We start from the raw sequence: 133997 nt of genomic DNA, 5'->3' as shown, positions 1-133997 counted from the left end.
AGTCATATGCGATTCAGAAGTCTCAAATTAACGTCGGCTATAGTAGCTTTTAACAAGTGCTAAGACATAGACACCAATAACATGTAATCAAATTCTCGATTTTTAATCTAGAAATTCCATAAAATTAAAATCTAATCTTCCGTCCAATCTTCATCTTCATCTCAATCTCCAGTAGCATATTCATCACGCAAATCAGCAATCACATCATATAGAGACTTCAGATATGGAGTATCCGAACCCAAATCCAAGTTGTCCACACCTAAACGTTCAATGTCTCCATTATCATTAAGATTTAAGCTCAACTGACCCTTAAGATTGCTTTTCCTCAGCTAATTTTGAATTAACCATGACAAAAACAACATTATTACGGGTCTTTTGCCTCAAACGGTTTCTTCTCTTAGCGTGGACCTATACCAATACAAATACAATTAATATAAGCAAGTAGTAGGTATTTTACAATTCATATTCAATGTTTTTTATCATCTTACCATCTCGTAGGCACTCTGATTATGCTCACCCCCATAAGAACTACATGTCAAGCTCAATATACGAATGGCCAATTTTTTTAGCTCTGATTGTTTATATCCAAAAGAGTCCCACCAATGTGAAGGAATCCATTTATCAACCGCCCTTACGGCTACGGGATCACCCAGAAAACCTGCCCGTTTATCGAAATCATCAAGTCGAATCTCAATCTTAGCTCTTTCTTCGGGATCGGCCACCATCCTTGTTATACAATTTTCTAGACCACGTTTAACTTTAATATCACCTCTAAATCCAGGACTATAGTGATATTTGGGATTAAGAAAATAGCCTGCAGTATGCAAGGGGCTGTGGATTTGTTTGTCTAATGTTTCATTAATGATCTCCCATGGAGGCATAAAACTGAAAAAAGTGAATTACTTTTCACGGTCAAACCAAGAAAACAAAACAAAAGCTCAATAGTAAAGCTAAAGTCGACAATCGATCCTGCAAGACATATTTACCTTTCTATGACACCTTTGGAAAGACTCCTTCGTATCTCCTCTTTAGCTTGCTCCAATGCCTCATAAATGGAACCGGTGGCTGGCTCATCTATTGAACTGACCAAACAAAGCACTTCAACCAGGGGATGTGCACTTTTAAAACAAATCATGACGTTTTCCCAAAACCCTGTGTCCAAAACCACATCCTCGACGTATTTCCCATTACTCGTCTTCGCCAACTGGCTGGACTTCCACTCCTTGGATGTGAACATTCTTCTCAAAGCTCCTTCGTTCTCATGAATACAACCTAAAGTTAGGTAAGATGTGGCACAACAAGTAATGCCCTGTTTCACCAAATCTATTCCGTTAGTGAAGTGCTGCAACCGAGGAATGAGAGAAGCCCTTGAATGAATAAAGGCTAAAATTCTTTTAGCCTTTGTAATTGTCTCTTCATGAATGGGTATCTTCTCATAGTCTTCCAATATCATCTCAATTGTGTGTGTTGCACAAGGTGTCCAATACAACCTAGTCCTTTTCACCATCTACATCTCACCAGCAACTTTGTAGTAGGTTGTATTGTCTGTCACAATTTGGACAACATTTTCTTCCCAACCTCTTCTACAATTTCATCCATCATCTTAAAGAGTTTGTTAGGTGATTCCAACATATTCGACGCATCAACGGACTTCAAAAAGAATGTTCTCCTGGTTATTCACTAAGATATTTAGTATGTTCCTCTTCTTTGGGTCGGTCCATCCATCAACCATTATAGTGTACCCTTTCCATATAGCTCTATGTTCTACCAAAGCTTCCTTTGTCAACTTAACTTCTTCCGCCAAATATTTCCCTTTTAAGGTCATCAAAAGAAGGTGGCACAAATCCTAACCCATGTCTTGAAACCAACTGACACATAGTAATAAACTCATCACTCTTTACCGCATCAAGCGGTATGTCATTGTTGTAGAAAAACCTTGCAACCGCTCGAGAAGCTTCACCTCTCAAAGTCTTCTTAACCATGTTATTGACGACGATAGCTTGCGATCCAGCTCTCCTCCTTTTCAAATCATCTCTAGAACTCCCAACATCCACTTCATTCCCTTTTCTTTTTTCACCAACTCTTACACACCCTTCCTCATTACTCTCTTGCAAATCACTAATAATCCCCAACATTTCCTCTCTCACCTCACCACCAACACCCTCACAAACTTCAACATCATTTTCAGTTCCAGTTCCAGCCAAGTGACGTAAAAATGCGTAAACCCCACGAGACAAGCAGTCATCACAATATCTACAACTTATCATATCTTCTCCATCAACTAAAACACCATGCTCCATAACCAAATCAGTAACATTCTTTGGCCCCATTATCTTAGAATCTACATCATCTTTTCCAGAAAATAAACCACTAGGGCTAGCAGCAGCAGCAGAATCAACAGAGTTTGCATTTGAACTCATTTTTAGGGCAGAGAGAGAGAACAGAATGAAGCTAAACCAGAAATTAGGTTTAGGGTATCAATTCAAACCCTAAAAAAACAGCTTTTAGGGTTAGTAGAGGTTGGCTTTGAACTCATGTTTAGGCAGAAAGAGACCAAGAGAGAGAAACTCAATGAAATGAAGCTAAAACACAAATTAGGTTTACGGTTTCTATATAAACCTAAAAAGGATCATTTTATTTGCAACAGGGTAAAAAAAAACCTTTTTTTAACGTAAAATCTCATTGATTCTACCAATTTTACGATTCTACGATCTTACATTCAAAAACCCATTTTTGATTTTCAACAAAATCTTTAAACCATTCATAAAAAACACAACCTTAACTGTCTGAAAAGAAAAAACACAACCTTAAACAATGTCGAAACATGAAAAACAGGGTTGAATTAGTGAGTTACCAGTGCCATGAAGTCCATAACAGGTGGAATGAGGAAGATGAATGAAGTGTCCTGAAATTGAACCGTTTGGAAGTAATGCTATTGATGCTACTCCTTCCATTGTTGTTTGTTGTTGTTGTTCTGTTTCATCTGAATGTAATAGAAGGAAATGAAAAATGAAAATTAGAGGGAAAAAAATTGAATTTTTTTTGAGTGTGAGTGTGATCGAAAGAAGGGTGGAGAAAAACACTGACCCATGTTTGTGAGAATGGTAATTGGTATGGTAACTCAAGAGCTGAATATGAGAATGATAAATAAGGTTTAGTATATTGGAAGATACAAACATAATTTTTTTTTATCGGATCGTAACTCTTGAACTAGCTCAGAATTAGATCGGGTTATAACCTCAAAATCAAACCATCGGATCTAAACATCTAATCCAATCGAATTGTAGAACCCGACGGGGTATTTTTGAGGAAAATGAGGGGTCTATGAGCAAATCAAGGGGTATATAAGAGCTTTTTTAACTCAAACGTACAACTTCATTAATTTTTAAGTCAAACTAATTGAGCTATCAATCCATATTGTTGAGAACTTAAGATAACACTACTATGATAAGACAAATTCTGCTCATATTCCAAAAAATTATGATTACACCATGAAATGGCCAAAATACCTTTAAAATGAAATATAATTACAATTGTATAAAAATCATTTAAATCAGTTCTCATTCTTCAACAACTTAGTTCATGTAGTATATGTAAATTCATGATTTACGCAAAAATAATATGTGAACTCATTTTACGTAAACCACGTTAACTTGGTTTACTTGTTAACTCAATTTATATAAAGAAGAGTTATTTTGATATTATCATCATTACATTTTAAGTCAAACACATCTTGTCGTTATTTAAGTTAGATACTTATAAGTTATAACAATTTTAGTCTTTAAATTTTAATGTAACCAATCAATCCTTTAAATCATAATATGTTTACATTGTTACCCTTTTTCATCAAACTTCGTTAAAATGTGTTTACGTAACCGTTTAATATTGAGGTGGTAGATCCAAAACGTGTTTATGCCGCATACTCAGCTTGATACTAAACACCAGAACAGCAAATTGTGCTGATAAACTGTTTGTAGAATGAAATGAGTCTTTAAGTGACATGAGAAGAGAATAAAATGTTTAGCTTTAGTGTGTTTGTAGAATGTGTCTTTTAAGTGGCACAGTACTGTGTAATACTTAATTGAGGAGAGAAGAAAAAATAAATTCAAGAAAAAGACTCGTTAATAAGATTTGAAGAAACACGTAAAATGTTGCAATAATCACTCTTTATCATGTGCAAAGATTGAATAGGTTAGAAAAATCCTTAATAAAATATAGGATATAGCACTAGAAATATAAAAAGAGCTAAGCATTTAAAAAGGCAACATTTTGGGTCTAACATGCAAGCTTCTGGCTTTAATGGCTCAAAAATAACATCAAGTCTTTGTGCCCCATGAACTTCCACCAGGATATAATTGCAATTGCAACAAACACCAACATCAACGACAACATCATTTTCAATGTTATCTCCATTATAACTTGAGGTGTTTTTTTAAAGAAAACAAATTCTTGTGGCATAGCTAAGCATGTGTGTACTTATTTATACAAAGAGATTGAAATTCTAACATATACTCAAAATTGGAAAAAATTGTCCATTAATTGTGTTCAAATCTTGAAATTATACATTTTATCACATTAAGCAAAAAAATTAAAAATGGTCCAAAAAAAAAATAGAAAAAGTTTAAAGATATTGACTATTTTTTACTAGTTAAAGAATAAACTTACTCTATAAAAAATATATTTATTGATTTATAATTAATAATTGATTGATTGGTACCCTTCTTTATTTAATTTTTTTTAATGGATACGAATCAAACTAGGGATGACAATGCACAATTGATAAGGTGAGGTAGGGTACTATTGTAACCAAACTCATGTTCGTGTAGGTAGCAACTTCAATACCCGTACTTGTACCCGTACCATACCTATTATTCGTACTTTAATCATAGGGAAAAATCCACTCACAATTCTGTATCTCATTTTTGTACTCATCACAAGGTCTCAGATTCATTATTCTCACGTCATAAATTCAACAGTGCCTATGTGCTCTGTTGTCTTTAACAGCAACAAACTATAAGACAAACAGTTAGTCGTTTGTAGCCTTAAAGAATGGATTTAAATAGGGTAGGCGATAACGTGTATCTCAAGTTTAGTTTCTCTAAATAGGATGAACCAAATCTGAAGCAATCTCAGGAGCAGATATATGAACTAATAGGAGAGCACCTTCACAATACTATAAATAAACCAAGAGACTGTCTTCCTTCTAGAATGCCTTCACTAAGTTGTAACCACAATGAAGTCTTGAAACAATATGATGCCAGACCGTCAGAACAACTGAAGCAACAAACCATCTCAAGTAACTATTGTCATTTCATATATATATATATAAAAAAATAAACCACGAATATGAATTTAATTCAAATATTAGAATAAGCTTCTTAATAGTGTTTGATTTGATTTATATGTAACATTTGATGGAGGCCACAATCATTAATCTATATGTGTTGCCGAACATTTGAATTTAATGTTTTTAACCAATGTTCAAGAAATAAATCTTCAAGGTGCGACTTGAGAATATTGGTAGCATCCAACCAGGATATGCATCACATGAGGTGACATTATCAACGGTTTATGATGGTCTTGACTTTCTTGAAATTCAATCTCCAAAATGTTAAGGCATAAAATCATTCTCACCTAGATTTTTTTTTACAAGATTCTCACCTAGATTAATCCAATGTAAGTTCTCAAAATTAAATACACCTTCTGAAAGAAAGGAAGTACAAAAATCAAGTGGAATGCGTCTTAATATATATGTTTTGAATTTTGCTCTTCACCTAGAAAAAACATTCGCTTCCTGCAGCCTTGCCTAAAATACTCATGGTTAGTTAACTAACGCAAGTGTAAAACTATGTATTAGTTAACTAACGCTGTGTCACTTAAGTAACGTACGTGAAGAACACTGCATGAGTTAACTTATACAAGTCACACTGGTTTCTTCTTCTTTTTTCAAAACACAAAAATGCTTCTTGCACTATTGTTAGTTTAGTTATACTTTGCTTTGTGAAGGAGCTTGCAGCATGTTTGGTAAAGTGGTACAGGCCTCGTAGGGAAGTGATTAACATGAGGGGAACCCAATAAAGCATAAAAATGATCATTGGTATAACATCAGATAACAATTATCACTTTGATCATTCTTGGAAACATCAACCAGTTTGAAAACAATCTCAAACAAATCAATGACAAAGTCCACCGACTCATCAAAATCATTTAGCAATTATCGATTTGATGGAGCATCTTCGTTGTAAGGAGAGTATTAAAACGGGATTAAACATAATAAATCGTTATCCATTCAAATCAACAAAGCCACCGAGGAACATGAACTCTGCTGAACGAAGAACGATGGAGAAGAAGAAACCAGCGTCACACAAAAATATAAGGTGCGTAACTTAACTCACGCAGCGCGAGTTAAGTACTTAAGTAACGCAGGGGTATTTTTGTCATGGTTGCAGGATACGGGCGAAAAGTGCAGGGGGAGAGCAGAATTTATATGTTTTTAGTCCTACAAAATCACAAGTTTTTAAGTTTAATCCCTATAAAATATCAATGGTAATTTTAGTCCTCCATAATATTCTACTTTGTTCTCGATCGGCCAAAAGGACATTTGGCCCATTTACTTAGGCCCAATATCATTCAAAGCCCAAAACACCACGTTTGACAAAGTTACTTGTGACACACCCCTTTCACGCAAGGGGGGTGCACGGAGCGAAAGAGACTGGTTCAAACGAACCACAACGTCTCTATGCACGTTCCCGCAATAAACGCCCTAGCGGTTACACTTCTCACGATTTTGTAACCGCCAGAGCAAGGTGTGCCATTGTAACGGCTTTGCAGCCCTCCACCTCTATAAATAGAGGATTCAATGCAGTCCCCAAGGTAGAATCTATCTCTTCCTCTAAACCCTCACTCTCTCTGATCTCTACTTACTTGAGTGTCGGAGTGCCTGCAGGTACACACACCCCATCCGCTCCAAGAAGCATTTTGGCGCATTTCACCACCACTAAAATCGCCGCATTCAAAGCACCGGCAGTCACCTTCTCATCAGCTCAGTAAGAATAGTCTCTATTTTGAAAACTTTTTACAAAAAATAGTTTTCCAAAATAGTCCCTATAAAATGTAAATAGGAACTAAAAGTGAATAAAAATTTTGTAAGGATTAAACTTAAAAGTTTGTAATTTTACAGAGACTAAAAACATAAATAACCCTACTTTATTTTGAAAGAACAACATCTATCTTATTGAAATTTGCTAGAATTGGGTGGGTGTCAACATTTCATTTTATCCCAAAAATGGATAACCATTTAAGAGGTGTGTTACATTCTCAAATCGAAAAATATCCCAAAGAGAGAAACAAATTATATGATGAGAAATGAAATCGTTTCCCCTTACAGCTACAATTACTCTAAACAAGTCTCATAAGAAACCCAATAATGTTGACATCTTTGATAGAATAAAAAAAATGATATCATTAAAATTGTTGATCTCATTAAAAACCTTGTGAGATGATGATGATAGAAATATGAAAATCCCAAAATAGTCCTTTGAAATGGATTAACCATTTTAACTCATAAAATATCTTGATGAGAATAGATTTTTTTTTAATTAAATGATTGGAATCGTTCTTTTTTTTTTTTGGTCAAGTAGCCTAGTGGCCAGAGCTCACACAATTAAATTGTGGAGTGTCTGTGGTTCGAACCCCAGCCCCTGCATATAATATGCAATATCCCTACCAACTGAGCTAAGCTCACGGGGATTGAATCGTTCTTATATTAAGGTAAAATATAGTTTTTACGGTTATTAAAGAACTAATTATATCTTAGTTGCTGCTAGGGACATCGTATTATATATATAAGGGCGGGGTTTAAACCTCAAGATTCTCCATTTATTTATTTTAAGGAGTAAATTTCTAGCTACTAGGTTAGTGACAAAATCAATAATAACTATATATAAAACAAGGGTTAATAGTGTTTTTCACCCCTGCAATATATGTCATTTTCAGTTTTGGCCCCTATAAAATTTTCGGTTTGATTTGCACCCTCGTAAAATTTTTATTTTCCAGAAAACACCACTAATAGGCCATTTTCAGAATTTTTTTTCAAGAAATTTTGGTTTTTGAATGGCCTATTAAGGGTGTTTTCCGGAAAATAAAAATTTTACGAGGGTGCAAATCAAACCGAAAATTTTATAGGGGCGAAAATCGGAAATGACATATATTACAGGGGTGAAAAACACTATTAACCCATAAAACAATGATCAATTTGTTTTTTAATTACGATATTTTCTATGTGCATTTGCAAAATTTAATTCATGGATCAGATGCAATTACAATGAATGATAAAACTCTTCATAAAAATTTTGACACTACGTTCTTAAAGTTAAATTTAAACTTATGACCTCTGGATAAGAGGGAAGAGACCTGAATCATGATCTTGGTATCACATTGAATTGAGATGATACTGCTATGATTCACATTTTGGTTTCAATATATTGTAGAAGATAAAATATAAAATGTAACATACAAAAAAGGAATAATTAATCATAAATCATATAATTTCAATTTATTACATAAGAAATAATCCTCCCATAATTCTCAAACTAAAACTGATTGTAGTACTAGAAATATAAAAAAGTGCTAAGATTTTATTTTTTATGCTTTATTTTATAAGCAAACAATTTTTGATTAAAAAGACTACAAGAGATACTCTAATCCACGTACAATATATGATTGTATTTTTACCTTCCCAGCAAATGAAACAGTTCCACGAGAGAACTTTTATTAGAGTGATTAGACCATCGCAAGAATTTTAATAAGGAGGTGGAGGTCCTGGAGGAGGACAACATTTAGGGTTTACTATACAAGCTTCGATCAATGGCACACAATAATCTTCTTCGAGTCTTCTTGCACCATGAACAACTTCCACTAGGATAGTTACAATAGCAACAAATAACAACATCAACTTCATCATTGTTTTCAATGTTTTTTCCATAGTAGCTTGACAAAGGTATTTTTTTTTTGTGTGCAAAGAAAACAAATTCTGGTGGTTTTGGCTAAGACATGTTTGTACTTATTTATATATAGAGGTTGAAAACCTAACATAGTAAAAATTGGACAAATTAATTGTGTGCAAATCTTTGGAGTTATTCATTTTGTCACATTAAGTAAAATTTTAAGGATATTGATTTTGTTTAATTGATTTGCTAATAGGAAGAAAGACTTACGAATCAAACAAACGTAAGAAACAATCATTTTGATCATTTAGTGAAGTTTACTCATATGATAGGTGGTGGTAAAGCTAGACGTTCGTTTCTGCAGCTAATATGACTTCTTTGTGCCTGGGTTGTGTGGAATGAACGAAACAATCGTCTGTTTAATAATGATGCAACTCCTACTCCCCGGTTGTTGGATAAGGTTAAAATGTTGTCTTTAGGTTGGCTGAAAGCTAAGAAAGCCACATTTGGTTTTGGTACTCAGAGGTGGTAGTCGAGCCCTTTAGCTTGTTTGGGCATAGGCTAACTGCTTTTTGTTCTTATGTTGCAACACTGCTACACTTTGTAAATTTTCAGTGGTTTCTTAGGCCCGCCTTGTGTTTTTGGAATTGATATGTTTATGGTTATATAATTCCATTTTGGCTTGTTCAATTTTTTTTTTTTTGTCATTATGTAAAAATAATTTTTAGAAATTAGATTAATTAAATATAAAAAATATTTGTTATAATTATTAAATATATGACTTAATTGCACTTTTTCTCATAAATATGAATTTCATTCAAATATTAGAATAAGCTTTGTTAATAGTGTTTGATTTGATTTATATGTAACATTTGATGGAGGCCACAATCATTAATCTACATGTGTTGCCAAACATTTGAATTTGATGTTTTTAACCAATGTTCAAGAAATAAATGTTCAAGGTGTGACTTGAGAATATTGGTACCAGGATATGCATCACATGAGGTGACATTATCAACGGTTTATGATGTCTTGACTTTCTTGAAATTCAATCTCCAAAATGTTAAGGCATAAAATCATTCTCACCTAGATTTTTTTTGACAAGATTCTCACCTAGATTAATCCAATGTAAGTTCTCAAAATTAAATACACCTTATCAAAGAAAGGAAGTACAAAAATCAAGTGGAATGGTAGCATCCGGTCTTAATAAATATGTTTTTAGTCCTACAAAATCATAAGTTTTTAAGTTTAGTCCCTATAAAATATTAATGGTAATTTTTATCCTCCATAATATTCTACTTTGTAAGAATAGTCTGTATTTGGAAAACTTTTTTTTAAAAATGGTCTTTCAAAATAATCCCTATAAAATGTAAATAGTTATTGGTGGGACCCATTTAGACATTTTGATGGAGGATCTCCATTGGAGTGGTTGAGTAGCTGTTAGGTACTCTTATTAAAAATAAAAAAAACAAAAGGTGATATGTCTTTATGAGACCCGTTTAAGACCTCAAATGCAAGGGTCTCTATTGTGGATGCTCCTATAGCTTATCATTTTTTCTCTCAATTTTACCTTTGTTATCTTAATTGAAAAAAATAGGCTTAATTGCACTTTTGGACCCCTATCTTTCCAAAAGTTGCGGTTATGGACCCCTAACTCAACCACTACAAATTTAATATGCTAACTTATATGCTTTAAACTATCAACTATCCGCTATAAGTTCACCCGATAAGATATCTTATCAGATATTCGCTATTTTTTACTAATCATTTCATAAATTCATAGTTTAATACTAATAAATAACAAAAAAAATATATTGAAAAGAATGAATGAACTTGTTGACATCTTCAACGATGGTAATAGGACATGATTCCTCTTATAGAAGAAATTGAAGGTGTAACATACGATGCAATATGCGTTGAACGTTTTGATTCTGCGTTGAAAGATGGAAGATGAAAACAGAGCGAGTCAGTGGAAATGAAAGAGATGGGTGGTGAATGTTGAATGAGGATGGAGATGAAGACAGTGTAGTCTTTGGAATAATCACTTTTTCTAAAATAACAACTTTTATAGATTGTAATTGTTTAATGAAAAGTTTTCATTTTGTTTGTTTTTCTGGTATGAAATATGTATTCTTTGCGTAACAAATGTATAGATTAAATCTTTGAATCTGGTAAATTAAAATAGTAAGAAAAACGATAACATCAACAATGTTAGGAGCTACTTCATCAATTGATATAGTCTAATATGAACTACCTATCTTAAAACGTGCCTCCGTACTCATCGCTTTCTTCAATTAGTATCGATATAACATGGGGCACGAGCTAAATGCCTCATTGTCCAGTTATATTGTAGATAAGAAATAAGATGCTTAATATTTTTAGAAATAAGGTGCTTAATATTGTTGATGTCTTCTCTTGAAAACACTACCGACATTTCTTCTCCTTTGCGTGGAGTCTACAACTGGAAAGTCTTCCCGCTAAGTGACATGACAGGGGAATATCTGGGTTATAAAGATAATTTCAAATTTGGTTATGATAAGCTTGATTGGTTGACTAAGTTCTGGTTAAAGAAATAAGACTTCAAAGACACTTACTCATAACGAGGATACTTAGTCGTCAACATGAGGTTATAATGAGGATAACAAAATTGTTGATCGAAGAGGAGTGCATCAAGAAGGAGTTGAAGAAGACCAATAAACAGGAGATTAATACAAAATTGAGTCGCCTTCACATCCAACTGAACCATTTATTGACTAAAAAAACTGGGTTTAAAATGGACCTCCAGAAGGGTCGAAGATGTTTGGATGCACAATGCCAGACTTATGCTATAACTTTAGTAAGACTTCCAGGGAGAAGGCCAAAACACCCAAATATCTTAAGTTTGATTGTGTGCCAACTAAAATGTGAGTTTTCCGTCGTTAAGGGGGTACACTGCTCCCCACATTCGAAAATCAACTTTCTACCTTACAATGTGATCCATTGATATAGTCTAATATGTCCTACCTACCTTAAAACATGCCTCTGTGCTTACCACTTTATTCAACTAGTGGCGCTACAACACAGGGCACAACCTAAATGCCTCGTTGTATACTTCTATTATCGATTAGAAATAAGCTCCTTAATATTTTTAGATAAATTGTTTGGCGCAACTATTAATTTAAGAAGATAAGTTAATAAAAAGGTAGCCCAAACACACCCTAAGCCGGATGTCTTCAAGACCTTAAGTTGAGAAAAAAACTGTATAACACTTTTTTGATTGTAATATCACTCGCCTAATCTGTCATTGACTAAGAGAAATTCGTCCATCCTTAAATCTCGCATATATACCGATTTTAGTTAACAAAATAATTATATTTACATGTAAACAAAGACTACTAAACATGCATCTTTCATATAACATCATTTTACACAAACATTCAATCACATTTCTTTATCGTGCGATATTATATTTGACAATTTTTAAATAAAGAATCTATCATAACAATTTTTGAAAAAATTATGAATCTCAAATTTAAAAACAAAAATATATCCATTTAAAAAAAGCCACGTGTATGAACCTAGTTTAAGGTAAGTAGTGTGTTCTTCACCGAACATAACAAACCCAACAACGTGGTCACATTTCAACAAACACTTCACCATGGTTTCAAACTCTCAATAAACTTTCACTGTTCACTCTCTCATCGCCGCATAATTGATCGGAGTTTTCATTCTCCGACGATGGCTTCAACGACGTCGTTTTCAAGTCTCATACTTCATCATTCTGTTCCAATTTTCCGGAACGGAAACAATGCTCAATTGGGTCCGTTTCAAGCTTCTTGTACCTCTCAATTGAAACCCACTTCCTTGAATTCGATTCCATTGAAGAAAAGAGAAGCTTTTTCAAATGGGTTTTCGAGAAGGAGAAGAAATTCTAAGCAGTTTATTGTTCGGTGTACAGATTCAAGTGGAAAGGTAAAAACTTGTGTATAGGAATTATGATAGTTTAATGGATATGCTCTGTTGGTGTAAAATGATTTTACACTGTCATCCAATATGAATCAATTATTTCTTTCTCGAGTCATACTGTTTAAGTAGGGTGTAGTGAACATGGTTGCTATTAAATGACGGAGTACATGGTATTTATTGGATGATAGTGTACACTTATTTTTCACTGTCAATGAGTAGCCTATTTTCTCATTAGGATATTATAGTGCATAGGACATGATAGTGTACAATTATTTTACACTGCCAATGGCTGCTATTGGATGATAGAATACATGGTTTCTGTTGGATGACAGTGTAAAATAATTCACCTGTGCTTTCATAATGTAATTCTTTATTAAGAAACCATTGACATTAGATACTTTGAAAGAAGAGTGATATAAACACACTCTTTAGATAGGAGACTCTCCTCAACACACTTTCTAATTGCTTATTTCAAATGTAGGTCCCACTTAAATTAAGCGAGACTGGTTTGAATTTTGACCAATTAGAGAGAAATATTTGATTCTTAACTAATTAGAGAGTTTATTGAGAAAAGTGTGGTAGAGAGTGTGTTGCTAGCATAATTCCACCTAGAAATAGTAGTCTTGTTGTAATTTTGTGAAATGTTGTCATATAGCGGTGTTATAGCATAGCAGAATTTTAACGAATTGCTATGCAATTTAGTATAAAGTGTTGTCAAATAGTGGTTATAGGAGTACTATAGCAGTGCAGTGTAGCGAAATTTGAACAAACTACTATTTTTTCCAATGTGTTGGACATATATTTGTATATTAGGAGTTTTGGATATCATAACACTTGTGCATTCAAAATAATCCACTTATCGAGAAAGCATTGATAATAGACACTTGGAAATAGTAGTGTTGTTATAGCTTAGCGGAATTCTAACAAATCGTGTATTGCGTTTTAGTATGAAGTGTTGTCAAATAACAGTTATAGCAACGCTATAGTATTGTAGTGTAGCGGAATTTGAACAAAGTGTGATTTTCCAGCAATCTGTGTTAGACATATTTTAATGTTGTGTTATCTCATAATATCAATTATGGAGTGTTTGGAAGAGCTAGTATGGGTTTATCTTGTGATATAAAGGATTAGTTTGGATTTATTTATGAATAACTTATTTTAGCTTATCTACTCAGGAAATCACTTAAGAGAGTGTGTGAACGTAGCTTATGCCATATCTATAAGTTGTTTCTACCTCATTTCAATAACTCTCTAAAATAGCTTATGAAACTGATATGCAGATGGCTTACAGTTTATATTAAAACAATTTAACCATATTTTTCTTTTTGACTATAGAAGTAATGTATTCACAAGTCCTTATATATGGATCATTTCATATATGTGTCCTGTGCTATGTCGATGCTTCTTAGTCCACTATTACACAAATTCTTTTACAGAATGTAGACTGCTTTAGAGTTCAAACATAGTTATTTTTCTGGTTTTCTGTTATTTCACCATTACTTGTAGCTAGTTAGTTGAGGTGTGTTGACTGTAAAAACATCTCTCTTTATCACTCCAGATTGATGAATTAAATATTTCATTTCCATTATCTTAGCTTTTATGTTATAACTTTAATACTACGAATACAGTAGTAAGTCTCTTGATTATTGCACATGTTTTTGTTAGTAATTCCAAAACGTGTCACAATATGAGGAAGCAAACATTCAAGCTCATTTGTAATTGCGCAAATCAGAGTTGTTTGTAATTTGGGTCAATTGTGTCTGGTTGGGTTGGATCTTCAATGTATAGTGGTTTATATTTGGTTTTGATGCAATGACAGGTTTCACAGCAAGAATTCACAGAAATGGCGTGGCAAGCAATTGTGTCATCACCAGAAGTGGCAAAGGAGAACAAGCATCAGATTGTGGAGACAGAGCACTTGATGAAAGCTTTATTAGAGCAAAAGAATGGGCTTGCTCGCCGGATCTTTACCAAGGTTGGGGTCGATAACACCCGGCTTCTGGAGGCTACCGACAAGCACATTCAGCGCCAACCCAAGGTGATCTACCAAGTCAAATATGCTTTGGTGCTATCTTTATGTAGTATTTTCTTGGTTATACCCATATTCTTTTTCAACTTCTTTTATTGGCATGTTTTTTCTTAAAAGTTCATATCTAAATAGGAACTGTATTAAGTTTATAATTTGATGATAGAAGTGAAGTTGGAGGAAATAGTAAAATTAAAGCCTGACAACAGAAGCTTGGAAGGGAAGTAATATCAATTGTGTTAGGTTCATCACATAATGTGGTTATGAAGGAATACACTTATAAAATTTGACATTCTATTTTGTTAACTGATTGAGTAGACTTACTGTCCATGTCTGTAGCTCACAAACCTGATTATAATTCTTATTCAATTGTGTTAGGTTCTAGGGGAATCGGCCGGTTCAATGTTAGGGCGTGATTTGGAGGCATTGATTCAGAGAGCCAGGGAATTCAAGAAAGAATATGGGGATTCATTTGTATCAGTTGAGCACTTGGTTCTTGGTTTTGCCCAAGATCGGCGATTTGGGAAGATATTGTTTAGAGATTTTCAAATATCTCAACAAGCTCTAAAAACTGCTATAGAGTCCGTAAGGGGACGCCAATCAGTTATTGATCAAGGTAATTTACTATCTGTCTTCTTTTTATAGTTACTAGTGGAAAGACGTAACATGTCCGTCTGTCCGTTTTCTGTCATGTTTCTTTTGATATATGTTTTATTGTATAATATTCGCTGTAATTTAATTTGTTTGTTTCAGTTTTATAATATACATACTATCTGAACTTTTTAAATTTTAGTTTCAATATCTATGTTGTATGTTTTTAAATTTAAATTTGAAAAATCTTATGTTGTTAAACTTAAAGGTAAATTTATGCGTTTGATTTTGAATTGGCTGTATTAGAAGCTGTACTTTATTCTAAATATTTTGTAGTACTAAGCTCAACTTAAATTTGTTATAGATCCTGAAGGAAAATACGAAGCCTTGGAAAAATACGGAAAAGATTTGACAGCAATGGCCAAAGCAGGAAAATTAGATCCTGTTATAGGAAGAGATGATGAAATACGAAGGTGCATTCAAATTCTCTCCAGGAGAACAAAGAACAATCCTGTGCTAATTGGTGAGCCTGGTGTCGGAAAGACTGCAATTTCTGAAGGGTAAGTTCTTAGGTCTTCTTCCCTCCTAAATGTTGTCTGTTTGTATTTTTGTTTAACATTTTTATTGTTTTTTTGAACAATTAACATTTTTATTGTTAAAATATTCTTTGAATGAAACTTATTATGCTGTTATCATTATTTCTTTTTACCAAATATTATTGCCGCATCATGTCAAAAGTGATGCGAGACGTTTCACAATTTGAAAGCCTTCTCAATAATTGGCATGGAGATTATTAACATTGGAATATTTTATTTTTACCAAAATTCCGTTTTTTCCATAATTTTGTTTTAGCATGAGCAGGTTAGATACTTGCTCGGGTCTTACAGGGATGCTTTTGTTAATTTTTTTAATTATTATGTTCTGCTGCACATCGACCTAACTCTTCCTTTCATACAGACTTGCTCAGAGAATTGTTCAAGGAGATGTCCCTCAAGCTTTGATGAATCGAAGGGTATATGCTTTATCCAATTAGGCTATTCTAATATTCTTGAATAATAACACTGTGAATAGAAGAAAAAGAGACAATAATATTGACAATAACCAACCGGCTTTTTAAGTTTTTATCTCATTTCCCCCATGTTAAACTTTATTTGTATAGTATACCCCCTCTACAAATTCTACTCTTAATTCCATATTTATAAGAATGTAATATTTGTCTTGTTTTATTCTCCTTTTTGAAGGTAAAATTGATCCGATACTTTGTTTTTTCAGCTTATATCTCTTGATATGGGTGCACTTATTGCTGGAGCAAAATATCGGGGAGAATTTGAGGACAGGCTGAAAGCTGTTCTCAGAGAAGTTACAGAATCTGATGGTCAGACTATACTTTTCATTGATGAGATCCATACAGTTGTTGGGGCAGGTAATGAGCTTCAAAGTTCTCTACTTTTAGACAATTGATTGTATATTGGTATCATAAAAATTGTTTGAAGAGTCTAGGTATTGGTTCTCAATTTCTCTTAACCCCATGGCTCCGATCACAAACAAGGTCATGGACTAGAAAGCTCAAACAAACCATTTTATTTTATTTTTTGCAATGAGCTCATTAGGCTAACAATGTGAGTGAATCCAACTTGGATGAGCTGAAGCCTATCTCTTCCGAGCTGAATCCTGCTCCAATGAGGGATACCTAGTCCCTATCAATCTTCACTCTTTAATGCTCTTTTTGTGGCTGAGTTGAGTACCTATCTTGGAGTTGTGAGTTTGTCCATAAATTTTGATTTGTGAGGGTTTCATCGCTTGGAGAATATTTATTAGAGTGTTAAGTATTTCCATGCACGTAGTAATGAATTATTGGTTAGGAATATGATAGATTTTTATGCAGTATATGGAGTAATTAAGTAAACTTTACATATTTAGTAGTTGAGTCTATGGAGATTCCATGAGGTGCTGACTCTCGAGTTTTACAACACAATTGGTTACAATTAGTAAATGATAACCCTTGAGGTCAATAAATGTCCAGATCTTGGATGATACATTTTAATTCATGTATTTTTCCTTAAACATTGCACCTGTTTGTAGATTATGGCCGTGAATGGTAATTTAAAATTAACATGTGGATGGTGAGTTTGATTGCAACTATAATCTATCATATGCTAGGTGCTACAAATGGTGCTATGGATGCTGGTAATCTCTTAAAGCCTATGCTTGGTCGAGGGGAACTGCGATGCATTGGTGCAACAACATTAGACGAGTATAGGAAATATATTGAGAAGGATCCTGCTCTAGAACGCCGTTTTCAGCAAGTTTACGTAGATCAACCTTCAGTGGAAAATACCATTTCAATACTAAGGGGGCTGCGGGAAAGATACGAGTTGCATCACGGAGTTCGTATTTCTGACACTGCACTTGTGGATGCTGCAATTCTCTCAGATCGATACATAAGTGGGAGGTTTTTACCAGACAAAGGTAGTAATTACTCGTTGAAAATAAAAACTTTTGGAGGGTGAATTTATTGAACAAAGATTGGGAAATTTCATTAGCATTTATGTTTTTCTAGTAAATAATTACGATGATATTATTAGGATACATAACATGTTTAATGAGAATGAGGTCTGGGTTTCGGGTTAGCACATTTTCTGACTGATTTAAGTATCCATATTGCTCATAAAGGGCTGGCTAACTTCTAAGCCTGAAAATGATGTTTATAAATGCAGCTATTGATCTGGTTGACGAAGCAGCCGCTAAACTGAAAATGGAAATCACTTCTAAGCCCACTGCACTTGATGAGATTAATAGGTCAGTTTTGAAACTAGAGATGGAAAGACTATCTCTCATGAATGATACAGACAAGGCTTCTAAAGATAGGTTAAACCGTCTTGAGACAGAGCTCTCTCTCCTAAAAGAGAAACAGGGCGAGCTTACCGAGCAATGGGAACATGAAAAGTCTGTAATGACTCGTCTTCAGTCAATCAAAGAAGAGGTGTGTCATCCTATTTCTATTACTTTTGCCAAAAGTTCTCTTATTTTTTATCCAAATAGCTGAACTTTTAAAGGATAGTTATGTTGCAGCTTTTTGCACGTTTCGTCACATTGAGCTAGTGCCCTTCTACATGTTGATTTAGTAATTTCACATTGGCATTAGCAACTCACTAATATATATTACTGTTGTAAATATGATTGCATATTTTGCAATTATTAGCACATTGTATTCAATCCTTTAATCAGGCCCATTATGTATACTGTAGTCTATCCTTAAACAGTTTAGCGACTGTACTTTCATTACTTTTGAAATTATATTTAGAAAATTTCTCCAATTCTACATTCTATCAGAGCTCCTGGTTTTACTGTGCCTTCATTCAGCCAACTTAGTGCAAGCTAGGAATGGATCATCATTTCTAGTTCGAGGGGGAGTGTTGTAAATACGATCATATATTTAATAGTACAAATTGTATTCATCCTAGTAATCAGGCCCATTAGGTATAATATATCCTATTTTAATAGTTTAGTGATTGTACTCTCGTTATTTTTGAAATGATATTCAAGAAATTATTCCTCAATTCTACAGCAACCATGATTTTTCATTATTAAAACATGAAAAATCCTATTCTGATCATTTCTGTATCTATATTTACAGATAGACAGAGTAAACCTTGAGATCCAACAAGCCGAGCGAGAGTATGATCTAAATCGTGCTGCTGAATTAAAGTACGGCAGTTTAAATTCTTTGCAACGACAACTCGAGGGTGCAGAGAAGGAGTTACATGAATATATGAGCTCTGGTAAGTCTATGTTGAGAGAGGAAGTAACTGGGAATGATATTGGTGAAATTGTGAGCAAGTGGACTGGTATCCCGATTTCTAAACTTCAACAATCAGAGAGAGAGAAACTATTATATTTAGAAGACGAACTACATAAGCGTGTTGTAGGTCAAGATCCTGCTGTCAAGGCAGTTGCCGAGGCGATCCAACGTTCAAGAGCAGGTCTATCAGATCCTCATCGTCCAATTGCTAGCTTCATGTTCATGGGCCCCACAGGTGTAGGTAAGACCGAGCTAGCCAAGGCCCTCGCTTCCTACATGTTCAATACAGAAGAAGCACTTGTTCGGATTGATATGAGTGAGTACATGGAAAAGCATACGGTTTCAAGATTGATTGGTGCTCCTCCTGGATACGTTGGATACGAAGAGGGAGGGCAACTAACGGAAACAGTTCGTCGAAGACCTTATGCAGTTATTTTGTTCGATGAGATTGAGAAGGCACACTCGGATGTTTTCAATGTATTCCTTCAAATTTTGGATGATGGCAGAGTAACCGATTCACAAGGCCGCACAGTAAGTTTTACTAACACTGTCATCATCATGACCTCAAATGTGGGATCACAGTACATTCTCAACATGGATGATGACTCTGTACCAAAAGATTCGGCATATGAAACCATGAAACAGCGTGTAATGGATGCTGCAAGATCCATTTTTCGCCCTGAGTTCATGAATAGAGTCGATGAATATATTGTTTTCCGGCCTCTTGACCGTGACCAAATAAGTAGCATTGTCAGATTACAGGTAATTTTTACCTCACTAATTGATACATTCCAATATATATTTCATTTTAGTCCTCGTTGTGTTGGGTTCCTATAGTATACTTATTTTCTTTGCTTTTAGTCCTTTTAATATTTGATTTATGTTCAATTAGTCTTTGCATGATAGGGACTCAAACGGAACTGAAAAAAAGTATATTATAGTAACTAAATCGAAGAAAAAAAAAATAGTATAATACTAGGACTAAAATGGAAAAACTATATTTTGGGGACTGTTTTGATCTTTGTGATTTCAAGATTTGCTGCAAACTGTTTTCATGCGATTTTAAATCCCAAGACTCACTATTTATGTTCATTACTACAGTTGGAGCGTGTGCAAAAGAGAGTTGCTGACCGCAAGATGAAAATCCGAGTAACAGAACCTGCTATCCAACTTCTTGGAAGTTTAGGGTACGATCCAAGCTATGGTGCTAGACCGGTGAAGCGAGTGATTCAACAAAATGTGGAAAATGAACTTGCAAAAGGTATTCTTAGAGGAGAATTTAAGGAAGAGGACACAATTTTAATCGACACAGAAGTCACGGTACTTGCCAATGGTCAACGTCCTCAGCAAAAGCTAGTTTTTAGGAGGGTTGAAGCTGATTCAGAATCTACTGCTAAAGACAGCAGGGAAAGTTTTCCTCAGATTCTATGACATTTTAATGCTTTCCTTTAATCTTCCATGCCAAGTTTTACACGAATTTTGAGAATAGATCGTTTTGTTATTATAGATTTGAACTCTGGTTCTGTGTATAGCTTGCATATAATTTATAGTTATTTATATTTTACTTTTTATTAGTCAATACAAATTATCATACTTAAGAAAGTACTGTTACAAGCTACATTATCTTTTTTTCCCTGGAAATAGCATTTGAAATGACATTTATTTTGTCACAAGTTTTGATATGTTAGTTTAGAACACAAACTCTGCTGGCAAGCACTATTATGAAATTGAAATTAAGTTTACAGAGTACAAAGTTTTGTTTAAATACCATGGTCAAGTTTACTAGTTTACCCCTGGACTGTACTATACTGCGGAAGCGTCGGCCAATTGTGCCAACACCATTGACAATAGAGGGGACTTGTTTTGCTCCATTTTTACGTTGCGCTTTCAACTCTACTCGCTCTGAAATGCCATGCTCGAGTGTCTCTCAATTTATCAGAGAATATCAATTCCCTTTGAATATAATGGAATGTCTTCTAGATCATAAAAGATTAGAGATACAAGTCATGCTTAGCATTGAGATACATGTAACAAGTTGAAGCAATAGTTGTGACCAACTTGATTAACATGCCTGATATATTCCTATAAGTACCCACTTTTTCAAGTAATATTTGTTCAAATGCAAGCAAACTTCACATCAATATGTTTTGTCCTAACAATTCACACTTGATTTTTTTTTATTATGTTAGTGTTTAGAAATCATATTAAATCTAGTTAATTATATCTACCTTAAGTGGACGAAACATAAAAAGACTTAAATCTTAACATTGTATGGTTTCCTCCATTGGAACTATTTTTCTCAGTTGAGATTAAAACATTGGTTCCACATGTTGTAGTAATCTAACCATTCCACGCCGATAGTATATAACACTTTTCTATCAACATGATCATTGTTTCCCTAAAAATGTTGCTAATTTTTTATTTAAACTATATATTTAGTATATTTGAGAAGAAAACACAATGAAAATTACAAGAATATCGGACACACTATATACATTATATATGGAAAAAGGAATTAAAATAAGGTGAATTCTTTTTTTTTTTTGACAAAAATGAGCGATATTCATTCATTCAAATTGATAGAGTACATTGATACAATACAAATCCAAATTTGCTAAAAACAAAACGGATGAATCTGTGAACAAACTCTCAACATCCATGTTAATAGCATAAAACGGCAAAGTATCTATGCCTACAAATATGACTAATATGACTATATTCAAGTCTCATGAATACTCATGTCTCCGGATCTGCAACGTTGACGACGCCAAAGTCATTGTCAGTGATCAGATCTGCACTTGATCAAAGTTAATCTTTCAACCTGAGTCAAATAAACACCGCACTAAGATGGGAAATAAAAAACACACTGCACAAAGACGAGAAATCAAAACAAACAGAATCGTGCAGAGACCATGAAATCACAAAAACAAACGAAAGAAAAAAGAAAATATGTGAAATCACTTGTTCTATTAGGATAGAAGGTAAAACAACTCAGAGGGGTGATTTTTGACGAGAAGAAGAAGAAGAAGAAGAAGAAGAAGAAAGGGTGACAACTAGGGTTTGGGCTAAAATAAGGTAAATTCTTAGATATCTAAAATTTAGTTGGGTACCATCTTTATGACAAAAATTCATTTAAAATTTGATTTTATTTCTACGTAAATTAACACAAATATATGACACGATATGACAAAAATATATATGCCATGCCTTTTTCTTTTTAAACTCGAAAATATGACACGATTTTTAATAATTGAATGATGAATACATATCAAATCAAATTTATAATTTTAAGGTTACCGCTACATTCACCTTAAATTTACAAAGTTATTGAATTCAAGTGGTTAATTACCTATATAAAAAACAAATGTTTAGAATGCGAATTTGATTGTCAAGAGCAGGGATGAGCAAAAAAAAAAGTGGAATCAAACCATCACTAACAATTCTGAAACGGAAACATATTGATTAAATTCATGATTTATCAATGTGGTTCGGTTCATATCGATTTTGTTTTTTAAAAAGTTGTAATATTCTATTTTGTTTATTTTATATATTTTCAACGGTACTAATAATAAGAATTCGGTTCAAAAATTAATTTGGCTAAGAATAGTAATTTTAATTTTAAAAAAATTAGTTATGCTAACAATTTGTTTCGATTAAAAATACCAATTCCGTTATTATGCATTTAAAAACGGTTCAATTTAGTTTTCCTTCCTAAATCAAACCATGTCTACCCGTAGTCAAGAGTCCGATTCGCCGAACTCTGAATTACCAAAATATTATGAAATTAGATGTTAAAATAAAAACGGTTTAAAGAAAGTGAAAGTAACGCGCTACTTTTTCCCGCGCAAGTTTCCCACTTCATTCCTTCATCTTCTTCTACAATCGCTCGTTCAGCTTCATTTCATTCGGTTTCTTGATTCTTCTTCTCTTTCTGTTTCAAACCCTAAAAATGGGTTCAAAACCATTTTCTTCTGCTAGTGCTACCTCTAACCGTTCAATCTCTGAAAATGCTAGTGTTGATTCTTGCGTTGAAATTTCCAATGAAAATGCTGAATATTTGTGGGAGTATGGAATTTCAATCGATGGTGAAAATGCAATCAAATGCAAGATTTGTGATGAAATCCAACCATTTTCTTTTGTGACTAAAATAATGACATTGATATATTCAAATTTGTGAAATACATCGATTGAGAACAAACTCTTTAAAACTAGTGAAATACATTGGTATATGCTTTGAAATGTTTCGCCAAAGATTGTTACTGTTATTATCGATTTGAAGAAAGATTTTAATTCTTTAATCACTATTTAGTTAGAAAAAAGGTAAGGAAAAAATTGTACAAGGTTCTTTTTATCTTTGAAACCATGATAAGAGACTATATTCATGGTGAAACGCAGTCTCAACTGTGGTCGCATAGATCCCAAAAACTATGATGCCGTGACTCATATTGCTGTCGCAGACCTTTATTTAAAACGTAATTTTTACATAACCTCAACCTGATTCATAAAGTATTGCTAAAAATCTTATAACCATCTCCATAATCTACTGACACTTTCAGTCATGTCCCTCAAATTCTACAACATTTTACTTTGAATCCTCATACCTATAGTTCTATATCTGAACTTGTTAATTATGTTTAAGCAAGACCTCCTTAATCAGTTTGTCCAAGTTCATGAATGAAGAACCACCAGGTCATGTGTCCTCCTTTGCCTTCTTCTTCAACTCGATCGCCTTTTTCCTTTATCTCCCGCCATAAAGTCATTGACAGGTTTATACACCTCCTCTCTCTTCACATTGGAACTCTAGAACAAATGCTTTCAATGGGTGAGTTTCATCCACAATGCGTTAAGAATCCACAAATTCAAGGGTGGTTCAATACTTGCTCTTTCGGACACCATCTTGCGACTAGATAGACCTCTATCTGAAATTTCATTCTCATACTCATATAACAAAACACATGACCTGCCAATGACAAGGTCAAGCCTAATGATCCAAGTATCCAACAATTCTTTGGATTCATTACTTGGGTTCTAATAGTCGATAGATATGATCAGGTGTATAGGTGGAGTAAAGTCAATGAGTCGCATGGGGATCACTACCGAGGCGTAACTAACTAACTAACTAACTAAAAGACAATCCATGTTAAAAGGACGAGGGATTGCACCCTAATGCACCCCGAGGTCGAATTTAAAATAATATATAAAAAATAAATTAAAATAATAAAGTTTTTTTTTTGAAAACTCGGTATTCGATTCAATAATCGATTAATACAAGGGGATCAAGTCCACCGCCCACTTGCAAGCATAGTTTTAAAACTCAGCTCGACCCAACCGATCGGACTGGAACCGATGGGTAGACCGGGTCGAGCAGGAAATCAGATCGGCCATGTGATTGGCCCAATGAGAATCGATCAGAGCCGGCATGAATCGGTAAAAAATCAGTGACTCGGCCAGTTTGAGTCAAATCGGTCTAGTTGTTATTTTTCCTTTTTTTTTTTTTTTTGCTATAACAGAAAAAGAAAGGTGTAGAAGACAAGGGAAAAATAGTGCTTTCATCATGTTCCGAATTTATTAAGGGTATTTTTGTCCACTCAAGTAAAAAATATGAGTCAACAACCACTTATCCCAATTAACACTAGACACGTTAACTAATCATTGCCAACTCAACGAGATTATGATCTGAAGAACTAAATTTCAAATGATTAAATTTTACGGTGATAATTTAAAATAATTAGTACATTCAGGGACCAAAATTCAAACAACACCTATTTGCAGGATTAAATAAATATATAAAAGCAAAAAAATAAATACCTTATATATTTCCCGCGCTACAATTTCCCGCGCGCGACATTCCAGCTTCATTCATCTTCTACTCTGAAACTCGTTGAATCGTAAAATCGCTCCGAGTTTACGATCTTACACAAACGGGTTTTTTGACCCGATTTCAAAACCCGTTTCTTTTACAGTTAAATACAAACCGTAACCCTAATCGCTCTTTCACCTTCATTTCATTCAGTTTCTCGATTCATCTTCTCTCTTTGTTTCAAACCCTAACCCTAAAAATGAGTTCAAAATCAACCTCTGTTGCTTCTGCTTCTACACCTAGTGGTTCAATCTCTGAAAATGATAATGTTGATTATAAGATTGAAGTTTCAAACGAATATGCTGAAAAAATTTGGGAACATGGAATTTCAATTGATAGTGATGAAGATGTTGGTGAGATGGATGAAGAGGAGGAGGAGGGGTGTGAGTGTGTTGGGGTCGGCAAAAAAAGAAAAGGAAATGATGTTGATGAAGAAAGTTTTGATTTTGAAGATATTTTCAAGAGAATGAGAGATGGGTCATTAGCTAGTGGTGATAATATTCAGGAGGAAGCGTGTCGAGCGATTGCGAGGTTTTTCTACAACAATGCAATACCGATGAAGGCGGTGAAGAGTAAGGAGTTTGTTAGAATGTGTGATATGGTTTCGAGATGTGGTGTAGGGTTTGTGCCGCCGTCTTTTGATGAGATTAAAGGGAAGTATTTGAGGGAAGAAGTTAAGTTGGTGAATGAAGCTTTGGAAGATCATCATAGAGTTGAATGGAAGAAAACAGGGTGTTGTGTAATGGTTGATGGATGGACTGATAAGAAGAAGAGGAGTATATTGAACTTGTTAGTGAATAGTGTGAATGGGATGTTCTTTTTGAAGTCGGTTGATGCGTCCGATATGTTGGAATCGTCTGAGAAATTGTTTAAGATGATGGATGATGTTGTTGAAGAGGTTGGTGAAGAAAATGTTGTTCAAGTTGTGACGGATAATACGGCATATTTCAGAGCTGCTGGTGAGATGTTGATGGAGAAGAGGACTAGGTTGTATTGGACACCTTGTGACACACTGCATTGAGATGATGTTGGAAGATTACGAGAAGAAAATACCTGTTTATGAAGAGATAATTACAAAGGGTAAAAAAATTACAAGTTTTATTTATTCGAGGGATTCTCTCATTTCTCTATTGCATAAGTTTACGGAAGGAACAGATTTGGTGAGACAAGGCATTACTTCTTGTGCCACAACTTACTTAACTTTAGACCGTCTTCAAGAGACCAAGGGAGCTTTGAGAAGAATATTCACATCGAAGGCGTGGAAGTCTAGCCCGTTTGCGAAAACAAGCGGTGGGAAATTTGTTGAGGATGTGGTTTTGGACAAGGAGTTTTGGAAAAATGTTATGATTTGTTTGAAAGGTGCAAATCCTCTGATTGATGTGCTTTGTTTGGTCAATTCAATTGATGAACCAGCCACCGGTTTCATTTATGAAGCAATGGAGAAAGCTAAAGATGAAATACGAAGGGGTCTTTCTAAAGGGGGCATAGAAAGGTATATATTTTCAGCAGGATCGATTATCAACATTAGTTTTTATAATTGATTTTTTTGTTTCGATATCTTGGTTTGAACTGTTTGAAGTAATTGAATTTTTTTCTTTTATTTTTTGTTTTTAGTTTTATGCCTCTATGGGAGATCATTGACGAAAGATGGGACGAACGACTCCACGGCCCTTTGCATGCAGCAGGCTATTTTCTTAACCCTCAGTTTCACTATAGCGATGTATTTGGAGATGATATTGAAGTTAAAGGTGGTCTACATGATTGTATAACAAGGATGGTGGCCGATCCTGAAGAAAGAGCGAAGATTGAAATTCAACTTGATGCTTTCGATAAACGGGCGAACGATATGGGTCATCCTGTAGCCGTAATGACGGCTGGTAATGAGGTTCCATCAGAGCGCCTTCGGAAAGGGACTACCAGAGCTCCAAAAATTTGCGTGTCGTGTATTAAGCTTGACATGCAGTTCTTATGGGGGTGAGCGTAATCAGAGTGCATTTGAGATGGTAAGATGAAAAAAATATTGAATGTCAATTGTAAAATACCTAGCACTTACTTGCTTATATTAATTGTATTTGAATTTGTTTAGGTCCATGCTAAGAACAGAAACCTTTTGTGGCAAAAAACTTATAATGATGTTGTCTATGTCATGGCTAATTCAAAATTGGCTGAAGAGAAAGCCAGATGGTTTGTTGAGCTAGTTCAAAATCTGAAGGATAATGGAAGCATTGAAGGTACTCCAAATCTGAAATCCCTACATGATGTGATTGCTTATTTGTATGATGAATATGGAGTTGGAGATGAAGTTGAAGATGGAGACGAAGATGAAGATGATGAAATGGAAGATGAAGATCAAATGGAAGATTCTGATTAAATTTGAAAGATTTTCTAGATTAAATACCTAGAATTTGACTGTTATCGATGTTTATATCTTGGTACTTGTTAAAAGCTTAATACTATAGCTTAAGGTATGAATTTGTGACTTATGAATTGTGTTTGGCTTTCTTATGGGTTTTGAGTTAAGTTTAATGAGATGCCTGTAGTGATTTTCTTATCTATGTTCTTTTACTATATGGTTATTATGAACTTTGTAGGATCTTGCTATCCTTGCTAAAATCTTTACTTTGACTACCATCTTAATCTGTGTTTAAAGAATTAAAGTAGGATCTTGCTATCCTTGTATATATTTGGTTCAATTTTATGTACTCCTGCTCATTGTGTATTAAACTCTATGAAGCACAGACACTTCTCGGATAAGGCGTGTCCTCGTGTCAGACACCGCCACGACACTGACACATATAATTACCCTGGATTATGTGATTTTCTAAAAAAATTGGCTGTTGGTGTTCGTGTCTTGTCCGGCGTCCATGCTTCATAGATTAAACTTTTAATTCAATTCTTTAACCAATATACTTTTTATTTAGTCTTTCAGCTAGAGGATCTTGTTCTGTGTCTTTCAATCAATTTTAGGTAGTCAATATCTCTCAGTACATGACCTTGTTGATTTATCCGTATGTTTGTTACTTGCTTATGAATTATGAATTATGCTATGGAAGCCAATTCTCTGAACAATTATTTTGATAGTCTATTATCACCAATTCTCTGTATGTTTGTTATTGTTGATTTATGTTGAATAATGACTTCTGTATGTTTTCCTGTCAATCTTTTTTCATGGTGAAAGAATTGGTGGAACTATCGCCTTATCACACTCACAAACACAGATATCAATGTCGTAACTGTGACATTTTTGTTGTTTCTCTTTTGCTGTGTCCATCGTACACTTGATGCATATTTTTTTTTTGACAAAACAAACAGAACGGGTCACTGTTGTGCCGTGCAAAGGCCACGATGCCTGCTCGGTTCCACAATATTGAGCATGCTCATGGGTAGAGCATTTTATTCTTAATCTGTACAGTTTTCATGGTAAACAATGAGAATGGTGTTACTAAGATGAAACTGAATTCCTATCAGGACAACACTTGATATAACTCTATTGGACTTGCTGTTATTTACAGTTTCATGCTAGTAGTATAAATACTGTTGTAATAGAATCTAGTAGTATAAATTCTTCTATCTAACGTGCATGTTTGGATTGGTGGTTAGTTTGACGGAATTGTGGCAGGATTACCATGATTTTGGCATAAACTACAATTTGGCAAAAAAATCATGTCGCCACCTTGATTTCTTCCCCTGCATCCACATTTGTATAATTTTTTTTTTCATTTAATGGGTAAAAAATGAGGTAGAAAATATGGTATGAAAATAGTTGTTATTTTATTTATTTATTTGTTACAATTATATTATTATTATAGGTTTGATGTATGCCTTGAGCGGTGATTAACACTTCGTTGGAGAATTTGTTGTTGTTTCCTTTCAAATATGTTTGTTTCATACCTTGGCTATCATAAATAAATGAAAAGATGTAAACCTCTTATGCTTCTCTTATCCCATAGGTTTCTCTCTGTTTAAGTAAATTTGTTTCCGTCTCTTGTTTATAGTTTAGTGATGATCCAATAAAGGGTTTTTGTGAATTTGGTAACTCCAAATCTCACATCAATGAAATTTAGATTAATCTAGCAACCAAGTGTAAAGCAAAAACACAATTGAATCAAATCCAATCCAATCTTTGTGTTGATACAATTCAAATTATATAATCCGAACCAGTTTTTTCCTGAATTCTCGGCAAGGGTTCAAAAAAGATAAGGCCACGAAAAATAGATAGGATGACTCTTAAACAATTATAAGGAGAGTGTTATCTTCTTAAAGAATTTTGTTTTGAGGAATGTTGACATCAAGGGCTACCGAGTGAAGAAAATGGCATGAAGCGGGGTTGACAGAGGAATTAATTGATTTTTCTAAGGTGGGAATTCTAAAGTTTTTCTATGGTAGGTTTGGATCTTCATTATTTTTCTAAGGAATAAATTGACATTTGAATTCCTCTTTCTAATATATATTTCGATAATTTAGAACACTAAATTTTGATATATGTAATGAACTTTTTATACATGGTTTGATTATTACTTTTGATAGGTGATGAAAAGAAATATCATAGTTTTGACTCCAAGGTCAAGCTGAAGCTAACAATTGAATCTAAAAATTGGCATGCCAATCATGTTGTTGAGAAATTTATATCAAGTTGAGTGATCATGTAATGATACTATGTTGAATGTTACTAAACTTGCAAATCATGTTATTGAATACTACAAATGTTGAGTTTAAAGAGTTTTCCATAACACCCTCAATGGAATCCATGTTGCTTCTATGAAACTTATATGTACTTTATTAAGATCATATTTCAGAATTTATGTTTAAAATTGTGTTGATGTGATGACAACATGATCTTTTCTAAATTTGTAATGTATTGCTTCCTTTAAGTATCAAACCAACTTTGCTTTTTATATTGTTATAGTTTTGCTTATTAAGCAATTTTTAAGACACCATTATTATTTGGCTCAATCAATTACATTGTATAAACATGCCCGAGACCCGTGCAGATACACGTGTTTGTAACTAGTTGAATTGTAAAATCGCTCCGAGTTTATGATCTTACACGTGTCTATTGACCCGATTGCAAAACCCGATTTTTTACGGTTTAAATACAAACCCTAACCCTAATCGCTCTTTCACCTTCATTTCGTTCAATATCTCGATCCATCTTCTCTCGCCGTTTCAAAAGCCGAACCCTAACCCTAAAAATGAGTTCAAAATCAACCTCTGTTGCTTCTGCTTCTACTAGTGGCTCCATCTCTGAAAATGCCACTGTTGATTCTAAGATTGAAGTTCCAAAAGATGATGCTGAAATAATTTGGGAACATGGAATTTCAATTGATGGTGAAAATGCAATCCAATGCAAGTATTGTGATCAAATAATAATGGGTGGGCTATACAGATTTGCGAGTCACTTGCTTGGATCTGAACATGGTGGTGAAGCTTGTGGTAAAGATGTTGATGATGAGGTGTATGAGGATGAGGGCGAGGACGAGGATGAGGGGGAGGGGAGGAAGTGTGTCGGAGTTGGCAAAAAAAGAAAAGCAAATAATGTTGGTGGTGAAAGTTTTGATTTTGAAGATATTTTCAAGAAAAAAAGAGGTGGGTCAATAGCTAGTGGTGATAATAATAATATTGAGGAGGAAGCGTGTCGAGCGATTGCGAGGTTTTTCTACAACAATGCAATACCGATGAAGGCGGTGAAGAGTATGGAGTTTGTTCAAATGTGTGCTATGGTTTCGAGATGTGGTGTAGGGTTTGTGCCGCCATCTTTTGATGAGATTAGAGGGAAGTATTTGAGGGAAGAAGTTAAGTTGGTGAATAAAGCTTTGGAAGATCATAGAGTTCAATGGAAGAAAACGGGGTGTTGTGTAATGGTTGATGGATGGACTGACAAGAAGAAGAGGAGTATATTGAACTTGTTGGTGAATAGTGTGAATGGGACGTTCTTTTTAAAGTCGGTTGATGCGTCAGATATGTTGGAATCGTCTGAGAAATTGTTTAAGATGATGGATGATGTTGTTGAAGAGGTTGGGGAAGAAAATGTTGTTCAAGTTGTCACGGATAATACGGCTTATTTCAAAGCTGCTGGTGAGATGTTGATGGAGAAGAGGACTAGGTTGTATTGGACACCTTGTGCGACACACTGCATTGAGAGGATGTTGGAAGATTATGAGAAGAAGATACCTGTTCATGAAGAGATAATTACAAAGGGTAAAAAAATTACAACCTTTATTTATTCGAGGGCTTCTCTCATTTCTCTATTGCATAAGTTTACGCAAGGAATAGATTTGGTGAGACAAGGCATTACATGTTGTGCCACGTCTTACTTAACTTTATACTGTCTTCATGAGACCAAGGGAGCTTTGAGAACAATGTTCACATCCGAGGCATGGAAGTCTACCCAGTTTGCGAAAACAAGTGGTGGGAAAATTGCTGAGGATGTGGTTTTGGACAAGGAGTTCTGGAAAAATGTTACGAATTGTTTGAACGGCGCAAATCCTCTGCTTGATGTGCTTCGTTTGGTCAATTCAATCGATGAACCAGCCACCGGTTTCATTTATGAAGCAATGGAGAAAGCTAAAGACGAAATACGAAGGGGTCTTTTCAAAGGTGGCACAGATAGGTGAATATTTTCATCAGGATCCATTATCAACATTAGTTTTTATAATTGATTTTTTGTTTCGATATCTTGGTTTGAACTGTTAAAAGTAATTCAACTTTTTTTATTTTTTGGTTTTAGTTTTAGCTTTATGCCTCTATGGGAGATCATTGATGAAAGATGGGACAAACGACTCCACGGCCCCTTGCATGCAGCAGGCTATTTTCTTAACCCTCAGTTTCACTATAGCCATAGATTTAGAGATGATGCTGTAGTTAAATATGGTCTACACGATTGTATAAAAAGGATGGTGGCTGATCCCGAAGAAAGAGCTAAAATTGAAATTCAACTCGATGATTTCGATAAACGGGCGAACTATATGGGTCACCCTGAAGCCATAAGGACAGCTCGTATTGAGATTCCATCAGTTTGGTGGAGAGCCTTTGGAGAGGGACTACCGGAGCTCCAAAAATTTGCGTGTCGTGTATTAAGCTTGACATGCAGTTCTTATGGGGGTGAGCGTAATCGGAGTGCCTTCGAGATGGTAAGATGAAAAAAATATTGAATGTGAATTGTAAAATACTTAGTAGTAGTACCTGATTATCTTAATTGTATCTATATTTGTTCAGGTTCATGCTAAGAGAAGAAACCTTTTGTGGCAAAAGGCTTATAATGATGCTGTCTTTGTCATGGCTAATTCAAAATTGGCTGTAGAGAAAGCTAGAAGGGTTGTTTGGCGAAATGGAAAAATTGAAGCTACTCGATATCTAAAGTCTCAACGTGATGTGATTGCTGATTTGTATGATGAATATGGAGTTGGAGACGAAGATGAAGATGGAGACGAAGATGAAGATCAAATGGAAGTTTCTGATTAAATACCTAGAATTTGACTATTATCGATGTTTATCTTGGTACTTGTTAAATCCTTAATACTTGCTTAAGGTTTTAATTTGTGACTTGTGAATTGTGTTTGGCTTTCTTATGGGTTTTCACTTGAGTTTAATGGTATGCTTTCTTATTTATGTTCTATTACTATATGATTATGATTATATATGAATTGATATATGCATATATATATGGTTATTATAAACTCTGTAGGATCTTGCAAATTCATGACATTCTTGATTTATCTGGAATAATTACTTATGTATGTTTTCCTAGTTTATAGGAGTATTGTCTTCACCAGCACCTGTGAAATGCTCCTCAAGATATTAAGTGTCCATTTTTAAGCACATATGCTACATTACATCATGAACACTTCTCAGTCATTGAAACATAAAACATGATTTTTCTCCAAGCATAGTTTGTCGGTTTAATCAACTAAAACATCTACAAAGAAGGATTAAGCTGTTGAAAGTTGTTCCAATTCTCATAATTACCAGAAAACACATTTTCTATATAGCACTGACACTTCAAATCAGTGACGCGTCTGGTTCAGACATAGACACATGTAGTTAAATTCAATTACTTTCATTTTCTTTAATTATTATCGGTGTCTACATGTCATTGTCGTGTTCTTCCGGTGTCTTATGTTTGTATCTGTGTTGGTGTTTCATAGCACATTTCCAGCCTTAATTTTGATATTTCATAGAAATTGTTAAACTGGAAAAGAATAAAAATAAAAGGCGGGACGTTGGGATTTTTCATGTACAAGAAAATACCTTAGAATCATCATCTTAGCCCTCGTACGCCTCTTCTGAATCAGACAATGGTTAATGGGAGCAGATCCAAACCATGTGACCATTGAGGCACACATGACAATTGACGCATTCATCACACGAAGTCAACCTGCAACAAGGGTTTTGTGGTATCATATTAGCGCCTACAGCATGATCCACAACCTCGTTTTACAATACAGACAAACCTCTGTCGGATGGAGGTGAGCGCCTCTGGTAATAAGCATCCTCTGGACATTCGTAGTTGCAAACGGTAAACATCATGAAAACAGAAGAAACCAATACAAAACTATGCAAACAAAACAAAAAAGAAAGCACTCTTCTTCTGTTAATCTTTTAGTTACATTATTGTGTTTTTATACTAAATTTACACTATACATTGTGTCAATGATGTGTCATATTCTATAGTTTCTAAAACTTATTCAATCCTAACTGGAAGTCTAGCTTCCTAGATCCTAACGTGAAGGAAGAACGACCGGTTTATGGAACAACATACGATTACAAGCAGGATGAAGCGTAAATGGAAACTCAAATACAGTAGACCGGTTTCGTAAAGAATTCAAGCAATATCACTGTAGCCTAGACAAGACTAAATCAGTGTTGTTAAGTAGTGGCTATAATAAGTTTTAGAATTTGAACAATTTGTTCTGCAATGCGCTATTTAGTACAAAATGTTGTCAAATAAAGGCTATAGTGGCTGTAGAGCATTGTTGTGCAGCGGAATTTCAACAATCTGCTATTTTCTGCAATTCGGGATTGATTGACAACACGAACTGAATTTCTTCAAAACTCATCAAGAACAGCACTTTCAGAATTTTCCCAAACTGTTTTCATGCTATTATGCATCTCATGACTGACTTTTTATGTTTATTATTACAGTTGGAGCACATGCAGAAGAGAATTACTGACCGCAAGATGAAAATCCGAGTAACAGAACCTGCTATTCAACTTCTTGGAAGTTTAGGGTATAATCCAAACTATGGTGCTAGACCAGTGAAGCGAGTGATTCAACAAAATGCGGAAAATGAACTTGCAAAGGGTATTCTTAGAGGAGAATTTATGGAATCGGACACAATTTTAGTCGACATAGAAGTCACAGTAGTTGCCAAAGGTCAACGTCCTCAGCAAAAGCTAGGTTAGGGTCGAAGCTGATTCAGAATCTACTACTAAAGACAGCAGGGAAAGTTTTCCACAGATTCCATGAAGACATTTTAATGATTTCCTTTTATCTTCCATGCCAAGTTTACACGAATATTGAGAATAGATCGTTTTGTTATTTTGGATTGGAACTCTGGTCCTGTGTATAACTTGCATATACTTCGTAGTTGTTTATATTTTACTTTATATTTGGTTAATACAAATTATCATACTCGAGAAAGTATAGTTACAAGTTGCTTATCTTTAATTTTCTGGAAATAGCATTTGAAATGACATGTAATTTGTCACAATGTTAGAAATTTCGATATGCTAGTTTAAAACATAAACTCTGGCAAGCACTTTGTTAGAATGCTAAATTCGGTTCTATTAAGTAATGAAACTAAGGTTATAAAGTACAAAGTTTTGTTTAAATACTATGGTCAAGTTTACCCCTGAATTGTACTTGTGCCTACGCCATTGACAATAGAGGGGCCGAGTTCCGACTCCATTATTTACGTTGTACTTTTAACTGTACTCGCGATGCTATGCTAGAGTGTCTGTCAATTTATCATCAAATGTGAGTCATACTCTTTGAAGATGATTGAATGTGTTCCACATCCTGAGAGGCTAAGGGCACAAGTCATCCATAGCAATGACAAACATGTAACAAGTTCAAGCAATAGTGGTGACCGAGAAACATGTAACAAATTCAAGCAAAAGTGGTGACTAACTTGATTTACATGTCTGATACATTCTCTTATAAGTATGAATTTTTTCAAGTAATATTCGTTCAAATGCAAGTATTTTATGATACTTTAAAACTTCACATCAATATGTTTAGTCCTTATTGACAAGATACACTTGGGTTTTTGCGAAATAAATAGCACTATGATTGTCGAAATACAATTGAACTCTACCTTGTTCAACACGATCCTTTAGCCCTATAACCCTATCAATTTAAAAGTTTATCCTTAAACCATGTTTCAGATCGATCAGAAGGCCAATCCTATGATGACACATGGACCAAACGTCCACCGGACCAAGGCGCATCGCCTGAAGGAATACGCTAGCAACAGTGCATCCTGCCTTACTGAAGCACGCCCCGTGCATCTCACACCATACATTTGGCCTCTATATAAGGATGACTCCGCGTCATCCTCAAGGTACCATTCATTTTCCTACACTTTTTACACATTCAACCCCGTTTCCAACACTAACTTGAGCGCTGGAGTGCTAGCGTGCCTACAGGTACCTTCCGTTCCACTGCGAAGACTTCATCGCCACCACACCGGAACACCGTGCCGTTACCATTGCCACCATCCGTCTTCACCGGACAGATCAAACCATTTTGCAGAGGATTGTGCCTCAATAAAATTAGGGTTGACAAAACTTATATTTAATTATACACTCCAATTTACAACTTGACTCTAGCATGAAAGGCTTTCAACTCTAAATATTCTGCTATGCTACGCTCAAAAGTGTGTCCATTTACCAACGAATATGAACCACACTCAAAACCGCTAAAGTTTGTATATTATTAAAGTAAGATTAAAATTTGTATATTATTAAGATAAGATTGGTTGTTATAGATTGATTGTGAATAGATTTAGATTGTGGTGGGTCCGATTTTACTACCAACTTTTGCTTATATTTGATGTTGAAATATTTTATGAAAAAATGAATTAAAATAATAAAGGAATTAAAATTATCAAGTCAATTCAAATGGTAATAAAAAATTTCAAATAATAAATCGTTCTGTAGTATAATTTCTTAATATACTAATACTTGATCAAACTTTAATTATTGTCTATTACTTTTTCTACCCTATTCATTTCTCGCATGTCTAATTTTTTTTCTAAAATACCCCGTCGGGATTATATAATCCAAACTCAAAAAACATGATTCATATATATGAAATATGTTTATATATAAGCAACAATAAGCACCCCTTCTTCCACTTCAGCAAATGCAAATTTGCTTATCCTCGTGAGCTTAACTCAGTTGGTAGGAACAATACATAATATTATATGTAAGGTCCAGGTTCAAATCCTGACCACCACAAAAAAAAAAATTGCAAATTTTGCTTTTAAATACAACAAAAAAGTAAAAAAAAGATAAAACTTGTCAAAGAAAATCAAGAAATATAAAATATAAAGAAAAGTCTAAAAATCAAATAAAGCAAATGAAAAATGGGGTTAAACGATGAATTTTAGATTTTGAGGGGAGAAGTCCCTTAACAAGTCTCTTCTGCGAGATTCTTATAGACAAGTTTCTGAGCAATCCGATAAGTAATTCGAAAGGTTTTTCGACTAAGACACGACGGAAACAAACCTAAAACATAATGATGAAGTTGTCATGGTTAGTATGATTTTCATATCTGTTAGTTGTTACAATTCAGATTATATAATTCGAACTTGTTTTTTTACTGAATTCTTGGCAAGGGTTAGAAAAAGACAAGGCCACGAGAAATAGATTGGATGGCTCAATCCCTCCTTTCAAGGGCTATTGAGGGAAGAAAATGGCATGAATCGGAGTTGATATCAACGGAGGAATGAATTGATTTTTCTAAGATGGGATTCTATAGTTTTTCTATTGCAGGTTTGGATCTTCATTATTTTTCTAAGGAATGAGTTGAAATTTGAATTCCTCTTCCTAATATATATTTCGATAATTTAGAATAATAAATTTTAATATATGTAATGAAATTTTTATACATGGTTCGATCATTACTTTTGAGAAAAGAAATATCATAGTTCTGACTCCAAGCTAACAATTGAAGCTAAATATTGGCATGCCAATCATGTTGTTGAGAAATTTATATCAAGTTGAGTGATCATGTAATGATACTATGTTGAATGTTACTAAACTTGCAAATCATGTTATTGAATACTACAAATGTTGAGTTTAAAGAGTTTTCCATAACACCCTCAATGGAATCCATGTTGCTTTTATGAAACTTATATGTACTTTATTAAGATCATATTTCAGAATTTATGTTTAAAATTGTGTTGATGTGATGACAACATGATCTTTTCTAAATTTGTAATGTATTGCTTCCATTAAGTATCAAACCAACTTTGCTTTTGTATTGTTATAGTTTAGCTTATTAAGCAATTTTTAAGACACCATAATTGTTTGGCTAAATCTATGACATTGTATAAACATACCCGAGACCGGATGCACGGGTTTGTAACTAGTTGAATTGTAAAATCGCTCCGACTTTACGATCTTGCACAAACGGGTTTATTGACCCGATTGCAAAACCCGATTTTTTACGTTTTAAATACAAAGCCTAACCCTAATCACTCTTTCACCTTCATTCCGTTCAATTTTTCGATTCATCTTCTCTCTCTAGTTCAAACCCTAACCCTAACCTTAAAAATGAGTTCAAAATCAACCTATGTTGCTTCTGCTTCTACCTCTAATGGCTCCATCTCTGAAAATGCCACCGTTGATTCTAAGATTGAAGTTCCAAAAGATGATGCTGAAATAATTTGGGAACATGGAATTTCAATTGATGGTGAAAATGCAATCCAATGCAAGTATTGTGATGAAATAATAACGGGTGGGCTATACAGATTTGCGATTCACTTGCTTGGATCTGAACATGGTAGTGAAGCTTGTCGTAAAGATGTTAATGATGAGGTGGATGAGGATGAGGGGGAGGGGAGAAAGTGTGTCGAAGTTGGCAAAAAAAGAAAAGGAAATAATGTTGGTGGTGAAAGTTTTGATTTTGAAGATATTTTCAAGAAAAAAACAGATGGCGCATTAGCTAGTGGTGATAATAAAAATGAGGAGGAAGCGTGTCGAGCGATTGCGAGGTTTTTCTACAACAATTTAATACCAATGAAGGCGGTGAAGAGTATGGAGTTTGTTCGAATGTGTGATATGGTTTCGAGATGTGGTGTAGGGTTTGTGCCGCCGTCTTTTGATGAGATTAAAGGGAAGTATTTGAGGGAAGAAGTTAAGTTGGTCAATAAAGCTTTGGACGATCATCATAGAGTTCAATGGAAGAAAACAGGGTGTTGTATAATGGTTGATGGATGGACTGATAAGAAGAAGAGGAGTATATTGAATTTGTTGGTGAATAGTTTGAATGGGACATTCTTTTTGAAGTCGGTTGATGCGTCAGATATGATGGAATCGCCTGAGAAATTGTTTAAGATGATGGATGATGTTGTTGAAGAGGTTGGGGAAGAAAATGTTGTTCAAGTTGTAACGGATAATACGACTTATTTCAAAGCTGCTGGTGAGATGTTGATGGAGAAGAGGACTAGGTTGTATTGGACACCTTGTGCGACACACTGCATTGAGATGATGTTGGAAGATTATGAGAAAAAGATACCTGTTTATGAAGAGATAATTACAAAGGGTAAAAAAATTACAGATTTTATTTCTTCGAGGGATTCTCTCATTTCTCTATTGCATAAGTTTACGGAAGGAATAGATTTGGTGAGACAAGGCATTACTTCTTGTGCCACAACTTACTTAACTTTAGACCGTCTTCATGAGACCAAGGAAGCTTTGAGAAGAATGTTCACATCCATGGCATGGAAGTCTAGCCAGTTTGCGAAAACAAGTTGTGGGAAATTTGTTGAGGATGTGGTTTTGGACAAGGAGTTTTGGAAAAATGTTATGATTTGTTTGAACGGCGCAAATCCTCTGCTTGATGTGCTTCGTTTGGTCAATACAATCGATGAACCAGCCACTGGTTTCATTTATGAAGCAATGGAGAAAGCTAAAGATGAAATACGAAGGGGTCTTTCCGAAGGTGGCACCGAAAGGTAAATATTTTCATCAGGATCCATTATCAACATTAGCTTTTATAATTGATTTTTTGTTTCGATATCTTGGATTGAACTGTTAAAAGTAATTCAACTTTTTTTGATTTTTTGGTTTTAGTTTTAGTTTTATGCCTCTATGGGAGATCATTGACGAAAGATGGGACGAACGACTCCACGGCCCTTTGCATGCAACAGGCTATTTTCTTAACCCTGAGTTTCACTATAGCAATGGGTTTAGAGATGATATTGAAGTTAAAGGTGGTCTACATGATTGTATCACAAGGATGGTGGCCGATTCCGAAGAGAGAGCTAAGATTGAAATTCAACTTGATGATTTCGATAAATGGGCAAACGATATGACTCATCCTGTAGCCGTAACGACAGCTGGTAATGAGGTTCCATCAGTTTGGTGGAGCGCCTTTGGAGAGGGACTACCGGAGCTCCAAAAATTTGCATGTCGTGTATTAAGCTTGACATGCAGTTCTTATGGGGGTGATCATAATCGGAGTGCATTTGAGATGGTAAGATGAGAAAAATATTGAATGTGAATTGTAAAATACATAGCACTTACTTGCTTATGCTAATTGTATTTGTATTTGTTAGGTCCATGCTAAGAGAAGAAACTCTTTGTGGCAAAATATTTATAATGATTCTCTCTTTGTCATGGCTAATTCAAAATTGGCTGAAGACAAAGCAAGATGGTTTATTGAGCTACTTCAAAATCTGAAGGATAATGGAAACAGTGAAGGTACTCCATATCTTAAGTCTCTACATGACGTGATTGCTGATTTGTATGATGAATATGGAGTTGGAGATGAAGTTCAAGATAGAGACAAAGATGAAGATCAAATGGAAGATTCTGATTAAATTTGAAAGATTTTCTAGATTAAATACCTAGAATTTGACTATTATTGATGTTTATGTCTTGGTACTTTTTAAAAGCTTAATACTATATAGCTTAAGGTTTTAATTTGTGACTTATGAATTGTGTTTGGCTTTCTTAAGGTAGTAAAAATCCCTTAGTTCATGACCTTGTTGATTTATCTGTATGTTTGTTACTTGCTGATGAATTCTTCTATGTAAGCCAATTCTCTTTATGGTTGTTATTGTTGATTTATCTTGAATAATTACGTATGTATGTTTTCCTTTCAATCTTTTTTCATGGTGAAAGAATTGTAACTATCATCTCAACAAACTCACAATCACAGATTTCAATGTTGTGACTGTGTCATTTTTGTTGTTTATCTTTTCCTGTCCATCATACACTTCATGCCTAAATGTTTTTGATAAAACAGACAAAGAAAGAACGAGTCACTGTTGTACCGTGAAAAGGCCACGATGCCTGCTCGGTTCCACTGTACTGAGGATGCTCAAGGATAAAGCATTTTATTCTGAATCTGTATAATTTTCAAGATAAACAATGAGAATAATGTTACTAAGATGAAGCTGAATTCCTATCAGGATACCACTTTTGATATAACTCTTGCGTGTATAATTACTGTTGTAATAGAAGCTAGTAGTATAAATACTTCTATCTAAGATGCATGTTCGGATTGGTGGTTAGTTTGACGGAATCTCGGCAGATCATCGTGATTTTGGCAAAAACTACAATATGAAGCTTAAAATAAAAATCATGTTGCTACCTTGATTTCTTCCCCTGTATCCTTATCATCTACTTTGAGGGAGTTGCATACATGATACATGCATTAGCTTAAGCATTGAATTATAAACAGCTTCTGCTTTGTTTATTTTCATGTTTGTAGACGTACGTCTACTAGAAGCTGAATATGATGCTGGAAAGAAAATTGAAACATTAAAAATAGTGACTCAACATTTTGCATTAGAAGGTAAAATTAAGAACACCTTATGCAAACAAACCTCTTATTATTTTACAGCATAATTTGCTTAAAAGTGAAAGATTTTGGATCCAAATTTCCCAGTTTAAAACATGAGTTTTCTCCAAGCATAGTATGTAAGTTTCTTGAAAATCACCTACAAAGAAGGATTAAGCCGTTGAAAATCAACATAAGTTTCTTGAAAGTTGTTCCAGATCTCAATAAAAACTTATGGTCACAATTACGAGAAAACACATTTTCTATATAGGACAGACACATGTAGTTACATTCAATTACCTGTGTCTACGGGTAAGTGTCGTGTCTGGTGTCTATGTTTGTATCTGTGTTAGTGCTTCATAGCACATTTCCAGCCTTAATTTTGAGTTTTCATAGAAATTGTTAAACTGAAAAGGAGTAGAAATAAAAGACGGGACGTTGGGATTTTAATGTACAAGAAAATACCTTTGAATCACCAATATCTTACTTCTCATACGCCTCTTTTGAATCAGACATTGATAAAAGGAAGCAGATCCAAACCATGTGACCATTAAGGCACACATGATAATTGACGCATTCTTCATACGAACTCAACCTGTAACAAGGGATTTGCGCTATCATATTAGCCTACAGCATGCTCCACAACCTCGCCTTGCAATACAGACAAACCTTTGTCAGATTGAGGTGAGCGCGTCTGTTAATAAGCATCCTCTTGACATGCGTAGTTGCAAACGGTAAACATCAAGACCAATATTCACAAAAATTATCAGTTCATTAAAGCTGATCTCTGTTGACATACTCTAGTATTTTATACAGAAGAAACCGATACAAAACTATGAAAACAAAACAAAAAAGAAAGCACTCTTCTTCTGTTACTCTTTTAGTTACATTTTTGTGTCTTTATACTAAACTTACACTATATATTGTGCTGATGATGTGTCATATCCTATAATTTCTAAAACTTATTCTATCCAAACTGGAAGTATTTTTTAGCTGTGTCACATATCTAATTCTAGCTTCCGAGTTCCTAACGTGAAGGAAGAAAAACCAGTTTATGGAACAACATACGATTACAAGCATGATGAAGCGTAAATGGAAACTCAAATGTAGTAGACCGGTTTCGTAAAGAGAGTGATGAACAATGCATTTCAATTCAAGCAATATCACTGTAGCCTAGACAAGACTAAATCAGTGTTGTTAAGTAGCGGCTATAATAAGTTGTAGAATTTGAGCAATTTGTTCTGCAATTCGGTATTTACTACAAAATGTTGTCAAATAAAATGCTATAGCGGCGTAGAGCATTTTTGTGCAGCGGAATTTCAACAATCTGCTATTTTCTGCAATTCGCGATTGATTGACAACACGGACTAAATTTCTTCAAAACTCATCAAGCACAACACTTTCAGAATTTCCCAAAATTCCACATGCACAAAGAAGATAAAGCACATGTAGCAGAAGAAGCTCTGTATTTAGAGAAATTCAAATTTGAATCTCCCAAAAACAAACAACACCAAGCTGAGAAGAAACTAGGTGGTACTATAGTATAATGCAAGCCCACACTCCACTCCATCGGCTCTCAAGACTGACAATATTCTAGAATTCCAGATCATTGTCATGTATTTGAAATCCCATGTCTTACCCATATCTTTCTCTGATGTGATCCACAATCCCATAAAGTATGGTAAATTCGTCCATCTCCTCCGATGTTTCATCATTCCTCTCACTTTTGTAATATGGTCGTAAAGCGATAAAGGCCCTCCAATTAGATCCAATAGCCTTGTAAACAAGTTCCATCTCCTTTACAGTGTAACAGGTGATGATCGGTTGTGGGAGGTGATCATTTCTTTCTTGGATGTTCAATTTTATCAAGTCGGCCCAACTTTGAGTTGTTCGCGATTACTTCGTCCAACATATGACCGTAGGCTCGTGAAGAAACATAGTCGGATATGTCAAAAGATACTGCAGGTGCACCTCCCCGAATCACATACTGCTCAACCAAACTCCTAAATTCTGGATAGCTTCGAACATACACGTCATGATACTTCTTTTTTCCAATCTTTGACCTGCATAAATAAAGCAAATCAACATAAACAAACAATATACTAAGAATATAATGTATGCATGCATCTATCTAATAAGAATATTTATATCGTTATAGCACAAAAAATTTGAGTTTGTGTTTGAATTCCAAAGGGTTTGAAGTGAATGAAAAGAACATGAAACTAAACAAAAAAGTGACCTTTAAGAGTGCATGAAAAAAGAGGTGCTACGTACATTTTCTTAGCCTGGTTTTTGCTAACCGAGTAATGAGAAACGAAAAGGAGAGATTCTGAGCAATAAAGAAAGGAAGAACATCGATGATTTGGGACAAACAAAGACCGAAGTATCATCGTCTTGCAGATTACTTTACTGAAATATGAAGTTGTATAGGGTTTCCACTTCTCCATACTTCCAAATTTCTTTAAAGTAAAATAGGTCAGGCCGAGTCGGAATTTGCATTTGACCTTTCAAGAAAAATAGATCGGACCGAGTCAGAATTTGCATTTTACCTAACTTTAAAAATAGGTTAAGTTTGAATATAGCCTATTATATTTACATATTAAAGGCATTAAAGTGAGAAAATTGCTCTTTAAACACCTATATTGCCCACAAGCACCTTGAATTTTCAAAAGTACCCCAAACAATAGTTAATTATCCTTTCCTCTTAAACGGGAGTTACGACCCGTTCATATTTAATTCATGTTTTGTTGAAAAAAACTAAGTTTTTTGGTAGAGATTTTTACAATATTCTACACAATTTCGCTAAAAAATACAAATGTTACACATTAATTAACTTAAAATTAAGGACAAAAAATGATGATTATAAATTGGGTTTTACTTGTACCAAAGAAAAAATTGAGTTTTTCTATCATGCGCAAATTTACACATGTTAAGAAGTTTAAAATAGAAATTTTGTATTGAACTTGCACATTTAATATTAAAGATAAAACTTTTGAATAAATAATTGTTGTTTTCCAAAAAAATAATTATTACTATTAGTTGTTTTAACATGTACAATGTTGCACATATTAGACAAATACTTCAAATTTTATAGATATTAAAAGTGGAACGAAAATTTTAAAAAAATTAAAATGAAAAATTTGTATATTTACGGGTCCGAAAAGATATTTTACCCCAATCATCAATATATTACAAGTAGACAAAAGTATTGGAGGGAATGGCACAAGAGAATAAAGAAATAGCGGGAAAGTGAGTAGACCAAAACAAACCACAGTGTTCCATCCTCAGTTGGCTTTGTTGGAAAACCGAATCAAGCACTGTTCTTACAGCACACAACACAATCATGGGTATGTTTTATTTATTTTAGTGTTAAAAATTCAATCTTTTCTGTTTTGATTTGCTTTTTCAGTGACCAATTTTCATTTTCGTTATTTTTAAATGTAAGATCCTGAAATTTAAGATCAAACAGAAAATGGGTATTTTTTGACCCAATTTGCAAAAAAAAAAAAGAAATTGTTTTTTGGGTCAAAATTGAAACTCTAAACCTAATTCATGAGTTTCTTGATTGGTTCTCTGTGTCTTTCTGTTTCAGACTTTATAAATGCCCAAACAATGCCTTAAAAGATCATACCCAACAATGTTGTTGATGTTATTTTGAAGCATTGCATTTCACTTGATCTTAAACTATAGGCTTAAACACACTTTTTTTTTTTTTGAAAGAAGGCTTAAACACACTTTTGACACTTTAACTTCTAAAGAGTTGCGATTTGGCCCCCTAACAAAAAAAAAACAATTTTGGCCCCTTTCATCTCAAAATTGCTGAGAAAACGCCATATGTCCCAAAAAAAAAGTCGCAACTTTTTGTAAAGATAAGGGGTCAAAGGAGCATATTTCCCTTATGTTAGGGGTCAAAAGAGCATATTTCCCTAAACATGGAGGGTCACTTTTGCCATTTTTTTTAAAAGGAGGCCAAAATCGCTACTTTTGCAAACTTAGGGGGTGAATAGTGCGTTTAAGCCTAAACTATATGAACAAGATATAGTTTATTGTAAATATTGTGACAATGTAGTAACCGTCGGGTTTTACCGATTTGTATGTCACTTAATTGGAATTGAAAATTTTAAAGCTTGTGAGGGTGTGCGTGATGAGGTGAAGAAGGAAATGTTGGAGATTCATACCAATTTGCAAGAGATTAATGAGGAAGGCTGTGTTGGAGTTGGCGAAAAAACAAGTGGCAATGATGAAGTTGTTGTTCGAAGCTCTAAAGATGGTTTCAAGAGAAGGCGAGTTGGCTCAGAAGCCTCTGTTGTTGATGAAAAGAATGAGAAGACATCAAGAGAGGAAGCATGTCAAGCGATTGCAAGGTTTTTCTACAACAATGCCATACCGTTTGCAGCGGCACAGAGTGATGAATTTAAAACTATGTTTGATTTGGTTTCAAGACAAGGCGAAGGATTTAAGCCACCGTCTTATGATGAGATTAGAGGGAAATATTTGACGGATGAAGTTAAGTTGACAAATGAAGCTTTGGAAGAACATAGAGCTATGTGGAAGGTAACAGGTTGCACCATAATGGTTGATGGATCGGTTGACGCAGAGAGTAGGACCATAATAAACTTGTTAGTGAACAGTCCAAACGGAACATTCTTTTTGAAGTCTATTGATGCAACTGATATGTTGGAATCGCCTGACAAACTCTTTCGGATTTTGGACAACATTGTTGAAGAGGTTGGAGAAGAAAATGTTGTCCAAATTGTGACGGACAATACACCATTCTGCAGAGCTGTTGGTGAGATGTTGATGGAGAAAAGAACTAGGCTGTATTGGACCCCTTGTGCAACAAATTGCATTCAGATGATTTTGGCAGACTGTGAGACGAATATACCTATTCACTCAGAGATAACTAAGAAATGTCAAGATCTTATAGCCTTTATTTATGTAAGCCCTTCTGTCAAGTCTCTAATGCGGCATTTCACAAAAGGAAAAGATATTTTAAAAGTGGGCATGTATCAAAGTGAAACATCATACTTTACTTTATGTTGTATTCACGAGAACAAAGGAGCTTTGGTAAGAATGTTCACTTCCGAGGAATGGAAGTCCACATCCAACGAGTTTGCAGAGCCGAAGTCTAGGAAATGGGCAGAGGATATGATTTTGGACAAGGAGTTTTGGAAATATGTTATGATTTGTTATAAAGGTGTAAAACCTCTGCTGAATTTGCTTCTTATGGTCAACTCAACCGTGGTCCCGATGATGGGTTTCATTTATGAGGATATGGAGAGAGCTAAAGATAAGATACGGAGGAGTCTTTCCAAAAGTGCCATAGAAAGAGAAAGGTAAATATGTTCGGCAGGATCAAGTATCACTTTTTTTTTAAATCGAACATTTGGTCTGTAGTCTTGGTTTGAAAAGCGAAAAGTAATTCTTTTTTTCTACTTTTTTTTTTTAGTTTTATGCATCTACAGAAAATCATTGATGAAAGATGGGACAAACAATTCCATAGCCCTTTGCATGCTGCAGGCTATTTTCTTAACGCTCAATATCACTATAGTCCTGGATTTAGAGATGATGTTAAAGTTAAACGTGGTCTACAACATTGTATAACAAGGATGGTGACCGATCACGAAGAAAGATCTAAGATTGAAATTCAACTTGATGATTTTGATAAACAGGCTAATCAATTCGGTCATCCAATAGCCATAATTACGGCTGATATGGAGATTCCACCAATTTGGTGGGGATCGTTAGTAGATGGACCACCAGAGCTCCAAAAATTTGCAATTCGTGTATTAAGCTTGACATGCAGTTGTTATGGTGGTTTCCCTCTTCAGGATGCGTTCGAGATGGTAAGATGATAAAAACTATTAAATATGAATTGTAAAATACCTACTGCTGTCTAATCTTATTTGTATTTGTTTAGGTCCACTCTAAGAGTATGATGTACAGAACTGATCGTGATGTTCTTTTTGTCATGGCTAATTCAAAATTGGCCGAAAAGAAGAGAACGTCAGCTGAGCTAAATATTGATGATAATGGAGACGTTGAAGGTTTAAATGTGGACGACTCAGATTTGGATGTACCATGTCTACAATGTCAAGCTGATGCGGGAATTGCTGATTTGCATGATGAAAATGCTAATGGAGATGAAGATGAAGACGGAAATGAAGATGAAGATGAAGATGAAGATGGAGATGAAAATTAAATGGAAGATTATGTTTTTATTTTGAAAGCATTCTAGATTAAAGATCTAGAATTTGACTCCTTGTTTTGGGTGTTTACATCATACCACTTGTGAAAAGCTTAATATTATAGCTTAAGTTGTTAATTTGTGACTTATCAGTTGTGTATGACTTTCCTATGGATTTTGAATTAAGTTTAGTGTATTGTCTGAAGTGATTTTCTTATATATGTTATGTTATATGATTATATATGAATTGATATGCATGTATATATGGTTATTGTGAATTTTGTAGGATTTTGCTATCCTGGTCTAATCTTCATTTTGATGACATGTTCATTTTCTTATTTGCACTCACCTTGGAATAGTCGGGATAAGTTGATCACTGGTATTGTTGAACAAAAAACATTCGTAGAAAAGAATCATGGATTCATTCAGGTGTGAGACACTGACAGCTGAGAATGCAGCTGACAACCACATCAGGCAGTTGTTCATGCCAAAACTAGCTGGGATAGATGGTGTTGGTATGTTAATATTCGAGATTTGTTTTGGTCTGATTTATGTTTTATAAACCCTATTGGATTTACTGAAATCTATTTTCTTTCATTTACTTGGATGAAGTTTTAAGCATTCATTGTATTATAAACAGCTTAATCTGTTTAGTACATTTACATATTTAAATCATTGTTTCTTTTTTCCCCTGCATCCTGGTTCTGTTTTGTATAAATGTTTATCTTTCTTTAAACTCTTGTACTTTGAACATGATAGCTATTCTTCGTTCTGCAGTGGAGAAGATATGGATGTGTGTGTTTGGTCTGATGCTGAATTAGGAAGTTTGTCTATCAGTTTAGCATCTTGCTTACTGTCAAATTTCAGTTCCGCAGAAGGTTCGCAAGGTTGGAAGCGGGTGTGGTGTCTGCTGGTGTCAGAGAGAAGGAAGGCCATCTTGTGGTTAGTTCAGCATGGTCGGCTTCTCACAAAAAGCCGGGAAATCTTATGTGTTACGTGATTGCCACATAGCCATGAAAATTTGGATTAATATATAGTTCATGTTAACAGAAGAAATGTTTTCTTTTCTAGAACTCTCCATGGCTGCATTATTTTGAATTTTGAGAGGAATTTGGGAGGGAATGGAGTGGTCTGTCTTTGAAAGTAGAGAAATAAGATGATTCATGATGAGGACTTTTGTTTTCCTGAGTTGAAAATTTGATATTGTATGATTTAAATTGCATGTTTGATTTGAACAAATCTTGTTCAAAGGTAGAGAAATAATTGTCTTTTTAAACTTTTTTTTCTCGGTCTCAAAATAGTACTTGTCACTTTAGAATAACAATACATCATTTATTATTATTTTTTTCTTTATTATTCCCTTATTTATTAAATTTCATGCAACTTAACTACTTCACTAACTACAGTTAATAAGGATATTTTAGAAAATGATACTGAGCAGATTAAAAGTATAAATTTTACCTGTAAATTTACTCAAAAGGAGAGATCAAAGGTGAAGATAGAAAATTTTTGGGTACTAAAAGTCGAAGAAAATTTTATGAGGGACCAAAATAAAAAATTAGTATATTTATAAGAACTAAAAACATATTTAACAAAAAAAAAAAATCAGTGAAATTGACAAAACTATTTTCTAATTTTAAGTGATTTAAAATTGTGTTGAGTGGGTTTTTTTTGGTAAAAAGTAAGTGGGATATAGGTTGGTAATTTAATCTCAAGAGAGAGAGAATATAATGAAATAGCGGGAAAGTGAGTAGACCAAAACAAACCACAGTGTAGCAGTAGCAGCAAGAAGATCTCAGCTGCTTCATTCTTCTTCATCAATTGGCATTGTTGGAAACCGAATCAAGCACTGTTCTTACGACACAACACAACTCAAAACATGGGTATGTTTTTTTACTTTTTTATTTATTTATTTACTATGTTATATTTATTTTTGTGTTAAAAATTTAAACTTTTTCTGTTTAAATTTGCTTTTTCAGTGACCCATTTTCATTTTCGTTCTTTTTTAATGTAAGGTCCTGAATTTTGAGATCAAACAGAAAATGGGTATTTTTTTTGAACCAATTTGCAAAAAAAATAAAAAAAATTAAATGTTTTTTGGGGTCAAAATTGAAACTCTAAACCTAATTAATGAATTTCTTGATTGAGTCTGTGTCTTTCTGTTTCAGACTTTATAAATGCCCAAACAATGCCTAAAAAGATCATACCCAACAATGTTGTTGAAGTGGTTTTGAAGCATTGCATTTCACTTGATCTTAAACTATATGAACAAGATATAGTTTATTGTAAACATTGTGATAATGTAGTAACCGGCGGGATTTACTGGTTTATATGTCACATAACTGGAATGGACAATGTTGAAGCTTGTATGGGTGTTAGTTATGAGGTTAGGAAGGAAATGTTGGAGATTCATACCAATTTGCAAGAGGGCGAAAAAAGAAGTAGCAATGAAGTGGTTGTTGGAAGCTCTAGAGATGGTTACAAGAGAAGGAGAGTTGGCTCAAAAGCCTCTGTTGTTGATGAAAAAAATGAGAAGACTTCGAGAGAGGAAGCATGTCAAGTGATTGCAAGGTTTTTCTACAACAATGCCATACCGTTTACAGCGGCAAAGAGTGATGAATTTAAAACTATGTTTGATTTGGTTTCAAGACAAGGCGTAGGATTTAATCCACCGTCTTATGATGAGATTAGAGGGAAATATTTGACGGATGAAGTTAAGTTGACAAATGAAGCTTTGGAGGAACATAGAGCTATATGGAAAGTAACAGGTTGCACCATAATGGTTGATGGATCGGCTGACAGTGACACGGAGAGTAGGACCATACTAAACTGGTTAGTGAACAGTCCAAAGGGAACATTCTTTTTGAAGTCTATTGATGCGTCTGATATGTTGGAATCGCCTGAGAAACTCTTTAAGATGATGGATGACGTTGTTGAAGAGGTTGGGGAAGAAAATGCTGTCCACATTGTGACGGAATATACAGAATACTACGCAGCAGCCGCTATGATGCTGATGGCGAAAAGGACTAGGCTGTATTGGACCCCTTGTGCAACAGATTGCATTCTGACGATATTGGAAGACTGTGAGGAGAATATACCTATTCACTCAGAGATAATTAAGAAGTGTCAGAGTCTTATAACCTTTATTCATACAAGGCCTTCTGTCAAGTCTCTATTGTGGCACTTCACAAAAGGAAAAGATATTTTAAAATTGGGCATGTATCAATGGCAAACATCATACTATACTTTATGTTGTATTCACGAGAACAAAGGAGCTTTGGTAAGAATGTTCACATCCGAGGAATGGAAGTCCAGCGAGTTTGCAGAGCCAAGGTCTAGGAAATGGGCAGAGGATATGATTTTGGACAAGGAGTTTTGGAAATATGTTATGATTTGTTATAAAGGTGTAAAACCTCTGCTGAATTTGCTTCTTATGGTCGATTCAACCATGGTCCCGATCATGGGCTTCATTTATGAGGCAATGGAGAGAGCTAAAGATAAGATACGGAGGAGTCTTTCCAAAAGTGCCATAGAAAGAGAAAGGTAAATATGTTCGGCAGGATCAAGTGTCAACTTTTTTTTTTATTTTAAATTGAACATTTTTTCTGTAGTCTTGGTTTGAAAAGCGAAAAGTAATTCTATTATTCTACTTTTTTTTTTAGTTTTGTGCTTCTAAAGGATATCATTGATGAAAGATGGGACAAACAATTCCATAGCCCTTTGCATGCTGCTGGCTATTTTCTTAACGCTCAATATCACTATAGTCCTGGATTTAGAGATGATGTTAAAGTTAAACGTGGTCTACAACATTGTATAACAAGGATGGTGACCAATCACAAAGAAAGATCGAAGATTGAAATTCAACTTGATGATTTCGATAGACAGGCTAATCAATTCGGTCATCCAATAGCCGTAATTACAGCTGATATGGAGATTCCACCAATTTGGTGGGCATCGTTAGTAGATGGACCACCAGAGCTACAGAAATTTGCAATCCGTGTATTAAGCTTGACAAGCAGTTCTTATGGGAGTCCCCGTTTTCCAGAAGCCTTCGAGATGGTAAGATGATAAAAACTATTGAATATGAATTTTAAAATACCTACTGCTGTCTAATCTGAATTGTATTTGTATATGTTTAGGTCCACTCTAAGAGTTTGAGGTACAGAACTGATCATGATGTTCTTTTTGTCATGGCTAATTCAAAATTGGCCGAAAAGAAGAGAACCTCAGCTGAGCTAAATATTGATGATAATGGAGACGTTGAAGGTTTAAATGTGGAAGCCTCGGATTTGGATACACCATGTCTGAAGTGTCTAGCTGATGCGGGAATTGCTGATTTGCATGATGTAAATGGGTACGGAGATGAAGACGGAGATGAAGATGGATATGAAGATGAAAATTAAATGGAAGATTATTGTTTTTAATTTGAAAAACTTTCTAATTTAAATATCTAGTATTTGACTCCTTGTTTTGGGTGTTTGCATCTTGCCACTTGTTAAAAGCTTAATACTCAAGCTTAAGTTTGTAATTTGTGACTTATGAATTGTGTATGAATTACCTATGGGTTTGAATTAAGTGTAGTGTACTGTCTGTAGTAATTTTCTTATTTATGTTATGTTTTATGATTATATATGAATTGATATGCATACATATATGGTTATTATGAATTTTGTAGGATTTTACCTTCCTTGTTATAATATTACTCTTTACTAAGTTGACTTCCCTTTCCAATCCCTAGTACAATCTTCATTTTAATCACATGTTCATTTTATTATTTGCATCACCTTTGAGTAGTCGGGATAAGTTGATCACAGGTATGGTTGAACAAAAACATGGGAAGAAAAGAACCACGGTTTCATCCAAGTGTGAGACACTGAAAGCTGAGAATGCAGCTGATGACCACATCAGGCAGTTGTTCTTGCCAAAACTAGCTGGGATAGATATGTTAATATTCGAGATTTGTTTTGGTCTGATTTATGTTTATTTTTTATAAACCCTATTGGATTTACTGAAATGTATTCTTTAATTTACTTGGATGAAGTTTTATGCATTCATTGTATTATAAACAGCTTAATCTGTTTACTACATTTATATATTTAAATCATTGTTTGTTTTTTTCCACTGCATCCTGGTTCTGTTATGTAGCTTATAGATCTTCCTGGTTCTATTTTCTTTAAATGTTTCTCTTTCTTTAAACTTTTGCAGTGGAGAAGATATGGATATGCGTGCGTGTGTGTTTGGTTTGATGCTGAATTAGGAAGTTTGTATATCAGTTTAGCATCTTGGTTACTGTCAAATGTCAGTTCGGCAGAAGGTTCGCAAGTGTGAAAACGGTTGTGGCAGCTGCTGGTGTCCGAGAGAATGAGGGCCTTCTTGTGGTTAGTTTAACATGGTCGGCTTCTCACAAACAGCCGGGAAATCTTATATGCACTTGGTTAATAAGGATTTCAGAGATGTGCATGAGAATACCATGCATGTGTTGCATGATTGCCCCGTAGCAATGACAATTTGGCTTAATATATAGTTCATGTTAACAGAAGAAATGTTTTGAATTTTGAGATGAATTTGGGAGGGAATGGAGTGGTCTGCCTTTGAAAGTAGAGAAATAAGATGATTCATGATGAGGACTTTTGTTTTCCCCCGTTGAAAATTTGATATTGTATGATTTAAATTGCATGATTTGAACAATTCTTGTACAAAGGTAGGAATGTGTTGTTTGCCCCAAAAATCATCCTTTATTAGAAACATGTGTTTGAACTTCTTTATCACTTACTTAAATTGTTTAAATTCCTTACCACTGTGGTGTTTGAATTTCTTATCATTTTGTTTAATGTGGTGTATATTGCACTGGATTGAGATTCAATGACTTTAAGATGGGAAAGTTGATAACTTTAGTGCAAATTTATGTTTTTATGAGAGAGAAAGAAAGATGAAAGAGAAATGATAAATAAGATGAGAGAGATGATAATATAAGAGAGACATAAAGTCACGGTAACTTTCTCGCCTTAAGAAATAAGTACGTAATTGTCCAATTTTTTTTTTTAATAGATAATTATTATTAAAATATTTTTCTATTATTATAGAAGTAAAATCTTAATTGGATTAGAGTTCAGGTGTCTTGAGACTACGTGAAATCTTTATTGATAAAAAAGTTGAAGAATTAATTGGTAAATTTTATCTTTCTTTGGATTATTTTATAAGAAGCCAAATCTTAATTGAATTCTGCTCTTCATCCAGCACTTTTCGCTCGCGCCCTGCAGCGTTGCCTAAATTACCCTTGCGCAAGTTAAGTCACGTTGCGTGCCTTAACTTGCGCACGTTATATTTTGTGTGTCACTTAAGTAGCGCAGCGTGAGTTAACTCACGCAGCAGTTACTTAAGTCGTTATATTTTGTTTGACATTATGTTGGATTTGGTTGTAATCCTATAACACTTGCGCTTTTTAGCGTTTTTATAACATTATTCGTTATTTTATTCCGTTATTTTTTGTAATATACTTATGAATTAATGCTTGATTGAATGATGCTTGAATGAATGATGAAAAATGTTTGCTTGAATGAATGTATGAAAGAAGGATTGAAAAAAAAGAGGAAAAATAGACGTTTCTGCCTCTTCTTGTTGTATGCACAGACTGTGCATGAGTTAACTTACACTTGCACTTTTTAAGTTGCGCAACGTTAGTTAACTAGCGCATAGTTTTACACTTATGTGAGTTAACTAACGCAAGGGTAAATTTAGAACGGTTGCAGGGCGCGAGGTGAAGAGCAGAATTCATCTTAATTTGGGATCTTATTGTTGCAACCAAATGCCAACAATGCCTAGTTCATTAATATACATATACATGATATACATAATTGAACACTCAGGTTTAGGTACATCACAATATACATGATATACCACATAGTTCACATATTCCTTCTCTGATCACTCCATTTTTTTCTAAACTCAAAAATTAAAATTCTCAAATTCTCAATAAACTCTACAACTCTTAATTATAGTTCTTTTTACAACTCTTAATTATAGTTATTGTAGTAATTAAGTGAAGTGAAATTCAATAAGTAAGAATATATTAATGAAAAAAAAAAAATTGCATTAAAATTTTAAATTGCAATTATTTTTAAATAGAGAAAAAAATAATGCAAAATGTTACACTTTTATGAAGATGATCCAACAAAAAACACATTGGAGCATCAGCTCAAGAAGACAGCAGCAGTTCTACTTTCAACTTCTTCTTCATCAGTTGGCATTGTCGGAAAACCGAACCAAGCACTGTTCATACAACACACAAACAAATATGGGTATGTTTTTTACTTTCCTATAGTTATTTCAGTCTTAAAAATTAAAACCTTTTCTGCTTAAATTTCATTTTTCATCTTTTTTTTACTTACCCATTTTCATTTCCTTCACTTTTTTGAATCTACAATGGGTTTGTGGAAATGGGTATTTTTTGTTATCCAAATGCAACAGAAAAAAAACAGTTTTTTTTTTTCAAGTTGAAACCATAAACCTAATCATTGAGTTTCTGCATTGATTCTGTTTTTTGCTGTTTCAGACTCGATTATTGCTCTAAACATGCCTAAACAGATAGTGGCAAAATATGTTGTTGAAGTGGTTTTGAAGCATTGCATTTCACTTGATCTTAAATTACATGGACAAGATATAGTTTATTGTAAATATTGTGATAATGTTGTAACCGGCGGATTTTATCGATTTGCATGTCACTTAACTGGAAAGGAAAATGTTGAATCTTGTGAGGGTGTTAGTGATGAGGTGAAGAAGGAAATGTTGGAGATACTTACAACTTTGAAAGAGATTCATGAGGAAGGGTATGTTGGAGTTGGCGAAAAAAGAAAAGGCGGTAAAGCGAGTGTTGGGAGGTGTAGAGATAGTTTCAAGAGAAAGAGAGGTTGCTCACAAGACTCCGTCAATAGTAAGGAGACTTTGAGTGAGGAGGCATGTCGAGCGGTTGCAAGGTTTTTCTTGAACAATGCCATACCCTTCGAAATAGTAGAAAGTGATGAATTTAAGACAATGTGTGATTTGGTTTCAAGACATGGCGTAGGATTTAAGCCACCGGGGTTCTTTGATATTGGATGGAAATATTTTCCGGAAGAAATTAAGTTGACGAATGAAGTTTTGGAAGAACATAGAGCTATGTGGAAGATCACAGGTTGCAGCATAATGGTCGATGTATTTACTAACTTTCCCAAGAGGAACATACTAAACTTGTTACTGAACAGTCCAAAGGGAACATTCTTTTTGAAGACTATTGATGCGTCTGATATGTTGGAATCGTCTGAGAAACTCTTTAAAATGATGGATGACGTTGTTGAAGAGGTTGGGGAAGAAAATGTTGTCCACGTTGTAACGGAATATACACCATACTATGTAGCTGCCGCTGGGATGTTGATGGCGAAAAGGACTAGGCTGTATTGGACACCTTGCGCAACACATTGCATTGGAATGATGCTGCAACACTGCGGGGAGATACCTATTCACAAAGCGACACTTATGGAGTGTCAAAGAATTGTATTCTTTATTAACTCAGAGGATTCTCTCAGGACTCTATTGCTACTCTTCACAAAAGGAATAGATATTTGGAAAGTTGGCATTACTATATATGACTCGGTATACTTAACTTTATGTTGTCTTCATGAGAACAAAGGAGCTTTGAGAAGAATGTTCAAATCCAAGGAGTGGAAGTCCAGCGAGTTTGCAAAGACGATGAATGGGAAATACATTGAGGATGCGGTTTTGAACAAAGGGTTTTGGAAAAATGTTATGATTTGTTATAAAGGTATATATCCTATACTTGAAGTGTTTCGTTTGGCCAATTCAATCGAGAAACCAACTATGGGTTTCATTTATGAGGCAATGGTGAAAGCTATAGAGGAGATACAGAAGAGTCTTTCCGAAGATGACAAAGAAAGGGAAAGGTAAATATGTTCGGCAGGATCGAGTATTAACTTTAGTTTTAAAATTGAACATTTGTTTCGCAGTCTTGGTTTAAACAACGAAAAGTAATTCAATTTTTTTCCATTTTTTTAGTTCTATGTTTATATGGCAAATCATTGGTGGAACATGGCTCCATAGCCCTTTGCATGCTGCAGGATATTTTCTTAACCCTCAATTTCACTATAGTCCTGGATTTAGAGATGATATTAGACTTAAACATAGTCTACAACATTGTATAACAAGGATGGTAGCCAATCCTGAAGAAAGATCTAGGATTGAAATTCAACTTGAAGATTTCGATAAACAGGCTAATCATTTTGGTCATCCAATAGCCATAATTACTGCTGGTGAGGAGACTCCACCAATTTGGTGGGCATCTTTCGCAGATGAATATGCAGATCTCCAGAATTTCGCAATTCGTGTATTATGCTTGACAGGCAGTTCTTATGGGGGTGAGCATAATCGGAAGGCCTTCGAGATGGTAAGATGATAAAGAATATTGAATATGAATTGTAAAATACGTACTATTTTCTAACCTTAATTCTTTATCGTATTTGCATTTGTTTAGGTACATGCTAAGAATTTGAAGGAAGAGACTGTTAATAGTGATGTTGTTTTTGTCATGGCTAATTCAAAATTGGCCGAAAAGAAGAGAGCGTCAAGTGAGCTAAATCTTGATGACAATGGAAATGTTGAAGTTCTAGATGTAGACGCCTCGGACTTGGATACACCATGTCTGAAGTGTCTAGCTGATGCGGCGATTGCGGATATGCATGATAAAAATGATGAAGATAAAGACGGAGATGACGATGGAAATGAAGATGGACATGAAGATGAAAATGGAGATGAAAATTAAATAGATTAAATATCTAGAATTTGACTCCTTGTTTTGGGTGTTTAGAGCTTGTCACTTGCTAAAAGCTTAAATACTATAGCTTAAGTTGTTAATTCTGACTTATGAATTGTGTACGACTTTCCTATGGGTTTCGAATTTAAGTTCAGTGTAGTGTTTGTTGTGATTTTCTTATTTATGTTATATGATTATATATGAATTGATATGCATGTATATATGGTTATTGTGAATTTTATAGGATTTTGCTATCCTGGTATAATCTTCATTTTGATGACATGTTCATTTTATTATTTGCATTCACCTTTTTTCTTCAAAAAAAAATTATTTGCATTCACCTTTGAATAGTCGGGATAAGTTGATCACAGGTATGGTTGAACAAAAACATGGGACGAAAAGAATCACGGTTTCATTCAAGACACTCAAGCTGAGAATGCAGCTGACGACCACATCAGGCAGTTGTTCTAGCCAAAACTAGCTGGGATGGATGGTGTTGGTATGTCAATATTCAAGATTTGTTTCAGTCTGATTTAAGTTTATGTTTTATAAACTCTTGCATTCATTGTATTATAAACAGCTTAATCTGGTTAGTACATTTATATATTTAAATCAATGTTTCTTTTTTCGCCTGCATCCTAGTCATGTTTTGTAGCTGACTGATCTTCCTGGTTCTGTTTTGTTTGAATGTTTCTCTTTCTTTAAACTCTGATATTTTGAACAAGATGATAGCTATTTTTCTTCTCCAGACGATATGGATGTGTATTTTTGGTCTGATGCTGTAATTTTGGGCCTCTATTTGTTGCTGAGATTGTTTGAAATCCTTACCACTCAGGTGTTTGAATTTCTTACACTCATTTAATGTGCTGTTTACTACACCTGTAACATAGCTCTGGAAACAGCACATGAGATTAAGAAACAAATGTGTATTGTCAATTCTTTTTTTGGTATTTAGACGATTTTTGAAGTATTAAGCACCACTATAGACTCGGACACAAAGTGGAAGGTCTCGGATTTAAACTTCAGATACCACGAAATATATCTAGCCTAGATAATTGATAGCTAGTACTGTGTTTTTCTATTAAACTTAGAAGTGAAATCCTTAATTGGTCAAAAGTTAAAGCTTTAAATGGTAAGTTTTAACTTAATTTGGGGTCTTATGGTTCCAACCAACTGACCAAGTGCCCGCAGTGACAATTTTTTTCAGATTTGTTTTAGACAAAATTACCTTTAACAACTCAATTCTTTTTCAGATTAAAATTTAAATCTAAGACTGATAGGAAATAAAAAACCAACTATTATCTTTCTCAAAAAAATATGCTGCTTTAAAAAATAAAATACTAACAGCTTCTTTTTCATACAATATTAACTGTATTCCTTAATTTATCTGAAGTTGCTAGAGTGACTTATAATTTAGAACAGATTCACTGATTATCATATTACATTAATAATCATATAAACATAATTTTATCCTAATTAATATAATTACTAATATTTAAATCGGAATGAGAAAATGTAACTGAAACAAAATCATTCTTTAAAAACTACGAATATTGCACCACCAAATTGGTCACTCAGGTTCAGATATCCAGACATCACAATATACATGATATACCACATAGTTCACAGTAACATCTTTTTATCTGATTCATGAAGAAAAATTGTTGGCAAATTTTGCCCGTTGTAGAAAATGCTAGCATTTATTGATATGGCAACATCAGGCATAGTGGTTTCAATAAAATCGTTAATGACATTTCTGACTACCCTTAGGTAGAAATTTACCCGTGAGCAAAACAGCAGTGTGTTCAACCATACTTCTTGTGAGGACTTTATGCAAATCTGTCCAAGGAAATGTACATTGTCAAATCGTCAGCATAAAGTATATAAGGCAAGTGCATCCAACATTTCTCTTCATATTAATTTTGGATCTAGTTAATAAGTTCCCCTGCAGTTAGCATAAAGTATATGAAGCACCGACACATCAACACGAGTAACAATTTGAGAAAATAAAATAATTGAATGCAACTGCATGTGTCGGAAACCAACACGTTTCAACATCATATATGTCTTCCATGTGAAGTGTCGGTACTATATAGCCTTAGTGTACTACTAAATAATCAAGAAATATTAAGTTTTTATTAAAAAGCACAGCAAATATCCATCAGTAACATCAAATGTTGCAAATTTCAATGAAAATATTTCATTTGAATTCTTTAACCAATACCTTTTAGAAACCTAATAGAATTTACTGTTAAATTTAAACATTTTCAATTTTGATATTAATTTAACAGGAAATAGATTTTCCCACCAGATAGTAAGCTGTGTTCTGAGAGTGGATTTACAATAAAAGATGGAGCTAACACTCAGCATCTTAATAAACATTTGCAAATGCAGAATGTATTCTACTGGTTTTGCTTTGAACTGATCATGAATAATAAACATAATGAACACTTACAACAAGAGATAAAAATAACGCTACACTCTCCTAATTTATAGGAGTATCTTTTTCCCTGAAACATGTGAAATGCTTCTCAATATTTTCTATTTTTTGTGCAGATATGCTACAGTTACATCATGAACTTCTATAATATCCAAATTTCTCCAGATTAAAACATGAGTTTTCTGCAAGCATAGTTTGTGGCATAGTTTGTAGGTTTTAAAACACCTATAAAGAAGGATAAGCTGTTGATTTCTTGAAACTGATTCCAATTTTCAATAAAAACCTAATGCCACAATTACCAGAAAATGCATTTCTAGCCTTAAATTTGATTTTACGATGAAATAATTAAACTTAAAATATTGTTTAGCACTAACTCAACTCTACAGAACCAATTTGTAAGGTGAGGGATAGCAGTCCTAACGGATCTTAACTCAACCTTACAAAACCGGTTTGTAAGGCGAGGAATGTCTCCCACTTATAAATACATTTTTCAGTTCACATCTTATCCATTGTGGGACTCAAACAAAACTAAAAACGAAAAAATAAACAAGTACGAAGTTGTGTTCATGTACCAAAGAATACCTTAAAATCATCAATATCTTACTCCTTCTCAGATGCCCCTTCTGAATCAGACAAAGGCAACAGAGTGCAGATTCCAACCATGTGTCCATTAAGGCACACATGATAATCAACACATTCTTCATATGAACCCAACCTACAACTAGCGGTTTGTGGAATCATATTAGCCTGCAGCATGCTCCACAACCTCGCCTTACAATAAGGACAAACCTCTGTCGGATGGAGCTGAGCGCCTTTGTTAATGAGCATCCTCCTGACATTTGTAGTTGCAAATGACTTGAAAACACCGCGGAAGAATCCTATATCACCTTCTTCACCTTGATCCAGATGCTCACAAGGATCAGACACATACAAAATATCATTTATACATTGCGGCAAAAGAAAGCTCTTTCCTGATGTTTTAGAAAATCTAGTCCTGTAAACGAAATGACCGGGGATATGAACGTTCTTGAACAAACCGCCTTTCTTGCATCCGGAACAGTGTATAAGAAGCTTCCCTAGAGCACTCCAGTTTCCATCGATACTGTGAGTCCCACTTGTTTGAAGATCAATCATCATCTTAGGAGCTCTTGTTCGACAAAACTCTTTCCATAAAACTCGCTTGGCAAGGTCATCAAACCATTTGCATACGCATGACAAAGTAGCTATTAGCTTCGGGTTCCAATTCAAATTGTTAAACACCAAAAATATAGCATCTTCACTTAAATGACCTTTTGTGCATTGGCAAGAAGAAGAGTGTACGCATCGGTACTGCTTTGTGATAATCATTTCCCTCATCTGAGAAAACAAAGAAAAATTATCAGTTCATAACAACTTTATGTGTCGACAAACATCAAAATGGTAAACATCAAGCCAACGGAAGAAACCAATACAAAACGACGCAAACAAAGCAAAGAGAAAACAATTTTTCGTTCTTCTTGGTCGAATTAATTGCTCTAGTCTCATAATTCATAAATACCACATCTATCTTAAAAAATTTCAATACTTCTAAAGTTCCTAAAAGCTAAACCATAAAGTAGTCACCATACCCATTCTAGACACTTTAGATACTCCTAGCAACATTTTATACTTTTTTAACTTTGATTAATTGAATTTCATCATGTTCAAATGAAAATACTCGTTAAAAAATTCTAACTTCTAAAACATTGATTATTTCTTCTATTCACATTTGTGTTTTTATGCTAATTTTACACTATATGTTGCACCGTCTTCATATTGTATCCTATAATTTCTAAAACTTCATGTATCAATTCATCCCCACCTCTTTGCCGTATCTTAAATGTGTCTCATGTCTAATTCTAACTTCCTAGATCCTAGTTGGCAAGAAGAACGATAAATCCATGGAACAACATACAAACAGAATGAAGCAAGTGATTTTGGCAATAGTGTTAGGAAACTCAAATGCAGTAAACAAGTTCCATAGAGAATGATGTACAATGCATTTCAATTCAAGCAATAGCACTCTAACATATGCAAGACTAAAATTCAGCGTTGTTGTTAAATTACGGTTGAACAAAATCACTTGTTCCGCTATACACTATTTAGTACAAAATGTTGTAAAATAGCAGCTACAGCCGTATGTAGTGGAATTTGAACAAACCACTAATTTCTTCGAACCGCGATTGACAACTCTGGACTAAATTTCTTCAAATTCAAAACTCAACAACCACCACAAGTTCAGAATTTTCCCAAATTCCAGATGCACAAAGAAAATTAAGCAAATGTAGCAGAAAAAGCTCAATATTCAAAGTAATTAAAACTCCAATGACACAAAAACAAACAACACAATCTACAACACGGTGAGTTAACATGAATCCAATCCTTTACTATAGAAACAAAACCAAAATGACCCATCAATAGATTTCACATAATCGCAACTCAAAATCATAAATTTATGAAAACCATTCACTTCAATGAACAAAATCAATCAAATTCAAACCTCATCCTTTAAAATTGAATCATAAAAACTTGCAATTAGATTAAAAACAAACCAAACAAAAACCCAAATTGTGTCTTATCTAAGCCAAAGGAACAAGCTTTATGATCCAAACATAATCACCAAACCCTAAAATGAAGAGTTACACATGCAATTGGAAAGAACAATAAAAGGGTATTTGAGAAAACAGCAAAATCAAGAACAAACAACAAGAAAGTGAGAAATTTTATTGTAAAAGTTGCAAGAAATATAGGCAATCTTCACCTTTGAGTAGGGGTAATTTGGTCCAAGAAAAGCACAGAAATGAAGAAACACACTTGAAGCTGAGAAATGCAGAGAGAGAGAGAGAGAGAGAGAGGGAGAGAGAGGGAGAGAGAAGTGGGAAAGGAAGAACTAAAAAAGGAACAAAATCAAAGCTTTTGAAGAGAAAGTGTAATAATAACAATATTATATTATCCCCATTTAGAGAATTAAAAATTTCTCTTTAAATAAACAACTCATATTAAATTATTAGATAAATTCATTTTTTTTGTCAAAAAATAAATAATTCTTTTTTTTACTAAATCAACGACTTTCATTCAAGTTGATATAACATATCAATAGAAGTATGATTGAGTGTTTTTAGAAGATAAGATAAAAGTAATATATAGGAAAAAAAAATTGGCATCTTGGAGTTTTGCCGAGTATTAAGTTGAATATACCGAAAATAGAGTAATAGTAGATATAAATTTATTTTAAAATATTAAATATAAAAAACTGACATATCATTAAATAATTGAATGATATCAAAATGCAAGGGGAACAGAGTAATCTCAAATAGATTAGAAGAAGTCATGTGAGCATCCTAAACGAGTTAAAGTATCGGTGCAAGAATTTGTTTCCAAATACATATGATTAATGTAGATATGACAAGAATCATCATTAATCAAGTGAAGAATCACATTCAAAAAAGATCAGAGAAAAGCTGTGATCGTGTTAATTTGAAGTTCGATCGAGAATTGTTTCATCTAAAAATTGAATTCAACTTTTTCTGAACAATTTGTCTTTAATAGAGCTAATTAATCATTTGAGTTCAATTGTTTAGTCAAATTAATTATTTGTGTTTGGGGTGGGGGGTTTTACCTTAAATATATCTATATAAGAAAAATATAAGAATATATGTGAAAATTGTAATAGTCAATCTTATCAAAAGGAAGGAATGCAAATATTTATCTTTGAAGAAAAAACTAAATTCAACAAGGTTATAGACAAATGACAATTTAAGACTATATAGGGTCAATTATAGTGTCAATTTTTGTTTAATGCATGTGAGAATTAACTAAGATACTTATTCTCTCATTTCAATTTCTCCAAAGAGAACAACACTTTTTTCTTTTGAAGAAATTCCGAGTAACATAACATAACAGTGTCTCTGTTGAAAATGTGCTGTCAAGAGGCTTCAAATTGGTCCCTGAACCATGCTTACGTGTCATTCACGCAATGGAAGTGTCTTTAAAGTTCCTTAAAAATGTCAAAGGTTTTTGTCTTCTTCTTCAATTCAAGTGGAAAATGATTCTTTCAGCTTTGGTCTACACTTCCCACGTGTCATGTTTCTAATTTTTTGGCTTTCATTTTCCTGTTGAGTGTGCATGAATTTTGCTATTGGTAAATGAAGATTCTAAACCCCTTAGTTTTCTAAATCAACAAAAAATGTATGGGTAATTTTCTGTCCTCTCCAATCCTTAATTTTTTTTCTATTTAGATTTTGTCTTTCAATTTTTTCATTGAGGGGTGGTTTTTCAATTTTTTTACCTGAAATCACCCATCTTCATATTTTTCTAGTCAATTTCAATCCAAATAAGTGATTTTCATATAGATTTAGTTTTTTTGTCTTCTTCGTGATTTCGTCATCCGAGTGTGGTGATGTGTTGTTCGTCGTCTTATGTGGCGTTATTTGATTTCCCGTCATGGTGCGGTATTCATTTAATTCATATTGAAAGATCGATTATTTAATCAAAGATTTGGACGTCAACTCCGGAAGCATGGGTATTTCAGTCGCTTTAATGTTATCATATATTTTTGTAGGCATTATGTTTTATGTGCTATTAACTTGGACGTTTTGAGTTTATTCGCAGATTCATATATATATATATATATATATATATATATATATATATATATATATATATATATATATATGTATGTATATATATGTCTGTCTTAAATAGTAAGGTTTAAGGTATGGTAATAGATTTTTTTTTGTAGTATTAAGGAGTATTATATGTATATTGATCGAGGGGAAATGGAATATTCCTCTTCACATCCATTAGTTGAATTTATTAATTAAAAGTGTGGCCACTAAATCAAGGCCTTTTGATGGATTTACACTCATATCCATAAAGAACATTAACTTATAAATTTAGTAATCTATATACATTTTTTATTGAAATTCTAAATTTGAAATGAAAACAAATAAAATAATCTTTTGAAGATAAAAACTCATATGATTCATTAGGTGGAATTAATTTTTTTTGTTAACATGATATCAATACGAAATTTTCACTGCTGCACGCAGGGCTAATCTTCGTCAGAGAACTTTGGGGAATATAAGGTGTATTTTCTCCTCTCTAATGTATTTTTTTTTCATATATATGAGTCAGAAATCGAACCCCTAACCACATACTTAAAAACCTAAATCTCTTACCACTCAGACCAATTCATGGTTAGTAGGTGGAATTACAATTTATTAAATAATAAAAATAAAAAACTTAATTAATATCTATATTATTTTTTTGAAGGATAATATCTATATTTTTATTTTATATGATATAGTATACTTTTTTAATCATGTTATGTGTAAAATATGTACCAACTTTGTTAATGATTAATCTATGTCAATGAAATTATCTTTTTTTAAAGAATGTCAATGAAATTATCTTTTTTTTTTTTTTTTTTGAGAAAAATGAAATTATCTAGTCACCTTTGGTGTGATTTCTCTCCAAACCATATTTTTTTCATGTAGAAAAGCTCGAACCTGAAACCTTATTTCAAATATTTGAGTTTAATTCTACTTGTATCGATGTAATATTATTGGTATATACCTTTTCTATTGCATATTAATACTTTTGATACAAGTGTATAAATTTATATATAGAACTTGTCTCATGGCCGTGGCCTGTAATCATAAAGTTTTAACCTCATCGATAAGTCAACTAATTTTCCCACTTGTGGCTAATTATTGGTACTTCAATATGTAGAAAACATAATCATCATATAAGTAATGGTTAGTTGCAAAGAAAATATTCAGAAGCTGCCAAGAACTTTGAGGTGGAACATTAATGTGACAACAGATGGTGGATATTGTCAATAGTTTCACTATCAAAAAGGATAAGAGGGAATCGGAAAAAGAAGCAAATGAAAATGAATTATTAGATTTAGTGACGGCAAAGGAAAGTGTGAAAACAAAAATATCTACCATAAGATATAGCTGAAGATGGTGACCGCAAATAAAGCTTGCTATCATAATCAAGTGGGTCAAAATCAAATGCCATACAAATAACAAAGTTTTGTAAGATATTTAATTTGTATAGATTGCTGCTGTAAAACTATTACAAATTTAAAATGTCAATTTATTGTAATCGTAATCGTCATATCGTTGTAAAATCAGGAACATGGACGTATCTGAAATAGGGCAAAGAGGATGATCGTCCTAGACCCTAAAAAATAAGTACGAAATTTGAGCTTCAACTTTTTTTTTAGGGGTCAATTAGGCCTTAAAATAATTGCTTAATTCTTTGTATCAAGTTTGATGTTTATATATATTTACTAGTTATGACCCAAATTGTGGGTTCGCCCTAGGCCACCAAAATCTCAGAAACGATCCTAATTAAAAAATGTTAGAAACAGGAACATGGACGTATCTGAAATAGGGCAAAGAGGATGATCGTCCTAGACCCTAAAAAATAAGTACGAAATTTGAGCTTCAACTTTTTTTTTAGGGGTCAATTAGGCCTTAAAAAAATTGCTTAATTCTTTGTATCAAGTTTGATGTTTATATATATTTACTAGTTATGACCCAAATTGTGGGTTCGCCCTAGGCCACCAAAATCTCAGAAACGATCCTAATTAAAAAATGTTAGAAACACCTTCTTTTTAACGCTCTCTAATATCATCTCTTTTGTTGAATGAAATGCGTGTAGATTACACCATCTTTATGTTAGATATATTTTTGAAGTATGAAACTCACATATTTTCATTCAATAATCTATAGACATGTAAAGTATTTTCATTAACCAACATAATAATATGACACAACTTATGGTATCTTTGATTTATCATAAAATATATTAACATTAAACTCTTTTTTTTGTGATAAAATATATTAACATTAAACTCTTTTGTCATGTATATTAACTTTTGAAAAATTCTAACTTTTCTAGTGTAAAAAAATATTAGTTTTTAATACTACACTTCTAAAATATGCATTAGAATCCAATTAAAATGATTCTGTGAACATCATACACTAAACTTGTATGTGTAAATAGACCAATCTTCAATCTCTACATAATGTATTTTCACACATAATAATATAAAAAAGGAGAATATTATAATTTCGAACTAATACGTTTCAACATATCAAATGTTTTTACGATCTTTTATGATACGAGTTACATTTACAATACTAGCAATAAGTTTTACTTAGGAGTTAAAAACTCTAATTAAGCCATTGAGGTGGTGAAGTTTAGCATGGGAAAGGCTAATTTTTCCCCCATGGGAAAGTTAGTTTTTAACCATTAGATCAAACCAAGAACACATCCTTACCATACTCCCTCATCACTAGATTTTGTAATTTTATTATTTTAAAACCATTTTTTAAAAACAAAAAATATATTTCGAAATTAAAATAAACATTTAAAAATAAAAATTAAACTTAATTTTGGAAATTAATTTTCCAAATTTTTTTCAAAAAACTTAATTAAATCTTCAAAAATCATAATTAAATTTTTTGAAAACAAGTTTATTTCAAAAAGTTTATTTATATTTTTTAAAATTTTGGAAAATTAATTTCCATATTTTTAAATTAATTTTTTATTTTTGTTTTTAAAATAATAAAATTACAAAATCTAGTGATGAGGGAGTATGGTAAGGATGTGTTCTTGGTTTGATCTAATGGTTAAAAACAAACTTTCTTATGGTGGAAAAAATTAATCTTTCTCATGCTAAACTTCACCTGCTAGGTAAAAAAAGTATAGAATATTGAATTTTGTTAGTTATTCCATAGAATGAGAAGATAGGGGCATGATGGGGTCCCTCCAAGCTTTATTCTCCTCCCTTTGGATTTTAGGAACTTAGTTAGTCACTGTTGAAGCAAGTTGAGATACCATCACTTTTTTTTTTAGATAGCGTGTCTTTGAAGCACCTTTTAATTTGCATTGATTTCTAAGTATTGCAATTTTCCAATTCCTTTGACTTGCATGACCATGTCAAATTGCATTATTTTGTTTGCAATAATGCATTGCAAAGCAGCCATAAATTGCATTATCTCCAACATATGACTGCATTTGCAGCCCATTTCTAACTTTTTTTTTTAATATTTGGAAATTAAAGTAAGACAGCCTTGATAAATATTTAAGGGAACACTAGTTGATAGAAATATGCAAGTTACATTGTTGATATAACTCTAAGGAAACAATTATAGATATTGGTTGTAAGAGTTGTGTGTTTGGGTTGTTCGAGATTACAAAAATAAGAAACATTTGTTTTCTATGTGGTTTTGATGGATCTAAAGATATTTCAACTATACTATTGATCTTTTGAGTTTTTCTATAAATTTGATAATCATGTAACTCATATTATCTAATATAGTGTAAATCTTCACTGTCTTTATAAAAACATATTTATATTTCATTGGTTATGCAAGTGAAGATCCTTTTTTAGAGTTGATTTCTATGTTAAGGAAAAATAATATGCAAAAAACTGAAGTTATAAATATCCACACCGGGTGAAGGTAGTGTAAATCTTTTCGATCCTATTATAAAGCTTGCAACTCATACTATCTAATATAGTGTTAATCTTCACTTGCCTCCAGCTGTTTGCTGAGTTCGCTGCTGATTGGGGCGCTCGAGTTTTGGTGCTCTTTTTTGTTTTTTGTTTTGGTGTTCTGAGCTCCTTTTGGGGCCTTGTGGGTACATCTCCGGCCCCGCCTGTGGGGTTAGGGGCGTTATGCTTTGTGGTGTCTTGTGGGTGGATCGCTTGGCGGCTGTTTTGTATATTTTGTACTCTTGTTCTATTCTCCTTTTATTTATTTATGTATGTATATATATATATATATTTGCCATTAAAAAAAAAAAGTGTTAATCTTCACTATTTTTTTATAAGTGAAGGATTCATGGTTAAACATCGGCCATTGCATATAAATGTCTATAGAACTTATTAACTAAGTTGCACTTACATGACAAAGATCAAGTAACCAAAAACATCCATTAAAATTAACTTTCTTTCATTTGTTAAAACATATGCTACTTGTTACATGACCTCATTTTTAATCAAAATCAATTTTATAAAATATAAGATTATTTAATTTTTTTTAACTTAAGGACTCGGGTGTCACATTAGAGAACTTCTTCTTTTCACTCCCTCTGAAAAACCACACACATATGTCGAAGCATATTTTTAGAGGGAAAAAAAATCACTTTTGTTGGAAGTTTACTTCTAAAGTGACTTTGGGGGTGGAAAAAGAAACCTCACATAATTGCAGCTTAGTCAATGGCCCAAAACATTCTTTTGCAGTTTGTTGCACATCGATCCTGGCCCAATAATAAAATACCTCTCGAAGTTAATTAATTTAGATGATTGCTCTATGTGCCTCTTGTATTGCTCAACCTCTAAAATAGGTTGGCCGAGCGTTGTGACATGATGAAAGAAGAAGAAGAAGAAGAAGAAGAAAGGTCAATTAGGTGTTACGGTTTGATAGGTTTTAAACGATCAAGAGTTACGATACGACAAATCAAGAGATTTCTGAGTAATATTTAGGGGCCATAGAACAATTCTCATTAATTTGGTGTGAATCACTTTCTCTTGCAGGAAACAAAATTATCAAAGCCATGAGGAAGTTATGCCAACTTGCATAAAGTCACTGTTCTATACTTTTTATTGCAAAAGATGCGGTCAATGACAATAGTTATGGATTAAAAAAAACAAAAAAAAATATAAAAACTATGTAACCAAAAAAAGTATAAGATTCAAGTTAAGTAAGATAAGTTCCAAACACAAACAAAATCCCTCTAATCAACCCTACAATCAGAGCTTCTAGGAACAATTCAAGGCAAAGTTTACCTCTACTGTGTAGTCCCTTCATCCAAAGCTTATTCTCCTAAAATTTTATTTACACACAAAAGAACAAAAAAACAGAAAAAGGTTCATCCAAATGGATTTCATCAACTAACAGAGTTTGCAGCAGAAGGTTTCTTCTCTTGAAGAGAAATAACAGTTTCAAATGCACCAACCAATGCTTTAACCTTGCTCTTCCTAGCTTCAACAAGTTTACTTGCTGTTTCCTCAATCACATTATTCAACAATCCTTGTGCATCTTTCTTGTCCTCAATATCTTGGTGTCTCAAAACAACCTTTTCTTGACTTGCAATATTGCTCTCACTAGATGTTTCATCTCTTTTTTTGTAGCTTTTTCTTCCGCCGTCATCTTCAACGTTTGCTTTCTCTGGCAGCATTTTCGCTCTTCGAAATTTTAGCTTCCTAGGAGTATTTTTCTCAATTTGATTATCAATCACTTTCCCTCTTCTGAACTTTAACTTCATCATTTCGCAGTCCTTGTCTTCAACATCCTTAACCTTTCTTGGCTTGCCTTTCTTTTCATCTTCCAAAGTCTCCTCATTTTCCATGCATTCGATTTCGCAGCTTGCCGACAAAGAATCTACCTCAAACTCACTAGTTGTATATTCAGATTCCTCTTGGTCTTCTTCGGATAAGGATTGAGTAATCGAGGTTGATGAAGAAATAGGTGTCGACAACTGAGGGAGGTATGAATCATCATCATAGCTTGCGGTTTGATCAGATTGCAAAGTATTGTTTTCACTTTCCATATTGACGACGTACAATGTCTTTTCCTCTACCTCATTGTTGTTGTGTTCATCAAGTTCAACTTTTCTTGCAGTGTTCTGATTCCTAAGATGAGACACAATTTTCAAGCTCTTATTCTTTCTGGAATTTAGACTTGACACTCTTTTAAGAGAAGCTCTCGGAGATGATAAAGCTTTTATAGGTGATATCAGTTTTTTTGGAGCGGTTTTGGAGGGGGATACTTTCTTTTCCATCTTGATCTCGCTATTTCTTTTGTCCTCAAAACCTTCCGAGGAACTCATAGAGGATGATACTTTCTTCCTTGCGACACGATTCGAATTCAGAGATATCGAATGTTTTGCCGATAACTTCATTTCTTTAACATTTAAAGAAGGTAACTGCAATGAAGTTCCTGTCGTCTTGGTAGTTTTGGCTTTGGAAGTTGATCTTGATGGATTTTCCACCTTTTTGAGAGTCGGTTTGGACACAGCTTCCACCTCACCAGCAATTGATGACGAAGTTATGACTTTGGTAGTTGATTTTGATGTATTTTCCACCTTCTTGGGAATCCACTTTGATAGAGTTTCCATCTTAGCAGGAGTCGATTTTGATGGAGTTTTCACCTTCTTTGGAGTTGACTTCAATGGAGTTTCAACCTTCGTAGAAGTTGATTTTGATAGCGACCGCACCTCCTTATCAGTTGATGATGAAAATTCTTGACTCGTTGATGGAGAAGCATGCGACTTCGAGAGGAGTGATGGTGGTTTGTCCACTACCGGTGTTTTCTTCCTGTTAACCTTAACTTCATTCACAATATGTTTTTCCTTGACAACTGATTTTGATGGAAGTTTGTGTGAATTGGCATCTAAGGCATCAGAAATTCCGGTCTTGGAATCAACCGATTCTTTGAGTACGACCGTTGGCATCTTTGTTGGCTTGGAATCAACTGATTCTTCGAGTACAGCTGTCGACATCTTACTTGTTGGCTTGGAATCAGCCGATATTTTGGACTTGGCGATCACCCTGCCAACACTCTCTTGTGAACTTTGGTGAAGTTGTTTTCTTGTGGCTCTGTTAGGTATGGAACGTCTTTCCTTTGATGCAAATGCATGCTCCTTTCCATATTTACAAAAATCATGACAGGAACCGGTGGAAGCTCTGAGATAATGCGGAACGATTTTTCCATTACTTTTTCCAGAGCTAGTCTTCCCGGCAGAGTGCCTTCTTTTTTCAATCACAGGTGACTTAGTTACATCTGGGATAACCGGTAATTCAACACTTTCACTGGCCATCAGATGAAAAATGAGATGTGCAGAACACGATTAAGAATGACAATCCTGAAATTCAAAAAGAAAGCCGATTCTAAATACATCAAATAATTAAAACGGACAGACATTTAAGTAATGACTGATTCTAAAATCAAATAATACAATTTCTTCAAAAAAAAAAATAAAATAATACAATACAAAAGCATATTCAAAATATCTCAAAAACAGAAATCAGCACAAATCATTGAAATATAAAATTTATGGTGGAAAAAAAATTGAAATTGATCACCTATAAAATCATAATCTTTGAAACTCAAAATGAATTGTAACAAGAATCTCCATTGCACAAAAAAATGCCTAACTTGTTTATTACATCTGATTCTAATCTGATAAAACTTCAAAACTTCAATCCACATCAATACATTTTCTTGTCATTCTTATAATCATAACATACATGGAAAAAAAAATAATGAAACAAGAATCAGCCATAATTAAACAACAAATGTACCAACTACGAAAGGAAAAAAATCAAAGATCAAAAAACAAAAAACAAAAATCAGAAAACATACTGCAATAAACAACATCCTAATGTCTTGGAAAACACTTGTACAGAAAAGTTATCTGTCATAATTGTGAAACAGTAAGCTTTGCCTTTAACTGAATCTGATGTAAATTTTTTAACAAATAGTAAAAAGGCACTTTTCATGCAACCAATCATTTAACTTATCATGCCTGGGAGGTGAGAATCATAAGATCAATCCAAAAACAAAACATCACATTATATTGATCATTATTCAACAAAAATCATCGAAATATAAAATCATAATCTTCGAAACTAGCCTCAATTTAGAAAAAAATAATTTCAGAATACTATCACAAGGTCAGAGGTGCGACCCCTCCTTCTCGTGTTTCCTTTTTTTCTAAAAAAAAAAAAACAAAAACCTCAATTTACTTAGCAAAAAAAGATAATAAAATTATAATTTGAAACTGAAAAGAGTAAATGCAATAACAAAAAATTTGCACAAAATGTCCAACTTGTTTTCAATAATTGATTCTTCTAGATTTAATCTAGATCAATAAACTCTCATGTTATTGCAAAAATAACAGACATAGAACAAATTAATGCAACACAAGAAACAGCTATCATTAATCCAGAAATGTACCATGGAAACGAAATCATCATACATTCAAAAGAAAAAGCAGTAATCATACTTCAATTAACAACATTCTAATGTCATGAAAACACTTGTACTGTAAAATTATTTGTCATAATTGTGAAACAGTTAGCTTTGCCTTTAACTGAATCTGATGTAACTTTTTTAGTAACAAATAAAAAGGCACTTATCATTATCAATCACATTAATCATGCAACCAATGACCTCCATACCACCGACGCTGAAGGCGCTGGACACTGGCATATGTGATTACATTCAATTATGTCATTTTCTTATCCTGTAAGTGTTGTGTCTGGTATCCGTGTCAGAGCTTCATAAAACCAATCATCCATGAAAATCAATGAAGATTGAGAAATGCAATCTATGAGATGAGAATCATAAGATCAATCCAAAATTCATCCAAAAACAAAACATCACCTTATATAACATTGATCATTATTGAACAAAAATCAACAACATCACATCACAAAATCCATAACAAAACTTAATAGCCAAGAAAACTTTTCTTACAACACCATAAACAACAAATTTGCAATAATATCACAAATTCGAATTCAAATCCAGAAAAATAAAATAAAATAAAAATCATACAAACCCACCACCCCCAAATAAAATAAAAATCAAAACTTTGGAAAACTCAGATGAAACAAATCAAATAAAACAGAAAAATGAAAGGGTGATTCTTAAAACTCATCAAAATCAATAAAAATCAAATTTTTCAACAAACCCATTTGCATTTATGAGCATTTATGAAAAAATAACAACAACCCAGATGATTATTTTTGTTGAAAATAATGAAAAGATTAAAAAAATAAAATAATAACATACCTTTTTTTTTCAGAAAAAAGAGAAAGTATGATCCTTAAGAAGAAAGGAACAAGAAAGTATAAGAAAGTGAATTGTATTGTGTGAAGGGACCACTGAAAGAGAACGTGGAAGCAAGAAAGTGTTGTTGTTTTGTTTTTCTGGTTTCGGTGTGGTTTGTGTGTTTCTTCACTGCGTTTGTTTGTTACAGAATCCAAGAGAGAGAGAGAGTTGAATTTTTAGATTATTTATTTGTTTATTTATTTTTATATGATTTTGATTAAAGTCTATAAGAAGAAAAAATGGGTAGTGAGAAATTAAATTATTGAAAATATGCACACAAAATAAGAAAGTTACTATTTAAAGAATTTATTGAATGGATGGTCGGTTTGGTTGGTGAGAAGAAAGGGAGTGAGTCAAAAACTTTAAATAGTTTCTTTAAATTTGCTTGGAAAAAAAATAAGATTTCTTGACTCAATTGATAAAATTATTAAAAATAGTAAATAATTACTTTTGAGTTTTTGTGATTCTTTTATGTAAATTGAGTTATCATAGTCTTTGAGTCACATAAGATTATATGAACACCACAAAAAAATCAAAAATATGATCATATAGACGATAAAGTTTTTGATCAAAGGTTTTAAATATTACTGTATTTATGGGGTTTTGACCGAAAAACTTTAGATTAAGATCATTTATATTTGTTATTGATTTAAAAAGAAAGATATATATGCCATCTCATTTGATCAGTTCTAGATATTTTTTTTTATTTTATGATGTAATTTTTTTTCTCTAAAGAACGACAATTATTCACGTGTTCATGCAAAAATACTTAAGTTTCATTTAGATTTGCATACCTTTGTTTATATAGTTTTAGTCTCTGTTAAATTAAATTTTTTTAAAATATGGTTAAACTTTTAAATTTTTGAATGATTTTTTACAAAATTATTTGGAACATTATAAAAAGTAAATTTTAAAAAATTATTTCAAAATTTGATTTTTAGGTTTAAATTTTCATTAGTTTTATCTTGAAATTTTGACGTTTAAAAAAATCATATTTAAATCATTACATGTTAAAAAAATTATTTTTTTTTATAAAAGAGTGTCTTATAATGTTCTTAACATATCTATAAAAAATAATCAAAAATTAAAAGTTTAAACATAATTAAATAAGTTTTAATTTAACAAAGACTAAAACTAGGTGTTGAAAATATTTATATCGACTAAATAACTCATAAAACAAATTATACACATATAAAGACATTGCATAATATACGAAGAGGTTGGAGTTTGAATCCCGAGTAAAAGATAAATTTTTAGTCAATAGACTATTTGAAAAAAAATAATGGTGATTATCATTGTAAGAAAAATGATGCATCAAAATTAGACTCTTGATTTATTTTGAGATAATACTTTTTAAATTTTAATTGATTGGCATTAGTGCATATTGATTGATACGGTAAAAAACTTACATAGGAGTTCATAACAAATTATTGATCCTACAAAAGGTTCAGAAACAAACAATTAGATCCTTACAAAAGGAAACAGAGCATTGATCCTTAAAAAAGATAAAAACAAACACTTAGATTAATCTCCAAGGTTCAGAAACAAAACAAAAAGGAGATTTCATTATCTTAGGTGTTAGAAACACTCAAGAAGGCGTTCACCTCGTCCGATTGTTAAGGATCTACCCATTAAAGAAGATATAGCCAGGTTATTGGTTCTTGACAAAACAAATATGCAAGATACATATGATTGATTATATGAAGACACAATAAGACTATATGTTGGATATTTTGTTCAATGATAACAATGTTTAGTATCACGGCAGATATAAATACCATTAGTATGATTCTCTTTGAATTTTGGGGAAGTAATCCGCAGTTGAGGGAACTGGAAGGAGATGTCTTTGTTGAAGACATAAAATGGGACACCTAGGTTGTAGAGAAAGAAGTATTGAAGGAAAATTATTTAAACAACCATTTAAGATATTGATGACAGATCATCTTACGTTATTTTTAGTATGTTTTTCAGATATTTTCAGTAGGTTTTAGCAGTAAAAAGGAGGAGTATTAAAGCAATTTCCTATGTTTTTCCTACTTTTTGTGGGTAATATTGATATTACTATCTTGATGTTTATATCTTGATATTTTTATCTCGTATATTAATATCTATCTATTTAGGAAGTAATTAATTAGAAACTAGCGGAAGATACCGAAAGCCCGTTGACCCTAGTAGTATGTACTTAAGAGGTGTCATTACTAATACTGAGTAAAATCTGCTGAACCTAGGATGTAACTAGTGAGAAATTAAGAAAACAAGTGACTTCTTGAAGGAAATAAATCGAGCCTAATAAGACCATTCTCTTGAACCCTTGGTAAGGTAGAAGCTGATAGGGTTTCCCGTTTGTAGAACTACTAAGAGTGAGAGAGAGCGTGTGTTATGAGTGTCCTAAGATTCATTGATGGGAAACCCCTTTAAGAACATTGACCTTCATTGTCTTTGGAAATTTAGGAATGCCAATATAAAGTCTATGTTTCAATTACCTTTGAGGTAGTAAGACCCTATGCGTAAGAATCACCGTGTGACCAGCAGGTGCAACCAAACATTGGAGGGATAGACCGAAATCAACCGAGATAGTATAGACCCCGCACGTAAGAATCATTGTGCAATCAACAGATGCAGCTTGACAGCTGATTAGATTAGAACGTCCCAACGGCCTCATCACTTATATAGTCTATTTAAGATAAATAAATGTGACATGACTGTTATTTAATATCCAACAAATAAATAGGGAGGATTGAAGAACCCTGACCGCTGGTTACTTTTCTGCAACCAAAACAGGTAACTTGCTTAGTTGCAAACAAATAAATATTGTAATCTCTAACCCTTATCTCTTTTATTTTATATCGTCAAACTAAAATAAGTAATGCGAATTGGTTGGACAAAACGACAATCATTGTGGATACAATACTCTACTTATCACTTTATTATTTGATAAACAATTTGGTACACTTGTCTAATCCACACATATGTTAAAACAACCTACAGTCAAGGGAACCAGAAAGAGATGTCTTTGTTGGAGACATAAAATGGAACACCTAGGTTGAAGAGAAAGAAGTTGAAGGAAAGTTATTTAAACAACCACTCAAGAAATGTTAAAACACCTTAAGCCTTTGGTAATAAAAGCTTTAATTAATGGCGAGATGTTTATCGAGTCTTTATATAGATAGGTAAGTTGTCCTTAATGTTATGTCACTTTAGACCTTGAAAAAGTTTGAAAAAACATGGATGATATAATTTCAGCCACTTTAGACCTTGTTAAATATGATGAACTTATTCATGTCTTTATAGATAGGTTTGTGTTGAATCAAAGAACTTAATTTTTGTTAAATATGATGAACACTATTCATGTTTTTGTTTAGTCAAGTAACTTTGTTTTTGTTAAATGTGACTAACTCTTTTTGTTAGAATTAAAATGTATGGATACTATGTATGAATATTGTTATTGTAATGTATGGATGTTATTATGTTTATGTAAAAATAAGAAAATGAATGTGCTAAACTTTGTTGTTAAATTTTATGTTTATAAAAAAAATTAATAAAAATATATATTTTTAAAATGTTATTCATAGATATTTGTATATACTCATGGATACTTAGAAGTTTGTGGATTACCCGCATAATTGATATCCACGCAGATATAAAAAGGACACAAATATCATATTTATCCAACGAAACAAACATAAATATCATATTATTTGCACCCACGGATATTCATTAACATCTCTAATTTTATGGGAGACAAATTATTATTGTCTTAAAGTTATTAAGAACCATAATGGTTGCCATTATACACATGTTTATATTAGTTGTATGTGTCATTATTTTTACTAGATTGATTAATGAAAATACGCGACTATTTGTCACCATTCTAGAACCAATAATATTAAGGACAAGCCAAATAAAATTCATTAAGCCTCATAGAACATCATTTAAGGAGTTTCATGTTCTATCGGTTCACCTACGCTTTATTTGTAATAAATGAACGCAGGGTGGCTCTGAGGGGACAAAGTTGTTATGCATAAGCCATTTTCTTATGCACCCTGCATAAACACTTCAAAATCATCAGATTTGATCGCACATCTCTTTTCCAAAGAATCAAACCACAACATCATGTTGGATCTCATCTTCGCTGTTCGATTCACCATCATCGTCATCGTCCGTGGCGGATCATGCAACTCCTCCGATTTCTGTTTCTTCTCCGAAAATCTCAACCTCACCGCCCCCTCTCATCTCTCCACCTCCGGCGATTCTGTTTCCAACTCCTCCGATTCTGTTTCCAACTCCTCCGATTTTATTTTTCGGCGGTTCTGTTTCCAATTTCACCGGCGAAGCTCATCGTACCTTTATAGAGTACTGATTTTCGGCGGTTCTGTTTTCAATTGCACCCTGCTGGATCAAAGAAAACCATTAAGTACATTTAATGGTTTTGGAGTACAACTCATAGAAATCATTTCCACAGCAAAATGGTTTTGGAGTCCAACTAACAGAAACCATTTCCACTGCAAAATGGTTTTGGAGTCCAACTCACAAAAACCATTTCCACTGCAAAATGGTTTTGGCATAATGGGCTGGAATTTATGCAGGGTGCATAAGGATTCCTTATGCATGATAACTGCACACGCTCTGAGGGTGGGCGGAAGTCTAGGGCACCATTATTTTATGGGCACCAAAATTATTACTTTTACTTAGTAGTTAGTACTATATATATATATATTGGGTTATTGAAATTGGTAGAGGTAGATGAAAACAATACAACCAGTAAAGCTAGATGAAAATGGCAGATGACAGCTACGAAGAGGGAAGTTAGAAAGATGGGTTAGATAAAAATAATAGAATAAGGGGATGCCTATATATTATTTTTTAATCACAGCCATCTAAAATTAATCTAAGGGTTTGATAACTATTCTCATATAAATAATGCATTCTCATATGATATGTCCTATATATATATATATATATATATATATATATATATATATATATATTAATTCAGTTCGATTAAATATTGAGAATGTATTTTTTAAAAACTTTGATTATAAATAAATCTTTTACAACAAAAAATGTAAGAAGAAAGCTATTAGAATAATTAAAATGGCACAATTTTATTATTTTGTTCAGGACACCAAAAATCTTATGTCCGACTCGGAATGACAACCTATCAACTAAAGGATGAAAGAAAGTTTAAATAGAAAGTAGATGGAAAGAGCTGGAAACATGTTATCCTATACTCTTGAAAATATTATGCATCAAATGAGATTTTATTATGCTTAAAATGAGGAAAGTAACAAAGTTCTTTATAATTTATTCCATGAGGGACAAGTCTTCAAGGATGAGATGGTTGATTAGCCATTGAGATTTTTGCTTGTAGCCATGAAGACCTCAAATTATCCCACATATCACGTTTGAGTTGGATTCTTTCTTTAATCTTCTTTAGAGCACGTTGAAGAATTTTTTTGCGAGGGAGCTTCAGTTTCACTTGATCATCAAATACAGTCAATTTGGTGTACCAATCAATCTCTCGATCCATGTTACCTTTCAATTCATCGTTTACCGTCGAAAGCTCGAGAACTAGTTGACTCATTTCAGCCCTTATGGCTCCATTCTTATCCATCAAAAGATTTATCCTAGCTCGCACCTCTTCATGACGATCGAGTAATGGTTGCCTCTCTAGTTCAAACACATAAACGTTGTTTTTGAGGTTTGACGTTTCTTCTTCCAGCATGTCTATCTCGTGGAGCTCACATGAAGCTAGTTCATGTTTGTCAACAAGGCGAAGGTAGTCTCTCACAACATCCGCAAGTTGGGATACCATTCCCTTGAAGGGTTCTCGAAGGGAAGATCTCTCATCAGAAGCCATTAGCTCAGACAACAAGAATCTATAAGTAGTTATCTCGTCGGCTTCTGATGGGAGATAACCTTGTAATGCTTCATTTAGTTTATCCAAATCCTCTTGGAAGGATAAAGAGATTGTTAAAGGGTCAACATAAGCAAAGTATATGTTCATGTCCTCTTTAGAGAGGCGAACCAAGGGAGAGGGTGACGAAGATGGCGAAGCAATCCATCTTGGTGCATTGGACTTAGAGGTTGAAGGGTGCACCATTGTTAACTGAAAAAACACATCGAGCATAAGAAGTTATTTATAGAGAAGGATTGTCTCATAATCGGATAGGGATATCCCTAGATTAGTCGAGAAGATAAAAAGGGTCGTGAGAATTAAATAATTCACACGAAATGTGAAATTTAATTAAGAAATTTATTGAAAGGATGATCGATTTCGTTGGTGAGAAAGTAAAGCGGTCAAAAACGTTAAAATAGTTTCTTTAAATTCGGTTTGAAAAAAATCTTTTTTGAAAGAAAAAAAAAAGAAAAGGATGATGACGTTTTCCGTCAAGAGTTTTAAATTGGATGAAAAAGTTTTCGGTCAAGAGATTTAAATGATATTGTATTTTTGGAGTTTAACCTAGAAAATTTAGATTTGCCTAAAAGCCACGTGTGTCATCACATCTCTACGTTCTTATATTCAGTTGTTTGAAAATAGTTGTCCTTGAGGAAAACTAAGATTCATTTATTTAATAAAATAAAATAGAGTAAGACTCATTTATTCCGCATATACTTTTAAGGTTCGATGGTTAAAGATAAGGTTAATTTTTTAAATTGACTATGTAATATACGCAAAGTCTGAAAAATAACCTTATAAAATAAATAACACAAATTCTATTTTTTACATCATATTTTACTCCGGAGACATAAAGTCTAGAAAAGTGAGTTAGAGGTTAATTTTTTTTTCATGATTTTTTGCATACATATTTAAAACTTCAGAATATGACTTTCCACAAACAAAAAAAAAAAATAGAATTTTAGAACAAGGAACTAATTAATGAAGAATTTTTAAAGGATAAAAAAAGAAAACAACATAAATTTCGTCATAATAATTGAATTTTGAGTTGGTTTTTGGCAGACACCTCTAAAAATATGTAGAGAGAATGACGAAAGTTTAATAGCATTCAAACTACATCTCGATTTATTTTGATTTTTGCAACCAAAACTTGCAAATTTGTAATTTTCAAATAAAATACATAGAGAAGATTTGCAAAATACATAGTGATGATCTGCAAAGTTTCGAAGTATTCCAACCCCGCATCGATTTATTTTGATTTTTCAACAAAACGTACAAAATTACAATTTTTTCCGAGTAAGCATATGCTCATGTGTCAAATTTACTTCTCTAATTTTGCTAGCATATTTTTAACATCATAATAAACTTCACCATTAAATTTTGTAGTTTTTAAACGAGAGATAAATTAATTATCAATTTTCATTTTCAACAATTATGAATTTCTTAAACAATTCATAATTAATTTGTTCCTCGTTCAAAAACTCTAACATTTCGTGAAGGTTATTATTATGCTCAAAATTTATCATACGAGAGATAAATTAATCCATCTGTTAACTTTAACTCATTATAACAAATGAGCTAATTTGTTCTTGTATGAAATTGTTATAGACTATAGCAGCAAAACAACAACAACAACCAAACTTTATTCCACTAAATGAGATCGGCTACATGAATTAAATTATACCATAATATTCTATCCGTAATTATATTTGGATCCAACTCATTAACCATAATTTACCCATTAACCATATTTTCATTTATGAAAATGTCAAACTATTTATTTATTTATTTTCTTTTAGAAACATAATTTAGTTGTAAGGAACTTAATCGATTCTTTAATCTGAAAATCAAAAATATTAGTAAGGAAAGAGTGATATTTGATAAGGTGACCATGGTTGTCTTGAAAACAAACACCTACATCAAATTTCCCTTCGGCTGTGAAAAGAGCACAATCAATGTTACACCGAAGTCAATGGTTTTGTGGATCGGTCCAAGCTGAAGTAGTAGGTGGAGTATGCTCGCCTTCATTGATACAATGACACCATATCTAATCTGAGACCATATCTGAAGCTAGATTGCAAGTAGCCGTAACATAAACAAGTTTTCGTTTCCATAAACAAGCATCGCGTGAACGCCAAATACTCCATAAAATAGCCGAAAACGAGCACAAATTTCTTTGTCAATTGCTGCAAGAATTGTGGAAATAATAGAGGAAAATCTTCCACTTGAAGTCACGTACCTATCTATTTTTCTGCAAAGATTTGCTTCCTTCCAACAATTAATATATAAAGTTATAATCGAGGGACAAAGATAGTACTACTATCTCCGTTAGGGATGTCAATGGTACCCATGAATACGGATAGTGTGATACTCGTCTCCGCCCTGTTGGATAAATATGATATTGGTGTCCGCCCCATACCCTCGTGGGTACCCACTATGCAGATACCCGTAGATATTGAGGTATCCATGGTACCCATGAATTTTTGAATTTATTTACTTTTTGGTAAAAATAATAACTTTTTTTTTATTACCAAAAAACTTCAACTTTTAAACATTCATACAATCTATTCAAAATTTCGTAAATCATAAATAATTCATAGAAAATTCATGATTCTTACATAATCCATAGAATATGTTTTATGATGTGAATGAAGTGGAAACGATGAACTTAATAAGATGAATTAAAAAAATTAAATATAAAATAGGTTATTAATGAGGAATCTTAGATGGACGGTAAAATTATCTTCAATAAAGTAACAACTTTAAGTAATAAGATAAGATATATAAGGATATTTTAGTAATTTAATTAATTTATTATCGAGTATGGGTACAATAAAATCTATGCCCGTTTATTATATCCGTGGATACCCGTTTAATAAGATGAATTAAAAAAATTAAATATAAAATAGGTTATTAATGAAGAATCTTAGATGGACGGTAAAATTATCTTCAATAAAGTAACAACTTTAAGTAATAAGATAAGATATATAAGGATATTTTAGTAATTTAATTAATTTATTATCGAGTATGGGTACAATAAAATCTATGCCCGTTTATTATATCCGTGGATACCCGTTTAGCTACCTGCCCCGTGTTCGTGATGGATTTTACCCACCGATACCCATGGGCATGGGTATTTTTGCCACCCTACGTTGATTTATAATTGTCGCAATAATTGTTCTATTGTCAATATTATCATTAATTCAGTGTAAGAAATCTTTTTTATAAGTGGTTTTTCCTAGGTCACAAGTCCAGGAGAAAAAATGGTATTTTTGAGAGGTACACCCCTAGATAAAAATCTGGTTTTATCATGAGAAAAATGAGGCATATTTTATCTTCTGAATAAGATAGTTGTATAATTCTAGTGAAGTCACTTTCTATGATCATCCATTGTTTTGGTGCCTGCTCCACTTCAATGAATATAAGTAGCTTATGTGAAAATGACTCTTAGGTCCCATTCAACCAATATTTTTATGTCACAATCTTTTCTTGCATTTACACCAACCAATAAAAGGGTCCCAAATAACGTCTCAAATTTGTAACACAAACTTGAATAATGATGTTCCCACATTGAAAGGATTCTAAGAAAAACCACGAAAATATCAAAATAACTTCATCGGGAGTTAACTGTCGATGAATTTTAACCGATAATAATTAACTACCGATGAAAATTGACGTTAAATTTGTTATTTAATGGTGTTTCTTAGCCTTCTGAATAGTGTAAACAACAATTTTCCACAAACTTGGACAATCACCAAGTGGGGTTCTCAAAGATCTAGAGGAATAGTTTATGAAAAATAAAGTTGTAATGCTTTTTTAATTATTTTGTTGGAAGAAGGAATGGAAAGTAGTTGTATGCATGAATGTAGGGAAGCATGTATGCCTTTAAGACATAACAAAGTTGTGGTTGACATAGGTACCCAAAAAAATAAATAAGAAAAGAGAAAAGGCATAAAAAAATCTCCATTGGATTCCTTGATCTCAACTTTGCACCATTAGTAGTTTTTATATATTTGTGTGTGTAAAATTTCCCAATACTTAATCATATATAAAATAAATTCACCTGAATATGAGTTGGTACTTGGTTGCTCAATTTAGTCAAGGAGGGTGACACTCCAACTAAGAGCATTAAGTTTGTAATGAACAAGAAATGTCAACCTTCTAATTTCTTCTTGATTTATACCCCCTTTATACATTTTTAATTATGATTTTTTATCTATATTATATACGAAGAAAAAATCATTTCAGCTCTTTTGGATTGGTTTTTTCCTTTTGCAAAATACCATTAATTTTTAATATAAATAACACATATAAAAAATAAATAAGAATGCATTTTTAATGTGTTGTTAGAGCCAATCAAGATTTGCTCTATCACATGTTGATTGGCTGTGACCAAATGGCCGTGACCAACTAAGAATTGTTCTGTGTTGTTAATCTACTAAGTTAACTATGTTGTTTTTGAAGGATTCTTAGTTGACTATAATTATTTTTTTTTTGACAAATAGTTGACTATAATATAATGATGTGCCAGGGTGGTGTAATTATATGATGGCCCATTTTGGTCCCTATCATCTTTCATTTTCTTTAAATCCTTAACCCCTCAAATATGTCGGTTTCTTCTTTCTCAATCAATTTTTACACATTGTCTCCATTTTAGTACCTTGTTTTCTTATTGAGTTTGTAGATTACTAGATGATAGTGAGAACCAAACTCAAGTTTATGTGTTTTAGTATTTTTGTGCGCAGTTACCAAGACTAATCTCATTACATATTTAGAGCATACTTAAGACTCTCTCAAATAATAAAATTGATTACGCTAAAGTTAGAGATCAAACCACCATACTCAAGAGACTTGCTCCTTACCACTCGGACCATACCACAATAGTTTGATAGCTTTTGTGCTTTGGTTCTATCATATCATATATAGATTATTTTTAAAATTTTTAAATAAATCTAAAATTAATGGGTGTGTTCTAGTAAATATATATATATATATATATATATATATATATATATATTATATATCCATGACCATGACAATGTACTGTATATGAATAGCACAAAATGGTACACTTGTGTATACCCCCCTAAAAATCTTCTCTTTTAAAACATATATATGTATGCCTAATCCAATTAATGTGAAACATTTACATTTTGTTTAAGAAGAATCAACCTTCTAAATTAACAAAACTATAGGCACTATATCATCTGCAAAGTTGACAAGTAGTTGCAATTTGCTTCCTGCAACAGTTTTCTTCACATCACTTATTGATACTAAAAATTGGTCAAGTAATGATAATGTCTAACTCATGTCATCAGGAGGAAAATAGCTGGCTGTTTTTCCTTTGATTCATGAAAACAGGAGAGAAAGTGAAGGCCAAGTATCGTACCGGTAGTCCATAAACTCGTCTAGATAAACAGTTTAATCACGCGCTTATAACATAATTGTTTATCATATAAGTGCTTTCATGTATAGGCGACTTTTATAACAAAAGATAAAATAAAATCAAAACACTTTCATATAATTATGCAATAAATTATTTTCATATAAGTTAATCCTGAATAGCTTAAGGAAATAAGCTAGCTTATGGACATGTCTTAAGCTATTTCTCTAAGTTCTTTTAAACAATCTCACAAGTGCTTATGTCAATAGATAAAGTCCATACAAGTCAATCTCCATGTGAACCCTAGAATGCCTCCAATTTGATTTTTGTTTTCATTCTCTCGGTTAATATATTTTCATTAACAATTTCAAGAACTGGCAAGCAATTGTCATGTGTGTGTGTGTGTGTGTGTCTATATATATATATATATATATATATATATATATATATATATATATATATATCGTGGCATGAATTTAAGGGAAAAGATATCAAACAAATAGCTCATTTATAGTATGAGAAAAGGGGACATGGACCGTCACGTAAACACTATAACTAGTTTTACATGCATGTCCAATAACAACTCAAACTTCTTCAAATTTATACTCGTATTTAAAATTGAAAACTAATTACCTTTTTCTTGCAAAAATAAACTAGTTACCTATGTTGTGTAATTATATAACAAATTTTCCATTACCAAGATATTTTTTCAAAATAAAATTTAGATGACAAAGAAATTATAAAGCGGTAAATTATAGATAATTTAGATTAAAGTAGATATTATGCAATAAAAAAAAAAATTATTAGCAGAAGGCATTGACCTGCCAACATCGCACAGAAAGGGGAAAAAATCACACCCGTCTTGTCGATCAAACTATATATATATATATATATATGGAGACTTGATGCTGAGAAAGAGGTGGTGAGTATCGTTGGAAGCTTAGTGTTGGTCTAGAAGAAGCCGTAATCGGAGGGAGTGAAGACGGTGGTAGATGGTGACTGTTCGAGAAGAGTTTCAAACACAATTTCTCAATGTCACCATCAACCAACCACCGTCTTCGCTCACTTTGATTATGCCCTTAATTAACAAATTGGTCGACCGTCAGCGTTACCCTCGGTTTGAAACAAATTGTATCTAACACACTCCTCTACAATTTATGAAAAGAATGATGATTCTTATTTGGTAATTGTGTGTATATATAGATAAAACAGTTACAAGAATTATGGGAGTTTATTCTTATCCTTGTACATTGGATTTGGATAACACTTGTTATTAGTTTGTTATGTTATTATCGTAATTTCATATTTGTGTATCATAGCTTGTGACGCAAGTTTTGCACCTTAAACATAGTGAACTAACATATATTGTGGTTACCCGATTTTATATTTGTATTCTTCTAACATATTTTTTGAAACAATTCATTAGAATATATTTTTCTTTTTGACAATAATTAATTAGAATATATACACAGACTCTAATCGCTATTATAAGTAAAAATCAACATTTTTTCCTTCAAAAAACAGAAATTAAAAATCAACATTTTATAGACCACATACATAATTTAAGGAATGAATCTAGAATGTTGATTTTTGCTTATAATAGTAATCGGATGGTGTGTGTATATATATTAGTGAAGTTGGTAATTCCACCTTCTAATAGAGCTGTTATTCGTACTCTTCAAGAGAATTCCATAATTTTTCTTAAATTCATGAATCATTTCGATAGTAAGATTAGATTGATCGGTATTTTTCAATTAAGAGACCAAATTTCTAATTTAAAAATTTGAGGGACTAAATTGATAGGCTTACAAAAAAAATTGAAGGTTGATAGACTTACAATTTTAATTACTACAATGTTGGTTACTCATTTTTATTTGGTAGAGAACAAATTAAAGTTGTTCATTTTTTGTGGGCAAAACCAAGAAATATTAGCAATAATTTTGCTCTAATTCAGCTAGTTATTGTCTCTTAAGAGTTTAAGTTAAATTTCACATGGACTATGAAAGCACCTTGTTTGGGCCATAGTCATCTAACTTTTCTCATTTTACAAAATAGTATCATCTATAAGGTTCTTCTTTGTTAATGTACTTTTTATACATAAAAAATATAACACTCACTTTGGTTTCATAAAAAAAAAAAACTCAACTTATAATCCTCTAAAATTAAATGCAGTACACTTCTTGACCAAAAAAAAAAAAAAATGCAGTACACTTAAGTCCTCGGTCTATTTTTATCGATTAATGATCATGAATAGTTGTGTTACTTGAGCCATCAAAATATAGACATTTTATTTGTATCATATGTGTTCATATTTATTTCTTTTTTACTTTTTATCTACTACAACTTTCACATACTTTAAATATAGACACAAAGATCAAAGACACCAATTTCAACATTAACATTTTCATGTGTTGTTAACCTACTAAGTTTTTTTTTTTAGAGTTGACCTACTACGTTGACTGTATATGTTATTTTTGAAGGATTCTTAGTTGACTATAATGTTAATGATGTGCCAGGGTGGTGTAATTATAATGGGCCATTTTGGTCCCTATCTCTTTCATTTTCCTTGAATCCTTAACCCCCAAATATGTTAGTTTCTTCTTTCTCCGTCAGTTTTTGTGGTTTTTTTAGGTACTTTTATGGACAGTTACATAGATTAATCTATTTATATATTTAGAACACACTTAAACTCTCAACTGATAAAATTGTGTACACTAAAGTTAGAGATCAAACCTCTATGTTTAAGAGACTTGCTACTCCTCACTCGAATCAAACCACATCAGTTTGATAGCCTAACCAAGAATAATTTAAAGTTACATAATTGAACAATTTTTTTTTGAATAAGCTAAATAACATAATTGAACAATTACATGAAGTTCCTCTTCCATAACTTAACCTTTATCTACTCATGATGTATAAACATATATTAATACAAACATAAGAAAAGAATCACTAGTGGATGCTTCCTTTGCTCCAGAAGTGCTTCGATCACTCTGTAACCGCCAAAATGCACTTTTGTTGTCGTTTGCTTGTCAAAAAGTGTTTTGCCACTGACCTAAGTGCATGGTATTTATAGGCGACAACACTACAAGAAAAATGACATATATATAGCACCACAGACCTAGGTGCATGGTATTTATAGGCGACGACACTCGAGAAAAATGACATATGACAACAAAGGTTTACAATGTAGGACAAAAAATTCGTAGGTATAGAAAAGATATACCTGTATAATTATAAGTGGTTGTAGGTATAGCCGTATAGGTTTCAAGCTATACTGCATAAAAATGACATTTATCTACGGATTTTTGATGTCACAAGATGTCATGTTTCTTGTAGTGCAGGGGTTTCCCTAAATTTTATGTGAAGTTGGCTCCCGATACAAGCCCAAATCTCGTGATGCGAGATATGCGGTGAGCTTTCCTTTGGCATATCCTTCCATTCCTGCGATGCAGGGCTCATAGCCCGCGATGCGAGATATACATTAGCGAACACCTTGCTTTTCAATAGTATCTTGCGATGCGAGGCTCGTAGCCTGCGATGCGAGATCGTTAGTAGTTGTCTCCTTGGTTTTTTCACTCACCAGAACGTCTGTGATGGCTATGCCACAAGCATCATCGGTGATAAACTTGTAAAAAGCATAGCAGTTACAGAGCTATCTAGTTCCTGTGGATTTCAATGGCTTCAAGACTTTTTAGCTTCTTTTGTTCTCTCATGGTTTTTTGAACGATTTCGTTACAAAACTCGTCTAAAACAATCATAAACTAGCTACAATATCTCTAAAATGACTCTAAAAATTGACTAAAAACCCTGTGAGCGGTTGTGTTACTTGAACATTAAAAAATAGACAATTTATTTAAATTATATACATTTATCCTATTTTTGTTTTAATTTTTTATTGTCTACGACTTACACATATTTCATAAATATACACGAAAGTTAAATGACAGTGTTTAGTCTTTAAAACTTGATGTGTATCTTTAACCTACTGACTATATTGTTCTTGAAGGATACTTGGTTGACTATTATGTTGTTGTTTTTTTGACAAATAGTTGACTATTATGTTAAGTGAGCGTTATATATCTCCTGCCATGAATTTAAGAAGAAGAAAAAAAATACTAAACAAATAACTCAGTTATAATATGAGAAAAGGGGACATGGACAGTCATGTAAACTACAACTAGTTTTATATTGATGTCCAATAAGAATGAAGAATTTGATAGTTCAAAAAAAGAATGAAAACCTTTACTATATATTTTTTAGATGTTAATCCTCCGATTTCAAGCTCACTATTTGTGGAAGATGTCGTATACTTTGAGGCTGCCGTGGCGGTGGTGGAATGTGATTGTTAGAGAAGAGTTTCAAATGGAGACTAAATCATGTCCCTCACATCCGAATATTTGTCTGAAACTCTTCTCTACCAACCACATTTCACCACCATCTTCGCTCCCTCCGATTATGCCTCGAACAAATCCAGTTGACCGTCACCATCAGCCCTAAGTTTGGAACAAATTTATATTCACACACTTCTCTAGAATTTGACAAATTAAACTATCCCTATACAAAAATACATTATGTTCTCGTGCACAATTTATAAAAGTGAAGATGATTCTTATTTGGTGATTGCCTAAGCCCTAAACGATGTGTGTGTGTATATAGAGGAGTGGTATTCGTATCTCTTGTAGTATTGGAATTGGATAACACTTGTTATTAGTTTGTTATATCATAACTTGTGACGCAAGTTTTGCATGGTAGATTTTATTGCTGATGTTACTTAGTTTTAACATGCTGTGGAGAAATTATGGACTTGTGATGCTTGGGAATAAATTCTCGTGCATAGTTGTTGTGCATAGTTGATATGTTTGGCTATGATGGATATATTCTATTCTAAATTATTTTCCGTCTAATAAGACCGCAATGGGTGGTAAAATTCTCCTTCAAGAGACTTAACACTAATCCGAGTGGCTAGAGCTCACACATTTTTTAAATGTTGAAAAGTGGGGTGGCTGGGGTTCGAACCCAACCCCTACATATATTATGCAATATCCCTTCCAACTGGGTTAAGCTCACGGGGACAACACTTATGTACTTTGATTCTAGCATATATGATTATAATTTTATTTAGCAATATACGATTAAAAATATAACTTGCTATATTATATTAACACACTATTTCAGGTGTAGAAATTACTTTCTAGAGTTCTGACTTTGGTGGCTTTAAGATTTATCTTCTTAAGAATCACATAGCAACTGTGCCTGATATGAAATGGACAACATATATATGCCTATTCCAATGTAAAACATTTACATTTTGTTTAAGAAGAATCAACCTCCTAAATTAACAAAACTATATGCAATATACCATTTGCCAAGTTGACAAGTAATTGCAATTTGCAAGTGATATATTCATGCTCTCTCATCTCTTCCTTCCTGCAACAGTTTTCTTCACAGCTCCAACTGAGACCAAAAACTCGTCAAGAGATGATAAGGTTCTCATGTCATCGGGAGGAAAGTAACTGGCTGCTTTTCCTTTGATCGATGAAAACAGAAGGGAAAGTGAAGGCCAAGCATCATACCGGTCATCCAAAAACTCGTCCAGAAATGCAAATGCGGCACGGAAATCAGACCTACTTGCGTTTATTGGTGCAGAGAAGTGAGCTGGGATAATTCTTCTAAACTTCCAATCTCTCGAAATACTGTCAACCCAGTCTTTTACCTGAATCATCGTGAAACAATGCAAAAATGTGATTTGAGAATTTTGTCATCTCAATGCTATGACTTTGAGATTCTTAAGGATGAACAGTTCAAGTAGGCGCTTATAGCATACTTGTGTTTATCATATAAGTGCTTATGTCTAAGTTATTTCTATAATAAATGATAAAATAGAGACAAACTATTTTCATATAAGCTAGTATACACTATTTTCATAGCTATCCTAGAGAGCTTATGGAAATAAGCTACAAACGGGCTTATGGACATGTGATAAACTATTTCCCTAAGCTGTCACAAATAGTCTCACAAGTGTTTATGTTAGTAGATAAACTAAAATTAGTCAATCCAAACAGGCCCTAACACTATATTAGGTATAACTAGATAGCAATTTGATTAGTGGAAATGCAGTGATACGACAGAAAGATATTACCTTTTCAGGAACTTTGCTGAAGACCAGAGTCTTGACGATAGGTGAAACAATCAACTTCTCTGACATTTGTTCAAAGCTGGCATTAGGCTCCAAAAGATTAGCAGGACCAAGAAACAAGATTTGTAGAACCATTCTTTCCCATCCTGCAGATTACAACCATCAAGTTTCATTTCATTTTGAACTCGAACTCTAAAGTACGCAACTCACTTTAGAGTGTAACGTGAACAATATCAATCACTAAACGAGCCCTAACCTTTTTGCAGGTTTCTTTTGTTGTCAATTACAGGTTCATCAGGCACCTCTTTTCCCTTGCTAAGAATCTTTACAGCCAAACCATTTTTTGCAGATGCTAAAAGGGATTCTTTGTTAATACACACGGGTGGCTGTTTCGGTACAAGAATAACAGCATCTGTCACCAATAATGTCCTTGAAGGCTTGTGGTAGAAAGCAACCTCCACATATGGCCCAATTCCTAAAGAAATAAGCAAATGAGACTTTTCATTCTTTACTTACAAAGATTAAAGCTCTATTTGGATAAACAATTTAATTAAGTGCTTTTAGCATAAACGTTAATCATATAAGCGTATTTATAAGCTAGTTTTATAATGAAAGATAAAAAGAAGTCAAACTGTTTTCATAAGCTATCCTGGAAAACTTATGCAAATAAGCTAAAAGCAGTTTAGGGACATGTCATAAGTTGTTTTATAAGTTCTCTCAAACAGTGTTACAAACACTTATGTCAGTAAACAAGTCAATCCAAACTTAGTATGATAATATCCAAAAGCTAATTATCATTACCAACTTCTGGTGAGCTTAGAACCTTTTGCTCTATTTCACCGGCCCAAGGAGTGGATAAATCTTCATCTTTTAAAGTTTTTGCACGAAAAATGCCAAAGAATTCTAAAGGTAAGTTCAATGGCCAACTCCATTGCCTCGGTGCCACCCATACCTGAGCACGCGGAAATTTTCTTGAAAACGGACCGACAAATATTTTGTGCTCGTAGGCGAAAGTAGGGAGGACAATGTATTCAACTGGAGCCCCCAATTCCTTGATAAGCTGCAAGAAACAAAGAAAATTATATGTTAAGAAAGCATGATAAAATCGCCCTTCCAATAATATTGAATTTATAATCCAGTGCTCACAAAACAAACATGAACACTCTTGATCTATGAAGCACCAATATAGACACGGACACCGAACACGATACTGACACGTTGACAACGATAATAATTTAAGAAAATAGAAGGGGTTGAATATACTACATGTGCCAGTGTGCCATACACCAGACACACCTTCAATCTAAAGTGTCAGTGCTACAAAGCTCTTGATCAAGTGAGAGAAATTTCCTTGCAGCATTTATTGAGGGATGAAAGTTTGCTTAGTGAAACAATCCAATCAATAAATTCAAACAGAGCCCTATTGTAGACCAAATAAACACTCATCTGATAAGCATGTAAGCTATAAGCACTTAACTAAACTATTTATACAATCAGGGCCCTATTGTAGACCACATTATCTTGCGTTTACAAGAATTCGATTCTACTACTTGAAGAAACTATTTCATAAAAGATCATTCCAAGTTTGCATACTCAAAGAGATTGGTAATCATAATGGAATAACCTGAATACACTCATCAGTTGGAGCTATAGGTGCGTGAACCCATAAGCCACCAGATTTGAGTTTGATAACTGTCATTCTAATGTTTGTTGAAACACTGCTGAAGCCTAATGCTTGTTCCTGTTCAAATAGCCATATGCAACCCTTCACCGCCTACACCATGATTAAAACAAAAAGGAGCAATAAGTATCTCAAAAACAGAATTCTGGCTAAAACTTATAGTGAAAATGTTACAAGGAAATAATAGGATTTCCATATACTAGAAAATATCAACATGCCGCTAAGCATTATAAGATGCAATGCCAAAACAATGCTAAATAACCGATGCATGTGGTATCCGACACGTGTAGGTGTCGGATGCAACACCTATACATGTGGTAACATTTAATCACTTCAATTTTCTCAAATTGTTATCAGTATCTACATGCAATGTGTCTGATGATATTGTTTGTGCTTCATGGTTAAAACATTCCAAATGCACTCAGAATCCAATAAAAGTAGAGGCCACTGTGACTGTGATTTTCTCAACAAGTATCAAAAACATAAAAAATCCCAATAACCAAATCCATGGAGTAATTTGGCCTTGTTTAAATAAACAGATTATAACATAATAGCTTATCTTATTAATTGGTTAGGTATAAGCTATTTTTTATAACAAAAGTTAAAATAAATTCATACTATTTTCATAAGCTAACAATTTATGAACATGTGACACTTGTTCTATAAACTCTCACAAACAGTCCAAATATTTATATAAGTAGATATAAGTTTAAATAAGTCAATCTAATACAGACCAGAAAATAAGCAACAAAACAAACATAAGACAAATCAAGATAGCATACTTCAGTCCTAATAGTGAGTCTATTGAGAAAAGGACCAAGTGGAAAAGGAAAACCAGTGAAGTTGAAGTAAAATCTTCCATTAGCACTGCTTGTTGTTCCAGAAGAACTTGTGGCAGAAGCAACAACCAAATTGAATGAATCTCTTCTTTGTTGTCTTTGTTTCACATGCAAGCAAAGACCCTTTAAAGAACCACCAACAAAATTTGAACTTGAGTGTTTTAAATTGATGTGGTTCTTCAAAAGTGTGGAATTTGGTGAAGAAACAGCAATTGCTGCTACCATTTTTGTTACTTTTTTGTTGTTGATGTTGTCATAAACTAATGTACTGGTTTTGTTGTAGGTACATATGAAGTGAAAAACACTATTGGATATGGTTTTGACACGTGGAATATTGGTCTTAGGATTTTGTCCAACAAGGATGTTTGTGAACCTCATCTTAATTGTGGAAGCTGTGTTAAGTGACAAGAAGCTAGGTGAAGTTTACTTTCTTCTCATTGTTCTAGAACATTGTAGACTTTTTTTCCCAAAAGAATTATTCATGAAATTTACTTTTAAATTTTATTAATTAAAAGAGACAATATCTCATAACACGGTGTGAGTGAAACGAATGGTACACCAGTTTAGTTGTTTTCAAAAACAATTATTGAAATATGTAACATTTATTTTGTTTTTCTGGTGGTTCTCACCACAGGAATTAATCATGTTCCAACACTAATAATCGCAGTGTATAATTTTAACTAAGATTACAATGTTTAAATGAAACAATGTCTTGTATACACCATAGATAACTTCTTTTTTTTGTTATAGAGTCTAACAAAATTTACACACACAGTATTGAAAAGTGATTTCACCATATCAAATGTCAAATTCTGCTCATTACCTAAATAGTTTCGCTCATTTTCAAAGTAAATGATCAAAATGCCTCTACGCAAGTTAACATGCGTTACGTGACTTAAGTACTATTTTCGTTCAAAACTTGGGTAAAAATCCAGCAGGCAACCACAAAACTCCATTTTCGTTCAAAACCCAGCAGGCAACCACAAATCCCAAAAGTGCAAAATTTTGGGTAAAAATCTTCATTCCAAATCATTTTTGGGTAAAAGTTTCTACGCTCATCAATCATCAAAGAACAGGTAATGTACCATCAAAACTCTTTCATTTTTGCTGGTTTTGCTGGTAGTATCGTTTTCATTTCAGTAAGCGTAGGGCTCAGCGTGAGTTAACTCCCGCTAGTTGTAAGGGTTGCACAAGTTAACTCACGTAGAAGGTTAACACTAGCGTGAGTTAACTCACGCTACTGTGATGCCCAGAATTTGAAATTTTGCGCCACTTTTTTTACTTGCTTTGCTTGCCACACAAGTCACTTATTTATTTATTTTTTTCTTTGTTTTTTTTATTGAGTAGACATTGAGTGGCATGGTTGAAAGTGTGGCGCAGGATGGTGTTGAGGCGAAACCGGACAAAAATAAAGCTTCCGGCGAAGCTTCTGGCGTAGGCGTAGGTTCCGGCGAAGGCAAACCAACCAATGATGTGAAGTTTGAAGTGAAAATTCCTTTTCAAGTTGAAGCTCACATAGTTCACAATCAAGCAAAACCGGTACCTACCGGTAACTTTGAAGACAATCCTAAACTGGTTCCTACTGGTGTTCGTGTTATTCAAGTAAACACCGGGTCATTTTTTACAACAAATTAAAGATGGAAAGATCGAGAAGAATTACTTGGTTGTATTCTTGCCGAGAAGAGAAAGAAAAAATTGCCTATTCTCTTGGGTGAAATACACCATCATTGGCGAATGTTAAGTGTATTTGGAGAAGAGGTTGATGCCAACTTTTCCGTTACGGAGGAATGGGACGTCGTTCAAAAACGTATCAAGAGGGCCCCTTACAAGATGAAACTCTTCATCAAATACAAGTTGCGTGAACTAGGATTTCCAAAGGAAACAATGTTGAAGCCACCTCCGAGAAAATTGGCCACCAAGGAGACACCTAAAAGGGTGAAGTCTACACCAAAAACGAGGTCCACGGGTCGAATCCCCTCTAGGTGGGAGACTATTGATGCTCAAAATCCCAATAATCAATGCTCACATGCCAAAAATAATGTTCCAAAGACTAAAGGTTCACGTCTTGGCACTTGGTCCTGCTCACAAAATTCACCCCCTACTTCAAAAAAGGAACCTTATTTGCAAATACCATACATTTCATAAATTTCAAATCTCATGAGACCTTACATTGAAGACATTGTGAATGTTAAAGGGGATGGTAATTGTGGTTTCCGGATCGTAGCTAGGCACATAGGATTGAATGAGAATAGTCATGTTTTGGTTCGTCATGCACTTATTAATGAGTTGAAAAATCACAAGAGTGACTAGTTCCCGTTTTATGCTACCGAGAAGCGTTACAAAGAAATCTTCGATGGTTTACACCCTCCAACAAGTAAAAATGGTGATGCGCCACCGGAGACGTGGTTGACCACTTCGGATATGGGTCACATTATCGCTAGTTGCTACAATAGAGTCGTTGTTCTATTGACTTTATCCGAAATGGGTGGTGCATGTGAGACATATTTCCCAATCCGAAGTGCTCCACCACTTAATCCACATTCCAACATAATGTGCCTTTGCATAATTCCGGAACACTTTCTTCATGTGAAGTTGAAAGAAAATTGTCCGCTACCACCTCCTTCTAAGGAGTGGATGACTCACAAGATTGGTGAGGCGGAGCAATGACTTTTTCAGTTTTTGGATAGACAAGCCACCTTCGATGAGCTCATGTCTAAGGAGCCGATGCCGCCAAAGAAGCCAACAAATGAGCACATCCTATTAATTTGGACACTCCGAAAAAACCAAAGCAAGAGATCGAAGTCATGGATGAAGACGAAGAATATGCACTATCACTAGTCTAGTTAGATAGGTTGTGACACTTTTGGGTCGGTCGGTGTTCGTCCAATTTTTTGGTGGTATTACACCCTGACATATTTTTTGGTGGCCGGTTGTGTAATTTTGATATTTATGGCCAATATGTAACTATTATTATATAAATATATGAAATGAATTATTTTGGATCGTTTACGTGTCATTAAGTGTGTATAAATTATTACGGGTCATCACCGGCGAATTTGTGAAATTTGGACCGTTTAGATCGTTTATGTGTGTGATTACGTAATTGTGAGAAAAACGATGTTTTGAGTAATTTGGATCGATTATGTCGTATTATCCGATAATCTTCTTAAACTGGCGTAATTCGGTTAAGTTATGAGTGTGGCGTGATTACGGGTCATTCTAGACTTTTGAAAAGACAGTTCTGTAACTGCCTGCATTTATTGCAGTTTCCGTTGTCTACTATGAAGGTGAGTTAACTCACGCTAGTGCAAATGGAGACGTGAGTTAACTCACGTTAAACAATACACTAGCACATGTTAACATACACTAAGTATTCAACAAATAACACACAATTAACACTAGCGCATGTTAACTTATGCAATGTATCTTAAGTTACGTTCTAATTTGCACTAGTGCATGTTAACATGCGTAGGGGCATTTCGATCATTTACTTTAGTAATGAGCAAATCCATTTGAGTTGTTTGAGTTGTACTTAATGGCAAACTTCAGTTAGATAACTTATTTGTGTAACTTCGGTTGTAGTTTACACTTACGTATAATAATAAAAAGGAAAATTCTATGGTGAAGTCATGAGAATGACTTTTTTGGTGAAGTTAACACTATAACATCAAAAGTGTTATGAGTAACACCCCACTGTTTGTACAGTGACATCAAAAGTTCAACCCCCATAGTATCATCAATTCATTAGATTAACAAGAATACACTTAATCTAATTTTTATCCTACCTTGTTTTAAGTGTAACACCCTATAAAGTGTAACACTTAAGACTATCACATGATATCAGCAACTCTGTTTTCATGTTAAAGATGTCAACGATGAAATAGTACGGGAAAGTCCAAGATGTTGCAAGCATTACTAGATGAATTACTATTGATCATTAATCATTAATCAACAATTTAAAAATAAATCAAACATTAAAATTAAAATTAAAATTAACTTTTTCAAAAAAATCAGTTTCATAACTGCACCGTAGAAGCTCCCTGATAAAAATAGTTAGAGCTTGGTTACTTTGAAAGTTGGCAAGAAATACACATTATGTCCTGATATTGCATACAAACAAAAAACTTGTAGTGTAAATTTTGGATAAAAATGATAAAAATGGTGAAATTTTTTCGATCTAACGCTAAAGCTACTCTCACTTTAAGTCAAGCATAGTTTTAACCGTAACAAAACCAATTTTAATAAATTTTAAACAATTAAACATCATTTTCTGACACAGCTACATTTTCTATTGATTTTTAGTTTGCAATTTGCAAATGACTTTTCAAACATGTTGTAAATGTTACATTTTTTTTTTTTTTCAAACATGTTGTAAATATTACATTTTTTCTTTTTTTTTCTTTTTTTGAAAAAAATATTGTAAATGTTACATGATAATTGAGCAGTTCATTTTGGACCGCAAAGAACAGACACATGGAATGAATTAACACAAAAACCCTTTCCATGTCTGCCTTCTGTATACATAATATGCTTCAGTTGAGACATATTTCTCAAACAAGATCCATACCAAATTATACAGCCATACATGAAACATATCTAACCTAAAGAGTGCTGGAATTTGTAGCAGCCAAACACAGGAAACAACTTAAAATTAAGCAGAAAGTACTTCAAAATAGGCTACACACAAACAACACAATTGTTATATACAATTTACAAACATATAACTCTTTTTTCTAAAGATACAAACATATAACTATAAGCTGTATTAAAAGAAATACCCATACCATACAAAACATGACATTGATAAATGTAGTCCCCAAGTATCGGGATCGATTCTCCCCCAAGTAAAACTGGAATTAAACCAGACAAATAATTGCCTCCAGAAAAACGGCATGGGCATAATCATGGCGCTAGTCCACAGTCTTGGTTTACATCAACACTATTAATGGCACTGATTCTGTACCTACCAGTACCAACCAACCAAGCTTTACCATAGCTGAAATCAAGTCCGAGTCGATTATACTACTGTATTAAATTGAGCAGTGCTGTATGCCAGAAGAGAACTAACACAGCTTGTAATGGACTAAAGGGGAAGCCGGCAAATCATGGAACAAAAGCTTAAACTAGCTTATGATGTCAGGCAATTATTTCCCTGACAAGCCAGTCTAAACTTGGATATGAGAAGTACAAGATGAGAAATGACGGGAGAGCAAAGAGAATTGTAACAAGTATATACAGAGCCAAAATGGCTGCACTGGCTGGTACTGCATACAAGATAATCAAAAGAAATATAATGATCAACGGGAACTTAGCTGTCAACTGGACAAAGAAAATCAATGACTTTCGAAGAGATATATGCACCCTTTCCATATCGAGGTGATTGCGGGTATTAGCCCGAGGCTGACTGGAGTTCGATGTATCTGGAGGGTGGACTTGCCCCCCCTGAAGATTTCCATGGTTTACTTGCCCTCCTAAGGTTAAATTACCTTTGCTTGCACACTGTTGTTGATTATCCCCACAGCAAGTTGAATGTGATTTTACTCGGTCACCATTCATGCCCTCAACCATCCAAAGAAGAAAGTAGTTCTTACGAGGGAATCTAAGATTTCCTCGATATACTAAACGAAATGATAGAAGGTTGCACCAAGGGCAGGAGATGAAAAGTGGAAGTTGAACCGGCAGCGTTGGAAATTTCACGGTAGCCCATTGTAGTCCCAAGATACAGTTTTTACAGAGTGTATGACCACACCACAAAACATAAGGCACATTTTCAACAATATTGAAAGATTCCCAGCATACTGGGCACTCAAGCCCTTCCTCTCTTCCTACGACAGAGGTCTCATCATCAGAACATTCTGAAGCAGAATGAGTTGGGTTTGACGAATCCTTTTTCAGCCCTACATTTCCAGCAATACAATTTGATGCGAAGTTCCACATTCTGAATCACAATAAGTTTATAATCAGTCAGAAGGTATCATTCAGTCCTCAATGTGATCAATTAATGACTGACTCAACACATAATGTATGAAAGAAGCAAATAGTACAGAACTACATAATAGTAACAAGGAACATCAACAACCAAAGCCTTTCCCAGCTAGTTGAGATCATCTACATGGATTAAACAACACCGAAACTTTCTGTCATGGATGACATATATAAATATTATAAATAAGCAGTTTATTTAAAGCTCTCTATTGATGGTTTTACTTTGACGTATAGTTTTCCTTGGTCTTCCTCTAACTATTTAAGTGTCCTTCATCTGGTCTACCCCCCTAGTCGATGTCTTTAACATGTTTAAGCCACCTAAGAGGTTACTTTACAATTTTCCCACGATGGGCGTTACCCCAACTTTCCCTCTCATGACTTCACTCCTAATTCTATTTTGTCTAGTGTGACAAAGAAAAACCTAAAACTAAAAGAAAATGCCACCATAACATCTTCACACTATCCATATTAGAGTGCCTACCATGCATGCTTTATCCTGCTTTTATTATAAATAAGACTATCAAGAATTTAGTAAGCTTTGCTGTAAAAAGTTCCTTCTAGTCCATAAAAGAATTGGCAAGCCACTATTTTAAAAAAATGCTAGAAATCAAAAACTATTAATAAAGTAGGGTATTTGGATTCCATTCAGTAACTGGGTGACGTGGTTATTGGTCCTAGGTGTCCCGACACAAATCAATAGTCAAAATTATTTAAACATGATTTGGTGACCGTGTAATGTGAGCCAGCTCATCTCAAATAGATGATCAGGATCAATTTAAGCGTGTAAGTGTAACTGTGTGTTTTTTAATGCAATGGATCCAAATCCTAATCACCAAGCTTGCACAAAATATTTTGTCAAGTTTATGAGCCAAGTAAGATTAACTTCTCAAGAAATGCTTACAGATATCACACGAACTTGGCAATCTCAATTTCTGCATAAAAATTTAAACTACCTTCTGCATCTCAATTTCAGTATGAACCAACTCATCTGGATAACATAACGTAACTAGACAGCTAAATTAACATCACAAGTCAATGTCATCACTTAGCAAATCAAACAAAAATGTCAGCTATCTACTTTTCTACCAGCTGAACAACTAGAATTTGAAAGATCCTGATCTAGACTAAAAAACTACTGCAACCATTTCGATATAACTAATCATAATGATCATCACATATCAAAATGTAAAAATCATATCATATAATTGAAAACAAGCTAAAAACACTTATTTGATAAACACATTTAATAACAGATTTCAGATTTTTCCTTCTTCAAAGATCACATCAAAGTTCAGTACTTTATTACCATACCCCCAATTCAAATAGTTCATCTTCAAAATCAACTTATCAAAATCAAGCTAAAGTTAAAACACCCATTAAAGAAATCATTCAGATCATAAGAAATAACACTTAAAAAACAATTTTTAGTGTAAAAAATGAACTGGGTCATTGAAAAACACCACAAAATTATAATCCCAAATTATATAATTTGAAGAAAAAAAAACTAGAAACCCTAATTAAAAGCAAAACAGATCAAAAGGGGGATTGGAATTTAGAATTAGAAGAGGAAGGTACCGATTGTGCGGAAAATTGGAGAAATTGTGGACTGACAGTGGCACGAGCAGAGAATCGTTGATTGATTTGGTTGGTACCACTCGATTCGATCGCAAAACAGAAACCCTATATCAAAACGATGTCGTTTTCATCACTCATCTAGCCCACTCTATCTTACACACCTATATGATGTCACTGTCGGTATCACCCGTCTTTCTTTACAGGGTTATTTATTTATTGAGTGGATCATCAACTTCATCCTTGAATTTATAACGACTAATCAAATTTGTCCTCTAATTTACATGTTGTGTTGCGTTGTGTTGCGTATCATTTTTAACTTTTGACTTTCAATTTTTTCATATTTTTCCTCTTTCACTCATTCCTATCATCCTCGCATTTCATTCAGAAACGTCAATGACTCTTCTCCTTCCCGCTAAAACCTTCACAATCTTCATTTCTCCAAAATCATCATCATCTTCATCGATCAACGTTGGAAAAGATATTGTTTGAAACGAAACGTAACGCCTATCTTGTTCGTTTTTCATTCACTCATGTTCATTTTCCCCCATTTTTGTGACTGTTTTCTTTATTTTCGTTTTCATTTTTTATCCATTCGTTTTCATGTTTAAACTTCATTTGATGCTTTCTTTGATGTTTTTTGTGACGGTTGTGTTTTTTAGAACATTTTTTATTATTCATTTTAGGGTTTTCAATTTAAGACTAAATTTTTTGATGATTTACTGGTTGGTTACTAAAATTGGTGAACATTAAGTAATTAAGGAAATTATTGGTTGATTAAAACAATTTCTACACATGGTATCTTTCCTATGCTGTAGAATTCTGATTTGCGTTCTGAAGTTGTTTTGTTTGTGATTATGACAAAGGTTGCCAAAATCTGTAGGATGGAAGAAAATATCACGCTAATTATGCATCACGGTGGGGGGTTTAGAGCGAGATGAGTATCGGAGGCAGCAATATGTTCTAGGTGAATTTTGTGTGTTGGGAAAAAATGGATGCAGGTGAGTTATGTTTGTGGGACATTGAGAAGATGGTGAAACATTGCAGAGTTACTTCAAGGTATCTAAAATTGTGATACTTGAAGTTGTATGAAGGTGTTGCTTCTAATCGCAATATCTGCTTGAATTCATTGACAATTGATAAACATGTTTTGGATATGGTGCAAGTTGCAATGGCTAATGGGATGAAGTGGAAATATATGCACAACATGTGGTGGATAATGATGAGGTTGAACTTGTACCATTATATTCTGAAGAGATGCAGGAGCTTGAGAGAGCTATGCAAGAGTCTCTGAGAAATGTAAGTATGGGGACAACTGAAGCTGATACAAGAGTTATGGAGGTTGATATATTAACTGATGAGTAAAGAAATGTGATAGACTGTTTGGTTGCAAGTGTGCAAAATAGAGTATATAATCAAGAGGAAAATGTTGAAGCTACTCAAGGAATGGATGAAACAGTTGTTAATGTAATGTTTGGTTAACCCTTGGATCATATCGGATAACTTACAACTATTTCATTCATCTAGTGAATTCTCAAATATATTGGGAACCAACTCCTTATGACAAACATGTGCCACCAAAGGTGAGACGTGTTGCAGGAAGACCAAAGAAGAACAAGAGAAAGGATGGCAATGAGGAGCATGTTTGTAGGAGTAACATGAAGAAGATTTACAATGACACTCAATGTGGCGGGTATGGATTGTTTGGTCATAACTCAAAAGGCTTTGTGAAGAAATGTGTGTTTAGGAGACCAAAAGACTGAATCAATACCGAGCCTGAAGAACCAAAAGAAGAAAATGCTGAAAATGATGAAAAGTTATTGCTAATGATGTTTTAGAAAATGTTGTTGCTCAAGAGGTGCAAGGAAATTATGCTTAGTTCAAAATGTTGTTGCAAATGAGGTAATTTCTGAACAGGTATGACTCTTGTTGTATAAGGATCAATTTCCTAGTAAGTGTAATAATTTAAGAATGATTTGATTGAAAATTTTATTGTGGAAAGTAAGTAGAAAGAGGTGTATATTGGTAACCGTTGAATTAATAAATTAGCCTCTTCCATATAAAAGAAAAAGAAAAAAAATATTTTCAATGATAATTTTTGTACGTAAATGATTCTTTAACAAAAAATTATAAATATCCATGGATGGGGGATCCTCTAAAAAAAATTCATGAATGTGAGATAGAAATATATATATTGGATCAAAATTGGTTTGTACAATTTCTCTAAAGTTTTGATGACAACAAAACATTAAATAACAATTGGATATTCTAATACATGTTCAAGTGTGCATGACCATATATTAAAATTTAACAAGTTTTGAACATGTATAAGAGCATAAAAAATACACAAGAAGCTGAAAGACTATGGTAGAAGATCTGAAGAAAGGTCAATCAAAAGTCAACACCTTGGATCAGAAGAATAGTTGTTACTCTAAAGCTGAAAATCCTCATCAGACTCTGAAGAACATCAGACTCGAAAAATCTTCAAACTCAGAAGTACATAAGATCTTGAGGGACCCAGACTCCACGTCAGATTTGTCCTCTTATGTAGTTGTCTCTATCAAAGTCTGATAGTAGAGTTTATCTTCTTCTAACCACATGTAGAAACAAACAAATAACTTCAAGGGCAAATAAAATGACCAGATAATTCCAGTTTTTGCAAAAGAATTTCAAATGTTTAATCAACGAAACTATCCATATCAGACAAAGGGTCAACGTTCTTGATTTGAAGCTTCTCAATAAGTCTTACTGCGCTGACATTCTACTCCAACGTCTCTCAAATCCTTGCCTATATAAAGAGTTGAAGACTTGAAGAACAGCAACAAGACTATGATATTAAGTGTAAGAACGAATCTTGTTTATTTGTAAACCTTTAGAAGTCTCTTGCATGTGTGCTTGAGCATAGGAAGTCTCTTTCAGTTGTGAATGAACATTGAAAGTATCTTGCTTGTATGCTTGTACATTTGGAAGTCTCTTGGAGGTGTCCTTGAGCAATTGTAATCCAGTGAGGTTATAGTGAAATCCCTTGGAAGTGCAATGAGACTAGATTACTCCTAGTTTGTAGGAGGAACCAATATAAATCTCTCTCCCCCCCTCTCTCTATCTCTATCTCTCTCCCTCTCTCCCTCTTTTTGTGTTTGATTTATCCGTTGCAAACAAACTTTAAGTTAGACTTTGATCAGTTTTGAAACACTTAGAAAAGTTTTTGAAAAAACCAATAGAATTCAATCTCCTTTCTTATGTTTTTCTCACCTTTAATATATTATTCTTACTCAATGAAGCGAGTAGCAAATGATTGTTATTTGTGCATGTGGATATCATTTGTTAAAATGGTGATCAAGTAAGTATACTCACTCAAAAACAAGTAGTAGTATATTGATACATAAATATCATCCCACTAGGGTTGTAGAAATTTTCATAAAACATGTGATCTAACATTTTTATTAACTAGTAATATATTCATGCTAAGAATGAGTTGTGCGTCGAAGCGCGTTTGTTTGTAAGTCACATTATTATGATATAATTAATTTTAATTTTTTTTTTTTTTTTATGAAACTTCAACCTTATTTTTGGAGGTAAGTTAAAATTATATCTTAATGATATAATTAGATGAAATGTCTCATTAAACCACATTTAATTTCTTCAAAACACAACAAAAAAAAAAAAGTTAGATCTTGAAGTTTTTAATTTCGTGCTAAAAAATGAAATTGAGAGACATATACATACTTTTCTAAGATGGTTTCAAACACACAACAACAGTTTAAAAATGAAACCAAACATGACAATATTGTCTTCAAGTTGTTACTTGAACTCTTCATTGGGTGGCGTTTAGTATGGGTAAGTGAAGTTTTTTCCCACCATGGGAGAGTTGATTATGTGCATTGGATCAAATGAAGAACACGGTACTATCATGGACTCTTAACATTAGATATTTTCACACTCTTCTCAATCCTCCATCCCCACTCTCCCCAACCGGAAACTGCTGATCAAACCAACCGTCCCAAAGCTTCCGACGGACCTCCGAAGCATTTCCACCATCTTATTGGACCTTCAGACACCTCCACTCACCGTCGTCCAGCTAAACCACTCTACCATGTGGCTTGCGTTTTCCAGATCCGCTTCTCGCACAGTTACCCTTTTATTTCGTTTGATCTATGTTTTTTTTTTACTCCAGGATCCATTTCCATGATTATTCTCATTTCTTCAGATCTATTTTCAATTTTCGTTTTTATGTTTTCTTAATTTATTTGATGATCCCTGTCTTTGAATTGGTGATTTCAATGTCATGTGTTTTAGTGCTTATGCGGATGAACTGTGAATGATGATGATGGCGGTGTCACCGATGTGAAAGAAACTAGTTTAATTGGTTCGGTGGAAGAGGAATGTTGAATTATATAAATTGTAGACAAATAACATTTCCATTGCTTTGTTCATTCATTGGTTTTTCTCTAGTTTCTTTCAACAAACAAAAAACTATTAATCTTTACCGCAAAAAATTAAAAAAGAATAATTATGTCACACAAATATGAAAGAATTGAACGAATATCACCCAAGAAACGATGACTGTAATGTTGTTGGGTGGTGGGTGGCATGGAGGAGAGAGGAGGATGGGTAGGTGAGTGAGGTTGAAGATAGAGTGAGAAAAGATATGCTATGGGCAGACCATAAAATGATCCGTGTTCCTCTTTGATCTAATGGTTTTAAAAAAACTTTCCCATGATGGGACAAAACTTCACTTACCCATACTAAACGCCACCCTTCATTGAATGATTCTAATAGTAAATTTTTCAAAAATTTGTTTTTTTACAAGTAACAACACTAATTATTATATGCATGACATCCATTTATTCAGTGAATTATAGTCACTAAACTATTTGACAAAAAAAAAAAAAAAATTCCTTAAAAAAAATAAAAACAAAATAATTTTATCATAACAAAACCATGTCGTTTAATCTTTCTCCACACGTCGTTTTAACCTTTACCCGATTCAATTCAATTTAAGTAAGTTTTTTCAGAAAGAAAGAAGAATCTTCTTCATCATTCTATCACTCTAACTAGATCCTTTTTCTTTCTCACTTTCTCGGGAAAATTTCTCGATAAAAATTTTCTCGAGAAAATAAAAAAATCTCAAAATCACAGAGAATCGATTTTCCGATCATTTTCCAATGGCGACGGCGACGGCGACAAAACCTCAACGAACTCCACAGGAAGTAGAAGACATAATCATCCGCAAAATCTTCCTCGTCAGCATCACCGGAGAATCAACAACCACCACCGGAGCAACCGATTCGAGAATCGTTTATCTCGAACTAACCGCCGCAGAGATTCTCAGTGAAGGAAAAGACCTTCTCCTATCTCGCGATGTAATGGAAAGAGTTCTCATCGATCGTCTCTCCGGCGATTTCACTGTCACCGGAGTAGAATCCTCAACGTTTCATTATCTAGTCGGTTGTTACAATCGCGCTCATGATGAATCGAAGAAAATCGTTAACATGAAAGATAAGAATCTTAGGTCAGAAATCGAAACCGTGATTAAACAAGCGAAGAAACTTTGTGTTTCGTATTGTAGGATTCATCTTGCGAATCCCGAGCTTTTTAGTGGAGCTCGGGATTCAAATTTCAGCGCCAGTGGAACTGGCGCTGGAGCATCGCGATCGCCGTTACTGCCTCTGATTATATCAGAGTGCGGTGGTGGCGGTGGAATGGGGGTATTTGGGGGTGAAACAAGAATTGCTGGAGTGAAGAGTCCACCGGGGTTTTTGGATGAGTTTTTTAGGGATAGTGATTTTGAAACTTTGGATAAAATTTTGAAAGGGTTGTACGAGGAATTGAGAGGGAGTGTGATGAAGGTATCTGTGCTTGGGAATTTTCAGGATTCGCTTAGGGTTTTGTTGTTTTTGGTTAGGTTACCTATTGGTGCAAAGAGTCTTGTTAGTCATGAATGGTGGATTCCTAAAGGTGTTTATATGAATGGTCGTGCTATCGAAATGACTAGCATTTTGGGTCCTTTTTTTCATGTTAGTGCTCTTCCTGATCAAAACTTCTTCAAGAGTTCGCCGGATATTGGGTGAGATTTGAACTTTTGATTGTTTTTGATCATTTGATTGTGTTTTAGGCTTTTAGGGATTGTTTGGATTGGCTTATTTGAGTTTATCTACTGACATAAGCACTAGTGGTTCTGTTTAAATTGACTTATTTGAACTTATCTAGTGGCGGAGGCACCACTGACATTGTTTGAATTGATTTATTTTAGCTTATCTACTGACATAAACACCGGTGACGCTGTTTAAATTGACTGATTTGAGCTTATCTACTGGTATAATCACTAGTGAAACTGTTTGAATTGACTTATTTGAGTTAATTTACTGGCATAAGCACTAGTGACACTGTTTGGGAGAACTTATGAAAACAACTTCGATATGTTTAAAAGTTATTTTAGCTTATTTCCACAAACACTCCAGTCTCCAGGATAGCTTATGAAAACAACTTATAGACTAGACAAACAATTTGACTTTAATTTATCTTGTTTTATGGAGATAGTTTATTCATAAGCATTTGTATGATAAGCGCTTGTGCTATAAGCTACTTAGTAAGTTGTTTATTCAAACATGCCCTAGTTTGTTTGGAATGCAATTGTTTTCGATTATTTTGGATGTTGATGTTCTCGTTTTATGGACTGAAACCTTGCTTTTATTTGTGTGAACTTGGTTCAATTGACAAATGATATCGTGTTTCTCATGGTATGGAATGAAGCTCTTATTTTATCTGTGTAAAATTGGTTTGAACTATCTGTTGGTTTTTTGTATGGATTGTGTATTTAGTTTTAGTGGGATTCAATTGTTGGAATGGTGAGAAAATGAAGATAATGGTAGTAGACGAGTGTTGCTTTCAGTTGTGTATGAACTTGGTTCAACTAACTAGTTGGGTAAATAGCTTAATCTAGCGCTTGTCCAATATCAGGTCTTGTCACGAGAAGTTTAGTTTATTAAAATAAACTTATTCATGAAGTGCATATTGAAGTGCATATTGAAATTAGTTCAAAAGGAATTATTGTTAAGTTGTAAGATCAGTTCACATAAGTTCTAGAAAGGGTATTTAGCGCTTGTCCAATATCAGGTTTTGTCATGAGAAGTTTAGGTTTTGTCACATGAAGTGCACATTGAAATCAGTTCAAAAGGATTATTGTTAAGTTGTAAGATAAGTTCAGATAAGTTCTAGAAAGGGTGTTTCAAGCGTCACTTGGTTAAGCTAACACCAGTAGTTTTAGTTATGAAAAAAATTTCAAGAGTATAATATCAATGTGCTTATTGGTTCTATTTCTATCCTTTAGATTCATGGAAACAAATGGTCCATAGTCAATATGTTGGTTGATGGTAATTATGTGAACCCTAAGGATATTCCTTCGTTGGAACTTCTAAAGTATTTCTTGAGCCTTATAGCTTTCTAAGTTTTAAGATGTGTTGTAATGTGATTTCTTATTGCTTCTTTTGTGCTTTTCTGTGTTCAGCTAAGTATTACTGCTCCCCTACTCTCACAATAAATAAAGAAGAAAAAATGTTCAAAACTCATTTCACCTTAATATGTGGATTCATTAGTTATGTTCAGTACTTCAGTCTCCATTTTGAGTTGCCTTGGTTGATTATCTTTATTTAGCAGCATGTTTACTTGAATAAGGAACTACAACTTGTCTAAAATCCCCTTCGTCGTCACTGTCAGCAATAACGACCAATGTTAGTATTTAGGCAAGATCTTGTCTTCCACTTTGTCCCATTTTTACTGCCTTTTATTTCAACCTATCCTTGCTTCCAGTTGCTGATGATTTCCCTGTTTTTGCGAGTTTACTACTTTACTCTGCCAACCTTTGTGATGAGTGAGATTCATTTGAACAAGCTAGCTTATTGTTTACTACTGAATTGGCTTATTTTTAATTTTTTTTCTTTCTCACATTTAAATCCAGGCAGCAGTGCTTTTCTGATGCGTCAACTCGGCGACCAGCTGATTTACTATCTTCATTCACCACCATCAAAACTGTCATGAACACCTTATATGATGGCCTATCCGAAGCACTCCGCATCCTTCTTAAAAGTACAGATACTCGTGAAAATGTACTTGAGTATCTTGCAGAGGTGATCAATTTAAATGCTTCTAGGGCTCAGATGCAGGTAAATTTTCTTATCTCCATTTTAAGGAACAATGGAGCTTGATGAAATGAGAGATATTGTATTAATAATTTTTTTTGTTCTCATTCTTTAATTCTTTTGTTCATTACTAATCATATTTCAGGCCGGAATTTATTGTTTTCTTTTTGATCCTATGTCTATTCTTTTTTTTAATGTCTTCTGAAACCATGTATTACATTTTTTTAACAGGTTGACCCAATTACTTCTGCAAGTTCAGGCATGTTTGTAAGTCTCAGTGCTGTCATGCTTCGCCTCTGCGAACCATTTTTAGATGCAAATTTAACTAAAAGGGATAAAATTGATGCTAAATATGTACACCACTCAAATCGTTTGAATCTAAGGTGTGGGGCTTTGTATATTAAATTTTAGAATTTCTTATTGAAGTTTCATGTATCTATATTTTACTTTTGGTTATGATCTTGTTTTAGTGGGTTAACTGCCCTTCATGCGTCATCAGAAGAAGTTGCTGAGTGGCTTAAAAGTAAAAACCCAGCTACGGCAGTGGATATTAATCAATATAATGATGGTGGGAAACGTCTGCAAGAATCTCAAGAGGCCAGTAGTTCTGGCAGTAATAATGCCAGTCCAAAATACTCATTTATATGTGAATGCTTCTTTATGACTGCAAGAGTGCTCAACTTGGGGCTTTTAAAAGCATTTTCTGACTACAAACACTTAGCTCAGGTAATGACATGTATGTTTGGGTAGAATTAAAGGTTTAATATTCTAATATTTTTTGTTTTGGTGCTAAGTTTAGTATTCTAATTTTATGGGGGCTAAATATTAAGGTTGTCTTATTTCTTATATGCTTTGAATTTGGGGCCATGTTATTTTTCAGGATATTTCTAGAAGCGAAGATACTCTTTCCACACTTAAAACCATGCAGGAGCAGTCACCTTCTCCCCAATTGGCATTGGATATAACTCGACTTGAGAAAGAACTGGAGTTGTATTCGCAAGAGAAGCTTTGCTATGAAGCTCAGATATTGAGGGTAGGTTATATTTCTTATCTTTCTAGAGTTTTGTAATCTCTGTAAAATGTCCATTAGATACACACCATACTTGAGTAGCGTTTTACACAGACATAATGGAATGGAGTAACATGTAACGTCCTCTTTGGTTCCATATGGTGCCAAAATGTAAATGTACCACTTTTTATACTTTTGTCCTGTTCTGTTCTACTTCTAACCTGTATACCAAAAGCTACCTACCTTAGTGTACTAAACTGAACTCTTGTACAATTATAGGCCCATTAGTATTGATAAGGTAGAAACACTAGTTTTCTCCTTTTCAAACGTGCTACTGATTTGTGACAATCAAATAGCCTTGCATTTACCTCCAGACCAGTCTTTTATAGAAGCACTGATAGACTGTTTCTTCAGGGGAGAAGATCTTCTGTTTTGTTTTAATGCTACTAATTTGATCAACTTAATGACCTTCTAGCATATATATTTTACCACAGCCTCTCAAGGGTCCTTGAATTAACTACATCTGTAACATGCCAAGTACTTATGATTAAATTATCTACTTTGAGAGAGGAGTGTAAGTAGCCGTCGTAGTGTTATTGTACACAGTGGTACAGAATGTTGTGTTCTAGATACTCATGTATTAGACCTTGTACTACAGGATTACATTTATTTATACTAGAATATAAATAAAACTAATTGAGTGCAGTTTTGTTTATTTGCACCTTGTCACAATTGTGCTCTCTTTCTGCTATCATTCCTAGTTTTAGTTTGTGACATTAGCTCATTGATGGAACCTAATGGTATTTTTTTATTTCTTAATAAAGAATTCATGATTGTGGTTGCTTTGAAGGATAAGAGTGTCATATTCTATATCTTTCAAAGATTATATAATCTGAGTCTAATTTTTAAAGTTGGATGGTTGATTCATCTCATATTTTGTAGATTAGCTTTTGTTACTTTTTAGTGTTTTTTCTAGCTTAAAGTTTCAAATTCTCATTTTGACTTTTTCAGTTTCACATTATTTTCCTTAGGATAACACTCTTATTCAGAATGCACTTTCCTTCTACCGCTTGATGATCGTCTGGTTGGTTGGCTTGGTAGGTGGATTTAAGATGCCACTACCAAACCCATGCCCTATGGAATTTTCCACCATGCCTGAACATTTTGTAGAAGATGCCCTGGAACTTCTAATTTTTGCTTCCCGGATTCCAAAGGCCTTAGATGGAGTAGTGCTGGTAGATTTCACCTCAAACGGTTATTTTTTATTAATCCTTTCTCTACCAAATTCTTATTCAGGGTTATGCCTTTCTATTCTTGTTCTGCAGGACGAGTTTATGAACTTCATAATTATGTTCATGGGCAGCCCCGACTTTATCAAAAACCCATACCTGAGAGCCAAGATGGTCGAAGTTCTGAATAACTGGATGCCTCGTAGGAGGTAATTTGGTGTCTTTTATACAAAAGTGGAAGTTTGGTTGTTAAATCTATATCACTGAATCTTGTTCTGAAGTCCAGTAATTTTAACGTGTTTGCCATGCCCTATTCCCTTAATGCAGCGGCTCATCTGCTACATCTACTTTATTTGAAGGGCACCAACTGTCTCTTCAGTATCTTGTGAGGAATCTTCTGAAACTTTATGTCGACATTGAGTTCACTGGTTCTCACACACAGGTTAGTCTACATTTGAAGACAATGACCAACTTTTTTTCTTCATGCTGTAAATTTATAGATTGATACCAGGAATCTATTTTAGTTGTTCGGAAAACACCTATCTTGATTATTATTTTCAAACTCATTCTGAAACTTCAACAAGGGTGTCCACGTTTATGTTTACTGAATGATGAGATAGGATGGTTAGATAAATATTTCATTATAGTCCTAAATGTGTTATTGACTAGCAATGTCAGATTAACTTGCGAATTTTATTTCAAACTGTTCCACTAATTTTATATAGCTCACATATATTGCCCTGATAATGGTTTTGTATTGTACACACAATGATATACATCAATGTTGTTAAATAGCAGTTATAGCGACGCTATACCGATATAGCGCAGGAGAATTTGGACAAACAACAATTGTTCCGTGGAACACTTTTTAGTACAAAATGTTGTCAAATGGCTGCTATAGTACTATTGCGTAGCGGAATTTTCATATTCCGCTATCCACGATTCACAACATTGATATACATATTATTTTCAGTGGGTTTCAGTATTTGGATTCATAATCTTTCTTTGTTGTTGAGTACTACAAGAATCCCTAGCTAATTTATCTTATTTGTTACTTGTTCACTACAGTTCTACGATAAGTTTAACATCCGTCATAATATTGCTGAGCTCCTTGAATACCTGTGGAATGTCCCTAGTCATCGCAGTGCTTGGAGACAGGTGATACATGAAAGACATTTGATTTTTTGATTTTTATCTCATGATACTCAACTGCATTTGGTTTTTGCTGAACCTAATTTTGTTGCAGATTGCTAAAGAGGAGGAAAAGGGCGTCTATCTCAATTTCTTGAATTTTCTGATTAATGATAGTATCTATCTTCTTGACGAAAGTCTGAACAAAATTCTTGAGCTAAAAGAATTGGAGGCTGAGATGTCGAATACTGCTGAATGGGAGCGACGACCAGTTCAAGAGAGGCAGGAAAGGACCCGGTTATTCCACTCTCAAGAAAATGTCAGTCTGACTTTGGTCTATTTAGTAATTATGTTTATGCAAATATTTTAAAATTAATCTAATAAAATAAACAATGTGATAGAAACTGGTATCAAAATCCAAATTAATATTAATAATACAATAGATTCCCAAGAAATTCTAGAGTCTTGGTTCTCTCCCCTCCAAGAATTCGAGAGCTTGGTCTCTCCCTTCCAAATAACTACTTTCTACTTTTCAGAATAACCCACAAAAGCATGTGGCTTCCCTTTTATTCACACACAATACATAAATAACTTATAACTACTTGTTACAGAATAACTTACACAATAACCGCCATAATTGCTATTATAAAATATAATATTTATTTCATAACAATGAATAGTCTAACACAATGCTGGAATGTTTTTGTAGATTATTCGGATAGATATGAAATTGGCCAATGAAGATGTCAGTATGCTTGCATTCACTACAGAGCAGATTACTGCTCCATTCCTGCTTCCCGAGATGGTAATATCTCTCTATCCAACATTAGCTTGTTATTCATGTTGTCACGCATAAAACAAATTTTGTAGCAAACCATAATGTTCCTCTGAACTTTGTTATTCTCCTTATAAGCTTAATCATATTTTTTTCCCTTCATTTTGCAAGGTTGATAGAGTGGCTAGCATGCTCAATTACTTTCTGCTGCAATTGGTGGGTCCCCAAAGAAAATCACTCAGTCTGAAAGATCCCGAAAAATATGAATTTCGTCCAAAGCATTTGCTTAAACAGGTTGGCATTACCTTTGGCAGACCCAAAAGCAAATACAGAAGAGTGCTTTTATACTTCACTTTTATTTCCTGTTACATTGCTAAATGCCATTATTTCCTGTTATATTGTTAAAAACCATGTTCATTTCTTGTGCATTCCTTATTGCTTTGCAAGCTGAATAATTTCATTCACGATGGTTTGTTTGTTCGTCAGAATATATATTACAAAAATTGTTGTATTTTTCAATCTCTATAGTATCAAAATTGTCTGTCCTATGCTACCTCACATTAATGTCTTGTACAATTCTTGTTGTTGTCCGCTTGACATGAAAATCTTTCCAACATTAGTAACTTAAGAATTATTTCATGAAGAGTTGTTGTTTTCTCTAGTCTTTGCTAATACCAAAACCCTTATTTATATCATTTTATATTGAACATTTGTGGTTTTACTTTGCAAGAGAGATTGCGGGAGGTTTTCTTTGTATTTTTCTTTGAAGGGATATATAGTTATCATTTATATTTCAGAACAAATTCTAACTTTATATTCTGGAGAACTAACTACAGTCTAATTTATTCATTTGAAGATTGTGCATGTATATGTTCATCTTGCCAGAGGTGACACAAATTCCATCTTCCCATCTGCCATCTCAAAGGATGGCCGATCATACAATGATCAGGTTAGACTTTTAATACACTGCAATTGTCCTCAAGTAGTTTATGATCTCTACTACAGTATTTCTACGATCCAATCAGAGAATGCAATTTGACTGCGAATTTGCTGCAGTTGTTTAGCTCAGCTGCGGATGTCCTTCGTAGAATTGGGGAGGATGGAAGAATTATTCAGGAATTTATTCAGCTCGGTGCTAAAGCCAAAGTTGCTGCTTCAGAGGCCATGGAAGCTGAAGATACACTAGGAGAAATACCAGATGAATTCCTCGATCCAATTCAAGTATGCTTTACACTTTTTTCTGCGCAGACGTCGATGTTTTTATGGAAAGATCCGGCACTGATCTTATATTTTTTTTAGGAAAAGTTGCTTTTGATTTTGCGAAAGCTGTCAATTTGTTTTTTGCTTTTATCGTGAGCTGTTTTTAATGCAGAATAAGTTAATTTAAATACACAATGAATTAATAAACAATTTTTTTTTATATGTATTGTAGTACACTTTGATGAAGGATCCAGTTATCTTGCCTTCCTCAAGAATCACGGTTGATCGTCCTGTCATCCAGAGGCATCTTCTTAGTGACAGCGTAACTAACTCCTTTGACCTGTTGTTTTATATTACTGATGTTCATTCTGAAAAGTGGTTCAGTGATTTATGCTTTCCTATTTGATTATTTGTGCAGAGTGACCCATTCAACCGTTCTCATCTTACCGCCGATATGCTGATTCCTGATGTTGAACTTAAAGCAAAAATTGAAGAGTTTATTAGGTCTCAGGAAATGAAGAAACATGGTGAAAGCATAAACATACAAAGTTCTAAAGCCACCATTCAAACCACAGATACTTCTGAAATGTTGATTGATTAGGAATATATTAGTTTCCTATCTTCGCAAATGAAATATGGATTCGTTCGTACTTTGCACATAGTTAGATGCGGAACTTAAATTAATTTGATCTTATTCTTTTTTTCTTTTTCCTTGGAAATTTTAAAGTAATGTTTAGATATTTTAGGCTGTAAGGATATTTGAAATAGTTAATGTATAGAGGTCATCGGATTGAATATTATGATACAATAAGCCCGTGCTTTTTATTCTACTTTTAATTAAAATCAATTTTACAACTAGCAAAAATTGATTCAGGTGGTATGATTTTGATTCCCTTACTTTTGTGTATGTAGAAAATTTGATTGGGATTTGGGAGGGTTGAATCCATCTTTTGTGCCACCCTAAACGGCGGTAGAAATTTCATACCATTGGTGATTTCTAATTTCTAATAATTGCTGTTTTTCAGCATTAACAAACGATATTACAACTATAGTATATCCTTACAAAATATAAACAATTAAAACAATATATAGCATCTCAAATCAGTATTCTCTAAAGGCACAAGCTCAACATTATTATCTATCAATCAAATAATGAGCTGTACCACTGTTTTGTTCTCCTCTGCAGATTCTTGTGGTTCCTGATTCTCAACATTCACGTATTTGGGATATTGGAGGACGTCCTATCAAGATCAGAAGTCAAGATTCAAGCTAGGTTTTTGAAAATACAAAACGATAACCTAACACCTTCTGATTTTGCTTGAATGACCATTGATATCTCAAATACGTGAATGTGGGAAATCCCTAACCGTATAGAATATGAAGTTCGGGTATGTTAGCCAATAAATCAAGAAGCATTATGTGGTTTATCTACACTTAAAATAAATAAGACAAGCTATAGATACAGGAAGGAACATGAAACAAATTCAGTTATATAATGAAACAAATAATTCCATACAAATATAAGTATCATTATTTATATTGAACTCAAATAACATAATAAATCATATTTATATGGCTTACAATTTAAAATATAACCATCAGCTCTCACTATATGCATCATTTTGCTTGACTAACTAACAAAGTCTAGAGGAGATAGAGTGATGCACAAACAAATTTCCTAGAATAAATCACTTTATTCTAATATTGTTTAAGCAGAACCTCCTTAATAACTTTGTCCAAGTTCATGTACGAACAACCACCTGGATTAGTGTTCTCCTCTGCCTTCAACTCCCTTGCCTTTTGTCTCATCTTATCTCCTTTCTCTCCCACCATCAATTCATTGATCAGCTTTTCCACCTCCTCTCTCCTCACATTTGTATCGATTTCGATTCCAATCTCCCATATGCTTTCAATGGTTGAGTTCCATCCACAGTGAGTCAAGAATCCACCAATTGAAGGGTGGTTCAGTACTTGTTCTTGTGGACACTAGCTTGCGGTTAGGCCTCTATTTGAAATTTCATTCTCAAACTCAGATGACAAAATAAACAAGCCGCCAATGACAAGGTCTGGCCTAATGATCCACAAAAATGGTTTCCTGCAATTGGCCAAACCCCAAGCAATCTCTAACAGTTGCTCTGGAGTCATAACTGTAACGCTGCCAAAATTCACATAAACAACCGATCCCGGCTCCTTGGATTCAAGCCATTCAAGACATTTGGTATCTTCTTTCCAAAGATTGGAACCTAAAGATTCCAAGTGATTATGTGGAGTTTGATTTAATAATGAAGGTAAAGGTCCAATAGTATATAAAGAAGGGAACATAGAATAGAGAGCATTCATTACATCACTCTCAAGTTCATCATAAGTATTAAAAACAATAGCAGATGCTTTGTGAAATCTATCTGCCGCTTCAATGGCAAATTCTACCATGACATCATTTGGATTTGTACTCCTTATAAAGTCAGTTAGATCTTTCAATCGAAAGTTCTGCAATCCTGGAATACAGTCTAGTTTGATGTCTAAATATCCGTTTGTCAAATAACTCTCATCTGCTTGTCATAATTATAGAAGTCAATAGCTTGAAGCTTCATATATATACATATATGAAAAAAGAGAGAGTAGAGATCGAAGTTACTTTAAGAGTAATTTTTAGTAAGAGTTATTCCACTTAATAGCTCATTATAAACCTTAAATTTATCAATCCAACTGCCAAACTAAAAGATCTTATTGAGAAAATCAACTTAACACATTTTCATAAATTTTGTAAACTATTTGATACTTTAACAAGATAACTTGAATGAACGTATAATAAGCTCTTTAAAAAATATAAGTAAATGTTTACTGTCAGATCATATAGCTGCAAATTCTGGATTTTAAGAAACTTTGGATTGGTGAGAATCAAGGTTTATGATGAGTTATTAAGCAGAATTACTCGTGAAGTAACTTCATCCCTTCACACACACACACACACACGTGTATATATTATATAGCAGAAATTGTTACCTTTAAGTGGAATTAGACCTTTCTCAATCAGCGTACGAAAGTGCAAAGCTACCAAGAAGGAACATGCACTAGCTGGACAAAAGAGAATAATTGGGAGTGCATGTTCTTCCGCAGCTTGTATGGTAAATGACATTAAAAAATCAGCAACTAAGCAAGTAACTGGTGGTACAAGACCAGCAGTGGCAGAATCACGAAGTTTAGCAAGAAGTTCACCAAAGGGCTGAAGGAAGTTCTTTCTGATTGATTGGGAAAGAGATGGTATGTCTTGAGTAACATCTCCATCACCTTCCGTTGGAGTCAGACCATCTGGAATAGTCTCAAAGCTAAAGTTGGTGAAACCATCAAAAGCTTTTGGACCCCTTGATTCGAGCAGGTGTTTGTGATTGTATTCGGTGTTGATTCAACTATTAATTTTTGGCCTCATATAATAATGACAATGAGTATTGCTTGTTCTATTCAAGAAAAAGATATGAAACAAAATGTTGAACTATGTTTTGCAAAGGAATATTAATAAGGCATGAAATTAGGGCTCTAATATTAATAAGCACATACATGATAGTTTGTTAACCTTTGTTTGGACTTGAAAAACAAAATGTCATGTGACAAAAGTTATTTTAAAATCTAACATTGTCATAAACCTTACAACCACTTTCATCACAGAGAAACATGATTACTTGCCTTACAAGTTACACACTGTTTATTCACTATCATCATCTGCATAAGAAACCTTACATTGAATCCTTTCAATCTTGTCCTTCAAATTCTGCAAAATTTACATTGAATCCTCATATTTACAGTTCAAACTCTGGAATTGTTTTAAACCTTTTGATGCTTTTTCTGAATATCCTTTTAATGAAATACATGTAAAAGAGAGTTTACACTAATTGTGTATACAAATTAAATCCTTACTCTAAGTTAATTAAACCTTAGTTTTGATTTGTTTCGACCAACTATGTCTATCGGAAATTGAGATATAGAAGAAATAAAAAACAGTTTCTGATTCACCCATGTGATTAAGATTTGAACTGTTATTGTCTAAAAACTAAAAGATTGAGTAACAAATGAAAATTTTAATAAAAGAAGACTTATTTTAAAATACCTCGTTCTTGCAGCTACTCAACGTTGCATTCCTTTTGAAAAGTCAAGTCTCGACTCAGGACCACAAGATTGAAAAGAAAATCCTACAACCAAGTGATCTATGGAAAATCGACATTAAAGTAAGAAAATCCTTTACAAAACATGCTTGAACTTTTTCCAAGGAATAAGAAATGCCATACTTTATACATGAAAAAACTATATGTTGGGTTTAAAATTAAATACTCTATATCAATACTTTTATATATTTTAACAAGTGCCCTGCCCCGGGCACTGGTTAACATTTTCCTTTTAGGGCAATGCTAGGGCACTGGTTAAGGAGCAATAAATGAAGGTGCAATAAATGAATCAATCCCACTTGTTTTATCTGTGAGAAATAAATCAACTAATTAAAATAAGAGAAATGTGCATTCAATACTTTGTCAAATTTCCTATTTTGTGATACAAGCATTAAATTCTTTTCTTTTTTAAAGAAAAAATTGATTCATAAAAAATTCACGGAGATTCGAAAGAAAAAAAATGATTCATAAATAATTCACAGAAAAAAGGAAATTCGTTTGAGTAAAATCCACGTGATGAAAAATAATAATTGTTAAGAAATAAAAAGAATACAACTCTCATTTGTTTTAATTAGTTGACTTATTTAAAGAAAAGGAAATCATATTTTTAATAGGATAAGGAAGTAAAGTCCACGTGAAAAAAATACCAAAACTGAAATCACAAGAAAAATAAAGGAAAGGAAATTTGATAGAGTATTAAATACAACTCTCTTTTATTTTAATTAGTTGACTTATTTATCACTTTAATTAAGGTAAAATAAATATAATCTATTCATTTATTGCTTTTTAACCAGTGTCACGGAGGCACCGGTTAGCGGCACCCATACTTTTATATATTTTAACCAGTGCCCCAGGGCATCGGTTAACATTTTCCTTTATTTTATTATAAGTATCTATCTATCCAAATAGAAGTTTTAATTTGTTTAATTAAAAAGTATATTTATTTATTTATGACTTAAATAGGTAAATCGTTTCTGTAAGTTCACGTGTTTTTTATTTTCGTTCATGTATCTTTTTTGTTCTAAAATAAACCGTGTAAGTTATAAACGTTTTGGTTTTGGTCCATGCCGTCATCATCTATTACAAAAATGAGTATGTTGCCAACAGAGGACGACGTGCTAGCGTGGCAAACGATGCTTATGTGTCATTCCAGATGCTGAGTCAGGAAGTTAGGGGGACGAAAACTAAAAAACAAAATTCGTAGAGGGACAAAATCTAAAAAACAAGAAGACAGAAATCCAAAAAATTCTTCATCTTCTTCCTTCTATCTATTCTTCATCATCTTTAACACAACCTTCATCAACATTAATAAAAATCCAGAAGAAAAAAATTCAAAAACAACAACCATCAAAAACATTATCATCATCTAATAACTACAACACCTAGGCTCCATTTGTTTAAGATTTTAAAAAAAAAAAATCAATTTTTTCCTTAAAAAAATCACTTTTTTCATTTTTAAGTGTTTGTTTAGGATTAAAAAAAAAAAAAAAAATCATTTTATCAGAAAAATCTATTTTGATCCTAAAATGAAAAACTATTAAGAGTAGCTTTTTTCAAAATCAATTTTTTTTCAACTACAAGGAGGTAACACATGTACAAGTTAAAACTCAATTTTTAGAAAAAAAAAAAGGATTTTTATAGGTAGTAGGCAAATAAAAATAACTTCAGATTTTTTTTAAAATCTTTAAAAAAAATCTCTAGATTCTTTTAACATAAAATCTATTTTTTTAAAAAGCTAAAACAAAGGCACCGCTAATCTCATAATCAAAATCATTAAAAAATTCAACATACATAAAATGATTATAGAAGCTCTCTTTAATCCAACACCTAGAATCGCAATTTCTTAAGTAAAATTCGAATTACTCCTAGAACCAAAGTAAAAGCAGCAAAGTAGAATGTCAAACACAAAAAACTAAAGCAAAACATCTCTTCGTCTCCCTCATTGACTTATCATCATCTTCAGTGGCACCTTTGTTTGAAACCCAACTATAAATGTATTCACCCCTGATTGGTCCTAATGAACAATTGTTTTTTTCAATCTTGATAAATCCGTTAGAGAAGTAAAAAGATAAAATACTTCTAAAATTTAAAATAATAGGTCAATATTTAAATTGGTCCTCCTGGTTAATTGTTTTTTTTCATTCCATTTTGATCCCTTCCTTATCATAACTAATGAAAAATATTATATTACAAGTCCATCGTTTTGTTCTAAATGAAACAACAAACCCACAAGCAGAAACCCTGGTTAAAGTCTTGCTTCAAAAAACACAGTTTCTGATTGGATTGTCATTCTTATGTACTAGTATTGAAAACTACATGTCAATCAAATGAGTTCAACCATCTTTGTAAAAATTGTGAGTTTACTTCTGGAATCGTACGAATTCTACGAGTTTAGCTAGATATCTATTTGAGTTTATTTGGATGTAAATTTGAGTTTTAGTACTCAAAAATAAAATCGAATTTACTCCGCAGAACTTGGAGTGAAATCGATAAACTTGTAGGAAATTTTGAACAAAACTTTTTTATGTTTTCATCTTAGTTTTTACATTTTTCAGTAAAAGTAAAAAAGTTTCATTTGAGTAATGCCCTGAAAATGCTAATGAAGATTTGATCTCATCTTGATTAGTTTTTTGTTATAATGGCAGCAAAGAGACTTGAAAACACAAACGTAGACCTTTCTTGATTGGCCTTTCTTCTAACATATGAAAAAATAATACTATTAAAACTTGAAATAAGTAACAATCATTAATTTGGGAGCTGTATGATTATTGTTGAGGGCTTCGATCACATTTGTTGAGTAAATTTAGTCCTTAAACTATTTAAATCAATTGTCACTCACTCAACAATTTGGTCATTTTAGTTTACCCTATTCTAAAAACTTATTTGACATATAATATTGTAAACACTAGAACTTTTACCCATACTACCGCTCGGGTCATAAACAATGGAGAAGCTCTTGCCTCGGACCAAATCGGGCGTCGAATAAAGTTAAGGATTCATGCATTCTTCTATCTTTTTTTCGTACAAAAAAGTGTAAAAATAAAAATGAAATTTTTCGCTTATTCTTCTAATGAATACTATCAAATAAAAATCTTCATCATAACAATGATAAAAATAAATCCTTCATCTTAAAAAATTTCATACCGACTACTTCTAATGAATACTACCGAACGAAAATCTTCATAAAAAAAATGTCAAAAATAAATCCTTCATCTCAAAGAATTTCACAGCATCTAATTTGTAGCACTGCAAAAATCATGCTTTTATTAAGTCGACCATCATGCCTTGACAAACTGAATCTATCAATATATATGGTACCAATTAAATAATCATAAAAGATTCATATATTCATTTAAAAAAAAACATATATATTAAATAAATAGCAGGTAATACATAGTGTCAAGCAAGATACTACAACAAATATTAGCAACATAGGAGGAGGTACTATGGACAAAGAAGTGAAAAACTGCAAAACATAAAAGGCTTTTAATTAAGGAAACCCCGATACATCACAATGTTTCAAAGGAACTAAACCATAACCACAACATATTTGCTGCAGAACACAAACTCTAGCAGTCTACTTGCCTCAGACCAAACCGGGCGTCGAAATTCTCTTCTCTGACACCAGAAAAATCTCAGTAGAGTTGGGAATAGAACCACACCAAAAGCAGAAAAAATGGTCCAAACAATCTGCATCAGCAAGTCAGCAAAATAAGATATAGCAGCAGCAGACCTCTGAAATGAAAAAAGTACCGATGTAATGTACCACCAAGAAAATTCTCTAATTCCTAAATAAGAGTAGGACTCTCTTAATGTTATCTCTTGTACTCATAACAAAGAGAATAAACATATCAAAAGTTTTAAAAAGAAAGGTAACTAACCATGAACATATAAAGATATATCATTTGTTAAGAGTTCAATTTTTAAAGACACATTGAATTTAAAATACCAAAAGCTTGTCTGCAAAGAACCTATTGCTAATATAACTAACTATGCAAAAAATATCCAACCTAAAAAACTGCAACAAAATATGTTGGAATAAAATGTGTTTTACAATAAACCTTAATGAGTTTTGCTGATAACAAGGTATTAAAAATTGTCAATTGGTTATTGCTAATGATTGTTCAAGTGTACAGGACCATATGCAAAGTCATTCAATTTCAATAGGTCTTGAAAGAACAATGGAGAGCAAAAGAATCCAAAGCATCTGAAGAAAACTGCGTCTGAAGCCAAGAAGCTTTTGAAGTAACAAAGTGCCTCTGAAGAAATGACGTCATCAGAAGCAGAAGTTCATCAGAAGCAGAAGAGCATCAGAAGCACATTTTCATCAGAAGCTATATCATCACCAGAAGCTGCAATTGATCAGTAAATTTAAACTGAAGATTCAAAGGAGCTATTTTTCGTTTCAACCTCATCTAAGAGAACGAAGAATTGAAAGGGAGGTATCAACGGTCATTTGAAAAGCATTGGATACTTGTCCTTCTTCATCAGAGTTGACAAAGTACAAGTGTACAACCACTACCTCCACTACTCTGTTTTTGTCTACGCTACAGGACAAGCCAACAGCTCTGCCTGCAGAAATGTTCCTTCAAGATGGGAATGAATTTGAAGCTGATCCTTCAAAGGACTACACCCAAATCAGGCAAAAGATTAATGGTGGATGATCAAAGGAATTCAACGACTCTTTAGACGTGCTAAAAATCTCAATGTCTCTTTCACACCTCTATATAAAGGAGTGAGGACTTGAAGATTGGTAAGAGATATCAACACAAGTTAAAAGCGCCAAAACTCTGCCAAATTTGATTCTAAAAAGCACCTTGAATTTCTGCACTGATTTGATACATCTTAGAAATTCACAAGTCTAGAGTCTTTATTGCATTGTATTGTGAACACCACTGATTGTATATCAAGTGTTCAAGTCAAACATTTTTCTCTGTATTTTTGTTTGAATAGAAGCATCTCGCCTGCGTGCTTGAGCATTAGAAGACTCTTGCTTTAGTGCTTGAGCATTGGAAGACTCTTGCCTGCGTGCTTGAGCATTTTGAGAAGTCTCATACTTAGAGAGTATTGAGCATTTGTAATCTTTGTGATTGTTAGTGAAATCTCCTTGGAAGTGCAAGGGGGACTGGACTACTTCCGATTTGTGGAAGGAACAGGATAATTGCTTGTGTCTTTCTTTCTTTTCTCTGCTCTGTTTTATTCCGCTGCATATCTGATTCTGAACATCACATCAGAAGCACTCCTAACCTGCTTCTGAAGTATTTTCAGAAGAAGAATTTTTTAGAGAAAAAGAAAACACAAAGCCTCACCATCATGAATGAGTACACGAAGGAGAGGGATGTGAGATCGAAATTAAGAGAAGGAATACAAAGAAAGAATCGGTGATGAAGGTTTTGGTTGATTGAGAGAGAGATACAGACAAAGAGAGAGATAGAAGTCATGGGAATGTATGTTGTAACATCCCGTTTTCCCAACATAAAAATTTCGCATAAATAATCAGAGTTTTTCAACATAAACGGAATGTCACATTCTTTTCTTAAAATCATAAACTGAATAAATAACTATTTATCCTTTAAAATTCAAATACAAGATCTTTAATACTTCGCAGCGGAATTTATTTCAATAACTAAAACAGTCTTTGGCACGAAGGCCTCTTCATAAATGTCTCATAAAAATCCAATCTAAAAACATAGTCATAAATCTTCAAAAACAATACGTAATGAATAGAAAAGCAATAACAAAGTTCTCATCCCGTTACGTATCAGAGCACCTAAGACACACGAGAAGGAAAGCTCACACGACATCAACTATTCTTGGTTACCTGTTAGTTACCCATGGTGGACAAACAGAAGGGGTGAGATTTCACAAACAATAATATTAAGCATATAATTCATCAATTACATTTAACAACATAAGCATCATCAATCATATTTAACAACTCATAGACAACATCATGTAATCATCATAATATTCATCATAGATAATAATATATCATAATTCACTTCTTTAATAGTTCATATAAAGAATCACAGCTTTAAACAATTTCATGATTTAACAACTTAACAACTCGACAACTTGACAACTTAACCTCTTGACTATGCAACTTAATCTTCTAATCATGCATGTGGTACCAATCTTTGAGCGTAAATAGGCTCCAGGGCATCAAGCCCCCAACTTTATTTGAGCGTAAAAAGGCTCCCAGGGCATCAAGCCCTCAACTTAATTGAGCAAAGGCTCCAGGGCATCAAGCCCCCAACAATGAAATGCTAATGCATGGACTCGACCTCTTAACATCTTAAATCGACAAACTCTTGTATAATCCAATAATTTGGAACTTCATCATCTTAATCAACTTAGACCGACTCATGCAGCTTAGTTAAATAACAACATCAACACAGCAGTATACAAAAACAGCATGACATAATAATATCAAATGCAAGTCAACAACGTCTCAATTATTCACATATAATTCAAGTAATGCATATACAATTATATCACAATAGAACAACATCAAATAATAATCAACATCTTAAAACATCATATATACATATAACACTTCATCAATCATGGACAATATCGTATTCACAAACATATACATACATATACTAATTCATCAATCATAATCAATTATTCACTGTGACCTACGTTCAGTAATTTGACCATAACTCAAATTCTATAAATCCTTTTGAAGTCAAACCAACGGCACTAGAAAGCTAACATTTATACCTACAACTTTCGTGTTTACACCTAAGACCAATTCTGTACCAATCAATACCAGTTTTCATTTCAAATTCGGATAAAGTTGTGCTGAAATTCATAAAAATTCACTAAGACCTCCTTGGAGTATTTTCATCATAACTCCTAAACCAAAAATCATTTTTACGCCAAACCAAAGCCATTGGAAAGCTAACAAAATTATCTACAACTTTCATTTTTACACTAAAACCCAGTTCAAAACGGAAACGTGTGAAAAAGACGCAAGAACATGAAACAGAAGATGCTGTCACTGTGCAGCTCTCGGGAAGAACCCATTTTTCACCCAAAAATCCTAATTTTGACTTCCCAATGCCTAAATTTGACTCCAAAATTTGTCTAAACATTTATATACATCAAAAGAGACTCGAAACCATATAAAACTTGACCAAAAACATTATTTTAGAAAATCATCAATTAATCACTTTTAACCCTAATTTCCAAATTCTCAAAAACTAAAACCTACAACATGTTAAATACAATTTTCAGAATCATAGACCCAAGATTATTGAATGTTAGTCCCACCCTTACCTTATAGATGAAAATCGCAGCACTCCTAGGTCTTCCCCCTCTCGGCTTTTTCTCCCTTTTCTCCAAAATTGATCGTACGTTATGTTTTTTCTAAACTAGGTTTCTCCTATTTATAACCCTTTTTCTATTTTATCTTATTTCTCTTTCTCCCCCAAAACTCTCTAAAATCTCATAACAAACTCTCAACTCAATCTTATTTCTATTTTCTAATCTTATTCTATTAAATAATATAATAAACCACTTAATAAGTCACATAATCATATAAATATATTTTAAACTCTTCTTAATAAATTTTAGACTCAATTAAATAATTAAATAAATCTAATAATTCAAAGAGGGCGTTACATATGTGCATTGGAATAGTAAAAATATCACACTGATTTTTAGCGGATCGGTGAAAAATTAGAGTTTCAATGGAGGATAAAGATGAAGCTTGACTTTGATAGCTCTTTTTGCCCATATGACCACCCCCATCATTTTAAATTCAATTTCAACAGTTTTGCTTGAATGAATTTTGCAGATTTTGGTTTTCAGATTCAATTAAAAAAAAAATAGGGTTTGCAATTTTTTGATTTGGGGAAGAACGTGACCCTTAATTATTGGAAGAAAATTTGGAGATTTTGGAGTATAGATTACACATTGTAAAATTAGGATTCCAATTTTATATATTTGGGGAAGAAATAGCCGTTGGAGAAGGAAGAGAGCCGTTGGGAAAGAAGAGCAATTTCCTGAAATTCAATCAACTTAGTCTTTGAAAATTTAGGTCATTATCGGCCAACTTTGTCTCAGCTTACGTGGCATCTGACAAGTGAGAGGTTAACGACCACGTCAGCACTGTTAACCCTCCATTTGGACGGAGGGACAAAATTGACAGGCATTTTACAAATTTAGGGACTATTTTGATATTTCATTAAATTGAGGGACGAATTTGACCGATCAGTGCAAATTCAGGAACCAAGTTGATGATTTACTAAAAAAAAATGTAACTAATATATTTGTGCTTGTCATTGATGATGTAACACTGAATACACATGTCAGTTTAGATATGGTATTTAAAGACCATACAGTGGAAACATTTGTAAATTCGTCGGTTAAACTAACAAAACTAGCAATAGTATACTTTAATTTGATGAAGGATCAAGTTATCTCGCCATCTTCAAGGATCACGGTTGATGGTCCTGTCATCCAAATCATGGGTAAATAATGTGCATGTTTCTGCCATTATTATTTACTCCTATGCAGATTCTTAAACTACCAAAACCTATTCAGATTTGAACTAGGTGTTATTGTCTAAAAGTTGAAAGTAACGATGAAAATTTTAATAAAAAGAGAGGTATTTTGAAATACCTCAGTCGCAGATTGTTGACATGAACATTTGCCAAGTCTCAAACCAAGGACTACAAGGTTGAAAAGAGAATCCTACAACCAAGTGATCTAAGGACAATTGTATTTAACTACATGCTTGTACTTTTTTTCCAATTTTGGAGTGAGGTCTAAAGGTTACGTCTGGGGTTAGATTGGTGGCATGAGGTAGGAATAAGAAATGTATATTTGATATATGTATTTCTGATACGCTCCCATCATATGATGATACATGTCCATCGTGCCACGATGTGTCATTGATCCTACGTGTCTGGCTCAGCTACTGTATCCAACGTGCCACGATTGTGACAAAAATTCAAATTTTGACTTTGGCGCTCCTCCAAACGTGGCCGATACAAGTCCATCATGGCACGAAATTTTCTATGATTGAAACTAAGTGATCAAAATTGTGTAAACGGTTCACATGACAAAGACATATGACCCCTTAACACTTTTGACTAATATCAATTGATTTCAACATGTGATTAATAGAAAAACTGTCTAACTTGCTCAAAAAGGCATAAAAATGAACCAAATAAACAAGTATGACTTAGTGTCATCAAATTTCTACCATGCACATAAAAGTTAGATGTCGAACATTAATTAATTTAATCTTAAGGTTGTAAGGATATTTGAAGCTGCTGTATAGAAGTCGTCAAATTGAATATTATTTGAAAGGCCATCATATGCTTATGTAGATTTGATCTTTGATTAGATTTCGTATACAATGACACTTAAAAGTCCATTTACAACTGTCATTGATAAGTTTTTGATTGTATAGCTTGAGGCAACATATTTTTTACTTTTTGAAAAAGATAAATGCAATATTAGATGTGTAAAGAAATAAAATATTTCATATTTCATTTTTCACTCAAAAAAATATTTCATATTATAAAGTTTAATGATTGTTTGTTTGTACCAGTTTAAAAAAAACTTGATTGTTAGTACCAACAAGATAAAAAATAAATAATCAATGCTTGCTATATTGGTCCAGAAATTTCATGACCCATGGTCCATTCATGGAGAAAATCGCATAAAAGGTTTGCATATTAAATTATATTCTATAACCAATGACATTTTTTTAAAGAATTCTATAACTATGACTTATTCATCAATGAAAGCTTGACCACGAAATCGCAAAAAGTTTATTAAAGAAAATGATATTATTTAAAGCCTTTTAAGTAGGTTGAACTTGGCATGATGACTAAGGTGGGAGATGGTTGTATCACAAATATATAATTAGTTACACTTTTTAGTTGATTATGGATTGTTTTGGGGGTGAAAAGTGACTTTTCTTTTCTTTTTTTAGTGTGAAGATTTGTTTTGTTGGCATGATATTAATTTACAAAATTAATTTTTTCAGTTTCTTTAGAGTTTTTGAAATACATGAGACAATGTTATGTATGTTTTTTTTTTGTAGTGTTATTCTTATATTTAAAAAGTTAAGAAGTCTCATATAAAATAGTTTATAGAGTTTTGAAGTCTTTATATATTAATGTGCAACATGAGTATGCATACTAGTGAAGTAAGAGAAAACTATCTTATGTAGCAAGACTTAATTGTATGTATGACAAGTGCATTCAATAAAGTTTCGCAACATAGTGGTATATATCTCATTATAACTTTTTTTTTTTTTTACTCATAATTACACAATAGTATAAACTTTCTTAATTTTAAAATGACAAGTTTTATTTTAAGAACAACTTCTTGCATAAGTTAAAATATATGTCTTAAAACAAACCGCTTTAAGACATCTTGCACTCCATAAGCAAGTGATTAATAGTTTGATGGCGTTGATCAAATAAGTTTTAAGTAGCATCATGTTAATGCAAAATCCGCCAAACTAAGTAGATGTGCGGAGGGACAGTTTTGACTTTCCATAATTAATTCCACACTTCACCATTAAGGAATTTATATGTTGACTTTAGCAATAAATCAGAATTTTCTATATTTGTTTCTTTTCTGAAAAATCAATATTTGGAATATTTGTTGGGCTTCCAAAAAGTTGATGCACCAATTGGATGTTCAAAGTTTCCAACTTCCAAAGTCCTCATGAATAATGACAACCATCAAATTGATATAACTATTTGGAGACCATATATGCAACTCGAACATTTTGTTTCTAATTTCTGCCTATGACTATGAGGCAAGTAGGATATTGGTGGTGTTCACACATTTTAATTAATCACTCTATGAATAATTTTATTTGGAGAGAAATAAATAAAACGATAGACTAAATTATGTTTTTAGTTCTTTAAGTTAATTTTAGTTTCACTTTTGTCCTATAAGCTTTTTCGTTCCATTTTAATTCTTTAGGTTACAACTTACAAGCCTTGTACACTAATCTCTTAATGGTGTTTGATTATGAAAACTTACTTATTATTGGAGTATTGGAGTGTTGTTTGATTTGAACTTGAAGGAATTTTTGATTTGGATGATTTGAGAGAGATTTTTGAGATTTTAGATGAGAAATGAGGAAACAAGGTGTTCTGTCTGTCTTTAAAACTACATGTAGTGTGAGTTAACTCACGCAGCATTAGTTAAGTAGCGCAGAATTTAACACTTGCTTTACTTAACTAATGCAGAGGTATTTTCGACAATTTAGAATTCAGTTGGGTGCGAACAAAACTTGTTGGAAAAAGAGTATAATTCAAACGACAATGTCACGTGGACCGTCAAAGGTTTCAAATTCATCAACTACCCATGGGTATGTTAATCAAGGTAGGAGGGTTCCAAGAGAAGTTGTTGGTATCACGGGAGAGTTAGAAAGCATGATTAATGATCATAAAATATCCAAAGAAGTTATTCGCGCTTCGTCTGGCAATGCTTTGTTGTATGGATATTTAGGGAATCTTAGGCAAGGAGATAAAGATAATAGTTATTCAAATGCAATGGATAATTATAACAAGTATTTTGAAAATGCAAATTCAAATGCAAGAGGAGGACACACAAATAATGTGATGAGTGTTAGTGAAGAAACAAAATCATCCACCAACAACAAGTTGAAAGAAGGAAATTCAGGTGGTGGTTCACTTTTTGTAGGGCTATATCAACTAGAATGGATCTAGAGAAGTAGGTATGCATACAATTATGCAATATTAATTCAACATTTTTATTTGATCTTGTTACCGAATACACGTAACTTTTTGCTTATATTTAAGAATGGAGTGAAAAGAGAGACTTATAATTACAGAGAAACATATAATCAGGATGATTCCGATGAGGTTGCTAAAGTGAAGATTCTTCAAGCTCGTTTAAGTATACTGAAACTCGTTTAGTTGGCATTAAATATGAACTATATAAATACATTGTATATCTCTAAAAAAAATACATCGTATAATATAATAGATTCATTTTTTCGGTAGATAGATTGAAGAAGTAACAATAATCATTGAAAATTCACACATATACTTGGAGGAGCTGAGGTTTGAACCCCGTTAACATTGGATTGAAGTGACAATAGTCGAGTTTTTTTTAGTATTTTTATATTCTAAAAGTAAAGAAGTCTCACATTGCATTGTTTAGAGAGTTTTTTAGTCTTTATATACTAATGTCTACTATTTGTTGTTGACAAAGTTAGAATGGTTTATTGCATAATCTTATCTTGTAACAGATCATTCTTTAAACATTGTTTTTGTTTCACAAGAGAGAGAGTCCTGAATGATTTTTGGCATAACTGATTGATATGTTTGTGTGAAATTAATTTTGCCTCTAAAATTGGCTATAGCTTTTGACTCTAATTATAAACTTCAAACTTAAATTTATTGATAAAACTATTTTTGCATAAATGTATACATGTAAACCATTTTACATTCAATTTACTTTTAAATAGATTCATTTCATTGAAAATCAATTTTTGTTAGCATAAAACCAAACACACATTGAAACAGAAACTTTCAACATTCGATAGTTGAATAATAAAACTAGAGATGCAGAAAATTGTTCTGATTGTTGTTTCTTCATTTGTTATTTCTAATAATGTAAAACATGTAAAAAACCTAATTAAAACAACTGCTGTGAACTAGATCAAATATTTATTGTTCCAGGATAGCGCCTATAGTGGTACTATGACAAAGCTTTCTCTGACATTAATAACCTCATATGAAGATTCGGTCGCAGGAAATCAAGATGAAACCATGCCAAGTCTTGAACCAAGGACCACAAACTTGAGAAGAGAATCCTACAACCAAGTGATCCAAGGGAAGCTGGCAATAATTATTGTTTCACAATTGTATTTAACTACATGCTTGTACTTTTTCCAATTTTGGAGTGAGACCCAGAGGTTCCGTCTGGGGTTAGATTGGTGGCATGATCTAGGAATAAGAAATGCATATTTTTTAGATGGGAAACTATATTCTAAATAGAAGTTTTATTTTGTTTGTTAAAAAAGTGTATTTATCTATTTATTCAGATCAGTAAAATATATCGAAAACAATACAAATTTGGAGTCGTTAAAACAGAAAATAATTAAACCACGAACAAACTCAATACTAGGTTAATGACATAAAACAACAAAAATCTACAAATGTGACAAAATTAAAGGGATAGATACATTAATTGGATTTGTAACATTCACAATCGAGTCATTGGTTTAATATAAATATCTATCTAACTTAATACATTCTATCAGAGAGTGTTTCAAATGAGAGGACTTTTTAAATGAGAGGGTGAGAGGATGAAACATGAGGCTTTAGATTAAATACACGGTTTAGATTAGATTTTAATTTAACAGAAATCACATGACTCTCCTTTCATTCTCTCTTCCACTTTAACTATGACTCTCACTCTTCCATCTTCTCTTCTGGGGGAAACGAAGCTGAACAGCTAGAACAAGGTAAGAAAACGTGAAGAGTCCAAGGAATATATCTTACATATATCGCATATTTGGAGTACATATCTTTTTCTTTTAATTCGTGTTTTCTGCAAAAGACCCCCAACCGTCTTCTATGTTATTCGTTTCCTTCTTGTTTGCTCTGGTACCATTGCAAATCAGGGTTCCAGAAATACCCATCCTTTGAATTTTATAATTTGAACAACCTCAAATTTTTGTTTGCATCTGAAAGATCAAAATTTTGTGGTGTTCTTCTTAATCAAATTTTGAATTTTATTTTAACGGTCTGATTATGAAGTCATTAAAATTGGAGGTTGATCATGAAGAGTTATTTTGGGAAAAAAATTTAACATGTTACAAAGAGTATGATGTGTAATTAATTGGTTGTTGGAAGTGTATGGTGTGGAAGACCTGTACTAAAATATCTGATAGGTAGGAATGGTAACAAATCTTGACTTGATTGTGAAAGACTTATAAAAGCCTTATAACATGAATATTAACCAAAATATGTTACTGATACAAAAGCCTTGTAAAATGTTACTGATACAAAACTATAAAAGCCTTATAAAATATCCATATAATTACACCATCAGTACTAGTATCGATTTAAGCTAGCTAATGTGGCTCTGATGTATAACTGCCAGTTTTTGCAATTGAACTAGCTAATGTGAACATTCCCAAAGTCCCATCTGAAGACGATTTAATTTGGAAACAATCTGATTATGCAGTAGCAATATGTCAATTGTCCTTTAAAGAGGCCTATTTAGTTTTATTAGTTAAATTTCCAGAATTTCAAATGTTCGGATATCAAATTATGCAGCTGGCAGAAATCTTATACAATTTCAATCAAACTTATTGATCTGAACTAAGCACTGGCAGTAATCTTTAATAGACAATAGCAAAGTTAATTTAAATCAACAGAGCAAAGTTTAGTTACAAAAACATTAGGTCATCAATTCCTTAAACATTAGGTCTTCTAACATATCAATTCCTTCAACCCATCAGTCGGGGATTGTTCAAAATCGGCGATGGCAAACAACTTTTTCGTCTTTACCGATTGTGTTCATGGCTGCGAGAAGAGAAGGAGATGGTGAGGTAGATTTGTGCGATGAGAAGTTGGACCGTCATAATATTCCTAAGGACTTAAAAGCCCTCCAGAAGGGTTTAGGCGCCCTATAGAAGGGACTTTGGAGGTCTAGGTGCGTCCTCCTCAGGACGCCGCCCACCTTGGCTTCTAGAAACCTCTGGAAGTCGCCCCAAACCGCCTAAATGAGCTAAAAAGACTAAAAACCCTGCTTTCTTAGAGCTTAAGTCACGCAGGAAAAAGCCCATTAGCAGGCTATAAATAACCCTCTTGAGATCATTCTCAAGGCATCCGATATTCAGTCTAAAAACCCTAGTTTAGAACCCTAATCTACGATTCTTAGCCCTAGAATCCTTACCGTACTTTTTCTGCAAGTACAGTTGGCGCCGTCTGTGGGAAACGGTAAAACTAACCTTGACCACGTTTTCTGGATCACAAATCGTGATTTGGAAACCATAAATCGCATCTCTCATCATAATTTAGGAACCCAACCTCGCCATCTCTCCGATGAGTTATTGTTCCTCCACCGTCATAGGTTTCACCACGCCTCCTTTCAACTTTCAAGTTTAGCATCATGACACCAACCCTGCTTCGTGGCCTTCCTGCTCTGTCGACGCCGCCGAGATAGATAGGAAAGGCAGCCCTTGTCGTAAGTCACCTAAATATCAGTAATACCGTGTCAGGTTGTTACTTTCTAACTTTGTTACTCTCCGTTCATCCTTTTGTTGCAATTCTTAAATCAACGTAAGATTACGATTGGCTCCTGACCTATATTATTTGAGTCACGTCGGAATTTAGTTTCTGCT

The 133997-nt window shown here is 33.4% G+C and overlaps 15 protein-coding genes across 20 annotated transcripts in view; 9 read left to right on the top strand and 6 right to left on the bottom strand.

Annotated features, from left to right (window-relative positions):
- The window catches only part of LOC25495327 (uncharacterized), a 5794-nt gene extending 2551 nt beyond the window's left edge, over positions 1-3243 (bottom strand). Inside the window, exons 1-5 of one of the 2 annotated variants that reach the window (XM_013595541.3) lie at positions 3088-3099; positions 2855-2983; positions 987-2489; positions 489-885; positions 1-408 (exon numbers count right to left, since the gene is read on the bottom strand). The exon at positions 1-408 is cut by the window's left edge and continues 87 nt beyond it. In XM_013595541.3, coding sequence (XP_013450995.3) covers positions 310-408; positions 489-885; positions 987-1507 — 1017 coding nt within the window. In that variant the 5' untranslated portion in view covers positions 1508-2489; positions 2855-2983; positions 3088-3099 and the 3' untranslated portion in view covers positions 1-309. Of the gene's footprint in view, positions 409-488; positions 886-986; positions 2490-2854; positions 2984-3087 lie in introns of both variants that reach the window. The other variant, XM_013595542.3, reaches the window with a different exon arrangement.
- A 9287-nt stretch (positions 3244-12530) lies between these two features.
- On the top strand, positions 12531-20911 carry LOC11412992 (chaperone protein ClpB3, chloroplastic). Its single transcript, XM_003618561.4, has 10 exons — positions 12531-12896; positions 14710-14928; positions 15295-15532; positions 15872-16067; positions 16465-16519; positions 16780-16930; positions 17668-17976; positions 18225-18490; positions 19145-20071; positions 20411-20911. The coding sequence occupies exons 1-10, from the start codon at positions 12663-12665 to the stop codon at positions 20738-20740; spliced, it is 2925 nt and encodes a 974-aa protein (XP_003618609.1). The 5' UTR covers positions 12531-12662; the 3' UTR covers positions 20741-20911.
- A 5257-nt stretch (positions 20912-26168) lies between these two features.
- On the top strand, positions 26169-27652 carry LOC112422446 (uncharacterized). The gene is made up of 3 exons (XM_024785327.2): positions 26169-26661; positions 26784-27172; positions 27256-27652. The coding sequence occupies exons 1-2, from the start codon at positions 26192-26194 to the stop codon at positions 27145-27147; spliced, it is 834 nt and encodes a 277-aa protein (XP_024641095.1). The 5' UTR covers positions 26169-26191; the 3' UTR covers positions 27148-27172; positions 27256-27652.
- Positions 27653-30361: 2709 nt separating this feature from the next.
- LOC11422074 (uncharacterized) lies at positions 30362-32784 on the top strand. Its single transcript, XM_024786022.2, has 3 exons — positions 30362-31779; positions 31897-32299; positions 32385-32784. Exons 1-3 carry the CDS (start codon positions 30362-30364, stop codon positions 32628-32630), a joined length of 2067 nt encoding a protein of 688 aa, XP_024641790.2. The 3' UTR covers positions 32631-32784.
- Positions 32785-37949: 5165 nt separating this feature from the next.
- Positions 37950-39356, top strand: LOC120575856 (uncharacterized). Its single transcript, XM_039826585.1, has one exon. The coding sequence runs from the start codon at positions 37950-37952 to the stop codon at positions 39354-39356; it is 1407 nt and encodes a 468-aa protein (XP_039682519.1).
- Positions 39357-39474: 118 nt separating this feature from the next.
- LOC112422678 (uncharacterized) lies at positions 39475-40440 on the top strand. The gene is made up of 2 exons (XM_024786021.2): positions 39475-39873; positions 39956-40440. The coding sequence occupies exons 1-2, from the start codon at positions 39481-39483 to the stop codon at positions 40217-40219; spliced, it is 657 nt and encodes a 218-aa protein (XP_024641789.2). The 5' UTR covers positions 39475-39480; the 3' UTR covers positions 40220-40440.
- Positions 40441-44387: 3947 nt separating this feature from the next.
- On the top strand, positions 44388-47592 carry LOC112422512 (uncharacterized). Its single transcript, XM_024785498.2, has 4 exons — positions 44388-44531; positions 45311-46520; positions 46634-47030; positions 47105-47592. The coding sequence occupies exons 1-4, from the start codon at positions 44528-44530 to the stop codon at positions 47384-47386; spliced, it is 1893 nt and encodes a 630-aa protein (XP_024641266.1). The 5' UTR covers positions 44388-44527; the 3' UTR covers positions 47387-47592.
- A 1485-nt stretch (positions 47593-49077) lies between these two features.
- Positions 49078-51977, top strand: LOC112422502 (uncharacterized). The gene is made up of 4 exons (XM_024785453.2): positions 49078-49254; positions 49540-50914; positions 51034-51430; positions 51511-51977. Exons 1-4 carry the CDS (start codon positions 49251-49253, stop codon positions 51772-51774), a joined length of 2040 nt encoding a protein of 679 aa, XP_024641221.1. The 5' UTR covers positions 49078-49250; the 3' UTR covers positions 51775-51977.
- A 2551-nt stretch (positions 51978-54528) lies between these two features.
- On the top strand, positions 54529-57382 carry LOC112422700 (uncharacterized). The gene is made up of 4 exons (XM_024786210.2): positions 54529-54669; positions 54924-56307; positions 56420-56807; positions 56895-57382. Exons 1-4 carry the CDS (start codon positions 54534-54536, stop codon positions 57180-57182), a joined length of 2196 nt encoding a protein of 731 aa, XP_024641978.2. The 5' UTR covers positions 54529-54533; the 3' UTR covers positions 57183-57382.
- A 1307-nt stretch (positions 57383-58689) lies between these two features.
- LOC11414480 (EID1-like F-box protein 2) lies at positions 58690-62547 on the bottom strand. 2 transcript variants are annotated; one of them, XM_024786211.2, is made up of 3 exons: positions 62393-62547; positions 60196-60969; positions 58690-59118 (listed from the first exon to the last, which is right to left on the bottom strand). In XM_024786211.2, the coding sequence occupies exon 2, from the start codon at positions 60967-60969 to the stop codon at positions 60214-60216; it is 756 nt and encodes a 251-aa protein (XP_024641979.1). In that variant the 5' UTR covers positions 62393-62547; the 3' UTR covers positions 58690-59118; positions 60196-60213. The 2 variants fall into 2 exon arrangements, with proteins under 2 accessions (XP_024641979.1, XP_013450994.1); XM_013595540.3 differs by having other exon boundaries at positions 58690-59012.
- Positions 62548-69327: 6780 nt separating this feature from the next.
- LOC25495325 (uncharacterized) lies at positions 69328-73663 on the bottom strand. 3 transcript variants are annotated; one of them, XM_024786045.1, is made up of 3 exons: positions 73455-73663; positions 72839-72936; positions 69328-71520 (listed from the first exon to the last, which is right to left on the bottom strand). In XM_024786045.1, the coding sequence occupies exon 3, from the start codon at positions 71473-71475 to the stop codon at positions 69544-69546; it is 1932 nt and encodes a 643-aa protein (XP_024641813.1). In that variant the 5' UTR covers positions 71476-71520; positions 72839-72936; positions 73455-73663; the 3' UTR covers positions 69328-69543. The 3 variants fall into 3 exon arrangements, with proteins under 3 accessions (XP_024641813.1, XP_013450993.1, XP_039691202.1); XM_013595539.2 differs by lacking the exon at positions 72839-72936; XM_039835268.1 differs by lacking the exon at positions 73455-73663 and having other exon boundaries at positions 72839-73205.
- A 16247-nt stretch (positions 73664-89910) lies between these two features.
- Positions 89911-93723, bottom strand: LOC11412994 (uncharacterized). The gene is made up of 6 exons (XM_003618570.4): positions 93378-93723; positions 92539-92688; positions 91716-91974; positions 91171-91389; positions 90918-91060; positions 89911-90491 (listed from the first exon to the last, which is right to left on the bottom strand). Exons 1-6 carry the CDS (start codon positions 93657-93659, stop codon positions 90192-90194), a joined length of 1353 nt encoding a protein of 450 aa, XP_003618618.1. The 5' UTR covers positions 93660-93723; the 3' UTR covers positions 89911-90191.
- Positions 93724-97917: 4194 nt separating this feature from the next.
- On the bottom strand, positions 97918-101189 carry LOC11407689 (uncharacterized). Its single transcript, XM_003618567.4, has 2 exons — positions 100995-101189; positions 97918-99372 (listed from the first exon to the last, which is right to left on the bottom strand). The coding sequence occupies exon 2, from the start codon at positions 99369-99371 to the stop codon at positions 98571-98573; it is 801 nt and encodes a 266-aa protein (XP_003618615.1). The 5' UTR covers position 99372; positions 100995-101189; the 3' UTR covers positions 97918-98570.
- A 4810-nt stretch (positions 101190-105999) lies between these two features.
- Positions 106000-115335, top strand: LOC11412513 (probable ubiquitin conjugation factor E4). Of its 2 annotated transcripts, XM_024785571.2 has the most exons (17): positions 106426-106559; positions 106600-107058; positions 108949-109153; positions 109361-109512; positions 109600-109855; positions 110010-110162; positions 111170-111373; positions 111464-111576; positions 111695-111809; positions 112436-112525; positions 112614-112817; positions 113208-113303; positions 113445-113567; positions 114130-114222; positions 114330-114494; positions 114706-114795; positions 114892-115335. In XM_024785571.2, the coding sequence occupies exons 2-17, from the start codon at positions 106694-106696 to the stop codon at positions 115072-115074; spliced, it is 2607 nt and encodes an 868-aa protein (XP_024641339.1). In that variant the 5' UTR covers positions 106426-106559; positions 106600-106693; the 3' UTR covers positions 115075-115335. The 2 variants fall into 2 exon arrangements, with proteins under 2 accessions (XP_003618612.2, XP_024641339.1); XM_003618564.4 differs by having other exon boundaries at positions 106000-107058.
- A 1124-nt stretch (positions 115336-116459) lies between these two features.
- Positions 116460-118265, bottom strand: LOC11412993 (7-deoxyloganetin glucosyltransferase). The gene is made up of 3 exons (XM_039826584.1): positions 118253-118265; positions 117477-117782; positions 116460-117022 (listed from the first exon to the last, which is right to left on the bottom strand). The coding sequence occupies exons 1-3, from the start codon at positions 118263-118265 to the stop codon at positions 116460-116462; spliced, it is 882 nt and encodes a 293-aa protein (XP_039682518.1).
- Positions 118266-133997: the final 15732 nt, after the last annotated feature.

Source organism: Medicago truncatula, chromosome 6 (assembly GCF_003473485.1).
Source record: "Medicago truncatula cultivar Jemalong A17 chromosome 6, MtrunA17r5.0-ANR, whole genome shotgun sequence".
Taxonomy (NCBI): Eukaryota; Viridiplantae; Streptophyta; class Magnoliopsida; order Fabales; family Fabaceae; genus Medicago; species Medicago truncatula.
The sequence above is the reverse complement of the archived record's forward strand: the minus strand, read 5'-3'. Positions and strand labels throughout refer to the sequence as shown.

Excerpts from the sequence above, each read along its gene's own strand:
- LOC11412992 (XM_003618561.4), top strand. The coding sequence starts at position 12,663 with ATGGCTTCAACGACGTCGTTTTCAAGTCTCATACTTCATCATTCTGTT. Across the intron at positions 16,520-16,779 it reads AAGCTTTGATGAATCGAAGG|CTTATATCTCTTGATATGGG; the intron begins GTATATGCTTTA and ends TTGTTTTTTCAG. Across the intron at positions 16,931-17,667 it reads CCATACAGTTGTTGGGGCAG|GTGCTACAAATGGTGCTATG; the intron begins GTAATGAGCTTC and ends ATCATATGCTAG.
- LOC112422446 (XM_024785327.2), top strand. The coding sequence starts at position 26,192 with ATGATGTTGGAAGATTACGAGAAGAAAATACCTGTTTATGAAGAGATA. Across the intron at positions 26,662-26,783 it reads TCTAAAGGGGGCATAGAAAG|TTTTATGCCTCTATGGGAGA; the intron begins GTATATATTTTC and ends TTTTGTTTTTAG.
- LOC11422074 (XM_024786022.2), top strand. The coding sequence starts at position 30,362 with ATGAGTTCAAAATCAACCTCTGTTGCTTCTGCTTCTACTAGTGGCTCC. Across the intron at positions 31,780-31,896 it reads TTCAAAGGTGGCACAGATAG|TTTTAGCTTTATGCCTCTAT; the intron begins GTGAATATTTTC and ends TTTTGGTTTTAG. Across the intron at positions 32,300-32,384 it reads ATCGGAGTGCCTTCGAGATG|GTTCATGCTAAGAGAAGAAA; the intron begins GTAAGATGAAAA and ends ATATTTGTTCAG.
- LOC120575856 (XM_039826585.1), top strand. The coding sequence starts at position 37,950 with ATGAGTTCAAAATCAACCTATGTTGCTTCTGCTTCTACCTCTAATGGC.
- LOC112422678 (XM_024786021.2), top strand. The coding sequence starts at position 39,481 with ATGCCTCTATGGGAGATCATTGACGAAAGATGGGACGAACGACTCCAC. Across the intron at positions 39,874-39,955 it reads ATCGGAGTGCATTTGAGATG|GTCCATGCTAAGAGAAGAAA; the intron begins GTAAGATGAGAA and ends TGTATTTGTTAG.
- LOC112422512 (XM_024785498.2), top strand. Across the intron at positions 46,521-46,633 it reads AGTGCCATAGAAAGAGAAAG|TTTTATGCATCTACAGAAAA; the intron begins GTAAATATGTTC and ends TTTTTTTTTTAG. Across the intron at positions 47,031-47,104 it reads TTCAGGATGCGTTCGAGATG|GTCCACTCTAAGAGTATGAT; the intron begins GTAAGATGATAA and ends GTATTTGTTTAG.
- LOC112422502 (XM_024785453.2), top strand. Across the intron at positions 50,915-51,033 it reads AGTGCCATAGAAAGAGAAAG|TTTTGTGCTTCTAAAGGATA; the intron begins GTAAATATGTTC and ends TTTTTTTTTTAG. Across the intron at positions 51,431-51,510 it reads TTCCAGAAGCCTTCGAGATG|GTCCACTCTAAGAGTTTGAG; the intron begins GTAAGATGATAA and ends GTATATGTTTAG.
- LOC112422700 (XM_024786210.2), top strand. The coding sequence starts at position 54,534 with ATGATCCAACAAAAAACACATTGGAGCATCAGCTCAAGAAGACAGCAG. Across the intron at positions 54,670-54,923 it reads CAACACACAAACAAATATGG|ACTCGATTATTGCTCTAAAC; the intron begins GTATGTTTTTTA and ends TTGCTGTTTCAG. Across the intron at positions 56,808-56,894 it reads ATCGGAAGGCCTTCGAGATG|GTACATGCTAAGAATTTGAA; the intron begins GTAAGATGATAA and ends GCATTTGTTTAG.
- LOC11414480 (XM_024786211.2), bottom strand. The coding sequence starts at position 60,969 with ATGAGGGAAATGATTATCACAAAGCAGTACCGATGCGTACACTCTTCT.
- LOC25495325 (XM_024786045.1), bottom strand. The coding sequence starts at position 71,475 with ATGGCCAGTGAAAGTGTTGAATTACCGGTTATCCCAGATGTAACTAAG.
- LOC11412994 (XM_003618570.4), bottom strand. The coding sequence starts at position 93,659 with ATGGTAGCAGCAATTGCTGTTTCTTCACCAAATTCCACACTTTTGAAG. Across the intron at positions 92,689-93,377 it reads GACTCACTATTAGGACTGAA|GCGGTGAAGGGTTGCATATG; the intron begins GTATGCTATCTT and ends ATCATGGTGTAG. Across the intron at positions 91,975-92,538 it reads CAACTGATGAGTGTATTCAG|CTTATCAAGGAATTGGGGGC; the intron begins GTTATTCCATTA and ends TGTTTCTTGCAG.
- LOC11407689 (XM_003618567.4), bottom strand. The coding sequence starts at position 99,371 with ATGTGGAACTTCGCATCAAATTGTATTGCTGGAAATGTAGGGCTGAAA.
- LOC11412513 (XM_003618564.4), top strand. The coding sequence starts at position 106,157 with ATGGCGACGGCGACGGCGACAAAACCTCAACGAACTCCACAGGAAGTA. Across the intron at positions 107,059-108,948 it reads AAGAGTTCGCCGGATATTGG|GCAGCAGTGCTTTTCTGATG; the intron begins GTGAGATTTGAA and ends ATTTAAATCCAG. Across the intron at positions 112,526-112,613 it reads ATCGCAGTGCTTGGAGACAG|ATTGCTAAAGAGGAGGAAAA; the intron begins GTGATACATGAA and ends ATTTTGTTGCAG.
- LOC11412993 (XM_039826584.1), bottom strand. Across the intron at positions 117,023-117,476 it reads AGGTCTAATTCCACTTAAAG|ATGAGAGTTATTTGACAAAC; the intron begins GTAACAATTTCT and ends TATGACAAGCAG.